This window comes from Brachyhypopomus gauderio, unplaced genomic scaffold (genome assembly GCF_052324685.1).
Source record: "Brachyhypopomus gauderio isolate BG-103 unplaced genomic scaffold, BGAUD_0.2 sc139, whole genome shotgun sequence".
Lineage (NCBI taxonomy): Eukaryota > Metazoa > Chordata > Actinopteri > Gymnotiformes > Hypopomidae > Brachyhypopomus > Brachyhypopomus gauderio.
Window position 1 is genome coordinate 91,015 of NW_027506960.1, and position 109,991 is coordinate 201,005.

Below are 109,991 nucleotides of genomic sequence, written 5' to 3' on the forward strand. Positions count from 1 at the left end.
TAGCAATAATTAATTTGACAAGAGAAATCTGGTTTCCAGGGTAACTATCATGGCATTAGTTAGTGTTTGGGTGGATTACAGGTAGAGAGGAGTGAGGAATGTTCACCTGGGCACCTGAGACGGAGAGGGCGTGTCAGATGTACAGCTGGATGTATTTCATAAATAAAATAGTGAGCATACTCTGTGCTCTCTTCCTGTGTGCTCACTTTACTGTGCTCTCTTCACTGTGCTCTCTTCTCTGTGTTCTCTTCACTGTACTCACTTCCTGTGTGCTCTATTCTCTGTGCTCTCTTCCTGTGTGCTCTATTCTCTGTGCTCTATTCTCTGTGCTCTCTTCACTGTGTGCTCTCTTCTCTGCTCTCTTCCTGTGTGCTCTATTCTGTGCTCTCTTCCTGTGTGCTCTATTCTGTGCTCTCTTCTCTGTGCTCTCTTCCTGTGTGCTCTATTCTGTGCTCTATTCTCTGTGCTCTTTTCACTGTGTGCTCTCTTCCTGTGTGCTCTCTTCCTGTGTGCTATCTTCTCTGTGTTCTCTTCACTGTGTGCTCTCTTCTCTGTGCTCTCTTCCTGTGCACCTCAACAGCTGCAGTCATCGTCCTGAATCCCTCCACAGTACCCAGTTGGTCTGACAGGGAGTTGGTAGCAATGCCCATCGTGCCCTCCGCACCCCACCTGTTAACCCCTATGACCGGGCACCGTGCTGCTCTGCTGACTGGCATGTCTGCCACAGTGTCACAATCTCTCTCTGCAGCAGGGCCTGTCTCAAGGGTACAGTGGGGTTTAAATGTCCGTAATTCACCATGATGCACCAATGCTTGACTTGCGAGACTTAGAGAGACTTTCGCCTTCGTTCTGAACTCTGCTGAGGTCTGATGTTCTGCTCACAATAACGATAAATATAGTCTCACTCTCTCTTTTTTTTAGAATAACCCCATCATCTCTCTTTTCTTGACCTCATTTCCGATGACCAGTGATGCATGGCTTGCTCAAACTAAAACCATTAGCAAGGTACCAGAGCAAAACACACTGCTCTAAACTCCCCTCTGTTTGAATTCTCCTCCATTGCATTTGGGTGTTAAATGCATGCTTGTCTGGCCTGCACCTCTCAGGGTGGTGGGGTATCCTGTCCATGGGTATTACTTCTCTCTTTAACTGTGACTCACACGTGATCAGCTTTCCAAGGGGCTTCGGCACAGAACCTGCTGCACAGTTATTTGTAGCCTGCCACAGAAATGCCACTAATTCATTTTCAGGGTTAGTCAAATAAATCAGTGAAGTATTATAGTGGAAGAAGAGATTGGCCTACTGACAGCTCAAGGACCTGGTAACAAAGTGAATTATATGAATAGCTCATCATCTCTGCAGAATGTGAGCACATCTTTTGACAGGATCACTTGTCCCAAGATTATGAAAAAGTGTAAATAATTTCATTTGCAGCTGGAATCTTACACTAATTTTGAGTATTTTGCTGAAATTATTTACTTGAACAATTTTGTATTTTGAATAAATGTTATTTACATAGTGACTTTGAGTGTAAATAAACAATCTGGTTACACACAGAAAAAAAAAATTATTACCAAACCAAAAAAAAGTTGAAACGTGAAGCACAAGCCAGTGAAGTGTAGTTGGTAATTTGGAGACGCTCCCTAGGTTTACCAAACGGCCGTTGACGGGATGTTGGAGGACTGAGGGGAGAGTAACGTTAGCTAGTTGCTGCGGTAACAACATCCTGGACGGGAGACACTGTCGCTGTCTGTCGCTGCTGGACGCCTAAACTAGATTCATTACGCGGGCTGAAAGATATGGCGAATAATCTGAACATCTTTATAACGTAATTTTCGCTTCTTTTGGTCGGTGTCGACGGTTTTTTTTTGTTCGTAACGGCGTCAATGAGGGGACGCGGCGGCGGCTAGACGGGCGGTCACCCCGCTGCTACACGGCGCTAGCCGGCGGGCGCTAACCAGGCTCCTCCACGGACGACGGCGGTGCGGGGCTGCGGGGCGGGTGTGGCGGTTAACGGGGCTCTTTCTCCGGGTTCGGCCGGCAGACGCGGCGCGGTTGTTTCACCCCCGACAGCGACGCGGTTGAGTCGTCAGGTGTGGGGGTATTGTGGAGAAGCGGCGGCGCGGCGGGCCTGTTTGGCGGAGCCCGAGTGATTATCGGCGGACCTTCACGTCTCCTCTCGTCATGAACCGGGACTTTAACCCACAACACCCGTGAGTTTGAGTTGGACCGGTACCGCGTTACGTGCAGGCCGAGCCCCGCCACTAATATGAGCTAGTTGGCGTGTTTGGTGTGTTTCATCCGCGCTGCTAGCTAACGTTAGCTCACGTCAGCTAGCGACCCAGCACGTCCCGTCCGAACCGAGCCAGTCCTGCAGCCCACACACGTTTGGATCACGACCGCCATGGACCGCAGTGGTGGAGGAATTTACACGGTGTGTGGTCAGATTTGTGAACATGCTTATTTAATGTTTCTTAGGCAGGTTTAGTACATGATCGTTGACGCGAGCTCAGGCGGGTTCTATAGACCTGTTAGGATTTGGGTTTGGGTCCAAAACGGCGCTTGTTCTGTAAAAGGTAATATGTGTTTTCCATTGGCATTTTATAGAAGTTGTTGGAGAACGATTTTTTAACAATGACTAATTTTTCACGTGGATGAAAATGTGTGTTTGTGTATGACTGACTGACACACTTGTGTGTGTGTGTGTGTGTGTTTATTTATATATATATATATATATATATATATATATATATATATATATATATATATATATACATACACACACTATATATATAATATATATATATTATTGTGAGCAGAATATATATATATATATATATATAATATATATATATATATAATGATATATAGTGTGTGTGTGTGTGTGTATCCACAGTGGTTTTCCTTTCAAGAGTATTTGCATCAGCGAAAAAGTCATTTTCTTTTATGGTTATGACTGAAGTAATCAGTAATTCTGCTTTCTGTAATAAGTTTTCTGTTGTCTTCCTAGAGCCCTGATACTTTCCTTGGTTAGTCAGTATTTGGCAGCACAACCTTGGATTACAGTTATACTGTATATTGTAAGCCTGTTGTGAACTGCCTGAACAGAAGGGGCTGAAATTGCCATGGAAACAGATGCTCGATTTTCAGATTCCGCTTGCCTGTCAAATTTATCACAATATCCAGCACAGGGAAAATGTCTAAAACGATGTCGTCTTTGTGTTTCAGACCAAAATGATGCGGACTCTCTAATGGACAAGGCGTTCTTTCTGTCCAGGAGCTAAACACGCGTTGGCAGCTGGGCGCGTGTATCTTGTGATGAGAGTGGTCTGTGTGACCCAGCCTTGACGTTTGTCCTCCGTCCTCCATTTTAGTATTGAAATATGACAACGCCAGCACTCTTGCCGCTCTCTGGACGCAGGATACCCGCTCTGTCTCCCGGCACCGTGTCCTTCCCTCACCACAGAGCGACGCTGCGACTCTCGGAGAAGTTCATCCTGCTTCTCATTCTCAGTGCCTTCATTACCCTGTGCTTCGGAGCCTTTTTCTTTCTTCCGGACAGCTCCAAGCACAAGCGCTTTGACTTGGGCTTGGAGGACGTTTTGATACCGCACATCGAGTCCGGGAAAGAGGGGCGGCACGGTGGCGGGCAGGTCATACACGGACAGTCAGGACATGATAAGCATCGGCACAGGTGAGCCCCTCCCATGAGTTAGCCCCTCCCTTGGGCTAGCTCCGCCCATGTGTGAGGCTACACAGAAGACTTAAGCATGTATGAGTAGATAGTATGTACAAATCCTTATGGCTAGGTTAACTGTTTGATAACTGTTTCATCTGTATTAGTCAGCTCCTTTTGCATGAAACAGACCTGTAGTCTGCGATTTGTGTAATTTTAGATTTTTGGGAACTCAAAATTCTATGTGCGAAACATTGATTCTTTATTTATTACGTGAACACCTGCCATCCTTTCACAGTAATAAAGATTCCCAGTGAGTGTTTCATGTAAAAAAAAATGTCTGCACAAAAGTGCGTGCTCCGGGAAGATTGTATTATTTTTGTGGATTATTAATGTCGGTTGTTTATCTGCATTTTGCCTAATCTTTTGCTAATTGCTTTCTAATCCAACGGCAGGTGGCTAAAAATGTCTTGTCAGTCCGTCACAGTTGGTGCGTGTCAGAAACGTCACAGAGGATTTCTGTCATTTCATGGCACGTGAAAGGTGTGATATCATGGTATTTTTCGTGCTGAACTAGCTGCACACTTCAAGTCTTTGTGTGTTCAGGCAGGCAAAAAGAAGGAAGAAAGAAGTATAGCTGTCTGTACTGACCTTTCAGTACTGACCTCTCCTGCCAGTGGTGAAATTCAGTACTTTACGTCCATACTGAACCTTCCTAGTACAGTGTACAGGTGCAGATACAAGAGTCTGGCACTCCCAGTTATGCTTGACTGCTCACTTATGTCTCATGACACCAGGCAGTCTCATTTGTAAAAAGGGTGATTGCTGATGAGAGGCTGTTGTTGCAAACTTGGGAAAAAAATAGTGCAGGACATGGATCATTGTGTGTTTTGAGCTCAGGTATCACAATCGCAGTGGCAAAGGATCAGTATTGAGAACTGCTTTCATGTAGGTTGTTTTTCTTGTCGAGCAATGCCACAGAAACAGTGGGTCTCATTCTCTGAAGCAGCGCTCATTTACATCAGCAGTGATCCAGAATACTGTGGTCCAGAGGATGTCTTCTGAATAGGCAGTCAGTCATAAAGGTCGCCCCACAGACACATTTGTCAGAGTGGCACATAACATTCTCAAGTACCACGCGTGGGTTAATGGTTTAGGTGAAAAGCGCACGCTGCATTCGTGAGCCCCTTGTGAAGTGTTGGTGCGTGTTGAGGAATCTGCTCATCTCTGGGTGAAGTGGAGGCTCCTGGCATCTCGTTATGGAGCTGGTGCCACCTGTTGGTTATGGATGCAGCACAGCGTGGGTCTCGGGGAGAGGCGGGAGGATCCCGAGGTGGTTTTCTGAGGGAACTAGGTGGGGATGAATGGGAAACGTACCCTTCCCTCGGGGCTGTGGGCTGCTGGGGGAGTGGCAGACTCCTGCCTGCTGTGAGCACTTTTGTGCGTGTCGGAGGGATTTCTAACCTTGGTGCTGTCTGCTGAGTAAGAGAAACACGGTGTAATGTTTTCCCCCATAGTAGATCAGGGCATTACTAGCCCTTTGTGTGGCTTTTACTAACTTGGCCAAAAAGAGAAAAACAACCCCATTCATAAACCTGTGCATTTCGTAGTTCTGAATATACTGAACGGCTGTTTTATTAGACACGCCCCTCTGCTAGCACGATGTACCTTCGGACTTCAGAACCGCAGCGGTTCTGCAGACTCTTGGCCCTTGCGGACCAATGGCTTCAGATTAGATGGCCGTTCTCTGAACGGTCCGTTCTCCTTTGTCCCTGACATGTCCTATAGGATTAAGATCTGGGGACTGTGAAGTCCAGGGAAGCAAGGAGAACTGTTGGAGTGCTGGACCCAGTCCATGACCGGACGACCTTTGTGCAGGGTGCGCTGTCCTGCCATGAAGAAAAACCACCACCACAGCCTGAACTGTTGACACCTGACAGGAAGGACTCATCGATTTATACCGCTTGTGCCAAGTTCTGACCTCCACCCCCACCCCCATCAGTATGGTGCAACAGAACTCTGGATTCGTCTGACAGGCGATGTTTTCCTACCGCTCGGTCTAGTGGCGATGGCCGTGCCTCCTTCACGGAGTTGTTCAGATCATGTGACTTAATGCTGCACTCAGGTCATGTCTAATTTCCATAAGGGAAGCTCCAATCATGAAAGGGCAGGTGTGTCTAATGAAATAACCAGTCAGCGTACATTGTACAAGTCAAGGCAGATTTGCTGTAGTTGCAGGAAGTATTATGAGCAGAGCCACACAGTCATCGTTGAGTTATAGTCCTTAAATCCCAAGGTGCAGTTTTGGTCTGAGTCAAGATCTGAAACTCAGACCAGTTTACAAGTCCTGCAGTTTGTTGAAATATCCAGTTTGTGGGACTCGTAAAGTAGACAGCTTGTTCTTCTTTTCTGATCTGAAGACATATCAAATGTGATCGTCGCATTTTAACCTGCACAAGGCTCCTGCGTCTTTCTAAATGAATGTTGACATCGGGCTGCAAATTCTGTCAAAACACGAATGGGTGTTTTCATCTCGGTGAGATGATGAGGCCCAGCACAGTCTCCTGATGATCAGCACTTACCACTCAGCCATTAAGATCAGCTATTAGCTTAGCATGGCACACTAGCCAAAGCTATTACTGTGCTAGCTAGCTAGCCGTGTAGGTAAGAGTTATGTAATGAATGCCATGAAGCCTCTAGCTATGTGTTTGGCTGAGTAGTACAGTAGGAGGAAAGGGGGGGGGGGGTTGTCCTGTACAGAACATGGGCCTGTACTGGGGGGGGCGGGGGGGTCTCTACATGCTGTGGCTGGAACCTTACGCCAAAAAGCTCCACTCCCAACCGCTGTCGTCTGAGCTAGCTGTGGTGTGCAGCTACGATAACATGTTGGCCTGTGATTTGGGTAGAAAAAGTCAGGCTAGCTTTGAGGCGGCAAGGCTTTTCAGCAACACCTGATTGTTACTGTGCGGTTGTGCATCTGTTTGGTGCTGTTGGAGCCGTGCAGGGACGGGCTCTGGGTGCCGGACAGGCCGGGCCGGGCAGGCTGGTCTGGGTTCAAACGAGGCCTCTCATTCTGCTGCTGGAACTGAGAGAATGTTAACTTTGTTATTTCCATTTCTGTGAGACTGCTGTCTCGCAACTCACTGGGAGGAGAATTGCTGTAGAGTAGGTGCTGCACCCATCCACACAGGTCTGTGTTTGTGAGTGTGCACTCGTGTTTGTGAGTGTGCCTGCAGAATCCCCAATCTTTCGCTCTGGAAGATTTATATAAGGAGCCGTGTTGCACGCAAGCACCTGTCGGCCCAGCGATGCATGCCCAAGTGGGTCTTCAGGCTCCGCCTCCAGCAGGGCTGGCTCAGAGGCGGAGTCATGACGGAGGTTGTGACATCATTGACATATTGTCAATGTCAATGTCAATTTTATTTATAAAGCACGTTTCTGACAACGGAATGTTGAACAAAGTGCTGTCCAGCAATTAAAAGACAAGACACACATAAAACATACAAATATACAAACACAATAACTTTGTTTCATTAAAAAGCCAAGGAAAAGAAATAAGATTTAAGCCGGGATTTAAAAACCAACAACGTATGGGCACTTCTAACTTGTAATGGCAATTGATTCCATAATTTGGGAGCTAAAACTGCAAAGGCACGATCGCCCCTGTGCTTCAGTCTAGATTTAGGGACCACCAGAAGAAGCTTGAGGAGTACTATTGAGGAGTACTATTGAGGAGTACTATTGAGGAGTACTATTGAGGAGTACTATTGAGGAGTAGCCCGTGTCCTACAAACAGCCGGACGGGGATTCAGACCCTTAATTCTGTATGTGAAAATGGGCTGCAAATTGCAGCACTAACAGTTGAGCATTTAAAGTAATGGCATTCATCATTTTCCACCGGTCCTGTGGTCCTAACTACTGTTAATGCAGCTGTGTGGGCTTTGCGTGTACACTTAAATGAATCTGTTTCTGCGCTGTTGATAAGCCATTATAGAAGAGTCTGTGTGTCAAGTGTCCTTTGTGTTATTCTTCTTTTAGTAGAAATATGAGTTCACATCAGCACACCCACACGAACCTGTACAACACACACCCGCACGAACCTGTACAACACACACCCGCACGAACCTGTACAACACACACCCACACGAACCTGTACAACACACACCCGCACGAACCTGTACAACACACACCCACACGAACCTGTACAACACACACCCACACGAACCTGTACAACACACACCCACACGAACCTGTACAACACACACCCACACGAACCTGTACAACACACACCCACACGAACCTGTACAACACACACCCACACGAACCTGTACAACACACACCCACACGAACCTGTACAACACACACCCACACGAACCTGTACAACACACACCCGCACGAACCTGTACAACACACACCCGCACGAACCTGTACAACACACACCCGCACGAACCTGTACAACACACACCCGCACGAACCTGTACAACACACACCCGCACGAACCTGTACAACACACACCCGCACGAACTTGCATACCACTTCACACTCCCGCACACCACTTCACAGGCCCAAACACATCTACACAAACCTGCATACCACTTCACACACCCGCACACCACTTCACTCGCGCCCAAACACACCCACACAAACCCGCACACCACTTCACACACCCGCACACACCCACACATACCTGAACACACCTACACATGCAGCAGTACCAAACTCATTTGAGATTAGAGTCTGCTCTTGTTTCCTGGGTAGCAGACTCATCTCTCTTCCATCTCCACAGTGCTGGTGAGATGGATGCTGCCTCTTCTGGTTTCACAGGCACAAGACACGTTCTCTCCAAGAACGGCTCCATGTTTGCACCGTTGGTGAACCTCATAGTTGCAAGATTCAGACGGATGGTGATTGGGCCTCCATGTCAGACAGTGTTGTTTTGGGTTAGAATTGTGTTTCTTGCGTTATTAAAGGAAATATCGTCAGGAGACTAAATGCAGCGAAATAGTAATTTTATGGAAAAGGGCGACTAAACACATTTATAATTGACAGCAGGTCTTCCCTTGTGTTGTGAACCCAAGACTCAGAGTGGCTGTGATCTTCCAGGGGCCTCATTTATAAAAGAATCATAAAATGATCTTCAACTATGCAGCCATCTTCATCTAATTTGACATCTAAGCAAAAATTTATAAAATCAGTGTGCGATATGAAAATGATGAACACATGTCTCCATGCTGCTGCGTTAACATTTAAGGACATTGCACAAATGTTAGTGTGTCCTTTCCACTGTAGGGCATTTAAGGTCATGGCACAAACTATGGCGTCCTTTCTACTGATGGAAATGTAATGCAAAATTCAAAATGTCAGAAGGGGGGATGAAGGTGGCGTCTATGTGCAGCTCCTCTCCCATCAACATCAGCGTGCCCTCAATTCTGGCATCATTTATGACTCATAAATAACCGCATCACACCAGTAGCTGTGTGCGTGCATTTGTGTGTATTCACCCATAGCTGTGTGTGTGTGCGCGCGCGCCAACACACCTGTAGCCGTGTTTGTATTTGTGCTGACACATCTGTAACTGTGTTAGTGTGTAGACTCGTTTTGGTGATCCATTCACACAACCTTGAGCAAGACCAGATTTGGTAAAACGTTCACGATCGTTTAATAAATGAGGCCCCAGATCTTTTGATTTGAGATTCTGGGAGCAGGGTGAGGGAGCAGGGTGAGGGAGCAGTGTGAGGGAGCAGGGTGAGGGAGCAGGGTGAGGCAGCAGGGTGAGGGAGCAGGGTGAGGGAGCAGGGTGAGGGAGCAGGGTGAGGGAGCAGGGTGAGGCAGCAGGGTGAGGCAGCAGGGTGAGGGAGCAGTGTGAGGCAGCAGTGTGAGGGAGCAGGGTGAGGGAGCAGGGTGAGGCAGCAGGGTGAGGGAGCAGTGTGAGGCAGCAGGGTGAGGGAGCAGTGTGAGGCAGCAGGGTGAGGCAGCAGGGTGAGGGAGCAGTGTGAGGGAGCAGGGTGAGGCAGCAGGGTGAGGCAGCAGGGTGAGGCAGCAGGGTGAGGGAGCAGGGTGAGGGAGCAGTGTGAGGCAGCAGTGTGAGGCAGCAGTGTGAGGCAGCAGGGTGAGGGAGCAGTGTGAGGGAGCAGTGTGAGGGAGCAGGGTGAGGCAGCAGGGTGAGGGAGCAGTGTGAGGGAGCAGTGTGAGGGAGCAGTGTGAGGGAGCAGTGTGAGGCAGCAGGGTGAGGCAGCAGGGTGAGGCAGCAGTGTGAGGGAGCAGTGTGAGGGAGCAGCAGGGTGAGGGAGCAGGGTGAGGGAGCAGCAGGGTGAGGGAGCAGCAGGGTGAGGGAGCAGCAGGGTGAGGGAGCAGCAGGGTGAGGGAGCAGTGTGAGGGAGCAGCAGGGTGAGGGAGCAGCAGGGTGAGGGAGCAGCAGGGTGAGGCAGCAGCAGGGTGAGGGAGCAGCAGGGTGAGGGAGCAGCAGGGTGAGGGAGCAGCAGGGTGAGGGAGCAGCAGGGTGAGGGAGCAGGGTGAGGCAGCAGCAGGGTGAGGGAGCAGCAGGGTGAGGGAGCAGCAGGGTGAGGGAGCAGCAGGGTGAGGGAGCAGTGTGAGGGAGCAGGGTGAGGGAGCAGGGTGAACGCTCTGGTTTCCTTCCCCTCACATCTGTCCTGGTTTCATTTAGCACCAGATTTGTCACTCTTCCCGTTCACATCGCTCTTACCTGGGCCCGTTTGGACCAGTGGAAGTGTGTCGGTTAGTTTGCACCGGCGTGCGTGTTTCTGTGTGCATGGCTGAAGTGTTAATCTGTGGCTGTGCTAGCTGGTGGAGTCGCACCCGCACATGTATAATGGGTTTGGCTGCTTGGCCATCTGCTTTGGCTCAAAGGAGGAGTGAGAGGAGAGGAGGAGTAGAGGAGCTTGTCACTGGTGACCCAGCAAGGCGAGCTCCTCCTGGCTCCAAGCTCCCGGGAAGAGGATCCCTGCCCCCCCCCCCCCCCTCCTCAGTGTCCAGGCTTGGCAGCGGGCCTTGCCAATCCATGCCAAGCCGTGCCGGTCCCTGTGCCAACCCGAGCCTGTCTGGAGTAGTACCGGCCTCCTTAGACACAGCTTGGCAGAGGTGGTTTCTCTCATTCGAGGGTTTTTTCCACTCCTTTATTTTTAAAGCAGCTATAGTGATGTGCCCTGGCAGTGTTAGCAAGATTTCCTTCAGCAGCTGTAATTCACTGTAAAATCCTGTTTTCCACTTGGTTGAAATGGTTTGAAGTGCATTTTTGGTTGTCATGCGATCCGTCAGGGGGCTGAGGCAGAGAAACCCCGCCCCCTTCCAGCAGCGCAGCCACAGATTAGGGTACGGAGAACCCCGCCCCCTTCCAGCAGCGCAGCCACAGATTAGGGTACGGAGAACCCCGCCCCCTTCCAGCAGCGCAGCCACAGATTAGGGTACGGAGAACCCCGCCCCCTTCCAGCAGCGCAGCCACAGATTAGGGTACGGAGAACCCCGCCCCCTTCCAGCAGCGCAGCCACAGATTAGGGTACGGAGAACCCCGCCCCCTTCCAGCAGCGCAGCCACAGATTAGGGTACGGAGAACCCCGCCCCCTTCCAGCAGCGCAGCCACAGATTAGTGTACGGAGAACCCCGCCCCCTTCCAGCAGCGCAGCCACAGATTAGGGTACGGAGAACCCCGCCCCCTTCCAGCAGCGCAGCCACAGATTAGTGTACGGAGAACCCCGCCCTCTTCCAGCAGCGCAGCCACAGATTAGGGTACGGAGCCCAACCTTCACCGTGGACCATAATGTTTGTATTGTGGTGCTGATCCTTTTGTGCTGCGATGTGTTAAACCCTAGTGGTGAGTCATTGATGTGGCATGGGTAAAGATCGCTCTGTGTGGGGTAGTTGTGTTTTCAGGGGTCAGTGTGGTTCACCAAACATCCACAGCACGATGATCCAAAAAACGTGAGTCAGATCAGTGTGGGTACGGCACACAGTAAAACTGGTATGATGTACAGGGTGTGTGTGTGTGTGTGTGTGTGTGTGTGTGTGTGTGTGTGTGTGTGTATTGCAGACATCTGTGTTCTCCCCCCCCACCCAGAGCAGTGTTATGTGCTTAACAGGCGACGTATTGTGCCGTCCTGCCACGTGATTGGCAGGACAGCATGGGAGTGCGTGTGTCCTGCTACGATTGGCTGAGCACTAGACGTTCAGTAGATGATGTCACCAGCTACACTGCTGTGTGCATCACTAATTGGATCCAAGATTCCAACCTGGCATGAGTTAGTGTTCCACGCTGTGCAGGACACCGTGTCTGGCAAACCGGTCAAGAAGACGGAAGTGTCTCCTGACGCATTTGTCTTTAAAACTGAGTTTAAAAGAGAAAAGGAACCACCATGGTGGAAGCTCCTCCCACCTAGGCAGGCTGTGGACGCACGCTGCTGGTGTGGTCTTGTGTTTGATGGCGTCCTCTCGTTTCCCTGGGTTTAGTCCTCACTAGTGCAAGAGGCACTCGGGCCAGAATCTCAGGTGTAATGTGGCCTGTGTACTGGTGCTGTCCCAGTGGACAGACTGGGTAGGCCTACACTAACTCCAACAGAAACACTTTACTGCTTTGCTTTTTACTTTGGTGTGATCCAAAGATTTGTCAGTAGAAGTGATGGATAATTCCACCGGATGTATTTTAAACTAGATGGTTGTAGATTGATCATGCTGTGATGCTCCACACAGGAGTTCTGAGGGTGAGTCACGGCACTGACAAGATCCAACCAGCTTAAACAGTTTTGGGCCGAAGTGATGGAGACAAGTGTAGGTGGAGCGTAGGTGGAGCCCTTTCTGTCTCCCCAGAGCCCAGTTTGGCTGTGGCTGTGTGTGTGTGTGTGTGTGTGTGTGTGTGTGTGTGTGTGTGTGTGTGTGTGTGTGTGTGAGAGAGGTGGCGCGTGGCTCCGTCCGCTGTAGCCTTGCACACAGACTGATGGTGCTGCATGTTGCAGGAGCCATGTCGTCTGCACCTTCATCGGCCGGCTGGAGGAACCGAGATTTCTGTGATGTGGAGGCCCGTCGGACCAGTCTAGCGTCGTCTGGGGGGATTTATGGTCCTGCTCCTCTTAAGTTGCTGTATTTTTTATGATCTCCCCTAAAATATCAGTGCATGTGTCCATGAGAGTTGGAGCCAAACTGGTGATCGCTCATGCATGAAATGGAAGCCGACAGGTAATGAGCTATTTTTCGGAAAGGGGAGATGAAGGCTTGAAATTGGTTTTGGAGGTGCGGAGACGTCCGTGTGAGGGGGTTTTGGGGGGGGGGGGGGGCATCTTCACTCTGCTCCCTATGATCTGCTGACTCCTTCTCGGTTCTTCAGAGCAGATGTCCTCCACGTTGCGTCCTACGGTACCAGTGCGTGTCTGCTCCAGCTGCCTGGTGCTCACGCTCTCGGACACAAAGCCACGTCTGTGTTCACCCAACACAGTCCACCACCAACGTGTGCTGGGGTCCGAGTCAGCCGGCACCTGGAGTGCGTGCTGGGGTGGCGTGCTCCGCGTTACCCGTGCTTCAGCACAGACACAGTGAGGTAACGCTCTGGTGGGGCGAGATGGCTTTGAGCAGGTTTTTGGGCTCACATGGGTTAACAGCAGTACATAAGATGAAATGGCTTTTTGCACAATGTGTCCATTGTCTCTCTGTACGTGTTCGAAAGGATCTTTAACATGGCCTTCCATACACAGGTGATTAAGTGCCTCATACGTGGTGTGCTTATACACTTAATTTAGATGAGAATGATCCCACCACACTAATCTCAGTGCCTGAAAAGTGAGGACAGACTGCTGTTTTCCTCGCTTCTGACATCAGAAGAAGGCTTTTGCAGTAGAGTGATAAGTCCTATGGAGTTAATTCATTCAGACCAGGAGACTCCCTGAGCTGTACAGGCCACACAGCGCCCCCCCACAGGTGAGCGTTAGTATTGCGCTGCTCATGGTGGTTAGGATGGAGCAGCAGGTTTTGCCCCCTGCAGGTGAGTGTCAAGGCTCAGTTATACTTTAGCGTCTGACTGTAGCACTCGATTCCACGCTGCACTAGAACCTGTGAGAACGCCGGAAGCGTTTATACTGGACACGTCTTTCTTTGCAGTGTTCTCAGTAATATGTAGTAGTATAAAGAAACACCCCTCAAAAACAGGGGAAGGAATATTTACCTGATGAATATTAATGTTGCTTTGTGTTCCAGGTTTGAAAAGTGCTGAAATTTTGGCTAAAGTACTTGAAAATGCTTGAAATTGTAACTGTATTTCGTTTCAGAACAAATATCTGTCTGACTGAACAGTTCTCTTGTAATACATTTACAAATACGAGCCTCTTGTAACTCCAGTGGGAAACATGAGAGAACGTGAAGATGTTAAGATTGGGCGTTTATACTACCATTAAATAAAATATGCTAGCTTGGTAACTAAGCTATCTACTGGAGCAAATACTCACCAAAGTAACATATATTTTAAGTATACATTAATACACCAACAAGCTTATATAATACACTTATTCTTCTGCTGTTACCAAACACGCTGCCATCTCTTTTAATGTGCAAAAAAGCAAATTAGTCATTTTGAGTCTATGTTTATTTGAATGAATATGTAACTTAATAAAGCTTAAGGTGCTGGAAAATATTGAAAATAGACCTTGAAAGTGCCGTACAAGTATTTGAATTCCACCTTGTAAAGGTGTATGAACCCTGCAAACATGACTTTGTTCATTCCGCTGAAGCGTGGTACGTGCAACGTTACAAAAATCGAGAGGTGCACGACTTTGCGGCGTGCAGGGTCACTGCTATTGTGTCATTTTTGACGTGCGAACCCTCGCGGCAGTGGCGATGCGTCAAGTGGAAACGTAGCTTTAATATTGCTCTGCTCACGGCGGTTGGGATGGAGTGGCAGGGTTGTGTGCGTGCGCTTTTTCACTTTGCCTGTGCCGTCACTGTGGCATTTATCGTCATGGAGACGCCACAAAAAAAAGTTTGCCATGACGTTTGGCGCACGTCACGCGACCTGTTCGGGGTGTGCAGTGTGAACCCTTGATCACGAGGGCTTTCTGCGACACGGAAAAGATTTGACTCATCAGAACGTCACAGAACGCTTGACTGGAACAGTGGAGATTGGTCTAATCACCAAAACCCAGAAACCCTTGTTGAAGGGCTCAGCTGGATCAGGATCTTACTCCGCCACTGTTATCAGGTTTACAGTATAAGCGTGGTGAGCACGCTTAGGACACGATCGCGTTGGATCATTTTTAACGTCCTAGATCTGTCAGGAATCCCCGGGGGAGACACGCAGCCCAGCGTCTTGTTTAGCTGTGTTGTTCTTCACACACAAGTCAGCACGGCCCAGTCTGAGAGGACAGGGGACCTCGGGAGGAAGGCGGAGTCTGTGTTGCCTCAGGGAGAGAGCAGCTCGGGTCCAATAAAACCACCGCTGTCTTCTTGGAGAGTGCTTAATCACCTGACACCATGAGCCACTGGTTCCCCTGAGAGCCCTCAGGCGAAGAGTGATGCAAATAGCAACAATCAACTGCACAGCATCTCTCAGTGACAGACAGCACACACACACACACACACACACAACCCGTCCTGTTGCTGTGAGCCCCTGTGCTTTAGGAGGCCTGCAGGTTCCTTGTCCACTCGGCACGATTCACATTCCACTTCATTTCAGTGTGAAGTGAGGGAAGATCACCACAGCGTTGGTGTTATTAAGCGTGTGAGCCTTAGCTCTGCACAAGGCTTCCTAGGACCTTCTGGTTTGTTCTACAACAGGATATGCTAGTCCTCTTTCGAAACCCTTCAGAAAACCTCACACGTTGTCACACATTGCCAATGGGGAGCGTTCTTCTTCTTCTTTTTCTTTTTGACGCAGGAGTGCTTGGGAATGTAGACCTTCCAGCTCACGGCTGACTGCAAGCATTCCCCACCCTCGTCTGCCCGCTCCCTCGCAGATATTTGCCTGTCAAACACGAGGGGAGGTGTGAATGCGAGGCTCTATTTCCAAACCAAATCCCTCCCCTGGGACACCCGGCAGCAGCGGTGAGCAGAAGCTCCACCCACCTGCTAATGGAGGCCTTCTCAGTAGTGTTCACACAGTAGTGACACCGCATCATCCCGTTATACTATTGGCTGACCGCTGAAACAGGAAGCTATATTTGGTCTTGTAAATATTAGTGGAGAAAAGGCTTCACCTTCTATGTGTGATCCTCCGATGAAGATGGAAGCGAGTGTCTTAATTGTGGAGCGTTCTGAAGCAGGCCCCTGTTCCTGCTGCCCAAGGGAGGCAGACCCGAGCTGAAGAGACGTGTCCGTGCCGCTGAACCCTCCGGGGCACAGCTGAGGTGGGCGTGCTGGAGAACCTCACACGGGTCTTTCTCGGTCTTAAGAACCCCTGGAGCTCTGCCTCTATTCTCCTGGCTCTCTGCTCTCTCCCTTTTCTCCTATCTGTGAAGGCCAGGAATCCTGATCTCAGCCCAGAGGCTGTAACACAATGCAGTGCGTCCGTAATGCTCCTGTCCTGGGCATGACGCATATCCCATTAACAGACGACTAATGTTTTAAATTCATGGAGATCCACCTTCTTCTCTGCCATCTTTTTAAATTATTTCCTCTTCTGTGTGATGCCCCCCCCCCCCCCGCCTCCTGCAGATATGTCTCTTTGTGGAGAAGTAGATAAAGATCAGCGTGTTCATCTTTGTCTGTTAAGATGGGAGAAATACTACCCTCGCCTCCCTCGGGAACCCTGCAAGAGTGAATGAGATGAATTATCTCCAGACAGCGCTGGCTCCTGCTGGGGTGCTGGGTCTTCCTGCTGAAACATTTTATGGATACACGAATGTTTTTAGGGCTCAGTAGCATACGTGCGATTAAGCTGAGGACACGTCTCATCTGAATCAAGGATTTAGGGCGGGGTTTCTTTGCCTTGCTCCTGGGACCCCTGGCCAGAGTCCTCAGAAGACTAATAATAACGTCCCCCATGTTGTGTGTCTTCCTTATCTCCTACGCCTTTCTGAGCTCATCAGCTCATTAACAGAGTGCGTGATGTTCTCAATTTGGAAGCAGAGTCTCCTAAAGCCCATGAGAACACGGGGGGGTGTGGATGGAGGGGGGTGCTCTGAGTTACTGTGGCATATGAAACGTGCCACCCCTCACGAGTGTGAAGTGGGCGGGCTGGAGCAGCATGGAGAAGTGCTGATAGGGTAGCGGCGGAGGCGGGGCTGCTCCTGGAGCCCCTCCCCCCACGTGTCCTGCGGAGCGAAGAGGCGTCAGGACGCAGTCCCGATACGTCTCGCTCGTGCAGAGTTCCTCGGGTGGCTGCTTCTGCACTCATAATCGCATGTTTGACATCATGAACTGTGCTTGAAATCACCGTCACGCTGAGTGTGTTTCAGAGAACGAGGGAATAGGGGTGGTGGAGAGACAGTAACGGAGAAGAGGAAGACGGCTGAGAACTGTTGAGAGTTTCTCCTGAACAAGAGTGAGCGCTGGACGCTGTAGTGGGGAGAGATGTGAGCGCTGGACGCTGTAGTGGGGGGGAGAGATGTGAGCGCTGGACGCTGTAGTGGGGGGAGAGATGTGAGCGCTGGACGCTGTAGTGGGGAGAGAGATGTGAGCGCTGGACGCTGTAGTAGGGGAGAGATGTGAGCGCTGGACGCTGTAGTGGGGGGAGAGATGTGAGCGCTGGACGCTGTAGTGGGGGGAGAGATGTGAGCGCTGGACGCTGTAGTGGGGGGAGAGATGTGAGCGCTGGACGCTGTAGTAGGGGAGAGATGTGAGCGCTGGACGCTGTAGTGGGGAGAGAGATGTGAGCGCTGGACGCTGTAGTGGGGGGGAGAGATGTGAGCGCTGGACGCTGTAGTGGGGGGAGAGATGTGAGCGCTGGACGCTGTAGTAGGGGAGAGATGTGAGCGCTGGACGCTGTAGTGGGGGGAGAGATGTGAGCGCTGGACGCTGTAGTGGGGAGAGAGATGTGAGCGCTGGACGCTGTAGTAGGGGAGAGATGTGAGCGCTGGACGCTGTAGTGGGGGGAGAGATGTGAGCGCTGGACGCTGTAGTGGGGGGAGAGATTGTGAGCGCTGGACGCTGTAGTGGGGGGAGAGATGTGAGCGCTGGACGCTGTAGTAGGGGAGAGATGTGAGCGCTGGACGCTGTAGTGGGGAGAGAGATGTGAGCGCTGGACGCTGTAGTGGGGAGAGATGTGAGCGCTGGACGCTGTAGTGGGGGGAGAGATGTGAGCGCTGGACGCTGCAGTGGGGGGAGAGATGTGAGCGCTGGACGCTGCAGTGGGGGGAGAGATGTGAGCGCTGGACGCTGTAGTGGGGGGAGAGATGTGAGCGCTGGACGCTGTAGTGGGGAGAGAGATGTGAGCGCTGGACGCTGTAGTGGGGGGAGAGATGTGAGCGCTGGACGCTGTAGTGGGGAGAGAGATGTGAGCGCTGGACGCTGTAGTAGGGGAGAGATGTGAGCGCTGGACGCTGTAGTAGGGGAGAGATGTGAGCGCTGGACGCTGTAGTGGGGGGAGAGATGTGAGCGCTGGACGCTGTAGTGGGGGGAGAGATGTGAGCGCTGGACGCTGTAGTGGGGGGAGAGATGTGAGCGCTGGACGCTGTAGTGGGGGGAGAGATGTGAGCGCTGGACGCTGTAGTGGGGAGAGATGTGAGCGCTGGACGCTGTAGTGGGGGGAGAGATGTGAGCGCTGGACGCTGCAGTGGGGGGAGAGATGTGAGCGCTGGACGCTGCAGTGGGGGGAGAGATGTGAGCGCTGGACGCTGTAGTGGGGGGAGAGATGTGAGCGCTGGACGCTGTAGTGGGGAGAGAGATGTGAGCGCTGGACGCTGTAGTGGGGGGAGAGATGTGAGCGCTGGACGCTGTAGTGGGGGGAGAGATGTGAGCGCTGGACGCTGTAGTGGGGGGAGAGATGTGAGCGCTGGACGCTGTAGTGGGGAGAGATGTGAGCGCTACTCTCTCTTCTGTTACTGCTCTTCTGGTCCTGCCAGTCTAATGCCAGGGAATCATTAAGTCTACAAATAATGTATACTTTAATAATGTATACTTTCTGCCTGACTTCCAATGGGTCGAGGTCAATTCTTGTGTACACCCTGTGTGTGTTTGCTGCTGTTTGTAACTGGCATCCATAACTCAAAGCAGGTGTTACGGAAACTTCACCCACTGTGATCATTTGTGCGTTCGTTCCTTTATAAGCAACCGAGTTGTGCTTGTGTGTGTTTTCTGTTTGCTCGGGTAACGTCCCTCTCCTGAGCGCCTCTGTGTGCCTGTTGACAGCATTCAGGTGGTCAGGGCGATCCTTCTGACCGGAGGGTCGTGGGTTCGATTCCCAGGCCCTAGGCCTTGACTGAAGTGCTCTTGATCAAGGCACCCAACCCCAACTGCTCCCTGGGTGCTGGGCTAGGGATGCCCACCTAGGTACATGTGCACCAACGCCCCCTAGTGCTCACTAGTGTGTGTGTCTCTAACGTGGCCCTGCTGTGTTGTGCTCCTCCTGCAGGGAGGAGGAGGAGAGTCTGCGTCACAAGATCCGGGCGGACCACGAGCGCGCGCTGCAGGAGGCCAAGGAGAAGTTGCGCAAGTCCAAGAAGGCGCTGGTGCAGGAGATCCAGACGGAGAAGAGCAGGGTGGCGCAGGAGCTGAAGAGGAAGGAGGCGCCCCGTTCCCTGCCCCCCGTGCCCATGCCCAAGCTGGTGGGCATCAACGACGGCCATCCTGGGGAGCCCGACGTGAAGGAGAAGCGGGACAAGATCAGAGAGGTGAGGCCGTGGGCGGAGCCGTGGGCGGGGCCGAGGGCGGGGCGGGTAGGGCTCCATACAAAAAAAAAAAAGAGCTTAAGGAGCAAGTGTCTCTTAAACAAAGACGATCTGGAGCCAGGAGCTTTTTTTAAGTGCCAAAATAAAATGCAAACCATTAATCTTTGCAGCTCTCGCCTCAGGTCATCTCTGCCTTCCACAGGGTTCGTACGGTCATGAAAAACCTGGAAAAGTTATGGAATTTGAAAATAGCAATTTCCAGGCCTGGATAAGTTTTGGAAAAATAAAAAATACTCAAATGTTTTGGAAAAGTCATGGAAATTTGCTTGACACAATAAATGTATGTTGTTCTGATAACCGGAAGAAAAAATTAATAAATATAATATAGCCATTTTTTTTCATTGTGCGGACCGCTAACGTAACTTCACACATTAGTTCACTGCGTTAGCGTCGGACTCCAAGCGGAGCTGTAGATTGTACTTTGATGTAAATCAGCGTAATGCTGGTAAATGCCGATTAAACAATGACTGCTTCAGTTGGACAAATACAAGCTATGGCTTGTGAAAGACAAGGACACGGGGCATGCAAAATGTGCACGGTTAACGATGGGGTTAGAGACTGAAAAGTCCGTCATAAAGCAGTTTTCGTTGTTAAGCGCGACCCTAGATTTAGATACGTTTTGATCGTAAACACAGTATAGGAAAAAAAAACTAACGATGTCCTCGTGCGTACAACGCGAGAAAGAGCGATCGTGTTGCCGAGATGGGCTGCAGTGGAGCCTGTGCTGCCTCAGCTTATCGTACACAACACTCCACAACACTCCACTGTGCTGCCACTGCTCCTCCGTGCACGCGCGAAATAATAAAAAAAGTAGGTCGTAACTCCGGTTTATATTGATATTGAAAATACGGTAAATGTTTATTTTTTCAATTAAACCACGTGGCTTGTCATTAATTTATGATATACTGTGGAATTTTGGCCTGGATTTTTTCTTATTTTTCATGTCTACACATATGTTTAGAGAATGTATAGTCATTAAAATTTGCCTCAAAGTCATGGAAAAGTCATGGAAAAGTCATGGAAATTGATTGTCAAAAAAGTGTATGAACCCTGCTTCCAACACGCCCGACTGGGCCCCTTTTTATCCGTATGGATGACATAGTGAACCATTTAACTTAACTGTGTTCAGTCAGAAGGAAGTGTGCGCAGGGACGGGGTCAGTGTCCTCGTCAGGGTCGGCTGTCTCCTTCTCCTTCTGTCTCAGCTGTTTCCTTCTCCTTGGTGTGAGGCTGTGTTTAACACAGGACATCTCACTGCTCAAACGATCCTGATTGAAGTCTGCGTGTGCGTGCGTCTCCGTCCAGGAGACGCACCTGGTCAGCTGGGCTTGTGCAGACGGCCTCTTACGGTCTGATGGAGATGCTGACGTGTGCAGTAATGGGCCCTTTTCTACAACTCTGTAGTCGTTACTATGGGTGTCATGTTTGGTTGAAATCCAAAATAAATGGATACCAATAAAATAATAGTTATCATTTGTCGCCTCTGGTGATTGGTGGGCTATCAAGGGGCCACAATATTCATAGAGAGGCCAACTGTTTGTCCAGCATCTTTGCAGGGTCTCCTCCACCACACCCGCCCCTGCTGCTACATGGGGGGGGCACGTGAACAGGCCGTGTTGGGAGATGTGGCATGGTATTGATCGACAACCAATCAGAAACGGCAGACAAGCTCACTGCTGGAGTCTGTAGCTCACCTGGTGGAGCAGGTGGTGCTGCTGCCGTGTCCAGGTCGTGAGCTCGTGGGTGGGGCAGTGAAACTCTGGCATGTGGGCGGTCCTCTGGATAAGAACCTCTACCACATACGGAAAATGTGAATGAGTTTTTATTGACTGTGGCCATTTCAGTGTCTGCTGTTTTTGCATTTATATCAAGTTAGTTCAATTTACAACCGTCTCCGTTTGTAAATGACAATAATGAGAGTGAATCTTTTACAGGCACCGCTGGGGTTCTGGTTTCTGCATCAGTGTATGAGATGAACCACCATCGTGAGTGTGTGTGTAGTTTGTATGATCCAGAGAGCAGGTTTTGTTGTGATGTGAGATTGAGCTCTGGTCATGTTGCTGTGATGGGAATGTGTGAGGATGAAGGATTCCGATGGTTTTCTCTCTGGTGCTTATATTGTGCGAGAGCTCGAGTCGGAACAAACCCTGCGATTACGCCCCTTCCCTGGCCACTCGCCACCAAATTACCCACATCATTCCTTTTTAAACGCCACTTGGAGTTGAACATTTTCAACCCATTTGATGACGAGTTCGCCTTTGGTCCAGATACAGATATAACGATCGGCCTTTGTGAAGGAGACTCTGCCTGTGGTGAGAGGAGCTTTGTGGGTTATGGCCGGTGTCTGATTCATGCCTTACTAACGCCGAGGACAGCCTCTCCTGGGAGTACAGACGAGTTCAGACTCGTACAGATAACAGGTCAGCGATGCGCAGGGCCCCTGAGACATGGCAGGCCAGCATTAGTGACCTGTGTGTGACCTGTATGTGTCTATTTGGGCTAGACTACCAATTCAGACCTTACCGGGTTGTAATGTGTGTACAGAACTTCCCTTATTCCAAGCCTCACTACAGAGCTGTAAACCCACTGAGGACCAGAGACACAAGCCTGCAGAGAGCAGCAGTCTGAGACCAGTAGGGGTGGGTTTGTCCATTTCAGTTTTGTGTAGGTCACATGAAGGACACAACACAGGATTTCATAATGGTGTGTACACACACACACACACACACACACACATGCACACAGAAGAGACTGTGTCCTGTAGGGCAAGGTTCAGCTCTCTCTCAGTGGGAAAACGCAGCAGTGTGGCCATCTGCTGTTCACCAGGGAACCGTAACCCTGCAGTGTGTGTGTGTGTGTGTGTGTGTGTGTGCGTGTGTGTGCGCGTGCGTGTGTGCGCGCGCGCTTTCCACTAAATCTGTTGTTGATTGCTATTATACACAATCCAAATTATATAAGAACTATTAAATTGTGTGCTGTGTATTTTGGGCTACAAGTTTGTTAAAGCATTCAAATGAAATGCATTTTAATGCTGACCTGAATATGTAGTGGATGTGTGCTGAAGCTCATTGGGTGTGGTTTAACCACACCCACGCAGGCTCCTCCACCTCCCTGCTCTACACTGAAAGGATCTGCAGTGAAGGCCAATAGATGTGGTCAGTGCTGTGTACAGAAACACGGTGCTGAGTTTCAGGGCTGTGCAGGGTGTCTCGTATTGACTGACACCCAGCCTGGCTGACCTACAGTGGTGGTCTCTCACACCACTGTGTTTGTGTGCGTGCGTGTGTGTGCGTGTGTGTGCGTGTGTGTGTGTGTGTGTGTGTGTGTGTGTGTGAGAGAGAGAGAGAGAGAGAGAGAGAGAGAGAGAGAGAGAGAGAGAGAGAGAGAGAGAGAGAGAGAGAGAGAGAGAGAGAGAGAGAGAGAGAGAGAGAGAGAGAGAGAGAGAGAGAGAGAGAGAGAGAGAGAGATGCAGCATTAATGCCTGAACACCATGCCCTGCAGCATCACTGTGTGCTGAGGAGGGGGCAGATCACCCAGTAGATCAGTACTGTAGACACACATGAGCCTGTGCAGGAGATGGAGCTCATGTCCAAGCTCAGAGGTGGCCTGGCCCATGCTGCGTTCAGCTGTGGTTGCATCTTCATCCTGAACTTAAATGGCCTTAAACCCGGACCTGCCCCTGAACAACCTAAACCAGACCTGGACCCGGACCCGCCTCCTCCTGCGGAAGGAAGCAGACGCTGTGCTGTCGGACTAATCACCAAAGTTACAACACTCAATGGATTTAAATGATGTCGGACTAACTACCCAACACTCAGTTGAGTGGATTTAAATTGTCCTGTATTGCGTTTTATTTTGTACATATTTGTAAAGCACTTTGAGTCACTCTAGTCACTCTGCTTACTACTTACTCAGTCACACACGGGTGTGTTGGGCCCTGTGGCCTCCTGCCTTCTGCCGACAGTGATGCTGTTGCAGCCACCCGTGTGTGTGTGTGTGTGTGTGTGTGTGTGCAGGTACACATGTGTTCTTTACTTTTGTCTGGTGTTCATCTCACATGGTCACAGTATGGAGTGGGTACTCTGAGGATGTAGAATGAACACACACACTGTCTTAGGGATGATGTGCTTGGTAAGGCCAGGGCTCATTGGCTGGAACTGTGGGTCTTTGTGTTTGCTCGACCTCAGTGGGGACTGGTGGAAACTAATTACATGGATCAGGGGTGGGTGTGTGGGTGTGTGTGTGTGTGTGTGTGTGGAGGGCAGCAACTCTGTTCCCTGCTGCTGTGGCAGAAGAAGGAGCTCTCTACCTGGAGTGTGGTCGCAGTCACCCCCTTCTCCAGCACCCACGAGGGTGTCAACGTCGCCCCCATGCCGCTGACCTCCACACGACTGGGAGAGTGTGTGAGATTTATGACTGCTCTCTGTTTCGGGATGCGCAGGCGGAGACAAAGAAATGAATACTGAACAGGTTTAATTTGTAATTAACAGTGCTCCCCCTAGAGGAGATTGTGAAGGGCGGCTTCCAGCAGAGTGTGTGCACCTGTACATTGAGACAAAGTTTGAGTGCCATTATGACAGTCAGAGCTTTTTGGAATTTTATTTTCTTTTAAATATCATTTAAAGATTACAATAAATGGTGTTAACTTATGTACATTTTATGTTGTGGGTAAATAAATCTGTTGATTGGATTGAATTGTGTGTCCTAGCCTACATGTAGTGTCTGAGGATGTCCAACAAAGCTAAATCTAGTTTTCAGGAAAATAAGAGGCAGGAGATTGAGGGAAAGCAACTGCTAAACAAACGTCTTTCCCAAAGGAAAGCCCAAATGTGAAGGGACATAGCCTACATTAAATGAACTGATGTGGTTATAAAACACTTCAATACCACTGCAATTGACAGTGCTAAAACATTACAAAAACATAACTATATCTGTAATCTAAACAAGTAACATTTGATTTGCATAGCCATTGCAATAGTACAGTAATTCGAAAATTGAATGACAATTGGGCTATAACATCATTAGCCTAAAAGCCTAATTTAGTATGCTCAGTGTTATGGGTTCATGAGGATCGGCTATCAAATTAGTAGCAAAACTAACTTGTGGAGAGTTGGGGGGGGCTCTCTTGTTGTCTGTAGTTGGGCTTCCTACAGGCTCATTCTATGTAGTTGTCCCTAGCCTCCAGCCCTCCACTGTCTGATTTTATTTTCATTGTGTGGTCTGATTGATTGTTGTCTGATCTTTCAGTGTGTTGTCTGATTAAGTACTCCACGTCTTTCTTGTTGACGTCTTTTCATCCCCCCCCCCCCCCCCCCGTCGCCATAGCAATCCAGCTGTGTGCACTATTGGTTACTGTGACGTCATCGTACCCGGCGTCTCCGCAGCCCCTGATCCTACTGAGCTCCTCAACATTGCGGCACCCCTACAGACAGACTCGCATCTCTGTGTGCTTGCAAGGATCCTGCTTTAGGCGCCATGTCCTCGGGGGCAGAGTGTGCGTGCCCATCAGCCGTGCACTGCCCTCTATCTGAACTCCTGTCTCGGCTGTGAGATTGCCCCGAGCTCTCTGCTGTGATCTGGGAGTTGTTGATTGCAGTGTTGTCTGTCTCTGCATCTCGAACAGCAGAGCGTGTACCGATCCGTACGCCTTGTAGGCAGTTCTTTTTGGCTAGATTGTCAGGCTATACTGATCCGCGTATTCTGTGGTTTCTTTACAATGTTTTGTTCCCCGTGGTTACACAAGGATAAGTCTTTTGCCCTTGTCTCTAAACCCTTGTTGATGCTTTCTGTGCTTTCTTTTTGGCAAAACTGGTAACTTTGCTTGCTTCCAGTTGCTCTGAAGGAGCAGTTGCTCACTCTGAAGGAGTGCCAGACATTCGGTGACTCTGGAGTGGGTATGTACCGGAAGAGCATCCACAGGGACAGAGGCGACTAATTGGTCGGCTATCGCTTCAGCTGACGGCTCTGCAGTGTGAGGGGACCCACTGTAGTTCCTCACGTCCATTCCAGTACATCCATGGTGTCCAAGGAGCTGCTCCTGGATCCAAGTGGCTTATGGGCCGCAGAGTGTGTGTGGAGCTGGTGCTGGGTGTCATTTGGGTCTTCCCATGGTTTGGGCAAACTCTGCTTCTGGGAAGCCATGCTGCTGTGCTGCCAATGCTATGTCGTCTGCATAACGGAACCTGCTGTGTCCTCCTGGTCAGGGCTGATCGTTGGTGTATAGCAGGGGTACTCAACTGGCGGACCGCGGTCCGGATCCGGACCCAAACGCAGTCCTGTCCGGACCCAATCTCATTCCTGATTAACTGGATACGGACTAAAACAAAACCGTAGCATTTATTTCAGGGCTATTGAAAAAACACTCCGTCACGAGTGTTACGTTTGCCACCCCCGCTCAACAACTTACGTTCGCCACCCCCCGCTCAACAACAAGCCTGCCTGGTTGACGCTTCGCGAGCGGCGCGAGGGTCCGCGCGGCGAAAATGACGTAATCGCTGTGGCTCCGCGTGTGCGCGAGTGCCTCGCGCGCTGTCGGTTCGCGAGGTCGTGCACCTCTCGAATTTTGTAACTTCGCGCCGCGCTTCAGCGCAAGTCACGTTTTCAGGGTTCATACACCTTTATAAGGTGGAATTCAAGCACTTGTACGCCACTTTCAAGGTTCATTTCAATATTTCCCAGCATGTTAAACATAATTAAGTTAAAAAAACGCCAAATCTTCACGTCTTCACGTTCTCTCATGTTTCGTCCTGGAATTACAAGAGGCTCGTAGGCCTATTTGTTAACCTAATGCAAGAGAACTATTCAGTCAGACAGATATTGGTTGTGAAACCAAGTAGTTACAATTTCAAGCATTTTAAAGTACTTTAACCTAAATTCCAGCACTTTTCAAACCTGAAACATATAGCAACATAAAAATTGGTCAGGTAAATGTTCATTTTCCTGTTTTGAGGGGTGTTTCTACCACATATCGTTTAGGACAAAACGCTCGCGAAAGTATAAACGCCTCCACCGTTCGCGCACCGTAGCCCCCCCCCCCCCCCCTCAACAACTTACGTTCGCCACCCCCGCCGCACCGGACCTCAGGTCACAGGTATCTGCCAAAACTGGACCGCGGACAAATTTAGTTGAGTACGCCTGGTGTATAGGCTACATTAAAGAGTAAAGGTGCCATCACACTGCGCGGTGGCACCCCATCACTGATGGAACCATCTGCTTTGCTTCTTATTCAGTGTGATGTAGAACATACGGATGCTAAGTAAGCGTCCAATTACACGGCACAGTTTAGTGTCAGTTTAGCGTCACCTGTCATAGTGTTTTGATCAGCAGCCCGTGTTGTACAGTGTCATAGGTGGCTGTCAGTTTGACAAAACCAGTGGTGCTCCTCTTCAGCACCTGTTGCTTGTGGTGTACCACAGGGATCTATTCTGGGACCTATCATTTTTTCTTTATATATGCTCCCTCTTGGGTCTATCTTTTGAATGGATAATAGGGTTAGGGTTAGGGTCATTGCTATGCAGTGTGTCATTGCTATGCAGATGACACACAGATATATCTTCCACTAAACCCACACAAAAATGGCTCTTTTCACCTCATGTTGGATTGTTTGAGGGATGTTGAGTGCTAGATGTCAGTGTTAATTTTGACAGCAATTTCTGATTTAGTTTTAGTCTTAGACTTTTTGACTAAAATATCATTTGGTTTTAGTCATAATTTAGTCATTTGTTTTTAGTCTTAGTCTAGTTTTAGTCGACTAATTATCATTAGAATTTAGTCAACTAATTATCAAAAGTCAAAATTTAGTTGACTAAAATATAAATGGTGTAATAGTCATTATATACACTTGCACAACATGAAACATTTATTATCCATTTACAGATTATTATTGTTTGTATGTGCAATATATACAAAAACAACTTTTTTGACCTGAACTTAGTTATTGAGCATAACAATAACAAAACATTGATGACCAGTAGGCCCGCTCTGAAAACATATGGAGTTTGTTATGAACAATGCATATTACATTCTATATAAAACTGGGTGCCATAAAAACAATGCCATAGCCCGCAGATGTTAGAGATGCACCGATCCAGCTTTTTTAGTCCCGATACCGATACCGATATAATGGCTTTAAGTATCGGTCAATACCCGATATCAACCGATACCAAATTTTACATTACTTTCTTAAATGAATATGAACACATCAAACTAATATGAATATGATATATTATTTATTATTAAAGCCATGCAACAGCATAAACATTCTGTTCAAATATAAAAATCTTAATTAGTCAAAATTTTGTCAGAAAATACAAAAATATACCAGCTGCACCAAGTGCAGATAAACTATTGATAAACTATTAATCCACAGATAAAGTACTGTAAACAGATATTGCACTGTAATATAACACAGAGCAGCATTTGGTTGAGGATATATTGATAACTTAAATATTCCTATAAATACACACCAAACCTCCAAATAGTGTAAACAGGTAATAGTGCAATATAACACAGAGCAGCATTAGATGAGGTAACTTAAATATTCCTAAAAACACAATCAAATCTTCAGGTAGTAGTGCAATATAAGAAGAAGCAGATCCAAAAAATAAAGTAACATGGAGTGAGGATCTATTGGAAACTTAAATATTCATAGCAAACATACTTTCAAATACCGTAAACTATTTAACGCAGTAACATATACCAAATAGTTCTAGCCCCTCACTCAAGCCCTTGGAGCAGGTTCTTGCTCAAGAAAGCAAGCATCTCTACTCTGTCTGCAGTTAATCTATTTCTCTTCTCATCCATGATGTTTGAGACTGTGCTAAATAGTCTCTCGCTTTCAACACTGGTGCATGGGGCACACAAGTATTTTGTGGCAACAGCAGCAAGGGCAGGGAACCTCTGTCTGTTGACTCCCCAGTATTGGTATGGGTCATCTGATGCAGGAACGGTTTTCTCTGAGTAATAGGTCTGCACTTGGACAGCGATGCTAGAAGTGCTTGCTGCACCAGGTTCCTCACACTCCACAAGAATTTGCTCAAACTCTTGCATAAAGCTGCTTTTACTTGAAGGTGCTGCTGCTGCTGCTGGTGGTGCCAGTGTTGTTGTTGCTGCCTCCACATGAGGCACTTTTTCAGGTGGCTCTGCCTCATCTGTTGCATCAGATGTGGTGCTTCTCAGTTCTTCTTCCTCCAACTCTTTGATTAATGCATCTTTAGCTTTCTTTGCAAAATCAGCCCCTGTAAAATATCTGAAACAAAAAACTGAATAGGTTATTATGCATTTGCAATGCAATGCATTTTTATGCATTGTGGCAAAAATAATTAAAACAACTATCATTTTGTTTACTCTGGTAGTTTAGAGTAAGAATGTACCTTTATCTGTGCATTCCTTATATTAATACTAATTTAATTTTTAATTTACATCACATGAACAGTTATCATACCTGTCTTTGTATCGTGGGTCCAGCAAGGTGGCAAGGGCATAGAGGGGCTCATCTTCCACAGCACTGAAGCGGTTGTTCACAGCTTGTAGCAGGGTTGTTTTCATAGTTTTGATCCCAGAGTCACAATCACTTTCTTTACCCAAAATACGCTTGAGAACAGTGACAGCTGGAATTACATCAGCAGCAGAAGCTGTGGATGAACTCACTTTCCTTGTCAGTTCTTCAAATGGAGCCAGGACAATCATTGCTCTCTCCAGCAAGGCCCACTGAAGGGAAGTCAATGTTGCAGGCAGGTCATGATCTGCAACATAGGCACTCAGAGCTCTCTTTTGCTCCAGAAGGCTTTGCATCATATAGTAAGTGCTGTTCCATCTGGTTTTTATATCTTGCTGAAGACGTTTTGGCTGCATTTGCATTTCAATCTGGATGTCGTGTAGCCGTGAATATGACAACTGAGAATGTTTGAAATGCCCAATAATCTGCCTGCACTTTGTCAGCGCATCATTTAGGCTCCTTTGAGACAGCAAACCCTCGTTGACAATTAGCTGTAATGTGTGCGCAAAGCAGCCCAAGTTGCACACTTTCATACTGCCCATCGCCTTCTTCATGTTTGCAGCGTTGTCGCTCAACATTACATGCACTTTATCGAACGGGATTTCCCACTCATCGATCATGGTTGTCAGCGCTGTCGCAATAGCGTCACTTGTGTGTGAGCCGCGGAAGTTTTTTGCTCCGAGCATTGCACTGCGGTGCTCACAGGTGGGGTTGAGCCAGTGCACTGTGAGGCTTAGCAGAGACATGGGGCTCACATCAGATGTCCAAATATCTGTTGTAAAGCTGAGAACTTTTGCACATTTTAGCTCACCTGATATTTGCTTGCGGACTTTACTGTAGAGCTCGGGCAACGCTGTTTCCGAAACATATTTTCTTGACGGCACAATGTATCTTGGTTCCAAGTAGTCCATTAGACGACGAAATCCTACATTTTCCACTATATTCAGTGGTTGTAGTCCTAAAACAATAAACTCCATCACCCTCGCAGTAATTTTCTGGGCTCTTATGCTGTTTGTTGGGAGTTTTTCCTGTCTTAGAAGAGTGTCCGCCAAAGTTGCCTGTTTAGTTGTACTTTTTCCTTTCGAGTTGGTTAGTTGGACAAACTCTGCGTGCTCTTTAGCGTGGTGCTTTTGTAGGTGCCTGATAAGGTTAGTAGTATTGTACCTCGTAACGTTATCACCGCCCCTCGACACTTGTCTTTTGCATATGTTACACAAAGCTGTTGGACTTGTTGGTGAGGCGAGTGTGAAAAACCTCCACACGGCTGATTCTTTGGATCGCTCCATTGTTGCTACTCGTGTTTAACCATGCGGGAGCCGTGAAGCATTACGCACGAGACGTCATGACGCACGAGACACGTCATGACGCTCTGCGTCAGTGGCACTCAGTAAATGCATACAATGGCAGGAATAAATGGAGCAAAAGATCGGTCATTTGGATCGGCTTCTTTTCACGTTTTCCTATCCAGAAAATTTTTCTGGATCGGACCCGATATCCGATACCAATATCGGATCGGTGCATCCCTAGCAGATGTCATTTCATTTGTCGTATTTTTCCCAACATCATTGTCCCACATGGTTTACACACCGTCGTCTTTTTCTCAAAGTCAAAGGAGAAATGTGTCCATATATCGCCTCTTATATTTCTCCCTGCTGACATGATCGAGTTAACTTCGAGTTGAATTTCATGAGTAACCACAAATCACAGGCTGGTTTGTTCTTCCCGGGTTCTGTGCGATGTGAAGACGTTAGTACTGATTGGACGGTTACCCGGTTTGTCCCGCCTCTCCGTGTATGCTAAAGTAGTTACGGTTGGATCTCTTATTGACTTATCCCTACCTTTCTCAAAACTAAATCAGATCTGATTGAATGTCATCACTGGCCAATATTTTCGTCTCGTTTTTATTCGTTAACGAAAATGTCCACTAATTTCGTCATCGTTTTTATCCCTTCATATAGTTTTTATTTAGTTATCGTCTCGTTTTCGTCATGAAAAAAAGGTTCGTTGACGAAAACTATGACGGAAATTACTCGTCAACTAAATTAACACTGCTGGATGTCTAAGAATTTCCTCATGTTAAACCAAGAAAAATTGACATTATTGTCTTGGGAAATCCTGACTCTGTTAGAGCTTTTGCCAGTGACTTGCGGACTTTGAAAACCAATGTGCATGATCATGTAAGAAACAAATCAGAAACAAATCAGCACAGTGGTTAGATGAAGTTTTTATCAGCTTAGAAACATAGCTAAGCTTAAAAGCATCTTGTGTTTTAAAGACATGGAAATACTGCAATTGACTTTACCTGGGTATCATGCAGCTGCATGTCTCCTGACTGGTTCCAAGAAAAGGGACAGTGTCACCCCTGTACTGGCATCATTGTACTGGCTCCCAGTAAGATTCGGGGTGGAATTTAAAGTTTTATTGTTTGTTTTTAAAGCTCTTCATCGCTTGACTCTGAGTTACATAACTGATCTCCTTCACTGGTTAGAGGAGAGCAAAGCACGAGGGATCGAGCAAAAGTGGTGTTAAGATGCTCCTCTAACCAGTGGTGTTAAGATGCTCCTCTAACCAGTGGTGTTAAGATGCTCCTCTAACCAGTGGTGTTAAGATGCTCCTCTAACCAGTGGTGTTAAGATGCTCCTCTAACCAGTGGTGTTAAGATGCTCCTCTAACCAGTGGTGTTAAGATGCTCCTCTAACCAGTGGTGTTAAGATGCTCCTCTAACCAGTGGTGTTAAGATGCTCCTCTAACCAGTGGTGTTTAGACACACCTCGCTCTCGGTTAAAATTCAAAGGTGACTGGGCTTTTTCTGTACGAATCAGCCACAGTATATATTTTCAAATCTAATTTAAAATCTGACTTATTCTCACAGGCATTTGAGTCCTGAGTGGTTTTTATGCCATTAATTGTTTTGGCTGCCCTTTGTTCTTTATCTCGGTGTTACATTGCCAGTGTTTTAGGGATTTTTCTCAATTTCTTTTTATGCCTAGTTTAATTTTTTATATATTTTTAATTATTTAGGGTATGTTATTTTGGGATATTGGGCTGTTTACCTGGTTTTATCAAGGTGATGATGGTTGCTTTCTTCCATTAGGCTGGGATGTGCTGGGTCTGTAGCCATATGTTAAATGTATTCAGAAGCCATTGTTTGGTGACTGGGCGTAGGTGGGTTATCATTTTGGTCATTATGGCATCAGGACACGCTGCTTTTTACAGCTTCATGGTATCAAGTTGTACTTCAAACTCCTCCATGTGGAGAGGCTTGGTTAGTATAGACATTGTGTTGGTTTCCTGGTTGTGGAGTGATGGTGTCCTTTAGCTCTGCACCTGCCTGCTCGTTTCCCACTGGTTACCAGTTGGCTTCCAACCTGGTTTGGTGTGATGTCAGTATGATTGGCAGTGGAATCTTGTCTCTGGTTAGTTTGCGGATGGTGGACCAGGCTTTCTTTCTAACACATGTTTGTGTTTTCCTTGAGGATTTAGCAGGTTCGGTCTCCTAATCCGTGAGGGGGATCTAAAAACGATCCTTTTGAAACTGATGATGATTCCTATGTGATGCCAGATATGAGTTTTTCCCGGATCCGCGAGGAATGTGAACACATGCTTTGTCTTTTTCACAGCGTGGACGAATTTGGCATAGTTGTCAGGTAAGGGTTTGATGTCCCGTGGAGTTTTCCATACCCTCTCTATAACGGTCCCATCTGGCCTTGTTAAGGTTGAACTGGCATCTAAAGTGGACTTCAGACTTATGTCAGATTTTATATTGATTGAGATCGGGCAGTGTTGTTTCTTTGGGTTTCATTACTGCTTCGTTACGCGCTCAGGTGTGCTAGGCTTTGGCTGGTGAAGCACAGGCTTTGGTTGTTAAAGAACTGGCTGCTGCGGGAGTTTAGCATTATGTATGAACTCCAGCTGTGTGTTTTCCATGGAGCTTTTGACCAGTTCAACATTGCGGTCAGTGGAATCATAGCCCCACATTGCGACCCATTAGAGTGGCTAGCTAGCATGTTACCCTTTGTTGTGGTGTATCCTTCAATATTAATTGAGGTCACTATGAGCACTGGGATTGTCGCTCTCTGTGTTATTGAGAAAGACTTGATGTCGTAGGCGGTAAGTAGATGCAGAATTGGCTACTTCTGTCAGTTACTGTAAAAATAGCTCCCGTCATCACCATTGCCCAGGATGACACATAGAGGCTTCTGCATGCGTCCCAATGTTCACAGGAAACATAGGGTCGTGATTCAGACATTGCTCTGTAGGGGGCGCTGTTTGCTGGCTGCATTGAGCTCCAGAGTGCTGCCGTTGAAGTCTTGGCCTCTACCAACCAACCTCCATCAACTTCTGTCATGGAAGATAGCACTTGCATGGTGGTATGGGACTTGGGGGTTGGCTAAGCCACTTACAAATGCCCCCAGTGCGGGTTCAGAGACCAAAGTCTTTGCTGACGGCTTGTTTTCTGAAAGCACATTTCACGATGACAGAGATGCCAGGCCTGGCCTAGGTACTCATCTGAAACTCCGGATGGTGTGGTTTGAAAGTCCTGGGGACCCTGTGGCTGAGTGGGCTATGCGTCCGGAATTGTGGGAAATGGAGTTCTCCTGCTAGGTCAGGTTTCTGGAGATATTGTTAAACCTTCTGTAGAGTAAGACTGTTGGTGAAAGGCGTTTTGGTGGGCTGAGCTGAAACGTCGTGTTTCTGCTTGTGGCCAGCAGCCTAAGTTACTAACATACTTCTCTGTGAAGTCTGTCAATTCTCAACAATAATTCTGTTCTCTGAGCTTCAGGAGTGTTCAGACTGCTCCCTGGGAAATCTGCAGGAAGGCAAGTTCTGTCACTGTTCGGTGAGGAAGTCATGCTCTTGCTCATGCAACTTGGCATCATGGGAAGATTTGCCGCCAGGAACGTGGTGACTGGTGCGTTGTGAATCGCTCTGGCGCGAGTCCTGTGCTGTCAGCGAAGGGTGTAGGCTGAGGGCGGTGCAGGGAGATGTGAGGGCGTTGAGGGGAGGTGTGAGGGCGGTGAGGGGAGACGTGAGGGCGGTGAGGGGAGACGTGAGGGCGTTGAGGGGAGGTGTGAGGGCGGTGAGGGGAGACGTGAGGGCGTTGAGGGGAGACGCGAGGGCGGGGAGATGCAAGGGCGTTGAGGGGAGACGCGAGGGCGGGGAGACGTGAGGGCGTTGAGGGGAGACGCGAGGGCGGGGAGACGTGAGGGCGTTGAGGGGAGACGCGAGGGTGGGGAGATGTGAGGGGAGATGCGAGGGCGGTGCGGGGAGGTGTGAGGGCGGTGAGGGGAGGTGTGAGGGCGGTGAGGGGAGGTGTGAGGGCGTTGAGAGACGCGAGGGCGGGGAGATGTGAGGGCGGTGAGGGGAGGTGTGAGGGCGGTGAGGGGAGGTGTGAGGGCGGTGAGGGGAGGTGTGAGGGCGGTGAGGGGAGGTGTGAGGGCGTTGAGAGACGCGAGGGCGGGGAGATGTGAGGGCGGTGAGGGGAGGTGTGAGGGCGGTGAGGGGAGGTGTGAGGGCGGTGAGGGGAGGTGTGAGGGCGGTGAGGGGAGGTGTGAGGGCGGTGAGGGGAGGTGTGAGGGCGTTGAGAGACGCGAGGGCGGGGAGATGTGAGGGCGGTGAGGGGAGGTGTGAGGGCGGTGAGGGGAGGTGTGAGGGCGGTGAGGGGAGGTGTGAGGGCGGTGAGGGGAGATGTGAGGGGAGGTGTGAGGGCGGTGAGGGGAGGTGTGAGGGCGGTGAGGGGAGGTGTGAGGGCGGTGAGGGGAGGTGTGAGGGCGGTGAGGGGAGGTGTGAGGGGAGATGTGAGGGCGGTGAGGGGAGGTGTGAGGGGAGATGTGAGGGCGGTGAGGGGAGGTGTGAGGGCGGTGAGGGGAGGTGTGAGGGCAGTGAGGGGAGGTGTGAGGACGGTGAGGGGAGATGTGAGGGCGGTGAGGGGAGGTGTGAGGGCGGTGAGGGGAGGTGTGAGGGCGGTGCGGGGAGGTGTGAGGGCGGTGAGGGGAGGTGTGAGGGCGTTGAGGAGAGACGCGAGGGCGGGGAGATGTGAGGGCGTTGAGGAGAGACGCGAGGGTGGGGAGATGTGAGGGCGGTGCGGGGAGGTGTGAGGGCGGTGCGGGGAGGTGTGAGGGTGGTGCGGGGAGGTGTGAGGGGAGATGTGAGGGGAGGTGTGAGGGGAGGTGTGAGGGCGGTGCGGGGAGACGCGAGGGCGGGGAGATGTGAGGGCAGTGCGGGGAGATGTGAGGGGAGGTGTGAGGGGAGATGTGAGGGCGGTGAGGGGAGGTGTGAGGGCGGTGAGGGGAGACGCGAGGGCGGGGAGATGCGAGGGCGGGGAGATGCGAGGGCGGTGAGGGGAGATGTGAGGGCAGTGCGGGGAGGTGTGAGGGGAGGTGTGAGGGCGGTGAGGGGAGGTGTGAGGGCGGGAAGGGGAGACGCGAGGGCGGGGAGGGGAGACGCGAGGGCGGGGAGATGTGAGGGCGGTGAGGGGAGGCGCGAGGGCGGTGAGGCGAGACGCGAGGGCGGTGAGGCGAGACGCGAGGGCGGGGAGGGGAGACGCGAGGGCGGTGAGGGGAGGTGTGAGGGCGGTGAGGGGAGGTGTGAGGGCGGTGAGGGGAGACGCGAGGGCGGGGAGATGTGAGGGCGGTGAGGGGAGGTGTGAGGGCGGTGAGATGTGAGGCCGGTGTGAGGGCGGTGCGGGGAGGCGTGAGGGCGATGATTATGACCGTGGCCCACAGGAAGAGCTCGACCGCATGAGCTCCAGAGCAGCGTGCTGCTTGGGCGTGTTAGATACCTGGATGTGGGGGTGTGGTGGTGTGGTGGTCTGGGTGGTTGGGTGTTTGGGTGTATGCTGGAGAGCTCAATGTTTGTATTTGCATGCATCTGTTATGTTATTCTGTTTCCTCTGTTTTATCATGTGGTCTTTTAAGGTTCAGGGTGCAGTCTTAGAAATCCCATTGTGTGTGCATGTGTGCTCACTCAGTGTTCACGTGCGTGTCTGGGGTGCGTGTCTGGGGTGCGTGTCTGGGGTAGCGTGAAGAGGAATGAAAGGTGTAAATGTATTTAATGGAGTATGCGGAGAGAGAATCATCTGAAGGAGAGAATGTGGGGATTCTCTTTCTGTCTCCGGCAGCATAACTGAAGAGCACTGCATCATGACTTCAACAGGGGCTGATGGGTAAAAGGTGCAGCATGGGCTGCTGGGATGTCGCTGGCTTGGAAGCGCCCCTCCCCACAGTCCCCACATTGCACCTGCACCTATGTGTCCCCACTGCGGTTGTGTTTTGTGTGTTTTTTCTTCCCTCTCGTAAATTGTCTTATTCCCGATTGGCTAACTGGCTGTCCTGTGTCCTCAGATGATGAAGCATGCGTGGGACAGCTACAGGCAGTACGGCTGGGGTCACAATGAGCTCAAACCCATCGCTAAGAAAGGACATTCCACCAACATCTTCGGTGAGTGACTCATCTGCACACGCTCAACGAGAACAGTTGGCACAGCTCACCTTCACGATGGGGCCACTGCCCGACATCCAGCCTTTTCAGTCGCAGCATTGGCAACATTGTGAAGTAGCAGAATTGGGTAACAGGCACACCAAACAGCCCCTCCAGATCAGTGTTTGCTCAGAGGTAGAGACGTTGGAGGTGGAAGTACTTTAACCACTTAGGCTGGATGATGTATCACTTGTGAATCGTTATGGCGGCACTGTCCCTGTAGCACTGGTAATGCAGAGGGCAGGAGCAGACCAGTCAACCCTCCAGCAAGTCACTAACTGTTTGCTGTGAACATGTGGAGAAAGCTCACCATAAGTGTTGTGTGGGCGATGATGATATTCACATGATATGGCAAACATATTGGCTCACTGCAGGAGTTGTGTAGATGCTGAGACCTATCACTGTTAGTGTGTGTGTGTGTGTGTGTGTGTGTGTGTGTGTGTGTGTGTGTGTGTGTGTGTGTGAGGGAGCTTGGCAACCGTGGTGTGTGAGCGGCAGGCTGAGAGAGGCTGCACAACGACCTGTTTAATGGTGCAGTGCCCTTGTGGACCTCCAGTGGTCAGACTGCACCCCCCCCAGAAGTCTTCACGAGCTCCATCCTTGACCCCCTACTCAGACCGGCCCTTGACTCCACCCACCCCGACTGGGAGAGGGTTCCAGGTTGGAGCTCTAGATCCACACTTGGCCGGCCTACATCTGCACCACCCCCTCCTCCCATTTGGCCCAGTTCTCCTCCAGTTCACTCCTCTGGCCCCCCCACACTCTCCCTGTTGAACACGTTGCGTTTAAAGTTGGACTGTTTGCAGTTCGGTAACTGGGTCATTACGTCCCCACCCCACCGCAGCTTTCGAGACGTGATGTGCAGGGTTAAGATCTGTTGTCCTGACAACTCTTCCCAAGGAGAGGTCTGATTGGTGCGAGGAGCTTCTGAATGAGCGATGAGTTTGCTGAGAAGAGCCACTCATCACTGCCGGAGGGTGTAGGCCTCTAGGGCCACGCCAACCCCGCTGGATGGAGGGAGTAGTGGATGGAGTAGAGTAAGAGGAGATAGAAAGGGGTGGGGTGTGGAGGGAGGGGCGGAGCCTTGAGGGAAGATGGAGGTGGTAGGTGGAGAGGAGGGATCAGGTCTCGCTTTATGAAGTTGCTTAGTCTGGGTACAGTCCCCGATTGCATCTGTGATTCTGTGCTTGTTTCGAAATCGACGATCTGGTGTCAGTTAATGACGACGTGACGTTAATGATGTGTGTGAGTCTCTTGTTCCTTCAGAGTGCTGCAGCACAACACGAGTAAACGAGCAGCAGTTGGCAGCGTGTGTGTGCGTGTGTGATCGTCTGTGTGTGTGTCTGCACATGATTGTGTGTGCATGCAAGTGTGTGTGCATATCCATACGTGTGCGTACGCTCGGTGTGGAAGCGTGGCTGTGCTGGTAGTGGACATCAGTCACGAGGGGACTTGCAGGAAGAGGAGAGTGGTGGTGTGTACCTCCCTGCAGACCCTCTCAAACCCTCCCCCTCTCGCCTCTCAACAGAACCCCCCCACACCCCCCCGTTCTCCTCTCACCCCCCCACACCCCCGTTCTCCTCTCACCCCCCTCCCCCCACCCCGAGGCTCTGCCAGTGTACAGCACAGATTAAAGTTCTCATAAACGGCCAGCGCCAGACACACAGTGAATCTGAGCTCAGTCCAGCAGGACTGTATGAGAACAGCAGCCTCCAGGGCCCTGTGTAGCCGGGCAGCACGGAGGAAGAGGAGTGAAGGATGAAGCACGGCTGACTGGAGGAGAAGAGAGCAGGGACAGAGGAAGAGGATGGCGAGGACAAAAATGGGCAGTGCTGAAGAGTGTAGCTGAAGAGAGAGCGGTAGCCTGTGTGTGTGTGTGTGCACGTGTTGCGTTTTGGGTTTCTTGCTCTGTGTGATGCTCAGTTTCACTGCACCTGTAATTCATCAAAATGCTTTAGCTCTGTGAGATCAGAGTACCCACTCAGTCATTCATCAGTGCTGTGCTGTCGTGGAGAGTGTTCATCTGCTAAATAGTCACTGGGACCAAGCACACACACACACACACACACACACACCGAGCTCTCTCTTAGACACACGTACGCTCCATTTCTCATGCACACTCCCACCATCCAGATGTTAATAAGGGTGGAGGGAGCATGCCGTAGCAGGAGACAGTGGGAAGGTGCTCATGCCACGCTCCTACAGCACTCGTATAGCGCTCCTACAGTGCTCATACAGAACTCATATAGCGCTCCTACAGCACTCGTATAGCGCTCCTACAGTGCTCATACAGAACTCATATAGCGCTCCTACAGCACTCGTATAGCGCTCCTACAGTGCTCATACAGAACTCATATAGCGCTCCTACAGCACTCGTATAGCGCTCCTACAGTGCTCATACAGAACTCATATAGCGCTCCTACAGTGCTCATACAGAACTCATATAGCGCTCCTACAGCGCTCGTATAGCGCTCCTACAGTGCTCATACAGAACTCATATAGTGCTCCTACAGCACTCGTATAGCGCTCCTACAGTGCTCATACAGAACTCATATAGCGCTCCTACAGCACTCGTATAGCGCTCCTACAGTGCTCATACAGAACTCATATAGCGCTCCTACAGCACTCGTATAGCGCTCCTACAGTGCTCATACAGAACTCATATAGCGCTCCTACAGCACTCGTATAGCGCTCCTACAGTGCTCATACAGAACTCATATAGCGCTCCTACAGCGCTCGTATAGCGCTCCTACAGTGCTCATACAGAACTCATATAGCGCTCCTACAGCACTCGCATAGCGCTCCTACAGTGCTCATACAGAACTCATATAGTGCTCCTACAGCATTCGTATAGCGCTCCTACAGTGCTCATACAGAACTCATAGTGCTCCTACAGCACTCGTATAGCGCTCCTACAGTGCTCATACAGAACTCATATAGTGCTCCTACAGCACTCGTATGCGCTCCTACAGTGCTCATACAGAACTCATAGTGCTCCTACAGCACTCGTATAGCGCTCCTACAGTGCTCATACAGAACTCATATAGCGCTCCTACAGCACTCGTATAGCGCTCCTACAGTGCTCATACAGAACTCATATAGCGCTCGTATAGCGCTCCTACAGTGCTCATACAGAACTCATATAGCGCTCCTACAGCACTCGCATAGCGCTCCTACAGTGCTCATACAGAACTCATATAGTGCTCCTACAGTGCTCATACAGAACTCATATAGTGCTCCTACAGCACTCGTATAGCGCTCCTACAGTGCTCATACAGAACTCATAGTGCTCCTACAGCACTCGTATAGCGCTCCTACAATGCTCATACAGAACTCATATAGTGCTCCTACAGCACTCGTATAGCGCTCCTACAGTGCTCGTATAGCGCTCCTACAGTGCTCCTACAGTGCTCATACAGCCCTCTTAGTGCTCATACAGCATTCGTATACACTGTTCCAAATTATTATGCAAGTAATATTTTCTCAGATTTTCCAAAATTACCTATATGAACAATGCAGTCATTGTAATTTAGCAGTCATCAACTATTAGAGTACAATTGAACAGTTTTTGAACAAACTTTATTCTAGGCGATGTTACATTTGCACATAGGACCCCTTGTTCAAAAGGAGCTTCTGAACTCTCGTCCATTGAATTTGTCAGGTTTTGGATGGTATCTGCTTCTGTTGTTTTGCATGAGGACAGAATACCCCAGAGATGTTGCTTAGATGTGAACTGCCTCCCGCCATCATAGACACTCCTTTTGATGATGCTCCAGAGGTTCTCAATGGGGTTGAGGTCAGGGGAGCATGAGGGCCACACCATACGTTTGTTCCCTTTATGCCCATAGCAGCCAGAGATGCAAATGTGTTCTTTGCAGCATGAGACATTGCTCCACCTACTCCTAGTTGGTGCCGTATCCTTATTTGTATGGGGTGTCCCATCAACCAGCCATCCTCCACTCCATCCATCTGGACCATCGAGCGTTGCACGGCACTCATCGGTGAACAAAACAGTTCTGAAGTCAGTCTTCAGGTATTGTTTGGCCCACTGGAGCCGTTCCTGCTTGTGGATAAAGGAGGTGGACAGGATGGCTTACGCACAGCTGCAAACCTCTGAAGAACCCAGCATCTTGTTGTTCAGGGGGACGTTGAAGGACCTGCATGTTGTTGTTCAGGGGGACGTTGGAGGCACCAGCAGCTTCAAAAACTTGTCTGCTGCTATGACGAGGCATTTTTGCAGCTACTCTTTTAGCCTGACGTAATTACCTGTTGGAAAGAGTCCTCAATTTTCCCTTATCAGCACGCACACGTGTGTGTGCTCTGAATCAGCTACATGCTTCTTGATTGTGCGATGATCACGATTAAGTGTCTTGGTAATGTTGATTGTAGTCATGCCTTGACCTAAACACTCCACAATTTGTTGCTTCTCAGCAGCCGACACATCCTTTTTCTTTCCCATTTTGGCTGAAAATGTAGGCTGCTTAATAATGGGGGACAGCCTTCTTAAGTAGTCTTGCCGTTAATTGGACACACCTGCCAAACTACATTGCTGAAAGCAATTGCAGATGCTAATTAAAGAGCCCTGACGCACATCACCATCAATGGGTTTAACTCATATAGTGATCCTGCAGTGCTCATACAGCACTTGTATAGCGCTCATACAGTGGTCATACAGCGCTTGTATAGCGCTCCTACAGCACTCCTACAGTGGTCATACAGCACTCGTATAGCGCTCATACAGCACTCGTATAGCGCTCCTATAGCACTCGTATAGCGCTCCTATAGCACTCGTATAGCACTCCTACAGCGCTCATACAGCACTTGTATAGCGCTCATACAGCACTCGTATAGCACTCCTACAGCGCTCATACAGCACTCGTATAGCGCTCATACAGCACTCGTATAGCGCTCCTATAGCACTCGTATAGCGTTCCTATAACACTCGTATAGCGCTCCTATAGCGCTCCTACAGCACTCGTATAGTGCTCATACAGTGCTTGTATAGTGCTCATACAGCACTCGTATAGTGCTCCTACAGCGCTACTACAGTGCTCATACAGCATTCGTATAGTACTCCTACAGTGCACATACAGCGTTTCCTATAGTACTCATACAGCGCTCTTATAGCACTCATACAGCGCTCGTATAGTGCTCATACAGCGCTCGTATAGTGCTCATACAGCGCTCGTATAGTGCTCCTACAGCGCTCGTATAGTGCTCCTACAGTGCTCGTATAGTGCTCCTACAGCGCTCGTATAGTGCTCCTACAGCGCTCGTATAGTGCTCCTACAGCGCTCGTATAGTGCTCTTACAGCGCTCCTACAGTGCTCTTACAGCGCTCCTACAGTGCTCTTACAGCACTCCTACAGTGCTCATATAGTACTCATACAGCGCTCGTGTAGTGCTCATACAGCATTCGTATAGTACTCCTATAGTGCTCATACAGCGTTCCTACAGTGCTCATATAGTACTCATGTAGTGCTCATATAGCACTCTTATCATATTTCCATTTGATAACCTGCGACAGGTTCACATTTCCTTGTAGGATTAATTATGGAGCGTGCGGGTAGCAGCTGGGGTGTTTGATTGATGATGTCTGCTCTCTGCCCTGAGAGACCACTGGGCAAGGGGAGAATTGCTGCTGGCTAGACTCAGAGGTGCAATAATGACTACATACAGTTGCAAGAAGGCTGTGAACTCATTTGAATTACTTCGAGGTTTGATGACGGTCTTATTCAACAAACCCACACAATGGATCTCACACTGGTCCCAAAAGATTTGTTCTTAACCTGCTTGTGTGTGCGATTAAGAGGGCTTGCTAGTTGACCCCGTGATCATGTTCACCCCGTGTTCACCCCATGCTCTTGACATTTTCACCCCATGTTCTACTCAGCTTCATTCCTTCTCTACTGATCACTCTCCTCCTAACTATTAATCACACATCCTACCAGTAGGTCCCTTTTCTCTCTCTCGCTTCCCCACTTCCTCTCTCATTCTCTCTCATGTTTACTCTTCCTCTGAACCAGAGGCACATGCATACATCCATATCTCTGTTTTGGGTTTTACACTTTAATGGATTTGTAATTGCTGGAAAGGCCTCCGAGTGGAGGGAAGTTGGTATTGCTGAAGTGTGTTTGCAGGGTGCCTCAAAGTTTCCTGCGCGAGGGACATCAGAGCGAGAGCAATCACGTCCAGTTCCCTGGCCTGAAGGTCCGCCTCCTGGAGGAGAGATAATCGTCACTCACACCGCTGCTTCCCCACCTCTCCTGGATATATATATTCTTTCTGCTTTTATAAGTGATTTTTTTCCCAAGTGCTTTTAAAGTTTCTTTGTGGAATTTTAGTGTGTGACCTTAACACATTATCGTCTAATACCCTGAGCGTCTGGATCATTGAAGCTTGAAATTAATGTTGGATATTTCATTTCGGGGCCATCAGAAAAGTGGCTCTGAGAGAGGTGAACTCATCTGTCCACGTGAAGCCTGCTGTCGTCCCAGTGTCCAGGATGCCATCGCCAACACGCCTGCACTATAAACAGCTTCGTTTTACAGTGGCTCCACAGGCACTTTCCATGACCTCTTGATGACCTTAACAGCTCCACAGAATTCTGGGCATGGCTTAGTTTCCCCAGACGTCCTTTAAGGTTTTGTTTTTTAGGGTTCACACACGTAGTGTGGGAAACCTATTGTTATTGTTAGGTTTTTTCTTCTTTCTTATTAGGGTTCACACACGTAGTGTGGGAAACCTATTGTTATTGTTAGGATTTTTCTTCTTTCTTTCTTTCTTATTAGGGTTCACACACATAGTGTGGGAACCCTATTGTAATTGCTCGGATTTTTCTTTTTTCTTATTATTATTTTTCTCCGCATAAAACGCATACTGCAGCCTAGACCGTAAGGCCCAGGGAGACCAAACTTGGCAGAATGGTGTAGTCTGTTTGCGGGACCGTGGTAAAGTACAGACACCCACATTGGCCTGATGGTGGCGCTATAGCGCAGCATTTTGCGTTTTGGTCCATATCTCCTACCCCGTAGGTCCTAGAAACAAAATTCCACTTCAGGTGCATTCCTTGGCTCCAGACAAACAAAAAAGCCTCAAGAACCATTAAGCTCCGCCTACTTAGATTTTTTGCTAATTTGCATAATATGCAAAACCTACTTTTTTATACTAGTCCCTGGTTTTTCATCTGATCACCACAATCTTGGTGTCAAAATATTCACAAGAATCTCATTATCAATGAATATCAATAAAACTGTGACATTGGTATACAGTCTGGTTGTCACATGTCAATCAATAGCTCTGAGGCGTGGCCAAATTGACTTCAGCAGCTATATCTCAGCAATGCTTTGACCAATCTTCATGGAAATTTATCAGTTGTTAGGGCACATGACTCAGAGGTCACAGGTCAAAGCTGGCCCAGATTGTTCAATAGGGGGCGCTATAACATGGGAAAAACTGTTTCTCAGAAACCATTAGTCACATCAAGCCAAGACTTTACAGGCATCATCAGGGGCCCAAGTGGTATCAAGGCACACAATGATGACATCATCACTCAAAAAACATGGCCGCCATGAGCTAATAAATTTTACTTTGAATTAATTGGCCATTTGACAGACTTACCATAGGTACATACACATGAAACTGACATGGTATGTTCATGTACACACCCTCTAAGACATACTCATGTTAGAAGGGAATTGCACCACTAGGTGGCGCTATACTAGAAAATCCTGAATTTCTCCTACATATTTTCACTTATCAAGAAATGCTTGCACTCATACGATTGTATGCAGAATTCCTAGCAACTTTCTAATTACATGTGCTTTGCAAAAATGTACCACTTTTTCACTATTATCAAATATATATAACTTGTCATTTTCATACTAGTCCTAGCATTTTAACTCCATCACCTTTAAATCACACCTTGTAATACTCAGCAGACTCTGAAATGCTAAGATTAGGGAGAAAATCCTAAGGTTTTCACAAATTAATATTTTTCATATGCATCACAATGCTACCATCGTAACACATCAAATTCACAGTTCAATAACTACGCCATAGTATGTCTGATTGTTATGAAAATTGACATCCACATTCACATGACCATTGTTGTGCTGTGTGCCAAGTGTGAGCCAAATCCGTCTACAAACAGCTCTACAGTGAATATTTTCATTTTCCATACTGAGCTGTGCAGGGAGAAGACGAGAGCTGCTCAGCCCACACGCACGTGCCATTCTCGCACACGCTGCCCCCCTCCTCCACTCCCCCATCCTTCTAACATTTTACAACCCTTGGGCTCTCCCTCCTCCCTCTCTCTCTTTCACATGCACTCACAAAAACAAAGGCCTCTCTGGCCTATAGGTTTTACATACACACTAATTCTAGCCATTACTACCAATTACCCAGTGACTAATATACAGATATTTAGCTTCTTTTTTCCACACACCCTCACACATAACTTCCTATATGCTTCATATATACATTTCTCTAGCCATTTCCAACACACTAACTGATATTTAGCTTCATTTTTCCATCCACACTCTCAACTCTTGCCCTCTATACATCCTGAAATGACATAAGATAGCCATTTCCAACACACTAACTGATATTTAGCTTCATTTTTCCATCCACACTCTCAACTCTTGCCCTCTATACATCCTGAAATGACATAAGAGAGGACAGAGATATGTAATTCACATTTCACACACAACCTCTATATAACTGCATGCTTTACTTATCATCAAAGTCTTGTTAGATACACATTCCTAGTGGCCTCCCTACTATGGGCACAACAGTGATAACATGTCAGAGTAGGGATGAGAACATCATGAACAGGCAAAGATAAGAATATTTGTGTTATTTTATTGTATAGTAAGCCATCACTCTTTGGTTTGTTTGAGGTTCACATGTGACAGATTTTGTCAGCTAAATGAAAAGGGTTAAAGAGTGGGGTTTACATGTGGGGCATTAACAAGAGCTCTCCTGCTGCTATGTTCACAACTTCAGACAAATCCAGCCAAAGGTATATTTATTTGACTAGGCCCCTGGGTCAGTGTGTCAGTGCTTTTAACCTAATCTCAGCATTTGATTTAGTTGTATGGTCTAAATCATTTTGCCAATTTCTTCCACACTGTATGGCCTAGAAACAAAATTCTACTTCAGCTGTATTCCTTGGCTCAAGCCAACCAACAAAGCCCTTAATGCATACATGAAAAAACACACAAACACACACATACAAAGCTAATCACAGCATTTGATTAACTTCTATGATCTGAATCATTTTGCCAAAACATTTTGTTTTGATCTTTTGGGCCTTTATTGCCCCAGTTGAATAATTTTTTGCAGATTACTTTATCTGTCCATTTTTTGGACTGAAGTAGCTTCATATCACTTGTTGGTCTAAAACAGTGGTTCTCAAACTTTTTAGACAAAGTACCACCAACTGTCAAACGAAAAACCTCCACGTACCACCTACTACCCCCCCCCCCAAAAAAAAAAGGAAAAGCTGTTTGGCAAGTTTAAGTTGTTGACGGGGGGGCGGGGGGGCGAATGTAAATTGTTACCGGGAGGATGTAAAATGGACACGAATTAAGTATTATATCACGATGGTTGGCGCCAGAGCGAACTAGTAACTCATTGAATCATAGATGTGGATCAGAGGTAAATAAACTAGATTTTTTTTGTCGACGTGAGAAATCGGATGTGTGGCGTGTGAAGACGGTCAAATGCGTGTGTCTCACGCATTTGGCAACCCTGCTCATTACACACATATGTTATAATGTAGTTCTCCTGTAGTTCGTGTTGGTAGTGGTTGGTTTACAGCACAAAAAGTCTTCGTGCGACATGCCCTCATACTCATATCGCACGTAAACGAGCAAGTTGGCTAATTCTGCGAGTGACCGTGTCGTTTGAAAGATGCACCAGGTCGAACTGTTTAGCGACATTTTCTCCGCACATAATACGAGTAATCCCTTTTAGTTTCTGAATTTCAGGACTTGTCATAATTCTGTTTTAATAAAAAAAAATGTGTTGTGTAAAAAAAAAAAAAAGCATCTTTTATTTTCCGAGTTCATCTGGCGTACCACCGCGGGGTGCTCTGCGTACCACCAGTGGTACGCGTACCACAGTTTGAGAACCACTGGTCTAAAAGACCCTTTGGGCTTTTTTGCCTTTTTTTGTGTGAACCCGCCAATCGCCGCTTGCGGCTATATTTATTATTATTATTATTTTTCTCCGCATAAAACGCATACTGCAGCCTAGACCGTAAGGCCCAGGGAGACCAAACTTGGCAGACTGGTGTAGTCTGTTTGCGGGACCGTGCTTAAGTACAGACACCCAAATTGGCCTGATGGTGGCGCTATAGCGCAGCATTTTGCGTTTGGGTTCATATCTCCCACCCCGTAGGTCCTAGAAACAAAATTCCACTTCAGGTGCATTCCTTGGCTCCAGACAAACAAAAAAGCCTCAAGAACCATTAAGCTCCGCCTACTTAGATTTTTTGCTAATTTGCATAATATGCAAAACCTACTTTTTTATACTAGTCCCTGGTTTTTCATCGCATTTCTTCAATCTTGGTGTCAAAATATTCAGAAGAATCTCATTATCAATAAATTTGAACAAAATTGTTACATTTGCATACAGTATCGTTGTGACATGTCAATCAATAGCTCTGAGGCGTGGCCAAATTTACTTCAGCAGCTATATCTCAGCAACGCTTTGACCAATCTTCATGAAAATTTATCAGTTGTTAGGGCACATGACTCGGAGGTCACAGGTCAAAGCTGGCCCAGATTGTCCAATAGGGGGCGCTATAACATGGGAAAAACTGTTTCTCAGAAACCATTAGTCACATCAAGCCAAAACTTTACAGGCATCATCAGGGGCCTAATTGGTATCAAGGCACACAATGATGACATCATCACTCAAAAAACATGGCCGCCATGAGCCAATTAATTTTGATTTGACCTAATTGGCCATTTGATAGACTTACCATAGGTTCATACACATGAAACTGACATGGTATGTTCATGTACACACCCTCTAAGACATACTCATGTTAGAAGGGAATTGCACCACTAGGTGGCACTATACTAGAAAATCCAGAATTTCTCCTACATATTTTCACTTATCAAGAAATGCTTGCATTCATATGATTGTATGCAGAATTCCTAGCAACTTTCTAATTACATGTGTTTTGCAAAAATGTACCACTTTTTCACTATTATCAAATATATATAACTTGTCATTTTCATACTGGTCCTAGCATTTTAACTCCATTACATTTAAATCGCACCTTGTAATACTCAGCAGACTCTGAAATGCTAAGATTAGCAAGAAAATCCTAAGGTTTTCACAAATTAATATTTTTCATATGCATCACAATGCTACCATCGTAACACATCAAATTCACAGTTCAATAACTATGCCATAGTATGTCTGATTGTTATGAAAATTGACATCCACATTCACATGACCATTGTGGTGCTGTGTGCCAAGTTTGAGCCAAATCCGTCCACAAACAGCTCTACAGTGAATATTTTCATTTTCCATACTGACCAGTGCAGGGAGGCATAGACAGCTGCTAAGACACGCACGTTCTCACACACGCTGCCCCCCTCCTCCACTCCCCCATGCTTCTAACACTTTACAACCCTTGGGCTCTCCCTCCCCCTCTCTCTCCTTCACATGCACTCACAAAAACAAAGGCCTCTCTGGCCTATAGGTTTCACATACACACTAATTCTAGCCATTACTACCAATTACCCAGTGACTAATATACAGATATTTAGCCTCTTTTTTCCACACACCCTCACATAGGACTTCCTATATGCTTCATATATACATTTCTCTAGCCATTTCCAACACACTAACTGATATTTAGCTTCATTTTTCCATCCACACTCTCAACACATGCCCTCTATACATCCTGAAATGACATAAGAGAGGACAGAGACATGTAATTCACATTTCACACACAACCTCTAAATAACTGCATGCTTTACTTATCATCAAACTCTTGTTAGATACACATTCCTAGTGGCCTCCCTACTATGGGCACAACAGTGAGAACATGTCAGAGTAGGGATGAGAACATCATGAACAGGCAAAGATAAGAATATTTGTGTTATTTTATTGTATAGTAAGCCATTACTCTTTGGTTTGTTTGAGATTCACATGTGACAGATTTTGTCAGCTAAATGAAAAGGGTTAAAGAGTGGGGTTTACATGTGGGGCATTAACAAGAGCTCTCCTGCTGCTATGTTCACAACTTCTGACAAATTCAGCCAAAGGTATATTTATTTGACTAGGCCCCTGGGTCAGTGTGTCAGTGCTTTTAACCTAATCTCAGCATTTGATTTAGTTGTATGGTCTGAATCATTTTGTTTAATATCTTCCACACTGTATGGCCTAGAAACAAAATTCTACTTCAGCTGTATTCCTTTGCTCAAGCCAATCAAAAAAGCCTCAAGAAGCCCTTACTGCATACATGAAAAAACACACAAACACACACATACAAAGCTAATCACAGCATTTGATTAACTTCTATGATCTGAATCATTTTGCCATGCCATTTTGTTTTGATCTTTTAGGCCTTTATTGCCCCAGTTGAATAATTTTTTGCAAATTACTTTATCTGTCCATTTTTTGGACTGAAGTAGCTTCATATCACTTGTTGGTCTAAAAGACCTTTTGGCTTTTGTGCCTTTTTTTGTGTGAACCCGCCAATCGCCGCTTGCGGCTATTTTTAGGGTTCACACACATAGTGTGGGAAACCTATTGTTATTGCTCGGATTTTTCTTTCTTATTATTATTAGGGTTCACACACATAGTGTGGGAAACCTATTGTTATTGCTCGGATTTTTCTTTCTTATTATTATTATTATTATTTTTCTCCGCATAAAACGCATACTGCAGCCTAGACCGTAAGGCCCAGGGAGACCAAACTTGGCAGACTGGTGTAGTCTGTTTGCGGGACCGTGCTAAAGTACAGAGACCCACATTGGCCTGATGGTGGCGCTATAGCGCAGCATTTTGCGTTTTGGTCCATATCTCCCACCCCGTAGGTCCTAGAAACAAAATTCCACTTCAGGTGCATTCCTTGGCTCCAGACAAACAAAAAAGCCTCAAGAACCATTAAGCTCCGCCTACTTAGATTTTTTGCTAATTTGCATAATATGCAAAACCTACTTTTTTATACTAGTCCCTGGTTTTTCATCGGATTTGTTCAATCTTGGTGTCAAAATATTCAGAAGAATCTCATTATCAATAAATTTGAACAAAATTGTTACATTTGCATACAGTGTCGTTGTGACATGTCAATCAATAGCTCTGAGGCGTGGCCAAATTCACTTCAGCAGCTATATCTCAGCAATGCTTTGACCTATCTTTATGAAAATTTATCAGTTGTTAGGGCACATGACTCAGAGGTCACAGGTCAAAGCTGGCCACGATTGTCCAATAGGGGGCGCTATAACATGGGGAAATTTGTTTCTCAGAAACCATTAGTCACATCAAGCCCAAACTTTACAGGCATCATCAGGGGCCCAAGTAGTATCAAGGCACACAATGATGACCTCATCACTCAAAAAACATGGCCGCCATGAGCCAATTAATTTTTATTTGAATTAATTGGCCATTTGACAGACTTACCATTGGCCAATCAACATGAAACCTCATCACTGTGCATATCCCAGGACTATGTGTCATACTGTGCAGTGTTGAAACATTTGGCCACTAGGTGGCGCTATTTATGAAAATCATGCATAACTCCTCCAAATTTTCACTTAGGAACATGCAACTTGTTTCTTTTTATACCTTGCAGTAGACCTGACAACTTTGCAATTACAAGTCCTATTAAAAAATGCATACTTTTGTCACATTCATCAATTGTTTGAAAATAGCTCTTTAAGAACTAGTCCTAGGAATTTGATCCAATGATGGCAAAAATGGCATAGGCATAATCTGTAGACACTGTAGTTAACTAAATAAGGAAAAAAAGTTGCATTTTTATTTGTCTGATTGGTCAATTTTTCCATTATATCCTTCTGGCCATGCCATAAATGACCTTTATTGCTATAACTCATAAACCATGTAAGTGATCAACTCCCAATTTGAAAGGCTTTTATACACTGAGGTCCTTGTGAGGTAGGCCAAGTTTGGTTCAAATTGGCCTGTCGGAGGCGCTACAGTACCCAAAAACCTGAGAAATCATAAAAACTCACGCAGCAATCTTGGTATGCAGAATGCAGACAAGTAATGGGGCTTGTATGATTCAGATCAATGAGGTCTATAACATTGCAATTGCATCTCATAACAAAAAGTGCACTGCCTGACCAGAAATGAACCTTTTAATTCACCAAAATGTCATTGCATTACTGAGATTAATGAGATATCAGTATGATAGTACTTGGGCTCCATCTAGTGGCCAAACACCGAAACTGACTGAAAACAATTGCTCACATGAAACACCACACAAACGCACACAAAGCTGATCTCAGCATGTGATTTAGTTCTGTGATCTGAATCATTTTGCCAATACACATTATTTTGATCCTTTTGGGCCTTTAGTGCCTCAGTTGAATTGAATGTTTTGTCACATTGATTTACTTATGCATTTTTTCCACTCAAACAGCTTCTATTCACTTTTGGGTCTAAAGGACCTATTGAGCTTCTTTTTGCCTATTGAGGCCAAGAGGCCAATTTGTTGGTCTAAAAGACCCTTTGGGCTTTTTTGCCTTTTTTTGTGTGAACCCGCCAATCGCCGCTTGCGGCTATATTTTCTTCTTATTAGGGTTCACACACGTAGTGTGGGAAACCTATTGTAATTGTCGGGTTTTTTCTTTCTTATTATTAGGGTTCACACACATAGTGTGGGAACCCTATTGTAATTGTTAGGATTTTTCTTTCTTCTTATTATTATTATTCTTTTGCCCATTTTTTGACCTAAAACGCATTGTGCAGCCTAGACCGTAAGGCCTAGAAACACCAAACTTGGCAAATTGATAATGTATGGTCCAAGGACCAGACTCAAGTACAGAGACCCACATTGGCCTGATGGTGGCGCTATAGCACACCATTTTGTCGTTTGGTCCATATCTCCCAATCCGTAAGTCATAGAAACAAAATTCCACTTTTTATGGATTCCTTGGCAAAATTCAATAGGACTATTCATATACAACCATTAAGCTCCGCCTACTTAGATTTTTTGCTAATTTGCATAATATGCAAAACCTATTTTTTTATACTAGTCCCTGGTTTTTTATCTGATCACCACAATCTTGGTGTCAAAATATTCACAAGAATCTCATTGTCAATGAATATCAACAAAACTGTGACATTGGTATACAGTCTGACTGTCACATGTCAATCAATAGCTCTGAGGCGTGGCTAAATTGACTTCAGCAGCTATATCTCAGCAATGCTTTGACCAATCTTCATGAAAATTTATCAGTTGTTAGGGCACATGACTCAGAGGTCACAGGTCAAAGCTGGCCATGATTGTTCAATAGGGGGCGCTATAACATGGGAAAAACGGTTTCTCAGAAACCATTAGTCACATCAAGCCAAAACTTTACAGCCATCATCAGGGGCCCAAGTGGTATCAAGGCACACAATGATGACATCATCACTCAAAAAACATGGCCGCCATATGCCAATTAATTTTAATTTGAATTAATTGGCCATTTGACAGACTTACCATAGGTACATACACATGAAACTGACATGGTATGTTCATGTACACACCCTCTAAGACATACTCATGTTAGAAGGGAATTGCACCACTAGGTGGCGCTATACTAGAAAATCCAGAATTTCTCCTACATATTTTCACTTATCAAGAAATGCTTGCACTCATATGATTGTATGCAGAATTCCTAGCAACTTTGTAATTACATGTGCTTTGCAAAAATGTACCACTTTTTCACTATTATCAAATATATATAACTTGTCATTTTCATACTAGTCCTAGCATTTTAACTCCATCACCTTTAAATCACACCTTGTAATACTCAGCAGACTCTGAAATGCTAAGATTAGGGAGAAAATCCTAAGGTTTTCACAAATTAATATTTTTCATATGCATCACAATGCTACCATCGTAACACATCAAATTCACAGTTCAATAACTACGCCATAGTATGTCTGATTGTTATGAAAATTGACATCCACATTCACATGACCATTGTGGTGTGATGTGCCAATTTTGAGCCAAATCCGTCCACAAACAGCTCTACAGTGAATATTTTCATTTTCCATACTGAGCTGTGCAGGGAGAAGACGAGAGCTGCTCAGCCCACACGCACGTGCCATTCTCACACACGCTGCCCCCCCCTCCTCCACTCCCCCACCCTTCTAACACTTTACAACCCTTGGGCTCTCCCTCCTCCCTCTCTTTCACATGCACTCACAAAAACAAAGGCCTCTCTGGCCTATAGGTTTTACATACACACTAATTCTAGCCATTACTACCAATTACCCAGTGACTAATATACAGATATTTAGCTTCTTTTTTTCCACACACCCTCACACAGGACTTCCTATATGCTTCATATATACATTTCTCTAGCCATTTCCAACACACTAACTGATATTTAGCTTCACTTTTCCATCCACACTCTCAACTCATGCCCTCTATACATCCTGAAATGACATAAGAGAGGACAGAGATATGTAATTCACATTTCACACACAACCTCTATATAACTGCATGCTTTACTTATCATCAAAGTCTTGTTATATACACATTCCTAGTGGCCTCCCTACTATGGGCACAACAGTGAGAACATGTCAGAGTAGGGATGAGAACATCATGAACAGGCAAAGATAAGAATATTTGTGTTATTTTATTGTATAGTAAGCCATCACTCTTTGGTTTGTTTGAGATTCACATGTGACAGATTTTGTCAGCTAAATGAAAAGGGTTAAAGAGTGGGGTTTACATGTGGGGCATTAACAAGAGCTCTCCTGCTGCTATGTTCACAACTTCTGACAAATTCAGCCAAAGGTATATTTATTTGAGTAGGCCCCTGGGTCAGTGTGTCAGTGCTTTTAACCTAATCTCAGCATTTGATTTAGTTGTATGGTCTGAATCATTTTGCTAATATCTTCCACACTGTATGGCCTAGAAACAAAATTCTACTTCAGCTGTATTCCTTTGCTCAAGCTAACCAAAAAAGCCTCAAGAAGCCCTTACTGCATACATGAAAAAACACACAAACACACACATACAAAGCTAATCACAGCATTTGATTAACTTCTATGATCTGAATCATTTTGCCAATACATTTTATTTTGATCTTTTGGGCCTTTATTGCCTCAGTTGAATAAGACACGCACGTTTGCCATTCTCACACACGCTGCCCCCCTCCTCCACTCCCCCATGCTTCTAACACTTTACAACCCTTGGGCTCTCCCTCCTCCCTCTCTCTCTTTCACATGCACTCACAAAAACAAAGGCCTCTCTGGCCTATAGGTTTCACATACACACTAATTCTAGCCATTACTACCAATTACCCAGTGACTAATATACAGATATTTAACTTCTTTTTTTCCACACACCCTCACACAGGACTTCCTATATGCTACATATATACATTTCTCTAGCCATTTCCAACACACTATCTGATATTTAGCTTCATTTTTCCATCCACACTCTCAACACATGCCCTCTATACATCCTGAAATGACATAAGAGAGGACAGAGACATGTAATTCACATTTCACACACAACCTCTAAATAACTGCATGCTTTACTTATCATCAAAGTCTTGTTAGATACACATTCCTAGTGGCCTCCCTACTAAGGGCACAACAGTGAGAACATGTCAGAGTAGGGATGAGAACATCATGAACAGGCAAAGATAAGAATATTTGTGTTATTTTATTGTATACTAAGCCATCACTCTTTGGTTTGTTTGAGATTCACATGTGACAGATTTTGTCAGCTAAATGAAAAGGGTTAAAGAGTGGGGTTTACATGTGGGGCATTAAGAAGAGCTCTCCTGCTGCTATGATCACAACTTCAGTCAAATTCAGCCAAAGGTATATTTATTTGACTAGGCCCCTGGGTCAGTGCTTTTAACCTAATCTCAGCATTTGATTTAGTTGTATGGTCTGAATTATTTTGCATATATCTTCCACACTGTATGGCCTAGAAACAAAATTCTACTTCAGCTGTATTCATTGGCTCAAGCCAACCAACAAAGCCCTTAATGCATACATGAAAAAACACACAAACACACACATACAAAGCTAATCACAGCATTTGATTAACTTCTATGATCTGAATCATTTTGCCAATACATTTTGTTTTGATCTTTTGGGCCTTTATTGCCCCAGTTGAATAATTTTTTGCAAATTACATTATCTGTCCATTTTTTGGACTGAAGTAGCTTCATATCACTTGTTGGTCTAAAAGACCCTTTGGGCTTTTTTGCCTTTTTTTGTGTGAACCCGCCAATCGCCGCTTGCGGCTATATTTATTATTATTATTATTTTTCTCCGCATAAAACGCATACTGCAGCCTAGACCGTAAGGCCCAGAGACACCAAACTTGGCAGAATGGTGTAGTCTCTTTGCGAGACCGTGCCAAAGCACAGAGACCCACATTGGCCTGATGGTGGCGCTATAGCGCACCATTTTGCGTTTTGGTCCATATCTCCCAAACCGTAGGGCCTAGACACAAAATTCCACTTCAGGTGCATTCCTTGGCTCAAACCAAACAAAAAAGCCTCAAGAACCATTAAGCTCCGCCTACTTAGATTTTTTGCTAATTTGCATAATATGCAAAACCTACTTTTTTATACTAGTCCCTGGTTTTTCATCGGATCACCACAACCTTGGTGTCAAAATATTCAGGAGAATCTCATTATCAAAGTTGCTTAAAAACATTTTGAGATTTGCATACAGTCTGGTTGTCACATGTCAATCAATAGCTCCAAGGCGTGGTCAAATTTACTTAAACAGCCATATCTCAGCAACGCTTTGACGGATCTTCATAAAATTTTAACCGTTGTTAGGGCACATGACTCCGAGGCCATAGGTCAAAGCTGGCCACGATTGTCCAATAGGGGGCGCTATAACATGGGAAAAACTGTATCTCAGAAACCATTAGTCACATCAAGCCAAAACTTTACAGGCATCATCAGGGGCCCAAGTGATATCAAGACACACAATGATGACATCATCACTCAAAAAACATGGCCGCCATGAGCCAATTAATTTTTATTTGAATTAATTGGCCATTTGACAGACTTACCATTGGCCAAACAACATGAAACCTTACCACTGTGCTTATCTCAGGACTATGTGTCATGCTGTGCAGTTTTGAAACATTTGGCCACTAGGTGGCGCTATTTGTGAAAATCATGCATAACTCCTCCAAATTTTCACTTAGGAACATGCAACTTGTTTCTTTTTATTCCTTGCAGTAGACCTGACAACTTTGCAATTACAAGTCCTATTAAAAAATGCATACTTTTGTCACATTCATCAATTGTTTGAAAATAGCTATTTACAAACTAGTCATAGGAATTTGATCCAATTATGGGAAAATTGCTATGAGCATAATCAGTAGACTCTGTAGGTAAAGAGTAATTAAAAAAATGTTGGATTTTTATTTTTCTGATTGGTCCATTTTTGCATTATATCATTGTGGCCATGCCATATATGACCTATATTGCTATAACTCATAAACCATGTATGCAATCAACTCCCAATTTGAAAGGCTTTTATATCCTGAAGTCCTTGTGAGGTATGCCAAGTTTGGTTCAAATTGGCCTGTCGGGGGCGCTACAGTACCCAAAAACCTAAGAAAACATAAAAACTCATGCTGCAATCTTGTTATGCAGAATACAGACAAGTAATTGGTCTTGTATGATCCAGATCAATAAGTTCTATAACATTGCAATTGCAACTTATAACAAAAAGTGCACTGCCTGACCAGAAATGAACCTTTTAATTCACCAAAATGTCATATTGCATTACTGAGATTAATGAGATATCAGTATGGTAGTACTTGGGCTCCATCTAGTGGCCAAACATCGGAACGGACTGAAAACTATTTCTCACATGAAATACCACACAAACACACACACAAAGCTGATCTCAGCATGTGATTTAGTTCTGTGATTTGAATCATTTTGCCAATACACATTATTTTGATCCTTTTGGGCCTTTAGTGCCCCAATTGAAAATTTTTTTGCACATTGATTTATTTGTGCATTTTTTCCACTCAAACAGCTTCTTTTGGGTCTAAAGGACCTATTGGGTCTATTGCCTATTGAAGCCAAGTGGCCTATTCGTGTGTGAACCCGCCAATTGCCGCTTGCGGCTATATTTATTAGGGTTCACACACGTAGTGTGGGAAACCTATTGTAATTGTCGGGTTTTTTCTTTCTTATTAGGGTTCACACACGTAGTGTGGGAAACCTATTGTAATTGCTGAGATTTTTCTTATTAGGGTTCACACACACATAGTGTGGGAACCCTATTGTAATTGTTAGCGTTTTTCTTATTATTATTATTCTTTTGCCCATTTTGCTGTCTATAAATGATACTGCAGCCTAAACCGTAAGGCCTAGACACACCAAACTTGCCAAACTTGTTCTCTAGGTCAAAAGGACCACACACACTTATAGGGACCCACATCGGCCTGATGGTGGCGCTATAGCACACTATGTGACATTTTGGCCCATATCTCCCATACCATAAGTCATAGAAACAAAATTCCACTTCCTATGCATTCCTTGGCTCAATTCAATAGGACATTTCATATACAACTATGAAGCTCCGCCTACTTAGATTTTTTGCTAATTTGCATAATATGCAAAACCTACTTTTGCCTACTACTCCTTGGTTTTTCATCTGATCACCACAATCTTGGTATCAAACTACTCAGAAGAATCTCATTATCAAAACCTATCGCCAACATTGTGACATTTCCATACAGCCTGGCTGTCACATGTCAATCAATAGCTCTGAGGCGTGGCCAAATTTACTTCAGCAGCTATATCTCAACAATGCTTTGACCAATCTTCATGAAAATTTATCAGTTGTTAGGACACATGACTCGGAGGTCACAGGTCAAAGCAGGCCACGATTGTCCAATAGGGGGCGCTATAACATGGGAAAAACTGTTTCTCAGAAACCATTAGTCACATCAAGCCAAAACTTTACAGGCATCATCATGGGGTCAAGTGGTATCAAGACACACAATGATGACCTCATCACTCAAAAAACATGGCCGCCATAAGCCAATTAATTTTAATTTTAATTAATTGGCCATTTGACCTACTTACCATAGGTACATACACATGAAACTGACATGGTATGTTCATGTACACACCCTCTAAGACATACCCATGTTGGAAGGGAATTGCACCACTAGGTGGCGCTATACTAGAAAATCCAGAATTTCTCCTACATATTTTCACTTATCAAGTAATGCTTGCACTCATATGATTGTATGCAGAATTCCTAGCAACTTTCTAATTACATGTGCTTTGCAAAAATGTACCACTTTTTCACTATTATCAAATATATATAACTTGCCATTTTCATACTAGTCCTAGCATTTTAACTCCATCACCTTAAATCACACCTTGTAATACTCAGCAGACTCTGAAATGCTAAGATTAGCGAAAAAATCCTAAGTTTTTGACAAATTAATATTTTTCATATGCATCACAATGCTACCATCATAACACATCAAATTCCCAGTTCAATAACTACGCCATAGTATGTCTGATTGTTATGGAAATTGAAATCCACATTCACATGACCATTGTGGTGCGATGTGCCAATTTTGAGCCAAATCCGTCCACAAACAGCTCTACAGTGAATATTTTCATTTTCCATACAAAGCAGTGGAGGGAGGCATACACAGCTGCTAAGCCACACACGCACGTGCCTTTCTCACACACTCTGCCCCCCCCTCCTCCACTCCCCTCACACTCCCCCTTGCTTCCAACACTTTACAACCCATGGGCTCTACCTCCCCCCCCTCTCTTTCACATGCACTTTCAAAAACACAGGCCTCTGTAGCTTTCACACTGCCCTTGCCATACCTACCCATTTCGCTATGAGTAACCCAGATACAAACACACAAACTGACGTTTAGCTTCTGTTTTTGAAAACACACTCTCTCTCTCACACACACACACACACACACACACACCTACTTATAGGTTTAACATACACACTGCCCTAGCCATGTATACCCATTACTCTTTGACTAAAACACACACACACACACACACACACACGCACACACACACACACACACACTTCTACCTAAATGTATGTATAGTTTGTATGCATATTTATAGTATATGTATAGTATATGTCATTCATGCCAGCAATGTCAGTCGTATCAGTCATATCAGGCATGCCATGCCAGTCATTTCAGTCCAGTCATATCAGTCATATCAGTCATGTCAGTCATATGTCAAATAATCAAATCATTACAGTCATGCCAGTTATGTCAGTCATATCAGTCATGTTAGTCCACATTCATACTTTGAATACACGGACAGTCATGTTAGGCATGCAAGGTGTGCAAGGAGTGAATTAACAAAGCATAGTCTCTGGCTCCCTCAATCTCTCTCTGTCGGTAATATACAGGCCCAATTATGTATAGACACATGCAGGCCTTCCTATATTGTTCACATAGATGCAGCCCTAGCCAGATGTGCTATTTCTGTGTCTCCTTTTCTGACACAAGCAGATGTCAGTCATGTCAGTCCAGTCATGTCAGACATAAGTCGTGTCAGTCATATCAGTCATGTCATGCCAGTCATGTCACTCATATCAGTCATGTCATTACAGTCATGCTAGTCATGTCACTCATTCCAGTCATGCCAGTTGTCAGTCATATCAGTCATGTTATTTTTGTTCATCATGCCAGTGAAGTCATTCCAGTCATATCAGTTATGTCAGTCATGCCAGTCATGTCAGTCATGTTATGGCAGGCTTTGCAGACTACGTTCATACTTTGAATACACGGACAGTCATGTTAGGCGTGCAAGGTGTGCAAGGAGTGAATTAACAAAGCATAGTCTCTGGCTCCCTGAATCTCTCTCTGTCGGTAATATACAGGCCCAATCATGTATAGACACATGCAGGCCTTCCTATATTGTTCACATAAATGCAGCCCTAGCCAGATGTGCTATTTCTGTGTCTCCCTTTCTGACACACGCAGATGTCATCACAAACTATCTGTAGAGTACACACTGGCCAAACCCAAACAGCTTCTTTTCACTTTTATTTTCCAATATCTTTCACACTGTAGGGCCTAGAAACAAAATACTACTTCTATTGTATTCCTTGGCTCAAGCCAAGATGTACTGCTTAAATAAAAAAACACACAAACACACATACACACAAAGCTACTCACAGCATGTGATTTACTTCTGATCTGAATCATTTTGCCAATTTTTTGGGCTTTTTTGCCTTTTTCGTGTGTGAACCCGCAATTGCCGCTTGCGGCTATATTTATTATTATTATTATTATTTTTCCCCCTGTAAAACGCATACTGCAGCCTAAACCGTAAGGCCCAGAAAGACCAAACTTGCCAGCAAGGTGCAGCAGGTGTGCAATGAGAGAAATAGAGACAGGGACCCACATTGGCCTGATGGTGGCGCTATAGCGCACCATTTTGCGTTTTGGCCCATATCTCCCAAACCGTAGGGCCTAGAAACAAAATTCCACTTCTGATGGATTCCTTGGCTCAAGCCAAACAAAAAAGCCTCAAGAACCATTAAGCTCCGCCTACTTAGATTTTTTGCTAATTTGCATAATATGCAAAACCTACTTTTTTATACTAGTCCCTGGTTTTTCATCGGATCACCACAACCTTGGTGTCAAAATATTCAGGAGAATCTCATTATCAAAGTTGCTTAAAAACATTTTGAGATTTGCATACAGTCTGGTTGTCACATGTCAATCAATAGCTCCAAGGCGTGGCCAAATTTACTTAAACAGCCATATCTCAGCAACGCTTTGACCGATCTTCATAAAATTTTAACCGTTGTTAGGGCCCATGACTCCGAGGTCATACGTCAAAGCTGGCCACGATTGTCCAATAGGGGGCGCTATAACATGGGAAAAACTGTATCTCAGAAACCATTAGTCACATCAAGCCAAAACTTTACAGGCATCATCAGGGGCCCAAGTGATATCAAGACACACAATGATGACATCATCACTCAAAAAACATGGCCGCCATGAGCCAATTAATTTTTATTTGAATTAATTGGCCATTTGACAGACTTACCATTGGCCAAACAACATGAAACCTCACCACTGTGCATATCCCAGGACTATGTGTCATGCTGTGCAGTTTTAAAACATTTGGCCACTAGGTGGCGCTATTTGTGAAAATCATGCATAACTCCTCCAAATTTTCACTTAGGAACAAGCAACTTGTTTCTTTTTATTCCTTGCAGTAAACCTGACAACTTTGCAATTACAAGTCCTATTAAAAAATGCATACTTTTGTCACATTCATCTATTGTTTGAAAATAGCTCTTTAAGAACTAGTCATAGGAATTTGATCCAATTATGGAAAAATTGCTATGAGCATAATCAGTAGACTCTGTAGGTAAAAACTGAGTAAAAAAATGTTGGAGTTTTATTTATCTGATTGGTCCATTTTCCCATTATATCATTGTGACCATGCCATATATGACCTATATTGCTATAACTCATAAACCATGTATGCAATCAACTCCCAATTTGAAAGGCTTTTATATCCTGAAGTCCTTGTGAGGTATGCCAAGTTTGGTTCAAATTGGCCTGTCGGGGGCGCTACAGTACCCAAAAACCTAAGAAAACATAAAAACTCATGCTGCAATCTTGTTATGCAGAATACAGACAAGTAATTGGTCTTGTATGATCCAGATCAATAAGTTCTATAACATTGCAAATGCATCTTATAACAAAAAGTGCACTGCCTGACCAGAAATGAACCGTTTAATTCACCAAAATGTCATATTGCATTACTGAGATTAATGAGATATTAGTATGGTAGTACTTGGGCTCCATCTAGTGGCCAAACATCGAAACGGACTGAAAACTATTTCTCACATGAAATACCACACAAACACACACACAAAGCTGATCTCAGCATGTGATTTAGTTCTGTGATCTAAATCATTTTGCCAATACAATTTATTTTGAACCTTTTGTGTCTTTACTGCCTCAACTGAATCTTTTTTTTAAAATAAAGTACACTGCCTGACCAGAAATTAACCTTTAAGTCACCAAAATGTCCTATTTCATTACTGAGATTAATGAGATATCAGTATGGTAGTACTTGGCCTCCATCTAGTGGCCATATTCCGGAACTGACTGAAAACTATTACATGAAACACCACACAAACACACACAAAGCTGATCTCAGCATTGTGATTTAGTTCTGTGATCTGACTCAATTTCCCAATACACATTATTTTGATCCTTTTCGGCCTTTAGTGCCTCAACTGAACCTTTTTTTGCACATTGATTTATTTGTGCATTTTTTTCCACTCAAATAGCTTCTTTTCACATTTAGGGTCTAAAGGACCTTTTGGGCCTCTGCCAATTGAGGCCAAGAGGCCTATTCGTGTGTGAACCCGCCAATTGCCGCTTGCGGCTATATTTATTATTATTATTATTATTTTTCTCCGCATAAAACGCATACTGCAGCCTAGACCGTAAGGCCCAGAGACACCAAACTTGGCAGAATGGTGTAGTCTCTTTGCGAGACCGTGCCAAAGCACAGAGACCCACATTGGCCTGATGGTGGCGCTATAGCGCACCATTTTGCGTTTTGGTCCATATCTCCCAAACCGTAGGGCCTAGACACAAAATTCCACTTCAGGTGCATTCCTTGGCTCAAACCAAACAAAAAAGCCTCAAGAACCATTAAGCTCCGCCTACTTAGATTTTTTGCTAATTTGCATAATATGCAAAACCTACTTTTTTATACTAGTCCCTGGTTTTTCATCGGATCACCACAACCTTGGTGTCAAAATATTCAGGAGAATCTCATTATCAAAGTTGCTTAAAAACATTTTGAGATTTGCATACAGTCTGGTTGTCACATGTCAATCAATAGCTCCAAGGCGTGGTCAAATTTACTTAAACAGCCATATCTCAGCAACGCTTTGACGGATCTTCATAAAATTTTAACCGTTGTTAGGGCACATGACTCCGAGGCCATAGGTCAAAGCTGGCCACGATTGTCCAATAGGGGGCGCTATAACATGGGAAAAACTGTATCTCAGAAACCATTAGTCACATCAAGCCAAAACTTTACAGGCATCATCAGGGGCCCAAGTGATATCAAGACACACAATGATGACATCATCACTCAAAAAACATGGCCGCCATGAGCCAATTAATTTTTATTTGAATTAATTGGCCATTTGACAGACTTACCATTGGCCAAACAACATGAAACCTTACCACTGTGCTTATCTCAGGACTATGTGTCATGCTGTGCAGTTTTAAAACATTTGGCCACAAGGTGGCGCTATTTGTGAAAATCATGCATAACTCCTCCAAATTTTCACTTAGGAACATGCAACTTGTTTCTTTTTATTCCTTGCAGTAGACCTGACAACTTTGCAATTACAAGTCCTATAAAAAAATGCATACTTTTGTCACATTCATCTATAGTTTGAAAATAGCTATTTACAAACTAGTCATAGGAATTTGATCCAATTATGGAAAAATTGATATGAGCATAATCAGTAGACTCTGTAGGTAAAAACTGATCAAAAAAATAATGAATTTTTATTTATCTGATTGGTCCATTTTCCCATTATATCATTGTGGCCATGCCATATATGACCTATATTGCTATAACTCATAAACCATGTATGCAATCAACTCCCAATTTGAAAGGCTTTTATATCCTGAAGTCCTTGTGAGGTATGCCAAGTTTGGTTCAAATTGGCCTGTCGGGGGCGCTACACTACCCAAAAACCTAAAAAAACATAAAAACTCATGCTGCAATCTTGTTATGCAGAATACAGACAAGTAATTGGTCTTGTATGATCCAGATCAATAAGTTCTATAACATTGCAATTGCATCTTATAACAAAAAGTGCACTGCCTGACCAGAAATGAACCTTTTAATTCACCAAAATGTCATTGCATTACTGATATTAATGAGATATCAGTATGATGGTACTTGGGCTCCATCTAGTGGCCAAACACCAAAACTGACTGAAAACTATTGCTCACATGAAACACCACACAAACACACACAAAGCTGATCTCAGCATGTGATTTAGTTCTGTGATCTGAATCATTTTGCCAATACACATTATTTTGATCCTTTTCGGCCTTTAGTGCCTCAACTGAATCTTTTTTTTTACATAAAGTACACAGCCTGACCAGAAACGAACCTTTTAATTCACCAAAATATCCTATTTCATTACTGACATTAATGAGATATCAGTATGGTAGTACTTGGCCTCCATCTAGTAGCCATATTCTGACTGAAAACTATTGCTCACATGAAATACCACACAAACACACACAAAGCTGATCTCAGCATGTGATTTAGTTCTGTGATCTGAATTATTTTGCCAATGCACATTATTTTGATCCTTTTAGCCCTTTAGTGCCCCAATTGAACTTTTTTGCACATTGATTTATTTGTGCATTTTTTCCACTCAAACAGCTTCTTTTTCACATTTAGGGTCTAAAGGACCTTTTGGGCCTCTGCCTATTGAGGCCAAGAAGCCTATTCGTGTGTGAACCCGCCAATTGCCGCTTGCGGCTATATTTATTATTATTTTTCTCCGCATAAAACGCATACTGCAGCCTAGACCATAAGGCCCAGAGACACCAAACTTGGCAGAATGGTGTAGTCTCTTTGCGAGACCGTGCTAAAGCACAGAGACCCACATTGGCCTGATGGTGGCGCTATAGCGCACCATTTTGCGTTTTGGCCCATATCTCCCAAACCGTAGGGCCTAGAAACAAAATTCCACTTCTGATGGATTCCTTGGCTCAAGCCAAGCAAAAAAGCCTCAAGAACCATTAAGCTCCGCCTACTTAGATTTTTTGCTAATTTGCATAATATGCAAAACCTACTTTTTTATACTAGTCCCTGGTTTTTCATCGGATCACCACAAGCTTGGTGTCAAAATATTCAGGAGAGTCTCATTATCAAAGTTGCTTAAAAACATTTTGAGATTTGCATACAGTCTGGTTGTCACATGTCAATCAATAGCTCCAAGGCGTGGCCAAATTTACTTAAACAGCCATATCTCAGCAACGCTTTGACCGATCTTCATAAAATTTTAACCGTTGTTAGGGCACATGACTACGAGGTCATACGTCAAAGCTGGCCACGATTGTCCAATAGGGGGCGCTATAACATGGGAAAAACTGTATCTCAGAAACCATTAGTCACATCAAGCCAAAACTTTACAGGCATCATCAGGGGCCCAAGTGATATCAAGACACACAATGATGACATCATCACTCAAAAAACATGGCCGCCATGAGCCAATTAATTTTTATTTGAATTAATTGGCCATTTGACAGACTTACCATTGGCCAAACAACATGAAACCTCACCACTGTGCATATCTCAGGACTATGTGTCATGCTGTGCAGTTTTGAAACATTTGGCCTCTAGTTATTATTATTATTTTTCTCCGCATAAAACGCATACTGCAGCCTAAACCGTAAGGCCCAGGGAGACCAAACTTGGCAGACTGGTGTAGTCTGTTTGCGGGACCGTGCTAAAGTACAGAGACCCACATTGGCCTGATGGTGGCGCTATAGCGCAGCATTTTGCGTTTTGGTCCATATCTCCCACCCCGTAGGTCGTAGAAACAAAATTCCACTTCAGGTGCATTCCTTGGCTCCAGACAAACAAAAAAGCCTCAAGAACCATTAAGCTCCGCCTACTTAGATTTTTTGCTAATTTGCATAATATGCAAAACCTACTTTTTTATACTAGTCCCTGGTTTTTCATCTGATCACCACAATCTTGGTGTCAAAATATTCACAAGAATCTCATTATCAAGGAACATCAACAAAACTGTGACATTGGTATACAGTCTGGTTGTCACATGTCAATCAATAGCTCTGAGGCGTGGCCAAATTGACTTCAGCAGCTATATCTCAGCAATGCTTTGACCTATCTTTATGAAAATTTATCAGTTGTTAGGGCACATGACTCAGAGGTCACAGGTCAAAGCTGGCCACGATTGTCCAATAGGGGGCGCTATAACATGGGGAAATTTGTTTCTCAGAAACCATTAGTCACATCAAGCCCAAACTTTACAGGCATCATCAGGGGCCCAAGTGGTATCAAGGCACACAATGATGACCTCATCACTCAAAAAACATGGCCGCCATGAGCCAATTAATTTTTATTTGAATTAATTGGCCATTTGACAGACTTACCATTGGCCAATCAACATGAAACCTCATCACTGTGCATATCCCAGGACTATGTGTCATACTGTGCAGTGTTGAAACATTTGGCCACTAGGTGGCGCTATTTGTGAAAATCATGCATAACTCCTCCAAATTTTCACTTAGGAACATGCAACTTGTTTCTTTTTATACCTTGCAGTAGACCTGACAACTTTGCAATTACAAGTCCTATTAAAAAATGCATACTTTTGTCACATTCATCAATTGTTTGAAAATAGCTCTTTAAGAACTAATCCTAGGAATTTGATCCAATGATGGCAAAAATGGCATAGGCATAATCTGTAGACACTGTAGTTAACTAAATATGGAAAAAATGTTGCATTTTTATTTGTCTGATTGGTCAATTTTTCCATTATATCCTTCTGGCCATGCCATAAATGACCTTTATTGCTATAACTCATAAACCATGTAAGTGATCAACTCCCAATTTGAAAGGCTTTTATAGACTGAGGTCCTTGTGAGGTAGGCCAAGTTTGGTTCAAATTGGCCTGTCGGAGGCGCTACAGTACCCAAAAACCTGAGAAATCATAAAAACTCACGCAGCAATCTTGTTATGCAGAATACAGACAAGTAATGGGGCTTGTATGATTCAGATCAATGAGGTCTATAACATTGCAATTACATCTCATAACAAAAAGTGCACTGCCTGACCAGAAATGAACCTTTTAATTCACCAAAATGTCATTGCATTACTGAGATTAATGAGATATCAGTATGATAGTACTTGGGCTCCATCTAGTGGCCAAACACCGAAACTGACTGAAAACAATTGCTCACATGAAACACCACACAAACGCACACAAAGCTGATCTCAGCATGTGATTTAGTTCTGTGATCTGAATCATTTTGCCAATACACATTATTTTGATCCTTTTGGGCCTTTAGTGCCTCAGTTGAATTGAATGTTTTGTCACATTGATTTACTTATGCATTTTTTCCACTCAAACAGCTTCTATTCACTTTTGGGTCTAAAGGACCTATTGGGCTTCTTTTTGCCTATTGAGGCCAAGAGGCCAATTTGTTGGTCTAAAAGACCCTTTGGGCTTTTTTGCCTTTTTTTGTGTGAACCCGCCAATCGCCGCTTGCGGCTATATTTATTATTATTATTTTTCTCCGCATAAAACGCATACTGCAGCCTAGACCGTAAGGCCCAGGGAGACCAAACTTGGCAGACTGGTGTAGTCTGTTTGCGGGACCGTGCTAAAGTACAGAGACCCACATTGGCCTGATGGTGGCGCTATAGCGCAGCATTTTGCGTTTTGGTCCATATCTCCCACCCCGTAGGTCCTAGAAACAAAATTCCACTTCAGGTGCATTCCTTGGCTCCAGACAAACAAAAAAGCCTCAAGAACCATTAAGCTCCGCCTACTTAGATTTTTTGCTAATTTGCATAATATGCAAAACCTACTTTTTTATACTAGTCCCTGGTTTTTCATCGGATTTGTTCAATCTTGGTGTCAAAATATTCAGAAGAATCTCATTATCAATAAATTTGAACAAAATTGTTACATTTGCATACAGTGTCGTTGTGACATGTCAATCAATAGCTCTGAGGCGTGGCCAAATTCACTTCAGCAGCTATATCTCAGCAATGCTTTGACCTATCTTTATGAAAATGTATCAGTTGTTAGGGCACATGACTCAGAGGTCACAGGTCAAAGCTGGCCACGATTGTCCAATAGGGGGCGCTATAACATGGGGAAATTTGTTTCTCAGAAACCATTAGTCACATCAAGCCCAAACTTTACAGGCATCATCAGGGGCCCAAGTAGTATCAAGGCACACAATGATGACCTCATCACTCAAAAAACATGGCCGCCATGAGCCAATTAATTTTTATTTGAATTAATTGGCCATTTGACAGACTTACCATTGGCCAATCAACATGAAACCTCATCACTGTGCATATCCCAGGACTATGTGTCATACTGTGCAGTGTTGAAACATTTGGCCACTAGGTGGCGCTATTTGTGAAAATCATGCATAACTCCTCCAAATTTTCACTTAGGAACATGCAACTTGTTTCTTTTTATACCTTGCAGTAGACCTGACAACTTTGCAATTACAAGTCCTATTAAAAAATGCATACTTTTGTCACATTCATCAATTGTTTGAAAATAGCTCTTTAAGAACTAGTCCTAGGAATTTGATCCAATGATGGCAAAAATGGCATAGGCATAATCTGTAGACACTGTAGTTAACTAAATAAGGAAAAAATGTTGCATTTTTATTTGTCTGATTGGTCAATTTTTCCATTATATCCTTCTGGCCATGCCATAAATGACCTTTATTGCTATAACTCATAAACCATGTAAGTGATCAACTCCCAATTTGAAAGGCTTTTATAGACTGAGGTCCTTGTGAGGTAGGCCAAGTTTGGTTCAAATTGGCCTGTCGGAGGCGCTACAGTACCCAAAAACCTGAGAAATCATAAAAACTCACGCAGCAATCTTGTTATGCAGAATACAGACAAGTAATTGGGCTTGTATGATTCAGATCAATGAGGTCTATAACATTGCAATTACATCTCATAACAAAAAGTGCACTGCCTGACCAGAAATGAACCTTTTAATTCACCAAAATGTCATTGCATTACTGAGATTAATGAGATATCAGTATGATAGTACTTGGGCTCCATCTAGTGGCCAAACACCGAAACTGACTGAAAACAATTGCTCACATGAAACACCACACAAACGCACACAAAGCTGACCTCAGCATGTGATTTAGTTCTGTGATCTGAATCATTTTGCCAATACACATTATTTTGATCCTTTTGGGCCTTTAGTGCCTCAGTTGAATTGAATGTTTTGTCACATTGATTTACTTATGCATTTTTTCCACTCAAACAGCTTCTATTCACTTTTGGGTCTAAAGGACCTATTGGGCTTCTTTTTGCCTATTGAGGCCAAGAGGCCAATTTGTTGGTCTAAAAGACCCTTTGGGCTTTTTTGCCTTTTTTTGTGTGAACCCGCCAATCGCCGCTTGCGGCTATATTTATTATTAGGGTTCACACACATAGTGTGGGAAACCTATTGTAATTGCTAGAATTTTTCTTCTTTTTTCTTCTTATTATTATTTTTCTACTGATAAAACGCATACTGCAGCCTAGACCGTAAGGCCCAGAGACACCAAACATTGCAGATTGGTGGAGTCTCTTTGCGGGACCATGCTAAAGTACAGAGACCCACATTGGCCTGATGGTGGCGCTATAGCGCAGCATTTTGCGTTTTGGTCCATATCTCCCACGCCGTAGGTCCTAGAAACAAAATTCCACTTCAGGTGCATTCCTTGGCTCTAGACAAACAAAAAAGCCTCAAGAACCATTAAGCTCCGCCTACTTAGATTTTTTGCTAATTTGCATAATATGCAAAACCTACTTTTTTATACTAGTCCCTGGTTTTTCATCTGATCACCACAATCTTGGTGTCAAAATATTCACAAGAATCTCATTATCAAGGAATATCAACAAAACTGTGACATTGGTATACAGTCTGGTTGTCACATGTCAATCAATAGCTCTGAGGCGTGGCCAAATTTACTTCAGCAGCTATATCTCAGCAATGCTTTGACCAATCTTCATGGAAATTTATCAGTTGTTAGGGCACATGACTCAGAGGTCACAGGTCAAAGCTGGCCCAGATTGTCCAATAGGGGGCGCTATAACATGGGAAAAACTGTTTCTCAGAAACCATTAGTCACATCAAGCCAAGACTTTACAGGCATCATCAGGGGCCCAAGTGGTATCAAGGCACACAATGATGACATCATTACTCAAAAAACATGGCCGCCATGAGCTAATAAATTTTACTTTGAATTAATTGGCCATTTGACAAACTTACCATAGGTACATACACATGAAACTGACATGGTATGTTCATGTACACACCCTCTAAGACATACTCATGTTAGAAGGGAATTGCACCACTAGGTGGCGCTATACTAGAAAATCCAGAATTTCTCCTACATATTTTCACTTATCAAGAAATGCTTGCACTCATATGATTGTATGCAGAATTCCTAGCAACTTTCTAATTACATGTGCTTTGCAAAAATGTACCACTTTTTCACTATTATCAAATATATATAACTTGTCATTTTCATACTAGTCCTAGCATTTTAACTCCATCACCTTTAAATCACACCTTGTAATACTCAGCAGACTCTGAAATGCTAAGATTAGGGAGAAAATCCTAAGGTTTTCACAAATTAATATTTTTCATATGCATCACAATGCTACCATTGTAACACATCAAATTCACAGTTCAATAACTACGCCATAGTATGTCTGATTGTTATGAAAATTGACATCCACATTCACATGACCATTGATGTGCTGTTTGCCAAGTTTGAACCAAATCCGTCCACAAACAGCTCTACAGTGAATATTTTCATTTTCCATACTGAGCTGTGCAGGGAGAAGACGAGAACTGCTCAGCCCACACGCACGTGCCATTCTCGCACACGCTGTCCCCTCCTCCACTCCCCCATCCTTCTAACATTTTACAACCCTTGGGCTCTCCCTCCTCCCTCTCTCTCTTTCACATGCACTCACAAAAACAAAGGCCTCTCTGGCCTATAGGTTTTACATACACACTAATTCTAGCCATTACTACCAATTACCCAGTGACTAATATACAGATATTTAGCTTCTTTTTTCCACACCCTCACACATGACTTCCTATATGCTTCATATATACATTTCTCTAGCCATTAACTGATATTTAGCTTCATTTTTCCATCCACACTCTCAACTCATGCCCTCTATACATCCTGAAATGACATAAGAGAGGACAGAGATATGTAATTCACATTTCACACACAACCTCTATATAACTGCATGCTTTACTTATCATCAAAGTCTTGTTAGATGCACATTCCTAGTGGCCTCCCTACTATGGGCACAACAGTGATAACATGTCAGAGTAGGGATGAGAACATCATGAACAGGCAAAGATAAGAATATTTGTGTTATTTTATTGTATAGTAAGCCATCACTCTGGTTTGTTTGAGATTCACATGTGACAGATTTTGTCAGCTGAATGAAAAGGGTTAAAGAGTGGGGTTTACATGTGGGGCATTAACAAGAGCTCTCCTGCTGCTATGTTCACAACTTCTGACAAATTCAGCCAAAGGTATATTTATTTGACTAGGCCCCTGGGTCAGTGTGTCAGTGCTTTTAACCTCATCTCAGCATTTGATTTAGTTGTATGGTCTGAATCATTTTGCTAATATCTTCCACACTGTATGGCCTAGAAACAAAATTCTACTTCAGCTGTATTCCTTTGCTCAAGCCAACCAAAAAAGCCTCAAGAAGCCCTTACTGCATACATGAAAAAACACACAAACACACACATACAAAGCTAATCACAGCATTTGATTAACTTCTATGATCTGAATCATTTTGCCATTACATTTTGTTTTGATCTTTTGGGCCTTTATTGCCCCAGTTGAATAATTTTTTGCAAATTACTTGATCTGTCCATTTTTTGGACTGAAGTAGCTTCATATCACTTGTTGGTCTAAAAGACCCTTTGGGCTTTTGTGCCTTTTTTTGTGTGAACCCGCCAATCGCCGCTTGCGGCTATATTTATTATTATTTTTCTCCGCATAAAACGCATACTGCAGCCTAAACCGTAAGGCCCAGGGAGACCAAACTTGGCACACTGGTGTAGTCTGTTTGCGGGACCGTGCTTAAGTACAGACACCCAAATTGGCCTGATGGTGGCGCTATAGCGCAGCATTTTGCGTTTGGGTTCATATCTCCCACCCCGTAGGTCGTAGAAACAAAATTCCACTTCAGGTGCATTCCTTGGCTCCAGACAAACAAAAAAGCCTCAAGAACCATTAAGCTCCGCCTACTTAGATTTTTGCTAATTTGCATAATATGCAAAACCTACTTTTTCATACTAGTCCCTGGTTTTTCATCTGATCACCACAATCTTGGTGTCAAAATATTCACAAGAATCTCATTATCAAGGAACATCAACAAAACTGTGACATTGGTATACAGTCTGGTTGTCACATGTCAATCAATAGCTCTGAGGCGTGGCCAAATTGACTTCAGCAGCTATATCTCAGCAATGCTTTGACCTATCTTTATGAAAATTTATCAGTTGTTAGGGCACATGACTCAGAGGTCACAGGTCAAAGCTGGCCACGATTGTCCAATAGGGGGCGCTATAACATGGGGAAATTTGTTTCTCAGAAACCATTAGTCACATCAAGCCCAAACTTTACAGGCATCATCAGGGGCCCAAGTGGTATCAAGGCACACAATGATGACCTCATCACTCAAAAAACATGGCCGCCATGAGCCAATTAATTTTTATTTGAATTAATTGGCCATTTGACAGACTTACCATGGGCCAATCAACATGAAACCTCATCACTGTGCATATCCCAGGACTATGTGTCATACTGTGCAGTGTTGAAACATTTGGCCACTAGGTGGCGCTATTTGTGAAAATCATGCATAACTCCTCCAAATTTTCACTTAGGAACATGCAACTTGTTTCTTTTTATACCTTGCAGTAGACCTGACAACTTTGCAATTACAAGTCCTATTAAAAAATGCATACTTTTGTCACATTCATCAATTTTTTGAAAATAGCTCTTTAAGAACTAGTCCTAGGAATTTGATCCAATGATGGCAAAAATGGCATAGGCATAATCTGTAGACACTGTAGTTAACTAAATATGGAAAAAATGTTGCATTTTTATTTGTCTGATTGGTCAATTTTTCCATTATATCCTTCTGGCCATGCCATAAATGACCTTTATTGCTATAACTCATAAACCATGTAAGTGATCAACTCCCAATTTGAAAGGCTTTTATACACTGAGGTCCTTGTGAGGTAGGCCAAGTTTGGTTCAAATTGGCCTGTCGGAGGCGCTACAGTACCCAAAAACCTGAGAAATCATAAAAACTCACGCAGCAATCTTGTTATGCAGAATACAGACAAGTAATGGGGCTTGTATGATTCAGATCAATGAGGTCTATAACATTGCAATTACATCTCATAACAAAAAGTGCACTGCCTGACCAGAAATGAACCTTTTAATTCACCAAAATGTCATTGCATTACTGAGATTAATGAGATATCAGTATGATAGTACTTGGGCTCCATCTAGTGGCCAAACACCGAAACTGACTGAAAACAATTGCTCACATGAAACACCACACAAACGCACACAAAGCTGATCTCAGCATGTGATTTAGTTCTGTGATCTGAATCATTTTGCCAATACACATTATTTTGATCCTTTTGGGCCTTTAGTGCCTCAGTTGAATTGAATGTTTTGTCACATTGATTTACTTATGCATTTTTTCCACTCAAACAGCTTCTATTCACTTTTGGGTCTAAAGGACCTATTGGGCTTCTTTTTGCCTATTGAGGCCAAGAGGCCAATTTGTTGGTCTAAAAGACCCTTTGGGCTTTTTTGCCTTTTTTTGTGTGAACCCGCCAATCGCCGCTTGCGGCTATATTATTTATTTATTTTTTGTAGGTTTTCCTAGAGCCCCCTTAAGTACAGCGCCCCTGACTTAGTTGGCCCTCTGTATCCTTTATTGAATCTTTTGTTTTTACTCTTTTTTTTTTTTTCTTCTTCCTCAGAGTGTTAACATTTTTGGTACACAGGAACACGCACACATTCACACGAGAGGAAGTACACACACACACACACACACACACTTATGCTCTTCTCAGTGTCCAGAAAAGCATAGTGTCTGGTGGTCAGTTGGGCCACACCTGTGGTTGCTGTGTGACAGTATGACACTACTGGTTGTGCAGAGACTCAAATTAATGGAATGAATCTCTAGGCTATAATATGGCCGAGCAGCCACTGACTTGACTGGATTCTGTCTGCGCTGCAGCTCCTGTCTGTGTTGGGTTGCTTGTGTCTCCCTCCCTCTCACTTCTCCCTGCCTGTCCGTTTATGAGGAGAAATTCATAATAATGAAGTGACACACTAGTTGCCGTGTTTGTGTTCATATTGGAGCAGGCTGACCCTACCACTTAATGAGACTGGCAGACTGAGAGAGAGACGGAGAGAGAGAGAGAAGAGAGAGACAGAGGGAGACAGACTGTCTCGGCGGCTGCTGCCTGTCCCAAAATAAACTTGTTAAATCCAATTTGTTCAATGCTAGACATGTTTTGTCATCCTCAGTGTCAGCGTGTGTAAATGCCAATCAAGATGGATCTGCTGAGATGTGGCCTGTTCTGTGGTAGAGAGATCTGGAGGAAGACGGGATAATCAGACCCGTGGGGCGGGGGGAGAGACAGAACTGATGGGGGGATGACATGGACACTATTTCCTGCTTCCCGAGGCTTGCTCTCGGGACACATGTCCTCAGAGGACGGAGTGAACAAACTACAGTGGGCGATGGCAAAACCAGGAAACAAACCACAAGCTCAGAGAGTGAGCACCACAGTGGGTTTGAGGGGAGGGGGGGTTGTGTGAGCAGCACGTTTCGCCCATCGTCTCGGTAGCGGGAGGGGATGGGGCGAACATTAGTGCTGTGATCAGCATCAGGAATGCTGGGTATTTTTAGAGTGATTTAGAACGTCTGTCAATAATGATGTTAATACTACAGTTTCTGAGTACCAGGAGGGAGGAGATAAAGACAGAGGAGGAAGAGGAGAGAAGGAAAGAGATGCTCTGAAAGAGGTAGAGAAGAGAGAGAGAAAGAGGGTAAAGAGTAGTCTTCTGTCCCCGTGGGTGTGGGGACCCTCCGTGTCCTCTGCTCCACTTGGTGTACTTTCTCATGCGTGTCTATGCCCCCAGGGAATAACCAATCACTTCTCTGTTTATTAGATGGAAAAGGCAGGCGGATACGCTGAGTAATAAGATATTTGAGTGTTCGTGATGGACCTGTATGTAATGCTCCGTGCAGTTCTTGTTGCCGTAGTGAAGGTGCACGCTGATTACGGAGGTGACCATCCTGCCACCGCAGCCTCTGACTCACCAGCTACCGATTGGCCAGGTACTACACTGGGCCACACTCGCCAGCTGCTGATTGGTGGCTGAGTGGCTGCTGCATTTTGATTGGGGCTATCTCATAAAAGCCTTCGGGCAGCATCCCAGTGCAGTGGAGCTCAGCCTGGTGAAGGCCCTCCGTTCTCCACCCGCTCAGCCTGGTTGAAGGCCCTCTGTTCTCCACCCGCTCAGCCTGGTGAAGGCATTCTGCTCCACACCTGCTCAGCTTGGTGAAGGCCCTCTGTTCTCCACCCGCTCACCCTGGTGAAGGCCTTCTGCTCCACACCCGCTCAGCCTGGCTATCCTTTAACGCGCTCTAGGCTTCAGTGGCTGTGTGACTACTCAGACATCCGAGTTGTGTGATCCCTCTGTCCTTAAGGTTTGTCCAAATGCAAGTGTCATTGGATATTAAACCCTTGCTACCCTCGATGTTGACCTGGGCTGAGAGGCAGGTTATTTGTCATTGCAATGTTAGTCTTTGCGGTAGTGATGGTGATCCAGATGTTGGTCTTTACAGTAGTGATGGTAATCCAGAGCTCTGAGCGGTCTCAGCAATCCTGTAAGCGAATTGATTCGTAACAAGTAAAATGTTTTGACGACGACAATGTGGCCTGTAACCTTGTCACGTCGGGTTAATCTGTTTTAAGATATTACAAGTCTTGTTGGAGTTACGGTGTGTAGCAATGTGATCGCAGTGTGATTGCCTGTGTCGTGCAGCCCTAGTGTGGGGTAGTTGCTATGCTGCATACTGATGCTTCTGTCTGTGTCCCTGCAGGTAATTCCCAGATGGGCGCTACGATAGTGGACGCCCTGGACACACTCTACATCATGGGACTACACGATGAGTTTAAAGATGGTCAGGAGTGGATCGAACAGAACCTGGACTTCAGTGTGGTGAGTGCTTACATGCAAATTAGCCCCACGTTACACGCCTCACTTTATCAGCTGGGATGGGTCTCATCCTTCATGGCTGAGCAGCCAGACGCTGCTCTCACGGAACAAGTGATTGATCGGCGCGTGCCGGCCTGCTCGGACTGCAGCGTGGACACTCTTTCATGTCGTCAAAGAAAAGGATGCAGCACCAAATCTGGCTGGGTAGAGAGACAGCTGAATTTGGAAAAGATAAAAGTTCGGAAAGAAAAGTCTGTTTAGAAAATGACTTTTACTCCATACCATGACTGAACCCGCAAAGCAGCACCACACTGTTTGTCCTTTATTTATTGATGTATGTTTGTTTACGTGTGGGTAAAGGCACTATGGCGGAGAGGCTGCTAGCTCCCTCACCAGCCAGATGTCCTTTAGCACGTCGGCTCCCGGCGTCTGAAACTTTTGGCGCAGCGCATGTAGCAAACCTCCAAACGGCCTTGAGCGGGCGTGCTGGGTAAGGCAGAGCGGAATCGCCCGGAGCGCTCGGGTCCCTGACCCGTTCCAACGACACCGCAGGCTGTTACAGACGCTCCCTCACCGCGTGCCTCCATCCATCTCCCGCCCTCCTCCACCACCTCCTCCTCTGTCTCTCCTCTGTAAAACGTGACGGAGCGAACCATCTCCACAGGGCCCGTCGTCGTTCCTCGTTTGACATCGCTTTTTGTCTCCCGCACCCTTGTTCGTTCATTCGTTCTTATTTTTTCCTGCTCCATTCTTTTGTTTCCTTCCTTTTCATCCTTTTTTCCATGCGGAACCCATCGCTCCCCTTTGGCAGTATTGTACAGGACACTTTTATCCACATTCCTGCCCTCCCTCCGTGTCTTCTGCCTGGTTGTACCCCCATTCCCACCTCCTCATTTTGCTCATTTGCCCACAACAACAGTATTTATCTGGTAATGTTATGCTGCTGCTGGTGTAATCATAATTTGGGAGCTGTAGTTCTGCCTCGTCCTGTTGTTTCTTTTGGTTCAGCTGTTGTCTGATTGTTTCCAGACGAGAGGGATAGAACTCTTATGATGGGATAGTCCTCTTAGATGGGATAGTCCTCTTGGATGGGATAGTCCTCTTAGATGGGATAGACCTCTTGGATGGGATAGGCCTTTTAGATGGGATAGTCCTCTTAGATGGGATAGTCCTCTTAGATGGGATAGTCCTCTTAGATGGGATAGTCCTCTTGGATGGGATAGTCCTCTTGGATGGGATAGGCCTTTTAGATGGGATAGGCCTCTTAGATGGGATAGTCCTCTTAGATGGGATAGTCCTCTTAGATGGGATAGTCCTCTTGGATGGGATAGTCCTCTTGGATGGGATAGTCCTCTTGGATGGGATAGTCCTCTTGGATGGGATAGTCCTCTTGGATGGGATAGTCCTCTTGGATGGGATAGGCCTTTTAGATGGGATAGGCCTTTTAGATGGGATAGTCCTCTTAGATGGGATAGTCCTCTTAGATGGGATAGTCCTCTTGGATGGGATAGTCCTCTTGGATGGGTTAGGCCTCTTGGATGGGTTAGGCCTCTTGGATGGGATAGTCCTCTTGGATGGGATAGTCCTCTTAGATGGGATAGGCCTCTTGGATGGGATAGACCTCTTAGATGGGATAGTCCTCTTAGATGGGATAGTCCTCTTAGATGGGATAGTCCTCTTAGATGGGATAGTCCTCTTGGATGGGATAGTCCTCTTGGATGGGATAGTCCTCTTGGATGGGATAGTCCTCTTAGATGGGATAGGCCTTTTAGATGGGATAGGCCTCTTAGATGGGATAGTCCTCTTAGATGGGATAGTCCTCTTAGATGGGATAGTCCTACTAGATGGGATAGTCCTCTTGGATGGGATAGTCCTCTTGGATGGGATAGTCCTCTTGGATGGGATAGGCCTTTTAGATGGGATAGGCCTCTTAGATGGGATAGTCCTCTTAGATGGGATAGTCCTCTTAGATGGGATAGTCCTCTTAGATGGGATAGTCCTCTTGGATGGGATAGTCCTCTTGGATGGGATAGTCCTCTTGGATGGGATAGGCCTCTTAGATGGGATAGTCCTCTTAGATGGGATAGTCCTCTTAGATGGGATAGTCCTCTTAGATGGGATAGTCCTCTTGGATGGGATAGTCCTCTTAGATGGGATAGGCCTCTTAGATGGGATAGGCCTCTTAGATGGGATAGTCCTCTTAGATGGGATAGTCCTCTTAGATGGGATAGTCCTACTAGATGGGATAGTCCTCTTGGATGGGATAGTCCTCTTGGATGGGATAGTCCTCTTGGATGGGATAGTCCTCTTGGATGGGATAGGCCTTTTAGATGGGATAGGCCTCTTAGATGGGATAGTCCTCTTAGATGGGATAGTCCTCTTAGATGGGATAGTCCTCTTAGATGGGATAGTCCTCTTGGATGGGATAGTCCTCTTGGATGGGATAGTCCTCTTGGATGGGATAGTCCTCTTGGATGGGATAGTCCTCTTAGATGGGATAGTCCTCTTAGATGGGATAGTCCTCTTGGATGGGATAGTCCTCTTAGATGGGATAGGCCTCTTGGATGGGATAGGCCTCTTGGATGGGATAGGCCTCTTGGATGGGATAGTCCTCTTGGATGGGATAGTCCTCTTGGATGGGATAGTCCTCTTGGATGGGATAGTCCTCTTAGATGGGATAGTCCTCTTAGATGGGATAGTCCTCCTGGATGGGATAGTCCTCTTGGATGGGATAGTCCTCTTGGATGGGATAGTCCTCTTGGATGGGATAGTCCTCTTGGATGGGATAGTCCTCTTGGATGGGATAGTCCTCTTGGATGGGTTAGGCCTCTTGGATGGGTTAGGCCTCTTGGATGGGATAGGCCTCTTGGATGGGATAGGCCTCTTGGATGGGATAGGCCTCTTAGATGGGATAGACCTCTGGCTGGCGCTGATCGTCTTGGGGTTAATGGAGGCAGAGAGAGACGGCAGGATCACTCCACAATCATGCATCTGCACCCGTCTCCAGCGGTGGAATTGCACGCCCGCTAGTCTAGAAGTGACTGGCATATAATCCGCTGGTTCCGTCAAATCCAGTAAAGAGTTTCTCGTGCTTCTTGGGATCAGTGTAGTGACGGCTGCAGTCAGGCTTATGAACCTCGTCTTATCTTCTGGGAAAGCTGACTTAATGCTTCTGCTGTTTGTTGGTGTGCTTGCTTTCACCCAGGATCCGTGTTCCCACCATCAGTGGAGGGACAGAATAGGATTGTAGCGTTCATGTTCTGAACATGATGACATTCACTCTGTCTCCGACTCAGATTGTCTGCTGCTCTCTTTTAATGCCTCTGCTTCTTCAGAGTGGGAGAGGAGAAGGGGGCGTGTGTTCAGGACTCTGAGAAACTGCCTTTAGGGCATGTGCTCACCGCTCTGAGAACCTGCCTTTAGGGCATGTGCTCACCGTTCTGAGAACCTGCCTTTAGGGCATGTGCTCACCGCTCGGAGAACCTGCCTTTAGGGCATGTGCTCACCGCTCTGAGAACCTGCCTTTAGGGCGTGTGTTCACCGCTCTGTGAACCTGCCTTTAGGGCGTGTGTTCACCGCTCTGTGAACCTGCCTTTAGGGCGCGTGTTCACCGCTCTGTGAACCTGCCTTTAGGGCGCGTGTTCACCGCTCTGTGAACCTGCCTTTAGGGCGCGTGTTCACCGCTCTGTGAACCTGCCTTTAGGGCGCGTGTTCACCGCTCTGTGAACCTGCCTTTAGGGCGCGTGTTCAGGGCTCTTGAGAGCCTGCCTTTAGGGCGCGTGTTCAGGGCTCTTGAGAGCCTGCCTTTAGGGCGCGTGTTCAGGGCTCTTGAGAGCCTGCCTTTAGGGCGTGTGTTCAGGGCTCTTGAGAGCCTGCCTTTAGGGTGTGTGTTCAGGGCTCTTGAGAACCTGCCTTTAGGGCGTGTGTTCAGGGCTCTTGAGAATCTACCTGCCTTTAGGGCGTGTGTTCAGGGCTCTTGAGAATCTACCTGCCTTTAGGGCATGTGTTCAGGACTCTGAAAACCTGCCTTTAGGGTGTGTGTTCAGGGCACTTAAGAACCGACCTGCCTTTAGGGCAAACTGGACTGTGTGCTACTCCAGGGAATAAGCTGAGGGTTTTCCATTGCAGTGGTTAGACCACTAGCCTCACCCAGTTGCCTCTCTGAATAAAGGACTAAAATAGCTTTGGGAGCTTTGAGGAGTGAATGTTTCAGAGCCACAGATCACGTCTTCTGTGGAGGTTTGTGTCCAAGAGCACGTTTCATTCGAGGTGAATGGGTTTGGTGTTGGCTGCTGGGATGTAGTTAGGCACTGCTAGCCCATCCTTCCTGTTTCGTCTTTCCCTCTCTCCATCTCTCCTTTTCTCCCCCTCTCTCTCTGTCTCTACCCACCCCTCTTCCGCACACACTCTACCTCTGTCTGAGGCCGTGGTACTGATGGATGAGCCCACGTTTCATCAGAACTCAACATGTCAGTGAAATCCAAAGCTGAATTAATAGACCTTTAGTTTGAGAACGGTCATATCTGAGTTAATCTTGTCCGAGAGCACTTTTGTCAGAATTAATAGACACGGAACATGAAGGGTAAGGGAAGTGATGGGGCCGTGTCTTCCTGGGGCTTTTATGATTTACAGGAAGTTGGAGCCATTTCAGTAGATGTGTCTGAGTAAACCATGATGGCCTTTTCAGCTGGGACTGGGAGCGGGGACTGGGAGCGGGGACTGGGAGCGGGGACTAGGAGATGGTGTGGCTGGTTACAGACTCAGGGGAAACAGTTCGACAAGAAGTACCCAGTGAAGGTTTACAACATGGTTGTTTTGAGGGCTCGATATGTTCTGGTAACACATACTACACACGTGTGATGTTGCTGTGTGTGTAAAGGCTGGCTGATACACACACAAACACACATCAGACAGAAACACACACACGACTTGACCACTGCCGTGTCTCTCTCACACACACACACACACACACACACACGTGCTCCTTCACACATGCCTCATTCTGCAGAGCAGTGAAGTAATCCCTCTGAACTGAAGCCACAGTCAGCAGCTGGGCAGTGTGTGCTTGTGCTCGCACCATTGAAGTGAACCCCTTTGATTTGTTTCTCTCTCACAGAGGGATGTGCTGCTTCCTGTTAACCACACAGCCCAAAGGCTGCACAGTGTGCATGTGAGCTGGGCTCTGACACCAGCTTTAACCTCAACACGGTTCACATTGTAAATAACAAATAACACTTCTTTAAATGATTTAAGAGAGCAGGTTGATATGAACCGTCAGTACAGAATTATGTAGCGCTACATCCCAGTTGCCACACTGCGCACAGATGCCTGATGTGGGTGTGGCAATGGGCCGTCCTGATGTGGGTGTGGTGAACGGACCATCCTGATGTGGGTGTGGTGAAGGGACCATCCTGTTGTGGGTGTGGTGAAGGGACCGTCCTGATGTGGGCGTGGTGAGGGGACCGTCTTGATGTGGGCGTGGTGAGGGACCGTCCTGATGTGGGCGTGGTGAAGGGTTGTCCTGATGAGGGCATAGTGAAGGGTTGTCCTGATGTGGGCGTGGTGACGGGCCGTCCCGATGTGGGCGTGGTGACGGGCCGTCCCGATGTGGGCGTGGTGACGGGCCGTCCCGATGTGGGCGTGGTGACGGGCCGTCCCGATGTGGGCGTGGTGACGGGCCGTCCCGATGTGGGCGTGGTGAAGGGCCGTCCCGATGTGGGCGTGGTGAAGGGCCGTCCCGATGCGGGCGTGGTGAGGGGCCGTCCCGATGTGGGCGTGGTGAAGGGCCGTCCCGATGCGGGCGTGGTGAGGGGCCGTCCCGATGCGGGCGTGGTGAGGGGCCGTCCCGATGCGGGCGTGGTGAGGGGCCGTCCCGATGCGGGCGTGGTGAGGGGCCGTCCCGATGCGGGCGTGGTGAGGGGTTGTCCCGATGCGGGCGTGGTGAGGGGACCATCCTGATGCATGATGTGTGTGTGGCTTCAGCATCTGCTTTGCTGGTATGGAGATGTTATGTTTCACAAATGTATGAAAAAGTTGCCGGTTACTTTTTTTTATTCCTGCTGAATTTTTTACTTGTTGAACATTATTTTGGAACAGTTGCTTGTAATAACAAACAAAAACATTAAACTTATATTTATAATAAAAATCTGAAGTTCAAAGATTTTTTCTAAGCTGAATTGTGAAGCAGACCAGCCTGTCACACAGAATCTGAAGTCCAGATGGCTACATCATTCCTGTCACACACACAGGACTCAACCACTGCAGTGTCTCACACACACACACACACACACACACACACACACACACACACACACACACACACACACACACACAGGACTCAACCACTGCAGTGTCTCACACACACAGGACTCAACCACTGCAGTGTCGCTCTCTCACATGCACACACACACACACACGACTTGACCACTGCAGTGTCACACACACACACACGACTTGACCACTGCAGTGTCACACACACACACACACACGACTTGACCACTGCAGTGTCACACACACACACACAGACACACACACGACTTGACCACTGCAGTGTCTCACACACACACACAGACACACACACAACTTGACCACTGCAGTGTCACACACACACACACAGACACACACACGACTTGTCCACTGCAGTGTCACACACACACACGACTTGACCACTGCCGTGTCACACACACACACACACACAACCTGACCACTGCCGTGTCACACACACACACACACACACACAACTTGTCCACTGCAGTGTCCCACACAGAGGCTCCACCAGTACCAAGTTGCTCCAAGTCTTCTGTGGCAGCTGCTGACCTCTATCCTGGACTTGACCATCTCCTCTTTGTGTCCTCACAGAATGCAGAAGTGTCCGTCTTCGAGGTGAACATCCGCTTCATCGGAGGGCTGCTGGCCGCATACTACCTCTCTGGACAGGAAGTAAGATGTTTTTGATGCAGGGTGTGTGCGTGCATGCGCGTGTGTGCGTGTGTGCGTGCGTGCGTGTGCATGTGTGTTTGTATGTGTATGTGTGTATATCACAGGGTTTCCACAGCTCTTGACCCAGAATCATTAATTGTTTATTGAGTCCAGATCGGGGGTCTGCTCAGTTTGCAAGCGAGTGTGCAAGCGAGTGTGACCTTTCTGGGAAGACCTTGAATTTGACTTTGTTGATTGTGAATAGTTTTGTTTCTTTGTTTGTGATATAAATATTGTTCAAACACACACACACACACACACACACACCCCTTGGATGGAGTGCAGTGGGAGCACACACGGGAGTGGCGAGCTCGGTCTCTACGGAGACAAGCATCTCTCTCCCGTGTCCATGGTAATTAACCCTCCCTTTCGTTCACCCCTTATCTCCTGGAGGCTATAACGGAGGAAGGTTTAAATGGTCCCAGCAGCAGTGTGTGTCTCACCTCCTGCACATCGCCATGTTGTCCTGCTCTTACTGTGGAGGGATTAAAGCAGCCATGCATCACCGCCACACCCCCACACCCCGGCCTCTTCATTAGATACATGCAGATAATGGCCTTTAAAATGCACAGCACACCACAACGCACACTCCACACACCACTCCACACCACAGTGCACACACCACACCACACACTCCGCACCACAGTGCACACACCACACCACAGTGCACACACCACACCACACACTCTACACCACAGTGCACACACCACTCACTCCACACCACAATGCACACACCACACCACAGTGCACACACCACACCACAGTGCACACACCACACCACTCACTCCACACTACAGTGCACACACCACATCACACCACACACTCCGCACCACAGTGCAAACTCCACACACCACACCACAAACTCCGCACCACAGTGCACACTCCACACACCACACCACACACTCCACACCACAGGACACAGTGCACACACCACACCACAGGACACACTCCACACCATATACACTACACCACACACTCCACAACACCACACAGTTCACACACTACACACCACACAGTTCACACACCACACACTCCACACCACACACCCCAACACAGCCCACACCCAACATCACAGTACACAGCACACACCACAGTACAGCACATCCCCAACACACCACAGTACAGCACACCCCACACCACATCCCCAACACACCCCTCTCAGCACACAGGGCCTACCTGCTACATATTCATAAACAGATGGGAGGAGCCAAACATGGAGAGTGGAGATAGCAGATATCTGGAAGGAGCTGTTGCTACTTTAAAGACTGCAGACCCTAACCTGGTCTCTCTCTGTCTGTCTGTCTCTCTCTCTCTCTATCTCTCCCTCTGGGCTCTTTTTCCCCTCAGTAGACGAGTGTTGGGGGTTGATAAATATTTATTAGGCACTTTATAGTGCTGCCTTCTCTTCCTTTTTTTGTTTTATAATGAATATTTTGTCTTTTTTAGACGAGTGTGTGTGAAGCCTTTGTGCGCTTGTTGTAATCCTCAGAGAGCCCCACCCTCCTCCCCAGCAGTCCTGGCTGTCAGGCTGTTTGGCCTGCGCCTCCATGATCGATGGTGTTTACCCTCCTCTACCCTGCCCCTTCTCCCTCTCTCTCCCTCTCTCCCCCCTCTCTCTCTCTCTCTCCCTCTTTATCTCACTCTCCATTTTTCCCTCACTCCCTCTGTCTCTCTCTCTCTATCTCTCTCTCCCTCTTGTCTCCCTCTGTCTCTCAGTCTCTTCCTCCCCCCCTCTCTCTGTCTATCTCTCCCTCTCTCTCCCTCTCTCCTCTCTGCTCCTCCTCTCATGACTGCCCAGTCCTTGGTCCTCCTTCCATCCCAAGTGGGCAACCTGTCACTCACTGCACAGACTGAGTGCCTGTGTCAGACAGCCTTGTGGGCTGCTGTGGGGGGGAGTCCATACACATCGGCTTGGTGGATATTTTAGCAGCTGCATTGCACGATTGCTTCTATCTATCTACCTATTTATTTGTTTGTTTATTTATTTATTAGTTTTACTGCTCCAAACTAGGTCTGTTCTTTCTATTCTGTTTGTTTTTAATCATCTCTGGCCGAGGTATGGGGCAGTAATAAAGGCAGGGTGTGCTGTGTTTACCTCTCCTACGCTGGGCAACCCAGTCAGCTGGGATCTGAGATAATGAGTGGAGTTTAGCAAAGCCATACACTCAGTAGGCTGTCTGCACCAGCCCCAGCAAGACTGATGGGTAAAAAGAGCTGTTTATCTCTGCTGCTCTGCATCTGTCTGTCTCTCTCTGTCTGTCTCTCTCTCTCTCTCTCTCTCTAGTGAATATCCTCTGGCTGTCATGCTGGGGTTGCTGTGTTCAGTCTTCTGTTGTCCAACACGGTTTCTATCAAAGGCAGAACAGACTGGCAACCTCTATACAGAACCAAATCCTCCCTACAGAGCCCATGCATCCCTACTCCCTACAGAAGTAGTCTCCCTACTCCCTACAGAAGTAGTCTCCCTACTCCCTACAGAAGTAGTCTCCCTACTCCCTACAGAAGTAGTCTCCCTACTCCCTACAGAAGTAGTCTCCCTACTCCCTACAGAAGTAGTCTCCCTACTCCCTACAGAAGTCGTCTCCCTACTCCCTACAGAAGTCGTCTCCCTACTCCCTACAGAAGTAGTCTCCCTACTCCCTACAGAAGTAGTCTCCCTACTCCCTACAGAAGTCGTCTCCCTACTCCCTACAGAAGTCGTCTCCCTACTCCCTACAGAAGTCGTCTCCCTACTCCCTACAGAAGTCGTCTCCCTACTCCCTACAGAAGTCGTCTCCCTACTCCCTACAGAAGTCGTCTCCCTACTCCCTACAGAAGTCGTCTCCCTACTCCCTACAGAAGTCGTCTCCCTACTCCCTACAGAAGTCGTCTCCCTACTCCCTACAGAAGTCGTCTCCCTACTCCCTACAGAAGTCGTCTCCCTACTCCCTACAGAAGTCGTCTCCCTACTCCCTACAGAAGTAGTCTCCCTACTCCCTACAGAAGTCGTCTCCCTACTCCCTACAGAAGTCGTCTCCCTACTCCCTACAGAAGTAGTCTCCCTACTCCCTACAGAAGTAGTCTCCCTACTCCCTACAGAAGTCGTCTCCCTACTCCCTACAGAAGTCGTCTCCCTACTCCCTACAGAAGTCGTCTCCCTACTCCCTACAGAAGTCGTCTCCCTACTCCCTACAGAAGTCGTCTCCCTACTCCCTACAGAAGTCGTCTCCCTACTCCCTACAAAAGTCGTCTCCCTACTCCCTACAAAAGTCGTCTCCCTACTCCCTACAGAGGAAAAGTCACCGTGCAGAGCTAAAACCCTCCTGCTTGCTATAGTGCAAAAAAATATCAGTACACAGACAAATTCTCCATATTGTCTACTGTACCTGTATATCCTCCTTACAAGGACTCACTGTGTCCTACAGATCTACAACCTCCCTACACAGACACCCTGTCCCCTACATACTCTCTCTCCTCCCTATACAGACACCCTGTCCCCTACGTACTCTCTCTCCTCCCTACACAGACACCCTGTCCCCTACATACTCTCTCTACTCCATACATAGCCACAGACACCCTGTCCCCTACGTACTCTCTCTCCTCCCTACAGACACCCTGTCCCCTACGTACTCTCTCTCCTCCCTACGTAGCCACAGACACCCTGTCCCCTACGTACTCTCTCTCCTCCCTACGTAGCCACAGACACCCTGTCCCCTACGTACTCTCTCTCCTCCCTACGTAGCCACAGACACCCTGTCCCCTACGTACTCTCTCTCCTCCCTACACAGACACCCTGTCCCCTACGTACTCTCTCTCCTCCCTACGTAGTCACAGACACCCTGTCCCCTACATACTCTCTCTCCTCCCTACACAGACACCCTGTCCCCTACGTACTCTCTCTCCTCCCTACATAGCCCCAGACACCCTGTCCCCTACGTACTCTCTCTCCTCCCTACGTAGCCACAGACACCCTGTCCCCTACGTACTCTCTCTCCTCCCTACGTAGTCACAGACACCCTGTCCCCTACGTACTCTCTCTCCTCCCTACGTAGTCACAGACACCCTGTCCCCTACGTACTCTCTCTCCTCCCTACGTAGTCACAGACACCCTGTCCCCTACATACTCTCTCTCCTCCCTACACAGACACCCTGTCCCCTACGTACTCTCTCTACTCCCTACGTAGCCACAGACACCCTGTCCCCTACGTACTCTCTCTCCTCCCTACAGACACCCTGTCCCCTACATACTCTCTCTACTCCATACATAGCCACAGACACCCTGTCCCCTACGTACTCTCTCTCCTCCCTACAGACACCCTGTCCCCTACGTACTCTCTCTCCTCCCTACGTAGCCACAGACACCCTGTCCCCTACGTACTCTCTCTCCTCCCTACGTAGCCACAGACACCCTGTCCCCTACGTACTCTCTCCTCCCTACGTAGTCACAGACACCCTGTCCCCTACGTACTCTCTCTCCTCCCTACGTAGTCACAGACACCCTGTCCCCTACATACTCTCTCTCCTCCCTACACAGACACCCTGTCCCCTACATACTCTCTCTCCTCCCTACACAGACACCCTGTCCCCTACATACTCTCTCTCCTCCCTACACAGACACCCTGTCACCTACGTACTCTCTCTCCTCCCTACGTAGCCACAGACACCCTGTCCCCTACGTACTCTCTCTCCTCCCTACGTAGCCACAGACACCCTGTCCCCTACGTACTCTCTCTCCTCCCTATGTAGCCACAGACACCCTGTCACCTACGTACTCTCTCTCCTCCCTACGTAGCCACAGACACCCTGTCCCCTACGTACTCTCTCTCCTCCCTACGTAGTCAGACACCCTGTCCCCTACGTACTTTCTATGTACAGGACAACAGAAAGCAACCATGAAGATATATATTAACACATGTATAGGAGGTGAAAATGTGAATCTAGCTTTAACCCTAGACACCTTCACACACTCGTTCCTCTACACGTGTGTGGGTGTGTATGTGGGTGGGTGGGTGTAGGTGTGGGTGTCGGTAGCTGCAGAGTAGTAGTGTGAGCACTCTGGTGCTTTTTCAGGTTTCATTTTTTCTCAGATGGATGTCTGCTGCACCCATCACACTCAACATTGTGACCCTCTGACACACACACCAGAAATCCATTTTGAATTTCATGAATGTGTGTGTACACACATCCTCTTCATTATCTTAGAAAAATGATTGTACACACACACACACACACACACTCTTACATGCTGCATTGCACAGTAGCTGAACAAGCGTGCAGTTCAGCTGTCCAGGTGATATTTGCTCCGTCACCTTCGTAACCTCCGCCCGTCTGCTTTGCACTCGACTACAGTCACGCACCCGCCACTGCAGACCACTAAGCCCCGCCTTGTGGGTTTGGCCTCAGTCTCACCTTTCCTCCTGTGTCCCCGCCCCTCTCTCTGTTAAAGGTCTTTAAGGTGAAGGCGGTTCAGCTGGCGGAGAAGCTCCTCCCTGCCTTCAACACGCCCACAGGCATCCCGTGGGCCATGGTCAATCTCAAGAGGTGAGGCACTACTGCCCTGATGACATCACTCTGCACAAAGCATAACCCCGCCCTCCACGCCACCCTCCGCCCCGCCCCCACCACTCTACCCCTCCACCTAATCACTCCACACCCCTCCCACTCCACCATAACATCCTTTGCCTTAAGCAGTGTGTCTTCAGCGTTTTCTCAGAGGCCCCTCTGCTCTTGGCTCGTTTAATGTGCCTGTCCGTGTAATGTCATTCCAGTGCGCGATGAGAATCGCACAATTAATCCACTCGGCACTCGTGTTTGCTGGAGGCCCTTGGGTCAAAGGGAAACGCAGCATTATGGACTAATTAATTGTTCCGAGGAAAATGGATCGGGCATGGATGGAGGTGACCTTGGCCTTCAAGGTGTCTAATCCTGAGGAGAGGAGTGCGGCGGTGCTGTGTGTGTGTGTGTGTGTGTGTGTGTGTGTGTGTGTGTGTGTGTGTGTGTGTGTGTGTGTGTGTGTGTGTGTGTGTGTGTGTGAGAAGAGTAGAGCGTGACTGTGTATGGGGGGGGGCACCGATAGTAAGGGGGTGCGTGTAGCACAAACACACTACCACAGGACCAGGGCGTCGTCCCTGCCCTCACATGAGCAGTGGCTTGGTGTCTGACTCCGCCCCCTTCTTATGTCCCTCAGTGGTGTGGGCCGGAACTGGGGGTGGGCGTCGGCCGGCAGCAGCATCCTGGCCGAGTTTGGAACCCTGCACATGGAGTTTGTGCACCTGACGTACCTAACCGGGAACCCTGCCTACTATCAGAAGGTAAGCCTGCTGGTGTGTGTGTGCGCGTGTGCGTGCACATGAGCTTATCATGATGCGAAGAATGTAAGTTTAATGTTTGTGGGGGTGAATGTCCCCGCACAGGATGTTGAGTGTGTACACACGCACGCAGCATTAAGGAGGAATATGAGGGGGAAATCTGACAACGTGTAAAATAATGAAATAACAATACTGGCATAATGAAGTCATGCCAAGCTCGCTGCTTGTTACTACGAGGCGTTTGGTGACATTTTGATAGTGTGACACTGTTTCTGGTGTCAGCCTATCAAATTAACACATTTACAGGCTCTCTGGTTGTGTTTAAAAAAAATACAGTGGGGAGCTGTTTCTAGCTGTACAGATATCTGAGCCATGCTAACAAACGTGTATTACATTTACATTTATGGCATTTGGCAGACGCCCTTATCCAGAGCGACTTACATTTTGAACTCATTTTTATACAAGTGAGCAATTGAGGGTTAAGGGTCTTGCTCAGGGGCACCTCAGTCATGGCCTCAGGTCTGGGGATCGAACCCACGACCCTCCGGTCACAAGACCAGTACCCTAACCACCAGACCATGACTGCCATAACGTAACAAACGTCTATGAAGATGCGTCACACTCGTTTGTAGACTCATCTGATGTGATCCTTGCTGTACTCCCTGTGTCAGGTGATGCATATCCGTAAGCTCTTGGCTAAGATGGACCGGCCTAACGGACTCTACCCGAACTACCTGAACCCTCGGACAGGCCGCTGGGGACAACGTGAGTGTCTTCCTCCTCCTCTGGGGCTCGCCTGGCGCTGGGGAGTGTGGGTGTGGGGTGGTGTGGGTGTGGGGCGAGTGGGTGTGGGGCGTGTGGGTGTGGGGTGGTGTTCTTACCGCTGCTGCAGTAGAGGACCTGATGACTGTGACCGTACGTCTGTGTGATAATCTGCCAGCTCACATGCAGAAAGGCTGTGGATGAGGGTTTCGCTTTAATAAATGCCTGTAATTATGTGTAGTGAAAATGCTCCAGTGAGTCTAAACAAAGTCTTAATTACAGAGCAAGTTGTAATTACTGTGTGTGTGTCTCTGAAAGCTGAACGGGAGTGTAAACCCTCTGTACAGACACACACACGAGCCACAGCCCCACTTAAACAAATAATGCAGGCCTATGTAATTCAGGCGCTCACATGCACAACAACAGTTTACCAGCATATTAGCATAAATGTTCTAGAATAAACACACAAGCGGATGTATTTTAACTACTTAAAAATGTACTGCGGGCTGTGTGTTTTCTCCACAGGGAAGTAGATTGTGGTGGTGGTATTACTATATTTACCTACACTATATTGCCAAATGTATTCGCTCACCCATCCAAATGATCAGAATCAGATGTTCCAATCACCTCCATGGCCACAGGTGTATAAAATAAGCACCTAGGCATGCAGACTGTTTTTACAAACGTTTATGAAAGAATGGGTCACTCTCAGGAGCTCAGTGAATTCCAGCGTGGAACTGGGATAAGATGCCACCTGTGCAACAAATCCAGTCGTGAAACTTCCTTGCTCCAAAATATTCCACAGTCAACTGTCAGCTGTATTATAAGAAAATGTTTGGGAACGACAGCAACTCAGCCATGAAGTGGTAGGGCCACGTAAACTGATGGAGCAGGTCAGTGGATGCTGAAGCACATAGTGCAAAAAGGTCGCCAACTTTCTGCAGAGTCAATCACTACAGACATCCAAACTTCATGTGGCCTTCAGATTAACTCAAGAGCAGTGTGCAGAGAGCTTCATGGAATGGGTTTCCATGGTTGAGCAGCTGTATCCAAGCCATACATCACCAAGTGCAATGCAAAGTGTCTAATGCAGTGGTGTAAAACACAGCGCCACTGGACTCTAGAGCAGGACTCTGGTAATCTGATGGACGAGTCTGGGTTTGGCGGTTGCCAGGAGAACGGTACTTGTCTGACTGCATTGTGCCGAGTGTAAATTTTGGTGGAGGGGGGGATTATAGAGTGGGGTTGTTTTTCAGGAGTTGGGCTTGGGCCCTTAGGTCAGAGTGAAAGGAACTCTGAATGCTTCAGCATACCAAGATATTTTGGACAATTCCATGCTCCCAACTTTGTGGGAACAGTTTGGAGCTGGCCCCTTCCTCTTCCAACATGACTGTGCACCAGTGCACAAAGCAAGGTCCATAAAGACATGGATGGCAGAGTCTGGTGTGGATTAACTTGACTGGCCTGCACAGACCTCAACCCGATAGAACACCTTTGGGACAGTGTTAATTTCGTTATTTATTTTTTTCAAATAACTTTTGTCATAGTTTTCGTCAATGAACCTTTTTTTCATGACAAATACGAGACGATAACTAAATAAAAACTATACGAAGGGATAAAAACAATGATGAAACTAATGGACATTTTCGTCAACGAATAAAAACGAGATGAAAATATTGGCCTGATTTTAGTTTTGTGAAAGGTAGGGATAAGTTAAGAAGAGATCCAACCGTAGCTACTTTAGCGTACACGGAGAGGCGGGACAAACCGTGTAACCATCCAATCAGTACTAATGTATTCACATCGCACACAACCCGGGAAGACCATACCAGCCTGTGAACTGTAGACACTCATGAAATTCAACTCGAAGTTAACTCGACAATGTCAGCAGGGAGAAAGATGAGCGGCGATATATGGACACATTTTCACCTTTGACTTTGAGTAAAAACAAGACGGTGTGTAAACCATGTGGGATGATGATGTCGGGAAAAATAAGACAAATGAAACGACATCTGCAGGCTATGGCATTGCTGTTTTTACGGCACCCAGTTTTATATAGAATGTTGCATATGGTTTTCAGGTAGAGAGGGCCTACTGGTCACCAATGGTTTATTATTGTTATTGTATATATTGCACATACAAACAATAATATTCTGTAACTGGTTAATAAATGTTTCATTTTGTGTAAGTGTATAATGACTATTACACCATTTATATTTTAGTCAACTAAATTCTTTTGATAATTAGTCGACTAAAACTATACTAAAGCTAAAAACAACTCCAATGACTAAATTATGACTAAAACTAAATGACATTTTAGTCAAAAGACTAAAATTAAATAAACATTTGCTGTTAAAATTAACACTGCTTTGGAATGAATTAGAGCGGAGACTGAGAGCCAGGCCTTCTCGTCTAACCTCAGTATGTGACCTCACAAATGCGCTTCTGGAAGAATAGTCAAAAATCCCCATAAACACAGTCCTAAACCTTGTGGACAGCTTTCCCAGAAGAGTTGAAGCTGTTCTAGCTACAAAGGGGGGACCAACGTAATATTGAACCCAATGGATTAAGAATGGGTTATCACTTAAACTTGTATGTTAGTCTAGGAAGGTGAGCGAATACTTTTGGCAATATAATGTAGGTGTAGTAATGTGTGTGTCTTCAGTGTATTTCTTTATTTTCTGTATTTTAACTGGCAGAACAGACATCATCTCCTGTGGTAGATTTGTGTGGGGGTGTGTGTGGACAGGACTAGACTGTAATTGAGACAGAGCTTCTTAATGGTGGTTGAGTGTGAGCGACGGAGCATTAGGGTGGTGTTGGTCCATGTCTGCCCCTCCACCTGCTCTCAGCAGCTCCACCCACAGTGCTGGACTCACACTCAACTGGTCCATTGTCATAGATGGACAAACACAAGGACAAATAGGAGCAATGAGGGTCAGTGAGGGTTTTTTCTTCTTGATGGTTCGATCACTGTGGGAGACTTTTCTCCACACGGCACTCTGGGTAACGGCCCAGCCCACAATTCCCTGGACTCTCCCTCTGTTGATGTCCTGGCTGAGTGACCGTGTCCTGGGTGTCCTTATTTATTTTGTATCTACCTCTGGTTCAGTGCTTTATTGCCAACTCACTCACTCACTCACACACACACTCACACTCACACACACACACACACACACACACACACACACACACACACACACACACACACACTGCTCTTTTTCCCTTTCAAACTCTCCTCTCTTCCCCTCCCCTAGTTGTGGCTGTGCTGTGGTGTTCTCACACACGTACTCTCCTCACTAGTGTGTCTTTGGACACTGCCCAAGGTTCTGGCAGATTGGGTTTGTTTACTGTTTACACTTAGTATCTCTTAGCTGTTAAGTGTATTCTCTTCTCTTTCTGGCCCTTTGTCTTTCTTTAACTGAATCTTCCTGATCCCCCCATCTCTCCCCCTCTATCTCTCTCTCTTTCTCTGTTTAAATAATTCATAACTGGTTCTCTGCAGTCAGACAAGTTCCATATATCCATTTGCATGCAGCACATTAACTGCTTCAGAAAGGAGAGTCTTTGGAGAGGGTTTGACCATGCTGGTGAACACACACACACACACACACACACACACACACACACACACACAACCAGGCTCAAACACACTGCCAGTTTGCGATACTGGGTGACCACACACGCACGCATACACACACACACACACCTGCATTAGCATCAGCATTGTCATGCTGGGTGACCACACACACACACACACACACACACACCCTGCATTAGTGTCAGTACTGTCATGCTGGCTGACCACACATGCACAACCATGCTCAAACACGCTGCCAGTTTGCTATGCTGGGTGACTATACACACACACACACAAACCTCCATTATCGTCAGTGCTGCCAGGCTGGGTAACCACACACACACCCCTCCATTATCGTCAGTGCTACCATGCTGGGTGACCACACACACACTCTTCTGCATTAGCGTCAGTGCTGTCATGCTGGGTGACCACACACACACACACACCCACCCCTGCATTAGCCCGTCTCTCTCTCTCCGGCGTGCCTGTCTCTCTCTCTCTCTCTCGCCCATCTCTGTCCGCTCACCCACTTCCGCTCCATTACAGATGTGAATTTAAAGCGAGTCGGTGTTGGCCGGTTCATTGTCCTCCACACACTCCTGGTTCTGAGTGAGTGGGGACCTGGTGGTGCTGGTGGAGGCTGCGTGGCCCTCCGTCAGATCGTAGGCTCGGCTGTGCAGGCCCCGCCCCTCACCGAGTGCTCCCATAACGCTCCATCTCCTGCTATACACACCCATTACGGCTCATCACTGCTAGCGAAGTTTCTCAGATTGCCAAACTCACTGCACACACTTTAGCACGTTGCACACACTCAGCAAATGCGTGCGAGAATGATTAGATGATCGGTGGTCTGTGACTGCCCTGAATTACTGTACCTTAACTATAATGAGGGCGTGGTGTGGGAGGGGTGGAGCCTAGTCAGAGGCGTGGCCTGGAGGAGCGAACAGTGTCTGGCGTCTGACTCACGTGGTCGGCTCACGCGCGTCTTCCCACGCAGATCACACGTCTGTGGGAGGCCTGGGCGATAGCTTCTACGAGTACCTGCTGAAGGCCTGGCTCATGTCCGACAGAACCGACACAGAGGCCCGCAAAACCTACGATGATGCCATAGAGGTAAGCTCCGTCGCCCTGGAAACCAGCACCATTTGCCTGGGGATGTGAAAATAATTCAGTGTTGATGTAATCTTCTGATTTTGTAATGCAAGAAGCTATCATTTTAATAATACTACTACTAATAATAATGTAAAACATACATTTTGGCAAATGCAAATAAATATTATGCAAGTCCAGAATGTAAAGTTTAAAGTCCACAGCAGCTTTCAGCATATTTTAATGATTTTTAATTGGACTGAACCAACCAAGTATAAAAAATCATAGTGATGAAATGTGATTATTGTGAGACTCTCCTGTTCCTGTTTGTCTAATCTCCTCACACACACCCCCCTCACACACATCATCTCCCCCATCCTCCTTCTCTCCCTCTCATTCCCTCTCCCTCTCTCCCTCCCTCCCTCTCTCTCTCTCTCTCTCTCCAGGCTATCGAGCGTCATCTCATCCGTAAGTCCAGTGGCGGTCTTACATTCATAGGTGAGTGGAAGAACGGTCACCTGGAGCGCAAGATGGGTCACCTGACCTGCTTCGCTGGGGGCATGTTTGCCCTGGGGGCGGACGGCTCGCCCGGTGACAAGGCTGGCCACTACCTGCAGCTGGGGGCGGAGATCGCACACACCTGCCACGAGAGCTACGACCGCACAGGTATGGGAGACGCAGAGACATCCCGTCTGTCTCAACGCCCGACTTATCTGATTGGCCGTTGGGTTTATGGGTTATCTGACGCCCGGATCGCACGGGGCCGTGACGGGGTGCGTCGTCATGGTAACCCAGCAGGCCGTTTTGAGCGGGATCCGTCACTGTGTACGGCCCAGTGTGACGGAGATGTCAGAGCTGTGCTTGGCCCGGTCAGCGCTGCTCAGCCTTGTGCAGCGCGTCATATCACAGCACCTCCACAGGGGGCACCACACCATGCCAGAACCCCCCTACACTGCCCCAAACAATCAGGAAATGACCTGCGAGTTTACCCAATGTGTGTGTGTGTGTGTGTGTGTGTGTGTGTGTGTGTGTGTGTGTGTGTGTGTGTGTGAGTAGTTCTGAAGCTGGGTCCAGAGGCCTTTAAGTTTGACAGTGGTCTGGAGGCGGTAGCGGTGCGTCAGAATGAGAAGTACTACATCCTGCGTCCTGAGGTGATGGAGACGTACTGGTACATGTGGAGGTTCACCCACGACCCCAAATACAGGCAGTGGGGCTGGGAGGCAGCTCAGGTCAGTTCTCCCTCTCCCCCTCTCTCTCTCTCCCTCTCTCTCTCCCTCTCTCTCTTTCTCTCCAGTCCTCTCTTATCCTCTCATGGTGTGACAGATGTGGACGTGTTGGACTTGTTTATATTTTTTAGAGTTCTCAACACTAAAGCCTTCCATGTTCTTTTCTACCACAGTAATAACTGTACTATGTTGTACTAATACTCACTTTTATGTGGCCTGCAACTGGCCTACAGTAAACATGTCCTACAGTAAACAACATGTCCTACAGTAAACAACATGTCCTACAGTAAACAACATGTCCTTCAGTAAACAACATGTCCTTCAGTAAAAAGGAGGATTGCTCTTTTTTTAGTCCTGAGCTGAAAGCCTATTTTGTACTACAGGTACTACTGCAACACGTCGCTTCTGGGTGAGAATGGAAACATGTTTATTCCTGTTCCTGTTCGTTTCTGAGTGTGTGTGTGTGTGTGTGTGTGTGTGTGTGTGTGTGTGTGTGTGTGTGTGTGTGTGTGTGTGTGTGTGTGTGTGTGTGTGTGTGTGTGTCCCATGTCTCTTCAGGCTATAGATAAATACTGTCGAGTCAGTGGGGGTTTCTCTGGGGTGAAGGACGTTTACTCCTCCAACCCCACCTACGATGACGTGCAGCAGAGCTTCTTCCTGGCCGAGACCCTGAAGTGCGTGTCTGCTCACCTTCTCTCTACCTGCTGCTCCTGTAGCGTAGACGTTAGTTCAGGACACACACTCACCTTCTCTCTACCTGTAGCGTAGACGTTAGTTCAGGACACACACTCACCTTCTCTCTTCCTGTAGCGTAGACGTTAGTTCAGGACACACACTCACCGCTCAAACATGTTTTATTGTAAATATGTTGGTGCCTGTTTCTCTTTTTACGGTGATTTTATGTTGCGTTCTAAATCAATACTTCAGTTTGCTCTTTCGAGCATATTTTATTTTTTTAGAATTTAAGTTTTTTTGTAGTGAATACTACAAAAATGCCTAGTAGACTGAAGATTCAGCCATGCTGAACATTATCGCCATCTTCTGGTGGAATAGCAGCAGTGCATTCCTGGCCTTAAAATGGGTCTAAACACTGCTGTCCGTGCGCAGCAGTGTGCAGGGTCCTGTGGGCTGAGCCTGTGCTCCGGTCTCTTCTACAGGTACCTTTACCTGCTGTTCTCCAGTGATGAGCTGCTGCCCCTGGAGAGCTGGGTCTTCAACACGGAGGCTCACCCCCTGCCCGTCCTGCACCTTGGCAACCTCACCTTGCCTGGCAGCCAAGCCATGCGATAGAGGAGCCCTCCACCTCCACCGGAGGGCGCTCTCGCCCTCTCTGCCCCCTCTCTCTGAAGCCTCCACTCCCACTGAAGGACTGCACACGGAGGAGACTGGGGCCCACAGCACTTCACCGCCCCCAACTGGACTATCCTGGCGTGTAGAGCGGACCTCTCCGAACTATAGCTCTCTGGATATTCATCTGGATCTTTAACATTCTCTCTCTCTCTCTCTCTCTCTCTCTCTCTTGTACGTTTTCTACCCGGGGGGCCACGCCCCCGACACATGGGTGGAGTCTGGGGAAGCAGCCCAGTGAACAAAGCGCTCGGTCGCCATCATGAGGCAGCCGACACACCCCCATGGCAAACACGAGGTTTCTCTCTGTCAGTGGAGCAGGATTTTAGCGTTTTAATTTCTTTAGATTGTTTTTCTGTTTTAGGGGGGTTTTTTTTTTTGGATGGCTCTTGTGGTATCGGCTCGTTTCTTTATCACTCCAACAGGACGGAGGACTCTCGCCAGCCGGACGTCTCATGAGCGCCCTCTAGCTGTCGACCTGGACCTGCAGCTGTGGTCTGGTGGGCGTGATGTCTTGAGTCCGTCCGCAGCCCAGAGGCTCTCTGCCAGCCGTGTAGATTCTCTCGTACCCGAACTGTACGCGCATGTTTGTGTGTGTGTGTGTGTGTGTGTGTGTGTGTGTGTGTGTGTGGGTGTGGGTGTGGGTGTGGGTGGGTGGGTGGGTTTGTGTCTCTTCCATCACCCTCTTGCTGTCCACTCTTATTCCTGCACTCCTGGGTTGTCCTGGTTTATCTGATGAATGTTTACGTGGATGGACGTTTGCGTAGACTTGCTGCTGCGGGTCACGTGCTGTTCGGTACACGTGTTTCACGTCATCATTCCAAAAAAACCTGCCATCATTCCAGACCTTCCAGCTCGTGCTTCTTTGACCTTCATCTCCCCTCCACTGCTCTTCCTCATGAGTCAGGAGAGCGTCTTCCTCTCCAGCCTCTGGGCTGCTCAGAACAGAGGCACGCACTCTGGCCCACGGCCCACGCCGCACACACACAGCTCCACACACCCGGGCCCGCTTTGAGCCAGCCAGTGGAGCGGTGGAGTGTGTGGTGGGTCATCGGGGTTGTGCTGGAGAACCTTTCCCTGTTCTGACCGCGCCAGGCCCAAGGAGCGGTCACGCTACAAAGGCATCGCTCCATCGTTTTGCTGGTTCCTCTAACCACCAAACACAGCACTTATAACGCATGATGAAGAATGTCACATTTGAGCTCCACTCCAAGACCCTTGGATAAACCCACTCATTTTCGTAGTGCAGAGAGATTACGCTAGTTTGACCGTGGCCAAAATGAACACGTTGACCTTTTGGAGACGTTAATGTAGTTGGACTGAGAGGTGAACCCGTCTCTGAGCTTCTGACCATATTCTTCCATTCCAGCCAGTAGGTTGTGACTCTTTCAGTGGTGAGACCTGCCACTCAGGCACCAGTCAGCATCCAATGAGAGAGCCCCACCCACACGGGGCTGACTCCTCCCATTCTGACATCACTGATCTTTCCTTGACATTTGTGCTTGGTGAGGAACCTGGCAGTTGTATGTGCTGGTTTCCCATGAGCGTGAGAGCTGAAGGCCTCAGGTGTTTCTGAAGCGTTAAGAGGCCACATAGCCCATCGAAAGGAATTCTTTTGTTATTTATTTTTTTGTAGTTTTTTTGTTTTGTTTTAGGGTCTCCCTCTGAATTTAACCTCTCCTTTCATCCATCATGACTCCATATTGGTTTACTGGGAGTTGTCATGCCATTTTTGCACCAACAGGTGGCAGTAGCAACAGCCTGCTGCCGATTCATCACTTCAATATCACTTCTTCTTGTGGTGGGAGAAGCCCACGCCAACATGGCTGCTGTTGTTGCTGGGTGTATTTTGAGAAGCTGTGTTCTGTATTTGTATTTTTACTGAACAAAAATAATAACTGTAAATATGTTTAAAATGTGACAGATTCAAATAAAGATGTTATGACAAAAAGTGAACTGAACAACGCCAAATAAACGCGTCCCGTGTCCTCCTTACTGCCGTCATTCATACCGAAAACATCGCAGCCCCGTGACCACGCTGCGAGAATGTCAGGTAATGGCTGACCCTTCGACTTCACTGACCCTTCGAGAGTCGTACGCGAGTTCCTGTGCCCCTCCCCCAGGAGTGAGAGTAGGTGGCCATGATGAGCTCCAGGAGGACTGACCCCTGCTCGCCGAGATGCTCTCCTGACCTCCTTTGGCAGGCGCCCACCCTGTGACATCAGATGACCTGCTATGTCATCTGGTCACCAGATGATATTTCGAGCCTGCTCAGGAGTTGTTGTCTGTTCAGCAGCCGCACACAATACTGCACACACTGCACTAGAGACGTTTGGTTTTAGAGTTTATTGATCCCAAACACGCTCTGTCCTACATATTCTGGTCGGGGAAACAAACTAAGTGGTGTGGATGGAGCCTGCCTGTCCCCAGAGATGGGCCTGGTGACGCCGTTTCTCGATCATATATCTTCAAATATTTACCAGGTGAGCGAGTCATCTCCTGTGCTACTGTATTTGCTTCTGTGCTGTGTTGACATACCTGCTGCAAAGTATGTCACTGATGCCGTATCTGGGCGTGGGTTCTTATCCAGTCAAGGAAAGATGTACTGCATATACTCATATATCCTGTATACGTCAGTCCCAGACCTCTCGGGTCTCTGTGTGCTCAAAGGTCATAGGGCAGCTGGAAGGTTCCGGATCAGCTTAGGTCACTGTAGGAAAGCTAAAAGATGGCTCAAGCAGCAGGAGCTGGGCCAGAATGAGCATAAACACACACTCCTGCCAAAGTCACCATGAACCAGTTGGGTCAATGCACAGGACATTAGTCGCACACACACGCACACACCCCTCCAGTGTCTTCAGCTCTGCCTCAGTTTGATAAAGCAGCAGACTGATCTACACGTTATTTCCATGTTGGTTATCCTACACACACATCAGTGGCGTTTCCTACCCAGTGCGGTTTGCCCACGTCTCTTTCTGTGAGCCCTTCTTTCCTGCAGCTGTGGGTTAGTGTGCCGTAGTCATCGTGCTGCTTTAGCTGTTGTGGTTTGGCTAAAATGTCAGTGTGGTTCAAGTTGAACGTTTGAAACAGTCAGAGGAGGACGAGGAAGCCAGACTGTCATACCTCTCAGGCAGATATGACCACCTCTGAGACAGATATGACCACCTCTGAGCTTGTGGAAGTAACTTGGTCAGCAAATGTGGCCTTAATGCATATCTGACTACCTGAAGTTCTGTTTGTGTGTGCATGTGTCTACATATACACATATTTATATGTTCTGTGGAGTCCAAGAATGTGCATGTTTGCTGTGCAAATCTTTTGAGATTCTAATGATCTTTGTTTTAATGCTCTTTAGGTTGGTCATCAGATGAACTTTTATTTGGTCTTTCTGCAGTTGAAGACACACCAATAATCAATGTAGCTGAGAGGGTTTCTGCTGATGTCATGGCGGAGCAGTGGGTTATGAACACATCACAGTGACTCACAGGTTGGAAAGGGAGAAATGAAACATCTGCAAATGTAGTGGAGTGTTTAATGTGTTAATGGCCTGTGTGTGTATGTGCGTTTCCTCCAGTGTGTGTGTTTAATGTGTTAATGGCCTGTGTGTGCGCGCATGTCTCCTCCAGTGTGTGTTTAATGTGTTAATGGTTGCTGGTTAACCATGCGTTGCATGGACAGTGACTCACTTCCACTTGGCAGTGAGCCCAGATGCAGCAGGTGCCTCTGCTCCTCCTGAGATGTTCACCTCAGAACTAACCGTCGCCCCTCTTCTCCCTTCCGTGTTCCCGTGATGCTTCTTCCTTTTGCATTTTGTGCAGCTGTGTGCCGGGCTGCTATTTAAAGCCCCCCGTCTGCGCATGCTTTGAGCCCCAGACGACAGTTCTGAGTGTGATCATAATAATTAAATTGCTAATCTTGGAGCCATCCTAATCGATGGTGGTTTTTCCACTTTTATGAAATCATTAGCGATGCTGTCATTGTAACTCCTTTCTTCCGCTACACAACTTTCCATTTTCAGGGAAGAGTATGCAGTGATGTTTTTGGAAAAATATCCTGTGATGACTCATTTACTCATTTTTCCCTTCGTAATCCATTGTGGCGATGGACGTCATTGTTGTTTGCATACGTAAATGATTGTAACTGGAAAGAATTAAAACCCTGCTGGAGTCAGAGGACACTTTAATGATGACACATGGTGCTATTACTGTCACAGCCAACTTCACCATTTCACATACAAGTGCCTTTCTCCAATAGCATTTTGGCAGTTTTATTCACTTAGCAAATGGCAAGAGTACAAGCACTTCCGGGGTCCCAGAGAATTTACCTTTGGAACTGAAGACTCTGTCTGAAATAGCTTCAGTCTGTGTGACGTTTCATTCTTAACAAGTCCTTCATAGAGAACATGGTGTTTCAGAATTTATATTTGATTCAATTTTTGTGTATGGTTTTTGAAACTGAAGTTGATGAAACAAAAACTCACTCGTGGAACTGCAGGGGATTCAGTTCATCCTCAACACACTACATCCAAATGTGAACATCCTCAGTCCTGTCCTGCGTCCAGGAGCCCATCATGGTGAAGCTGTGATTACTGCCCTTTCTTCAGCTCTTGTCCAGTTCCCTTGGCTGCCCCTCCATTACATTAACAGTAGCCTATATATGCAGTTATATAGTTGTGTGTGTGTGTGTGTGTGTGTGTGTGTGTGTATTGTTCATGTATTGGGCTTCCAGCAGTGGAACAGCAGCACTGAAGCAGGAGCCCTGTGGCCGACACAGATACAGAGTGTTTCCCAGAGTGATCCTCTGGGTTCCTTCAGATGTCTGTGGACCACGGCTTCAGATTCACCTGGATATCTCCTGCTGATCAGGCCACACACCACCTTTCTCAGAATCTGGGCTTATTCAGAACAGGGTTTTTTTCCCAATCAGATGGAAATTCGCTGTTATGCCCTTTGTTGGCACAGTACTACATGTGCTGCCTGAGATGAAACTCAGTCACACTTTCTATTTCAGTGGCCACATGATTTCATATGTAATTTACCCACCATTTCTTAAGCTAACACTTTTTTGTAAGTTAGAAGTCAATACAGAGTCATATATAAGCATTTAAATATATCCAGTCATGCAAACATGGAGCGAGACCTCAAGTTACGTCTGACAGTTGTCCTAACTGGGCAGATGTAAAACAAACATAAAAAAGGGAAGTCATATAAATTGTTACTGAGCTTTGAAAGAACCCTGTAAGGAAGAGTGATGACTGTGTAGGTGGAGAGAGAGAGCTAAAGAAACCATTTGCTGCTGCGTAGGTGTGGGGATGACCCTGGGATTACCCTTCAAGAACATGAAGAACGGTAGAAGTTGAAATGTTGCACTTTGGTGTGAGTCAGCAAAGCCTGCTCTAAAGATCTGAAGAAAGGGAGATTCCTGTGAATGTATTTTCTGTCAATCTTGAAACACACAGTCCCTCTTTCTGTTCCTCAGAATTTCTCTTCGATGTTGTTAATGAGAGAAGCTGAAAGAAATCTTACTTCAAAAGAAATAGTAAAGGGGTAGTATACTGAAAGATTACACTGTGTGAAAATTACTATGAAGAATGAATAGATATTTACCTCAGATGTAGAAACTGTTCGTGGGAGGGAATCATACCACACAAGTCTCGGCAGGTAGCCTGGCTCTCATCATCTTATGCAATGTAAGTGTGATCCATAAACTATAATCAGATTTCTGCATAATCTCACAGTCCACAGTGCGGAATCACCACAATAGATTTCGCAATGCTGGACGGTATATTCCATTGTTCAAAGATCAAGCGCACAAAACCTGACCGACAGAGTCTGAAGATGACAAGCAAAGCCCAACTATGCAGAAATCTGCGGGTTTGCCGCGGACAGAGCAGCCCAGCAGGTTTGAGTTGTGTAAACTGCACTGCTTGACAGCCCGTTTGAGTTATGGAGCTGTAGTCTGTCGGCTACAGAAAGACTGCACCTGACGGAAATCCCCGTGTGCGCAAATAAAAACGTATTTTGAGTTTTTAAAAAACCTGATGCATTTCACGCTATTTCTACACTATCCTTGTGTTTATTATGCAAGTTACCAGAGCGATGGAAAGTTAGATTAAACATTTTATAATGTCTAACTGACATATAAGTTTGCCGAAACAGCAACAACTGCGGGAGTGTGAACAAATACATAATTGTAGAAAACTAAGCAAAGGGCGAAATAGAGATCAAATGCATCAATAATATATTTGGGACAGTATAAATTAGCTGGTTGACAATTTTGGAGGCGCTCGCTAATCTTCCACATGCTGAATCAAATTCGGCACGCGTGCGTGGTTACCTGGCAACGCACAAAACCCGTTCAACCAATCAGCGCTGAGCTGAGCGCATTGATACCAGGCGGCACGACGCCGTTTCAAACCCAAACGCCGAGCAGCTGGCGAAGCCCAATACCGAAGACGCGCAGGGTAAATATATCCGCAACGCTCTCAGTACTCTTTATCGCTATTAAATCGTATAAGTCTGATTTATCTATCTTAATCTTACAGGGTACGTTTTAGTTATGTAGAAGTCTGATTTATCTACCTTAATCTTACAGGGTACGTTTTAGTTATGTAGAAGTCTGATTTATTTATCTGAATCTTACAGGGTACGTTTTGGAAATCTAGTGCCGCCTCGTTGAAGCTCGTGAGTCTGTTTTATTTTTACCCAGTAGCCTTTTCGGCGTATAAGAAGGCGAGCTCGTGCGCTCCGCACTGACACTTTGTGCAGGCGACTGTGTGTGTGCACGCATGGAGGTGCTGGTGCCCAACCTGCCCTAAGATCCCTAAGATCCGTCCTCTCTTCCACTTGATCCAGCCCTTCCAGTGTGGATTCTCTGTTGCCACCAGGTTTGATCGTTTATTATGTTTTGTACGTAGCTGACCGTAACAGTTGACATTGCTGTTTCCACTTTAGGTAATGTGTATCAATGCAAATTGTAGTTGAACTAACTTGTTGCTTTTTTTGGTCTTCTCTGTGTCGCTGATATGCAAGTTAACTCGTTAACTTCACTAAAATGGCTCAGTAGTGAGGGTTGAGGCTTGAGGCTTAAAGTTGTAGAGTTTAAATTGTAGAACTTTGACTGTCACATTTCTAAATGATGGTTTTGTGGAGCTCCGTGCAGGCTCCCCGGTGGCAGCTGCTCCGTGTGCGGGACCAGCGAGCCTCTCGGTGGGATCTGCACTTTATAAAAACCCCCAAACGTTTGAGCTTCACGTAGTGGTTTTTATAGACCAGATCCTATGGTTAAACGTGTTGGATGCGTCATATAAACGCTCCAGGATTCGCTTTGCGTTAGATTTGGTTTATTTTGTATTTTGACTTCTCATCTTGTGTCCTGCTTTTGGTTTTTGTTCGGAAAGTTGTGAGAACAGAGCGGAACTCCTAGGAAGTACAACTGTTTGGACTTCTTGATGGTTCATGAAAGCGTTTTTGTCGTTGTGGAAAGTGTGGGAGTTATTGTGGGTTTTTCTTTTAAGTGACTTCACCGAGGTGTACCAAAGAGAACATATTTATAGACATGAAATAACAAGCGTCCACGCCGCTTTGTCACTCAGATGGACCAGATATGGTCGCTTTTTGCATGTGAACTTGAAGCTCCATTAAATGGTTTGGTAGAAACGTTACTGCTATTTAACCTATTAAATGTTAAATGTCTGGATCTCATGGCTTCATGTATATTTGTTGCAGTTTGTCTGAGGGAGCATCAAGTAAGGCAAACATGGCTGAAGTTTCATCCAGCAGTGAGAGTGAGTCTTGCAGTGTCCTCACCTGGGACCAGGTGAGTCGTCTGAACGAGGTCCTGACGGAGGCGGTGCCCGTCCACGGCCGTGGCAACTTCCCCACGCTGGAGGTACGGCTAAAGGACATCGTACAGATGGTGCGTGGCCGCCTGGAGCAGAGGGGCATTAAAGTGAAAGACATCCGCTTAAACGGCTCCACGGCCAGCCACGTGCTGGTCAGGGACATCGGTTGGAGCTACAAAGACCTGGACGTCATTTTCAGGGTGGACCTCCCACAGGAAGCACAGTTCCAGCTCATCAAAGATGTGGTGCTGGGAACCCTGTTGGACTTTCTGCCGGAAGGGGTGAACAAGGAGAAGATCACCCACATGACCCTGAAGGAGGCGTACGTGCAGAAACTGGTGAAGGTTTACACGGAGCAGGACCGCTGGTCCCTCATCTCCCTGTCCAACAACAACGGCCGCAACGTGGAGCTCAAGTTCGTCGACTCGATCCGTCGGCAGTTCGAGTTCAGCGTGGACTCCTTCCAGATCGTCCTGGACTCGCTGCTGTCCTATTATGACTTCTCGGAGAACCCCATGTCTCAGCACTTCCACCCCACCGTGGTGGGCGAGAGCGTCTACGGGGACTTCGCCGCCGCCCTCAACCACCTCAGGAACAAGCTGATCGCCACCAAGCGGCCCGAGGAGATCCGTGGAGGCGGCCTGCTCAAGTACTGCAACCTGCTGGTGAGGGACTTCCAGCCCACGGACCAGGACGAGTTCAAGGCCCTGGAACGCTACATGTGTTCACGCTTCTTCATCGACTTCCCCGACATCATGGAGCAGCAGCGCAAGCTGGAGGCCTACCTGCAGAGCCACTTTGTGGGCGAGGACACCAGCAAGTACGACTACCTCATGATCCTGCGCCGGGTTGTCAACGAGAGTACGGTGTGCCTCATGGGACACGAGAGGCGGCAAACGCTCAACCTGATCTCACTCACTGCCTTCCGCGTACTGGCCGAGCAGAACGCCATACCGGACGCCTCCAGCGTCACCTGCTACTACCAGCCGGCGCCGTACGTCCGAGACGTGAACTTCAGCAACTACTACGTGGCCTCCTGTAACCAATCCATTCCAACATGGCTGCCATGTAACTAAGGAGGTCAGAAGAAGAAGATGATGATGATGATGCGGGGGGGGGGGGGGGGGGGGGGGGTGGTGGCGGGTGGCAGAGCCATTTGCTCCTGAATGGTATATTCCCTCTGTTGGCATAAAGGATTTGTTGAAAAGGATAAACTTGTTGTTTTGTTTTTTGGGGGAGTTTTTGTTGTTGTTTTTGCCCCTCCCCTTGTCTTTTTGGAACTCAGCGTAATCGTTATCTGCCGAGACCTTTGGATCCAAACTGATATATTTTTAGTGCTTGGATTGTATCAAATATATATTGAGATTTTGCCCTTGAATTTATTTCTCAGATTAATTTTGCCTTTATTTGTGTCCCTAATCTGAGTAATGAATTATTTTTTTTTTTTTGCAAACTAAAGTTCTTATTGTGCCTTAACGCCTCTACAGGCCTTTCTTTAGGGCTGAGTAGTCCGAGGGACACTGTCGCTACTCTGTGATGAAATGTAAAAAAAAAAAAGAAGAATAATGTAAAAAAAAAAAAAAAAGTTTGTTATACATAAACATAAAAAAAGTACAAAATATTTAAGATTTTGGGGACAAATATGCAAACAGCCTTAAGCAGCAAGTTCCCGTGAGCTGCGAGACTTCATTTAAAACCACTGGTGAGCTGCTAATATCTGTAAGTCTTCAGATTACCGAGTGTCCTAATGAACTCCTCCTGTTCTCCATCACAGAGCAGAACTGGACCGGGCTGTTGTCATGGAGACCATGTTGAAACGGGCCCATTGCTCCAGTAGGCTGATGCTGTGTGTGTATGTGTGTGTGACTTTGAGAGGTTGTAATGTGGGATGAACTTCAGACATGTCGCTGGGTTTGTACAATAGGACATTGTTTTGCCACTTGAGAGTCTGTGCAAGCCCAATTTTAGAAGCTTACACTATTTCTGACGTGAGTGATGGAGGAAAAATGTCATTAGTTGTGTCTCCCCAAGATAGAACCTGTCTGCCTTTGGTGTGTGAGGGTGTGTGGGAGTGAGGTCGTCCCTTTCCATACAAGGTGAAGGCGTTGGGTGTCCAGTGCGCTCAAGTGTGTCTCCGCGGAGCTCTGTAACACGACTCCGTGCTGGTGTCACACCGCTCTAAAATTATCTCCAGCGTGGAGAACACCGCACCCAGCAGCAGGCCTGCTGCCATGGTAACCACCCTACATGTGCGGCGGCTGGGTTTGCGCCACGTGTTGGCAGAGGCCAGGAGAGGGGGCAGGAGGGGGCAGGAGGGGCAGCTGAGGCAGGGGTGTGCTCACAGCAGCACTCTGCCCCCTGCTGGATTTACCCACTGTTGCCATTGAAGCTTCATCAGGATCTGAAGTTTAAAGTCTTGTGCCTTTTTTTTTTTAACTGTCAATTGGTCCCAATTAGTCTTCCATGGAGCTCCCTCCTAAATAACGTCCTCCTGTCACGTGGCCAACCTTTCTATTTTTAAGTGCTGACGTCTGTCGGACAGAGTTGCGGTGATACGTCCTGGCCGTGTCCAGCCGTGCCCTTCCCAGGCTGCTCTGTGGTCAGCGTGATGCCCCGTCATTGGCTCAGCCTGTGTGCAGGCGCTCACGCACACACGTGCACACAACCTCTTATCTACTGCATGCAGTTTGGAGGGAGGAGGGACATTGGGTCACAGTAGTCTCTGTAGGCCAGGGTCACACCCCTGTACCAGGGCATGTCAGACCCAAAGGGGGTTGTGTGTGTGTTTGTGGTCATTTAGACTGCGGACCAATGTCTGATCTGGCTGCCATGCTCAGCTTGTGCCTTCTCCAGTAGTGTTGTGGCTGTAATGGAGCGGTGTTTGTGGACGGAGTTAAAGGGTCTTCACTCCCTTCTGGAGGTTTTTGGTGTGTTTTTGTGTTTCTGTTGTGGGGGTGAAGAAGGTTGACTGACTGATTATGGAACTAGGCTTTTTGGTGTTGGACATCCCAGTTTAAACGTTAAACGTAGCTCCCTCTGCTCCATCAATCATACCCTGCCTTTTACAAACCTAGTTGTCTAGTCATTCCAGTAATAGTCGCTCGTCATACCTTTTTCATTCTGCTCATTTAATTTTAACAGTACTACCCCCCCCCCCCCCCCCCAAAAAAAAAAAAAAAAAAAAAAACGTATTGCGAAAGACCGACTTGGGTTCAACACCCCAACGGTGCACTTTAGCAGACTCCGAAACCCCCGTCCAGGATGGACCATGGGATGTCGGAGGTTGTTTGCTGTTTGTAGGGGGTGTGTGTGCACGCATGTGGTTCAGTGTTAAATGTAACCAAAATGGTGTGAACTGTTTGTGATCCAGGTTCTGTTTGAGTGCTTTACCACCGTCTCTTCACCGTCTACATGAACTTCACCTAGACGAGGCCTGGAGGAACAGGCTTGTGTGTACCATGTGCTGTATAGAGCCTCTGTGTACAGTAGGTTTCTTGTAAATGAGGATGTGGAGATCGACGTGGACGCATTCAGTGTTCATATTAATGCAGAAATGTTTCCTCCATGTTCTTCTGTTTTGTTTCTTGCTGTAATTCCAGAAATCTCCCACTTGTGTTTTATGTTTTCTCTAGTTGAGGGTACATGAGCTTTGCTTATGCTATAGATCAAACTGCCTCCTGTGTAAGTCTCTCTGCAGCCTTTTCCTGGGACAATGGGAGAACTTCAGTCCTTCAGTGGTGTTCACACGTGTGTGTGTGTGTGTGTGTGTGTGTGTGTGTGTGTGTGTGTGTGTACAGTGAGCAAGATCTGCTGCTGCTGGAGGCCTTTTAGAAACTCCCTTTGCTTGCTTGCACAGAGATGTGTGTGCGTGCTATTGTCTGCCATTGATTGAGATGGTTGATATACGGTTGTGTGTGTGTGTGTGTGTGTGTGTGTGTTGGTTAAGATGAGGGTCACACTATATTCTTTTGTTTCATTGGGAAGAGCTGCTTTGTTCAGCTTGATGACTTGGAGAACTTGATGTTTGTCATTATGCCATTTCATCATTTCATTTTCAGCACTTTTACCTCACTTGATTTCCTGTGGATGGAACTGAACATCAGGGAAATGTGTATGAGGAGGGGAATAATAAAGTAATGAACCCCACAGTCGTTGTCCTCCACATTTTGTTCTTTCACATGTATATAAAGTGTGCACAGGTACACGACCGGTTCAACCAGTGCTGCTTAACAGTGCTGGACACACACAAACCGCTGCTGTCAGCATTTCGGCACCCGACAGTGAAAGGCAAAGGCCGGTGGAGTGTTTGTGTCCTGCGTAATGGTCGTACTGATCCTCTGTCAGAGGGCTGTAGTCCTGCTGGCACATTGCCAGGTCTGTGCATGCCATGTCAAAACACTTCAGAGTTCCCTGCAGCCTCTGCGTCATTGTCTCGTTTCACTGCCTGTGCAGCCCTCCGAGCCGAGCCCTGGGTCGGTGGGGGGCTCCGGGCCCACACAGCAGACATGCACACTACAGTACTTTGGCTCACAGTGTGAGGAAAAACTCGCTGTATGAATGAGCAATGTTTTATTTTTTTGTATATAGTTCTGGACGGGATGAGGATAATTCTAATATATACGACCCTGTAAATGTACATTATATCACTGTTGGCGTGGAATTGAGTGTGATTAGCTGGACAGAACCCTCCCAGTGCTGGGGTGGGCAGAGCCAGTCAGCAGCTTGTGTGAACACAAAGATCATATTACAAAGTGTGTCATATTACACTGAACTTTTAAAGCATTCTTAGGAATGCTCACAAATAGTTGGGCTCGACCTTTAAAATATGGCTTGTTCGTGTTTCTGGGCGGATATCAACGCGGTTTCTCCTGCTCATCCTGTCGTCCACCGTAGCAGGCGGGCTTTTCAAACGCGGTCTGCCCGCTCCTCGCTGCTCACGGGCCACGGGTTCGTGTTGTGGCCCCTGGATCAACGTTTTCACGCGTCCACTCGGTATTTAACACCCACCATCTCGTCTTCTCGCGTCCTCACGTTTTCTGTCACCGAACGCCGCATAAATAATCCAGCGCGTGCGCGTGCACGTGCGTGTCCAGCA

General features: G+C 46.7%; 3 protein-coding genes across 6 annotated transcripts; 2 read left to right on the top strand and 1 right to left on the bottom strand.

The window, feature by feature from the left end:
• The first annotated feature begins 1,670 nt into the window (after nucleotides 1-1,670).
• man1a2 (mannosidase, alpha, class 1A, member 2) lies at nucleotides 1,671-97,688 on the top strand. Of its 2 annotated transcripts, none has more exons than XM_076994325.1 (14): nucleotides 1,671-2,434; nucleotides 3,229-3,694; nucleotides 19,176-19,434; nucleotides 36,330-36,426; nucleotides 75,669-75,787; nucleotides 82,643-82,723; nucleotides 88,188-88,282; nucleotides 88,929-89,052; nucleotides 89,721-89,814; nucleotides 94,389-94,504; nucleotides 94,927-95,146; nucleotides 95,537-95,709; nucleotides 96,265-96,380; nucleotides 96,864-97,688. In XM_076994325.1, the coding sequence occupies exons 2-14, from the start codon at nucleotides 3,384-3,386 to the stop codon at nucleotides 96,994-96,996; spliced, it is 1,938 nt and encodes a 645-aa protein (XP_076850440.1). In that variant the 5' UTR covers nucleotides 1,671-2,434; nucleotides 3,229-3,383; the 3' UTR covers nucleotides 96,997-97,688. The 2 variants fall into 2 exon arrangements, with proteins under 2 accessions (XP_076850440.1, XP_076850441.1); XM_076994326.1 differs by lacking the exon at nucleotides 1,671-2,434 and adding an exon at nucleotides 2,441-2,576.
• Nucleotides 27,449-34,073, bottom strand: LOC143500264 (zinc finger BED domain-containing protein 4-like). The gene is made up of 2 exons (XM_076994327.1): nucleotides 28,933-34,073; nucleotides 27,449-28,737 (listed from the first exon to the last, which is right to left on the bottom strand). Exons 1-2 carry the CDS (start codon nucleotides 30,270-30,272, stop codon nucleotides 28,206-28,208), a joined length of 1,872 nt encoding a protein of 623 aa, XP_076850442.1. The 5' UTR covers nucleotides 30,273-34,073; the 3' UTR covers nucleotides 27,449-28,205.
• Nucleotides 97,689-103,424: 5,736 nt separating the features above from the next.
• On the top strand, nucleotides 103,425-109,042 carry tent5c (terminal nucleotidyltransferase 5C). 3 transcript variants are annotated; one of them, XM_076994330.1, is made up of 3 exons: nucleotides 103,463-103,516; nucleotides 103,698-103,736; nucleotides 104,781-109,042. In XM_076994330.1, the coding sequence occupies exon 3, from the start codon at nucleotides 104,812-104,814 to the stop codon at nucleotides 105,970-105,972; it is 1,161 nt and encodes a 386-aa protein (XP_076850445.1). In that variant the 5' UTR covers nucleotides 103,463-103,516; nucleotides 103,698-103,736; nucleotides 104,781-104,811; the 3' UTR covers nucleotides 105,973-109,042. The 3 variants fall into 3 exon arrangements, with proteins under 3 accessions (XP_076850444.1, XP_076850445.1, XP_076850443.1); XM_076994329.1 differs by lacking the exon at nucleotides 103,698-103,736 and having other exon boundaries at nucleotides 103,425-103,516; XM_076994328.1 differs by lacking the exons at nucleotides 103,463-103,516; nucleotides 103,698-103,736 and adding an exon at nucleotides 103,760-103,939.
• The last annotated feature ends 949 nt before the right edge of the window (nucleotides 109,043-109,991 follow it).

What these genes read in the sequence shown, in the direction of transcription:
- man1a2 (XM_076994325.1), top strand. Translation starts at nt 3,384, where the DNA reads ATGACAACGCCAGCACTCTTGCCGCTCTCTGGACGCAGGATACCCGCT. An exon ending in ACATTCCACCAACATCTTCG is followed by an intron (nt 36,427 to 75,668) that starts GTGAGTGACTCA and finishes GTGTCCCTGCAG; the next exon opens with GTAATTCCCAGATGGGCGCT. An exon ending in CGAGAGCTACGACCGCACAG is followed by an intron (nt 95,147 to 95,536) that starts GTATGGGAGACG and finishes GTGTGTGAGTAG; the next exon opens with TTCTGAAGCTGGGTCCAGAG.
- LOC143500264 (XM_076994327.1), bottom strand. Translation starts at nt 30,272, where the DNA reads ATGGAGCGATCCAAAGAATCAGCCGTGTGGAGGTTTTTCACACTCGCC. An exon ending in GACCCACGATACAAAGACAG is followed by an intron (nt 28,738 to 28,932) that starts GTATGATAACTG and finishes TTTTTGTTTCAG; the next exon opens with ATATTTTACAGGGGCTGATT.
- tent5c (XM_076994329.1), top strand. Translation starts at nt 104,812, where the DNA reads ATGGCTGAAGTTTCATCCAGCAGTGAGAGTGAGTCTTGCAGTGTCCTC.